Raw genomic sequence first — 144,179 nt, 5'->3', positions numbered from 1 at the left:
GTATTGTTTGGCCCACTGGAGATGTTTCTGCTTGTGTACAGTGGATAGAGGAGGTCGACAGGATGGCTTACGCACATCTGCAAACCTCTGAAGGACCCTGCATCTTGTTGTTCGGGGGACATTGGAGGCACCACAGCTTCAAAAACTTGTCTGCTGCTATGACAAGGCTTTTTTGCCGCTGCTCTTTTAACCTGACGTAATTGCCTGTAGGAAAGAGTCCTCAATTTTCCCTTATCAGCACGCACACGTGTGTACTGTGAATCAGCTACATACTTCTTGATTGTGCGATGATCAGGATGAAGTGTCTTGGCAATGTTGATTGTAGTTATGCCTTGACCTAAACACTCCACAATTTGTTGCGTCTCAGCAGCCGACACATCCTTTTTCTTTCCCATTTTGGCAGAAAATGTAGGCTGCTTAATAATGTGGGACAGCCTTCTTAAGTAGTCTTGCCTTTCATTGGACACACCTGCCAAACTAATTAGCATAGGTGTTTGCAATTGCTTACAGTGATATAAAGAGCCCTGACACACATCACCATCAATGAGTTTAACTGACAAACAAAAAAATTCTTCCCTTATCACTCCTAAACACTTTTTGCATAATAATTTGGAACACAGTGTACATGTGCTTTTCCACAAAACACCAGTGGTTCACGTAGTGAATCTTACAGTTCTAACTTGCCAACCGTGGTCTGTATGGAGTTGTTCAATAAAGGGCCCAAAATTAAGATAACATAGATGGGAGAGGTCTCTATGAATACGAATTCCTAAGTGTTTGATACCCTGTGAGGGCCAGGCAAAGGGAAAGTTGGACTGGATGGAATCCTGTATGGATTTGGGGAGGGAGACATCGAGGGCCTCAGTCTTCGCTGCATTGATTTTAAAATTTGACCATGTAACAAAGTGATCTATTTCAGCCATAACAGCAGGGATGGATATATGTGATTGAGTGATATATACTAGGACATCATCAGCAAATGCAGAGCACTTGTACTCGGTGCCTCCCACCTCAATCCACCTAATATTGGGGTTATGTCGAATTGATGAGAGCAGGAGCTCTGTCACTAGGATGTAAAAGAGAGGGGACAGAGGACATGCCTGCCTTGTCCCATTGGTGATTATGAAAGGTGATGAAAATGTTCCATTTACCTTCAGCCTAGGTGACGTATTGCGATACAGGGCCGTGATTTTGCCTATAAAAGGGTCCCCTAGACCCCTACCCCAAACTTTTTAAGAGAATAATAAATGGCGTACCAGGAGACTCTATGGAATGCTTTCTCAGCATCCAACGAGAGTATCTAATTACAAATTTTTAACTGCATCTAGCCCAGGAAATACTTTGTGCCTAGTAGCAGTGCCTGCTAGTCAGCGGATTATCCCAGCTGTTAAGCAAGCTACACCACCTGTAGAGTGGACACTTAATTTTTTCAAAGAAAATGGTTCGGGCCCCCGGGACACTCAGTGAAGAGCATCGGGGAGGCACCCCAAGGCACAGGGGCTGGGACTGGCAGTAGGACGCCTTGCGGTGGAACGCCAAGCTCGATCCTTATAAAAGCTTTATAACTGCAGCAGCTTTAGTGGACGCTACAGGAGCTGGAATTACCGCGGCTGCTGGCATGAGACTTGCCCTTCAATAGATCCTTGTAAAAGGATTTAAAGTGTACTCATTCAAATTAGAGAGACAATTTAAATTAAAAAGGTTAGACCTGCCTCCACCGCAGGGGGGATCGCTCGACCCACCAGCGGACTGGCACCAGTATTGGGAGAGGGGGGCTGGCCGTCAGGGTCCACCGCAGCTCTGCCACAAACCATGCGACACGGAGGTCGCACGGGCAGGAACGGACTGGCCGTGTCGGCTTCGCACTATTTTGGCTTTAGAAGGGCATGACATGCCTATATCTGTGTCTCCCCCTCCTTTTACTCCTCCACCTCTTTTCTTTTCGCATGACTATATGTACTTGTCACTTTTCCATGTGTTAGTTGTGTCTAGTGAGCAGTTTGTCAGCTTTTGGACACCTTTGAAGTGTTTTCTATGTGTTTTCTATGTGTTTCTAAGTGTTTTTGTTTGCCTGCCATTGGTTTTAACGGTGTTCGACGAATAGTTCGACGAATAATTTGGGGAACATATGGGTGTTCGACAAACCGAACCGAACTTGAACACTACGGGGGTGGCTCAACACTAAATATAACAAAGGAGTGGCTTCAGAACAACTCTGTTACCATTCTTGACTGGCCCAGCCAGAGCCCTGACCTAAACCCAATTGAGCATCTCTGGAGAGACCGGAAAATGTCTGTCCACCAACGTTCACCATCCAACCTGACGGAACTGGAGAGGATCTGCAGTGAAAATCCAGGTGTGAAAAACTTTTGCATCATTCCCAAGAAGACTCATTGCTGTACTATCTCAAAAGGGTGCTTCTACTCAATACTGAGCAAAAGGTCTGAATACTTAAGACCATGCGATATTTCAGTTTTTCTTTTTTAATAAATTTGCAAACATTTCTACATTTCTGTTTTTTTTCAGTGAAGATGGGGTGCAGAGTGTACTTTAATGAGAAAAAAAATAACTTTTTAGATTTTACCAAATGGCTGCAATGAAACAAAGAGTGAAAAATTTAATGGGGTCTGAATACTTTCCGTACGCACTGTATTTGTGGAAGAAATTCATATGGTTATTCTTCCATAATAACCATTTGAAGTTTTATGCTAATTCGGTGCAAGTTCGGACATTGCACTAGAACTATTCCTGCCTATCTGTGGATTCCCTGGTTCCTTGGGCTTGCTCCAGTCTTTGAATTAGAGGTCTCTGCTTTCTCAGTGACCTGGCTTATATGGCTGAAATCTAGCATCGGCAGCATCATTGCCATGGGCGTCACATGTGCAGATTGAGTTCCCAGCTCAATTAAATCATTTAGAAATGACTGGACATGCACTGCCCACGGGATATGTCTGATAGTATTTGTGTCCACCATGCGACAAATTAAGTTTGAGACAAAAATGATGGTTATTCTTGTGCAATATTCATGTATTAATGATGGCACTGGTGACTTATTCATGTTGTGATGATGGTTCTGGAGCTGTATTAATGTACTAATGGTGGTTCTGGTGCTGTGTTCTTGTACTGATATAGGTTCTTGTGATTTATTCATGTGCTAATGGTGGTTTTGGTGACTACAGTGGTGTGAAAAAGTGTTTGCCCCCTTCTTGATTTCTTATTCTGTTGTATATGTGCCACATTTAAATGTTTTAGATGACAAAACAAATTTAAATATTAGACAAAGATAACACAAGTAAATACACAATGCAGTTTTTAAATGAAGGTCTTTATTTTAAAGGGAAAAATAAATTGAAACCTTCAGGGCCCTTTGTGAAAAGTCATTGTCTCCCCCCCACCACCAAAACATAAATTAACTGAGGTTTATCACATCTTTGGGAATCTGAGTTTAATTTCCATAGCCACTGTAAGGCAGCGGTGTTCACACCGTGCAGTAACTGAGGCAGTGACCCAAGCAAGTCCAACATAAGCAGCTTTTATTCAGCAAAACTTACAGGTGAACAGAAAGTCCTCCGGTTTGCAGCCGGGTAAACACAAGTCCATAACAATGGCCGCGCTGGGCCTGCTCAGAGCCTGACAGGTGCAGAGCCTTCGCAGGCGTGGTTTCAGCTGCTCACAGGCCCGCCGAGCTTTCCTGCAATGCTCCTAGCAGGTCCCAACACTGAAAAACACAAATCCTTAATGCAGGGTTTTTAAAGGACCTGTGGCAAGAGCCACTGGAAAACCCGGGTTGGAGGGAGGAGGCCGCCCCACTGCCTACCTGTAGCCTCCTCCAAGAAATGAAGGCCCTGCCAGGTTTTACTAATCTGCCTTAGCCAGATAAACTGACCAGGTCAATACTCACCTTCATTCCTGCATTGCAGCCGCAGGTGTGTCTGTGACTGCAATGCACTCCAATGGATTTAATAGGACTCTGTACACATTCTGGGGATATATAACGTCCCTCGTATACGATCCCAGTCACTGCCTCACATATCCCCCCTTCTGTTAAAACTTGAGGGGTTGAAAATTTGTCACCATACAGGGTGCCCGGGACAGGGCATCCGCGTTTGCCTGCGACTTATACAGAGAGACTGAAATTTTACAGTGACAGAAACCGCCTGTTGACTCGCGCATTCCTCGATGACTCCTAACTGGAGCATTTGTTTTACCTCAGCCATGCCGGCTTGCCTCCGTGTTTCAGGTACCCGGTATGGTCTCATTCGTACCCTTACCCCAGGTTCAGTGACACTGTCATCTTGGAGAACTGCAGTCCTACCCAGTAGCTCTGAGAGTACGTCTGTATTCTGCTGCACCAGCGAGCGAACCTCCTGTCTCTGCTGTTTAGGGAGAGAATCACTTATCCTGACCCCTCCCCCAGACGCACCCCTGGCTGAGGGTACACGTACTACCACCTGATCACTCTTGTTACAAGACCTGACCGTGGCTCTTTTATTATATGTGCGCCTCCGTGTTGCCTGGGCATCTAACAGATGTTCTTTCATGATGGGCATGACCACCGTGATCCGGTCCTGCATACTAGCCACGTGTTCAATTATACTCCTATGTGGAGTCGGCTCTTGTTCCCACGTCTCTTTGGCTACGTCCAACAGACCCCTAGGGTGTCTGCCGTACAATAACTCAAAGGGAGAGAACCCTGTGGAAGCCTGGGGTACCTCATGGACGGCGAACATCAAATAGGGTAGTAACTAGTGTTGAGCCACCCCCGTAGTGTTCGGGTTCGGTTCGGTTCGTCGAACACCGGGATGTTCGAGGAACTGTTCGTCGAACTGTTCGTCGAACACCTTAGAACACCGTCGTACACCGTTAAAACCAATGGCAGGCAAACAAAAACACATAGGAACACATAGAAAACACCTTCAAAGGTGTCCAAAAGCTGACAAACTGCTCAGAAGACGCTTTCTTTAAAAAAGCCGGCCGGCAATTCAGCAGCGGCATACACCGGTACCCGACAATTTAGACATGAAGGAATAGAGCATCACACATAGATTAGATAGATAGAAACATGTCAGTCACATATATATGAAGTACAGTGACAGTGTTGCTTACTGTACTTGTCATTTAGTGTAAAGGATTTATTAAAAAATATAATAGTGTTTTCGTGCACCATCTCTTTAAAAAAGCCGGCCGGCAATTCAGCAGCGGTACCCGACAATTTAGAATAGAAGGAATAGAGAATCACACATAGATTAGATAGATAGAAACATGTCAGCCACATATATACGAAGTACAGTGACAGTGTTGCTTACTGTTCTTGTCATTTAGTGTAAAGGATTTATTAAAAAATATAATAGTGTTTTCGTGCACCGTCTCTTTAAAAAAGCCGGCCGGCAATTCAGCAGCGGTACCCGACAATTTATAACAGACAGAATAGAGCTTCACACATAGATTAGATAGATAGAAACATGTCAGTCACATATATATGAAGTACTGTGACAGTGTTGCTTACTGTACTTGTCATTTACTGCAAAGGATTTATTAAAAAAAATAATAGTGTTTTCATGCACCGTCTCTTTAAAAAAGCCGGCCGGCAATTCAGCATCTGTACCCGACAATTTATAACAGACAGAATAGAGCTTCACACATAGATTAGATAGATAGAAACATGTCAGTCACATATATAATAAGTACAGTGACAGTATTGGTTACTGTACTTGTCATTTAGTATTAAAATAAAGGATTTATTATTAAAAAAAATTGGCGTGGGGTTCCCCGTAATTTTAGTCTCTAGCGGAGGTTAAGCAGACAGCTGGGGCAGATGTTTGAAGCCTGGGAAGGGGGTAATACCCACGGAGCTTCCCAGGCTACTAATATCAGCCCCCAGCTGAATACCTAGCCTTTACTAGCTATTAAAATGGAGGACCCCCCCAAAAAATGACGTGGGGTCCCCCCTAATTTAATAGCTAGCAAAGGCTAGGCAGACAGCTGGGGGCTGATATTAATAGCCCAGGAAGGGAGCCATGAATATTGGCCCCCTCCCAGGCTAGAAACACCAGCCGTCAGCCGCCCCAGAAATGGCGCACCCACATAAATTGTCGGGTACCGGTGTATGCCGCTGCTGAATTGCCGGCTTTTCATGTTTCACTGTGAGCACTGTTCCCATCGATTTGGGCAATCACTGTAATGCCACAACCACCATGGCTGTGGCATTACAGTGAGTGGCAGACAATCCCTGCATGATTGGTGCTCTAAATAGCGCCAGACATGCAGGACACGCTTTTGGTGCACGAACAGTTATCGAACATAACCTCGAACAGCCGAATTTTTTGCAAATCGTTCGGGTTCGTCGAACAACTCGAACACCACCCAAAACAGCTCGAATTTGAGATTGGCGAACAGTTCTAGTCGAACACCGCTCATCTCTAGTAGTAACATGTCTCTATCCCTTCCGTCCTTAGAAACCACCTTTTTTAACATGGATTCGAGGGTTTTATTGAACCGTTCTACAAGCCTGTCGGTTTGAGGGTGGTACGCCGAGGTGTGCAATTGTTTTGTTTTTAGTAGTTTGCACAGTTCCCTTGTCACCTTGGACATAAAAGGGGTCCCTTGATCCATCAGGATCTGCTTAGGTAGTCCAAGGGGACAGAACATGGCAAAGAGCTCCCGTGCAATCAGTTTCGCCAAGGTGTGGAGTAGCGGTATAGTCTCCGCTATGTGGCTCCGGGTGGCACAGTCGACGACCACAAGTATATGTTGGTGGCCATGAGCGGATATTACAATGGGCCCTACCAAGTCTATTGCAATCCATTCAAAAGGTACCTCTATCACTGGCGGAGGTACCAATGGGCTACGGAAGCTTGCGGTGGGTGTGGTCAGCTGACATTCGGGGCAGGATTCGCAGTACTTTTGAACCTCCGCGTAAACCCTGGTCAAAAGAACCGCTGCAAGATACGCTCTTGCGCCTTTTTAACCCCTAAGTGTTCACCTAGCAGGTGTGTGTGTGCCACCTCCAGAACCACCCGACGGTACGACGGAGGTACCACTAACTGTTCCACGACCTCGTCCCTGATTTTGTCTCCCCTATAGAGCAACTCACCATTGACCACCATGTGTGGAATCACAGTATCTGTACCGGGCTGTTGAGCTACACCATTTACCTCTGACACTCTTTTCCGCTCCCGAGTCAGGGTGGGATCCTGTAGCTGAGCTGTCCCAAACGTGCCCTGGGACACTTCGAGCTCAGGGATCAATGGGGTCTCCTCGACCTCTCCTGCCAGCATCTCTAGGGGAAACCTATCGGGGTTACACTCTGTCCCTAGGTTGGACATCCCTACGGCAGGTACCCCCGACTCGGGTTCTTCGGGTACATCGCCCATAATAAATTTTACCGGGTAAGAGTGTTTTTTGTTTTTCTACAGAGTCCAGAACAGGGGCAAGTCTCTTCCCAACACAGTCCCATAGGGAAGAGTTTTTACCACCCCCACCACATGTTTCGTGTCCCCACATGGTGTGGACAACACTACCTCCGCGGTTGGGTATTCTCGGAGGTCCGCATGGATACACACAACCATGGATACCCACAACCATGGATACACACAACGGTCCGTCCTCTGGGGTTGTCTCCTGCCACCAGCGACTCATGTACCAAAGTCACTAGGCTCCCTGAGTCTAAGAGGGCCTCCATTGGGTACCCATTAACCAGTACCTGGCACAGTTGGGGTTCACTGTCCGGGGAGTTGGCACTCGTAGAGCAGACGGTCTGGGTGTACAGTGAGACCCGACGGTTATACCCACAGTCCATGGGCTCTGTAGTCAGGGGGCAGTTAGCAACCATGTGTCCCGGCCCCTGAAACTGCCAGCACCTAATGGCTGACGTACTGTTAGATCTTGTGACATTTTGAGAGGGAACCGATCTCCTGCCACTCTCACTCTGGGGTTCCCCTTCAGCACGGGTATGGTGCTGACTGTCCTCAGCAGAGGGACACACCCTCTTTCCCTGATCCTGGTCTGGCAGGGTCTGGTGTGACAGCTGCGAGGGGGCAGTGTCCCGTAAAAAGTCCTGAGTTACCGAGTACCGCTCGATCAGGCTGACCACCCAACGTTGGATAGCGGCCGGCAGAGTCCTCACCAGCCGGTCGACCACCACCCTCTCCACCATCTGGGCTGGAGTCAAAGTCTCCGGCTGGAGCCACCTCCTTACCAGCTGCAGAAGGTCATAAGCCTGAGACAGGGCGGGTCGAGTCTCCACAAAGGCCCATGAAAATATGCGCTGAGCCCTCACGTATGTATTGACCCCCAGTCGGACAAGGATCTCACCTTTGAGCCTCTGGAAGTCCTGGGCATCCTCCCAACTGAGGTAGAAGTAGGCCTTCTGGGCATTGCCGACCAAAAACGGAGCCACCACTTCTGCCTACTAGCTGGCTGATTTGTTTTCCAGCACTGCCGTGCGTTCATAGATGGTAAGGAAGGCTTCTATGTCGTCCTCCTGTCCCATCTTCCTCATCGCTGAGCGAACCTTGTCCAGGGCCTCTCGACGTTCTGGAGCTGGTGCCGTAGGCATCTCCTGCAGGGCTGTGAGCTGCTGTACGATCAGCTCATTGGTGTGCTGCTGCTGCTTGAGCTGCTCCTGCTGCTTGAACTGCTCCTGCTGCTGACGCTGCATGAAGACCAATTGCCTTAACAGCCCCTCCATTTTGTCCACGGGGTTGGGCTGAAAGGTGGCCGGCCGGATTGTGGTCATGCAGCTGTCGGTGGGGTATGCTTCAGTCACAATGCCCACATTCTCCACCAATCTGTAAGGCAGCGGTGTTCACACCGTGCAGTAACAGAGGCAGTGACCCAAGCAAGTCCAACATAAGCAGCTTTTATTCAGTAAAACTTACAGGTAAACAGAAAGTCCTCCGGTTCACAGCCTGGTTAAAACAAGTCCATAACAATGGTTGCTGGGGGCAACGGCCGCGCTGGGCCGCTCAGAGCCTGACGGGTGCAGAGCCTTCCCAGGCGTGGGTTCAGCTGCTCACAGGCCTGCCGAGCTTTCCTGCTATGCTCCTAGCAGGTCCCAACACTGAACAACACAAATCCTTAATGCAGGGTTTTTAAAGGACTTGTGGTAAGAGCCACTGGAAAACCAGGGCTGGAGGGAGGAGGCCGCCCCACTGCCTTCCTGTAGCCTCCTCCAAGAAATGAAGACCCTGCCAGGTTTGATTTACTAATCTGCCTTACCCAGATAGCCTGACCAGGTCAATTCCTGCATTTCAGCCGCAGGTTTGTCTGTGACTGCAATGCACTCCAGTGGATTTAATAGGTCTCTGTACACATTCTGGGGATATATAACGTCCCTCGTATACGATCCCAGTCACTGCCTCACACCACACACTGGCCTGATTACTGCCACACCTGTTCTCAATCAAGAAATCACTTAAATAGGACCTGCCTGACAAAGCAAAGTAGACCAAAATATCCTCAAAAGCTAGGCATCATGCTGCAATCCAAAGAAATTCAGGAACAAATGAGAAACAAAGTAATTGAGATATATCAGTCTGGAAAAGGTTGCAAAGCCATTTCTAAAGCTTTGGGACTCCAGCAAACCAGTGAGAGTCATTATCCACACAAAGCAAAAACATGGAACAGTGGTGAACCTTCCCAGAAGTGGCCAGCAAACCAAAATTACCCCAAGAGCGCAGCGATGACTTATCCAAGAGGTCACAAAAGACCCCACAACAACATCCAAAGAACTGCAGTCCTCACTTGCGTCAGTTAAGGTCAGTGTTCATAGTTCCACCATAAGAAAGAGACTGGGCAAAAATGGCATGCATGGCAGAGTTCCAAGACTAAAACCACTGCTGAGCAAAAAGAACATAAAGGCTCATCTCAGTTTTGCCAGAAAACATCTTGATGATCGCCAAGACTTTTGGGAGAATACTCTGCGGACTGACGAGACAAAATTGAACTTTTTGTAAGGTGTAGGTCCCATTACATCAGGTGTAATAGTAACATAGCATTTCAGAAAAGGAACATTATACCAACAGTAAAATATGGTGGTGGTAGTGTGATGGTTTGGGGCTGTTTTGCTTCTTCAAGACCTGGAAGACAAGCTGTGATAAATAGAACCATGAATTCTGCTGTCTACCAAAAAGTCCTGAAGTAGAATGTGTAGCATCGGCGTCTCTGCCTCCTGCCAGGCAGAGACGCCTTCCCTCTCACCTCCCCCCTCCCCGCGTGGAGTCCTCCAGCGCTCCTCTTCCTGCAGTGGCCGGCGCGTGCTCCTTCCCAGGCACTGTGATTAGGGCGCGCTCTCCCTCTCTCTTAAATGGGCCGCGCGCGCCGTCCTAAGGAGTCCCCGGCCAATTGCCGGAGGACCTTCCATATATAAGGCACCTCCTCCAAAATGGAGGTGCCCGAGCAAAAGTTGTTGCACAAGTATACTTATCTCTGCTTCAGCCCTCAGGTCCCGTTGCCAGCCTGACTACCAGTCCTGTCTGCCAGCTTGTCTACTCTCCAGCCCGACAGTCTGTCTCCGGTCATCCGCCAGTCTGTCTATGGGCAAGTTCACCTGCTTACCAGGAAGCACCTGCCTGTCACCTGCCTGCTACCTGCCGTGCTTGCTAACCCGCTCACCTGGGAGCGCTCGTCTGTTACCGTCTGTTACCTGCTAGCCTACCTGGAGGCTCTGCCGTCACTTGCCGTGACCACCTGCCTGCTAGCCTAGAGACTTCACCCTGCTTGGCCGTCACTTGCCGTGACCACCTGATAGCCTACCTGGAGGCTCCTGCCGTCACTTGCCGTGACCACCCGCCTGGTAAACCTAAAGACTACTACCTGCTCTGCTGTCACGTACCGTGACCACCTGTCAGCTATACCAGAGACTTCTGCCTGCTTGCTGTGTCCAACCGTCATACCGGTCAGTCCCAGCCATCTGACCCGTGGGAGCCACCTGCTCTCTTACAAGGTCGTCCCCAGAGTAGCACCTGGTCACTCTGCCCGGATCCTCCCTGGTCACGGAGTCGTTAGCCGCCGTCCGACCAGGGTCGATTCGGGTTGATACTTAGTTACGCCCCTCTGGGTCCCTCCTTGCACCGCAGCACAGAGGTACCACCACCCGGACCCGTAACAGAATGTCTGGCCATCTGTTCAAGATCTCAAGCTGAAGCACACTTGGGTTATGCAGCAGGACAATGATCTAAAACACATCAGCAAGTCCACCTCTGAATGGCTTAAGAAAAGCAAAATTAAGACTTTAAAGTGGCCTAATGAAAGTCCTGACCTTAATCTGATTGAGATGCTGTGGCATGACCTTAAAAAGGCAGTTCATGCTCAGGAACCCTCCAATGTGGCTGAATTACAGCAATTTTGTAAAGATGAGTGGGCCAAAATTCCTCCAGAGCGTTGTAAAAGACTCATGGCCAGTTATAGCAAACGCTTGATTGCAGTTGTTGCTGTTAAGGGCGGCCCAACAAGTAATTAGGTTTAGGGGGAAATCGCTTTTTCACACAGGGCTCTGTAAGTTTGGATTTCTTTTTCCCTTAATAATAAAGACCTTCATTTAAAAACTGCATTTTGGGTTTACTTGTGTTATCTTTGTCTTATATTAACATTTCTTTTGTGATCTGAAGCATTTAAATGCGACAAACATGCAAAAGAATAAGAAATCAGGAAGTGGGCAAACACTTTTTCACACCACTATATTCATTTAGTGATGATGGTTCTGGTGATGTATTGATATACAGCAGGGTTCCCCAACTCCAGTCCTCAAGGCCCACCAACAGGTCATGTTTTCAGGATTTCCTTAGTATTGCACAGGTGATAATTCCATCATCAGCACAGGCAATAGTTACATCACCTGTGCAATACTAAGGAAATCCTGAAAACATAACCTGTTGGTGGGCCTTGAGGACTGGAGTTGGGGAACCCTGATATACAGGATAGTGGCAGCTTGTGAACAGAAACTGCCTGTAGAATGGTTTGATCACTGCTATTAGCCACTTCTCTGCTTTCAAAGCCTCAGGTGGTTAAGATAAGTGAGAACAGAGGGAACATATGCACAGCAAGTGATTTTGACATTGTTGTGCGCTATGTTCATTCTTTTTGGCATTTTTTTTAATGCTTGAAAAATATGTTATGTTCACATAACCTTAGGGTGACGTGCAGCTGCAATGTTTGCATGGTCCATCACTTCATTGCTAAGAAAAGTAAGCTAAAAGATGCTTTTATTTTGCATTAAAAACACAGTTAATAGGGATTTATCTCCAAGACCAGAAATGTCACATACTTACTTGTAACAAAGGTAGCATTTTACTGTAGGTCAGTGCCATATTTAAACTCACCAAGCTGTTCAGTACGACCCATAATTAGAGATGAGCGGTGTTCGACTCGAACTGTTCGCCAATCTTAAATTCGAGCTGTTTTGGGCGGTGTTCGTGCCGTTCGGCGAACACGAACAATTTGGAAAAAATTCGGCTGTTCGAGGTTATGTTCGATAACTGTTCGTGCACCAAAATCATAACTGGATTTTTTCTCAGTAATGCTGAAAATTAATGTTAATACGCAGTTTGAGTGTACAGCGGGGCAGGGGGAGGGGCAGGGGATGGATCTCTGCATAAATAATGAAGATCTCCAATTTTTTTTCTCTTTCCCGCATTTACAGTGGGGAGGTGCAATCTGTCAGCCTATCAGCAGCGCACACATGGAGCGAACTGCTTTTTTTCACACAAGCAAGGGCATGTGTCATTGGCAGTATATGTCACATGTCCTTGCCCTATAAGACCCAGCCATTTTCCACGTAGCCACCATTTTCTCACTGCTGCAGCTGCGTGTTAGACGGCACTGCTGTTGCTGTGTGCGCTATACTTTGAGTGTTAATTGCAAGCCAATTTTTGCACAAATTTACAGATAGCTTGGGAGTAGGGAATAGTTGTGATTGCAGTCCTTTTGAGGACTAGGTTACATCATTTCCTACGACTTTATCAGGCAGGTCTGTGCTCTTAAATAGATAGGTTGGGAGTAAAGACTAATTGTAATTGCAGTCCTTTTGAGGGCTAGGTTACATCAATTCCTATCACTTTTATTAGGCAGGTCTGTGCTCTTAAATAGATAGGTTGGGAGTAAAGACTAATTGTAATTGCAGTCCTTTTGAGGGCTAGGTTACATCAGTTCCTATCACTTTTATGAGGCAGGTCTGTGCTCTTAAATAGATAGTTTGGGAGTAGGGACTAATTGTAATTGCAGTCCTTTTGAGTGCTAGGTTACATAAGTTCCTATCACTTTTTACCAGGCAGGTCTGTGCCAGTGCTGTGCAAGTTTTTTTTCACAGCATTTGGCTAAATCTAGCTAAGCAAATCCTTTTTGGCCTCTTGCAGTGTGTGTTAGTCAGTGGAGTAGCATATCTGTGTTGCAAGCTACACCACCTGTGTATAGAATACAATTTTTTTTACTGCACTTAGCCAAGTAAAACCTTTTGGGCATAGCATCATTCTATTAGTCCATCTATACTAACCTCCACCAGGTTTCAAATTCAAAATAATTTTTATCTGCATCTAGCTCTGAAAAAATATTTGGGGTTGTAGCAGTGTGTGGGACTTGTTCTATTACTCCATCTATGCTAACCTCCACCAGGTTGCAAATTCAAAATAATTTTTATCTGCATCTAGCTCTGAAAAAATATTTGGGCTTGGGCTTGTAGCAGTGTGTGGGACTTGTTCTATTAGTCCATCTATACTAACCTCCACCAGGTTGCAAATTCAAAATAATTTCTTTCTGCATCTAGCTCTGAAAAAATATTTGGGCTTGGGCTTGTAGCAGTGTGTGAGACTTGTTCTATTAGTCCATCTATTCTAACCTCCACCAGGTTGCAAATTCAAAATAATTTTTATCTGCATCTAGCTCTGAAAAAATATTTGGGATTGGGCTTGTAGCAGTGTGTGGGACTTGTTCTATTAGTCCATCTATACTAACCTCCACCAGGTTGCAAATTCAAAATAATTTTTATCTGCATCTAGCTCTGAAAAAATATTTGGGCTTGGGCTTGTAGCATTGTGTGGGACTTGTTCTATTAGCCCATCTATACTAACCACCACCAGGTTGAAAATTCAAAATAATTTTTATCTGCATCTAGCTCTGAAAAAATATTTGGGCTTGGGCTTGTAGCAGTGTGTGGGACTTGATCTATTAGTTCATCTATACTAACCTCCACCAGGTTCCAAATTCAAAATAATTTTTATCTGCATCTAGCTCTGAAAAAATATTTGGGCTTGGGCTTGTAGCAGTGTGTGGGACTTGTTCTATTAGTCCATCTATACTAACCTCCACCAGGTTGCAAATTCAAAATAATTTTTATCTGCATCTAGCTCTGAAAAAATATTTGGGCTTGGGCTTGTAGCAGTGTGTGGGACTTGTTCTATTAGTCCATCTATACTAACCTCCACCAGGTTGCAAATTCAAAATAATTCTTATCTGCATCTAGCTCTGAAAAAATATTTGGGCTTGGGCTTGTAGAAGTGTGTGGGACTTGTTCTATTAGTCCATCTATACTAACCTCCACCAGGTTGCAAACTCAAAATAATTTTTATCTGCATCTAGCTCTGAAAAAATATTTGGGCTTGGGCTTGTAGCAGTGTGTGGGACTTGTTCTATTAGTCCATCTATACTAACCTCAACCAGGTTGCAAACTCAAAATAATTTTTATCTGCATCTAGCTCTGAAAAAATATTTGGGCTTGGGCTTGTAGCAGTGTTTGGGACTTGTTCTATTAGTCCATCTATACTAACCTCCACCAGGTTGCAAATTCAAAATAATTTTTATCTGCATCTAGCTCTGAAAAAATATTTGGGCTTGGGCTTATAGCAGTGTGTGGGACTTGATCTATTAGTCCATCTATACTAACCTCCACCAGGTTGCAAATTCAAAATAATTTTTTTCAGCATCTAGCTCTGAAAAAATATTTGGGCTTGGGCTTGTAGCAGTGTGTGGGACTTGTTCTATTAGTCCATCTATACTAACTTCCACCAGGTTGCAAACTCAAAATAATTTTTATCTGCATCTAGCTCTGAAACAATATTTGGGCTTGGGCTTGTAGCAGTGTGTGGGTCTTGTTCTATTAGTCCATCTATACTAACCTCAACCAGGTTGCAAATTCAAAATAATTTTTATCTGCATCTAGCTCTGAAAAAATATTTGGGCTTGGGCTTGTAGCAGTGTGTGGGACTTGTTCTATTAGTCTATCTATACTAACCTCCACCAGGTTGCAAATTCAAAATAATTTTTATCTGCATCTAACTCTGAACAAATATTTGGGCTTGGGCTTGTAGCAGTGTGTGGGTCTTGTTCTATTAGTCCATCTATACTAACCTCCACCAGGTTGCAAATTCAAAATAATTTTTATCTGCATCTAGCTCTGAAAAAATATTTGGGCTTGGGCTTGTAGCAGTGTGTGGGACTTGTTCTATTAGTCCATCTATACTAACCTCCACCAACTGTGTATGTAATAAAATTGTTTTACTGCGTCTAACCCAGCCAATGCTTTTGGGCTAATACCACAGTTTGGCCACTCAGCTCTGCTCGGTTCCCATCTATTGTTTTTTGTGCAAACAACTCCAGAGTTGTCAATTAGTTAACCACCAAAATGAGTGGAAAAAGGCCTGCTGCTGGTGGAAAGGGGAATAGGCGTGTTGGGAAGGGAAAAAAAAGGTTGTGTCCGTGGGGTAGGTGTTAAAGCAACAGTAACATCTGCAGAAGAAAGACCATCTTCCAGCCAAACTAAGATGTGTACTTCTTTTAGCTGACAATGTGATAAGATCCGTTTCTTACGGCCACGCCAATCGCTACAAATTCCAGATGAGGCACAAAAACAGCAGGTGCTTCAATGGATATCAAGTGCTCCTTTAAGTGGGCTCTCCTCCACCTGAACTTCAACATCACAATCGCACTTGCTTCCTCACAGCTCCCAAGTCTCCAGCTGCCCGTCTGAGTATGGGGTAGAACAGATGGTTGAGTCTGCAGAGCTGTTTACTCATACTATAGCCTGGGAATCAGAGGTCGGCTCCAGAGCTTCTGTGAATCCAGACGAGGAAATGATCTGCACTGATGCCCAGAATCCTTATGAGTCGGATCCAGGACCAGACGCAGAAGGTTCTGACCATAATATAGACCCTCGTTCCCAAACTGGAACTCCTGTTGGTGGAGACAATGAGGAAGACGATGATGAGACTCAAATACCTGATTGGAGCGACAACTTTAGTTTTTTGTCAAGGCAGGAAGAGGTTGGCTCTGAGGATGACAGGTGTGATAACACACAGGGTGATGATGACGAGGTTGGAGATCCCACTTACTGTCAACCCACAGTCAGCCAGTCGATGAGGTCAGCAGAGGAGGTGGAGAAGGATGCTAGTGACAAAGAGGTCAGGTTAAGCCTTCCTGGACAGAGACGTAGTACTGGAAGCACGTCAACAACTGCATCCTCAAACACAACTCTGCCTCTGACCACAAGTCGTGGTGGCTCTTCAGGTCGCATGGGTGCTAAGCCTTGCATAGCCTGGGCATTTTTTCAGATCGATAAGGATGACCCAACTCGTGTTATCTGTAACATTTGTCAGCAAAAGCTAAGTAGAGGCCAAAAAATACATAGTTTGAGTACTTAATGCATGAACCGGCACATGGATATGAAGCATAAGTTGCAGTGGGAAGCTCACTGTGCTACAATGCGGCCTAGCCAGGCAGGCCAACCACCGTCTGCCTCATCTTGTGCATCCGCGGCCTCTTCATCCTCTGTGACTGGGGGGACAGCAGTCACACCTGTTTTGGGACGCAGACCTGCCACCTCTTTAACCGCAACAGCCAGCGTGATTGGCAGGTCATCATTTTCTTTGGAGGTGGAAACACCAGCTGATGTTCAGCGCTGTCCAACATCGATAGCACCACCTTTGGATCAAGGCAACCTAACATGTCCGCCTGCATTTTCCTCACAGACCGGCAGTTTGCCTGGAACACCCTTCTCAACCCCGTCTAAGCACAACAGCCAGTCCTCGGTCCCTCAGATGTGGACAAGTAAAAGACCATTTCTGCCTAGCCATGAGAAAGTTAAGAGGTTGAATTTCACCATATGCAAGCTCTTGGCTACAGAAATGCTGCCTTTCCGCCTGGTGGACACAGAGGATTTTCGAGACCTTATGTCCGTCGCAGTGCCCCACTACCAGATGCCCAGTGGGCACTACTTCTCAAAGAAAGGTGTGCCTGCGCTCCACCAGCATATCGCACACAACATCACCGCTTCTTTGAGAAACTCTGTGTGTGACAGGGTGCATTTCACCACAGACACTTGGACGAGTAGGCATGGACAGGGGCATTACATGTTGCTGACTGGGCACTGGGTAACTATGGTGGCAGCAGGACAAGGGGCTGCTGTCCAAGTCTTGCCGTCCCCACGAGTTGTGCGTCAATCCTCTTTATGTCAAAGTTCCTCCACTGCTTCTGCCTCCTCAACCTCCTCTCGGTCCTCCACCTGCACCCAAAGCTTGTCTGGTCATGCCACAAGCTTTCTAACTGCGCAGAAGGGATGCTGCACACCTCCTTACTATGCTGACAGCAGGGCTCAACGTCATAAGGTGGTTTTTACATTGAAATGTCTGGGAAATGTGAGTCACACAGCTGAGGAGTTGTGGTCAGCTCTGGAGAACCAGTTTCATGAATGGTTGTCTCCACTGGACCTGAAACCAGGGAAGGCTGTGTGTGACAATGCTGTAAACCTGGGTGCGGCCCTTCGCCGGGGCAATGTCACACACGTGCCTTGTATGGCTCACATGTTGAACCTGGTTGTCCAGCAATTTTTAGGCCACTATCCCGGACTAGATGGCCTTCTGCATGGTCACGGTCGCTGTGTGCTCATTTCCGCCGTTCGCTTCCCGTAACTCAGCGACTTACATCTCTACAGAAGTCGTTGGGCCTGCTACTTCACCGGCTAAAATGCGATGTGCCTACCCGGTGGAATTCAACTCTGCACATGTTGCAGCGACTGTGGCAGCACCGACAAGCCCTTGTGCAATACGTTCTGACGTATAGCCTGGGCCAACGAGATCCAGAGGTGGGGCAAATCACGCTGGAGTAGTGGTCTCAGATCAGGGACCTATGCACCCTTCTGCACAGTTTTGAAATGGCGACGAAGATGTTTAGTGCTGACGATGCCATTATCAGCATGACTATTCCGGTGATTTACATGCTTAAGCACATGTTAAACAGAATTCAGAGTCAGGTGGTGGCACAAAAGGAGGTGGAGGAAGTAGAGGAGGAGGAGTTGTATGCGGAAGGGCTAACATCTGCAAGGACAAAACGGTCGGCATCACCAAGGCAGCAGGCATGTGAGGGTGGGGGAGATGGTTTTACCAGGGCGCATGGTAGCAGCCTAACTAGTGAGGAAGGTGCAGGAGGACGAACTGATGGAAGACTCATCAGATGAGGGAGACCTTGATCACATTTCTGTTGTGCGAGTTTGGGGGGAGAGGGCAGAGGAAGGAAGCATGATTGTTACCTCGCCACCAACACAACAGGGACTTGGTGCTCCTGGATGCGCAAGACACATGAGTGCCTTCTAGCTGCACTACCTGCAACATGACCCTCGAATTGTGAGAATAAGAAATAATCCTGACTACTGGGTTGCCACACTGTTAGATCCCAGGTACAAAAGTAAATTTGCAGAAATTATTCCTGCCATAGAAAGAGATGCACGCATGCAGGAGTATCAGCAGAGACTGTTGCAGAATCTTACATGTGCTTTTCCCCAAAACACTAGTGGTGCACGTAGTGAATCTCACAGTTCCAACTTGCCAAACGTGGGACCGTTAGGGGTGTTCAGCCCTTAAAACGTAACAGAAACACAGTATCTGCTGGTAACTAGTGTTGAGCCACCCCCATAGTGTTCGGGTTCGGTTCGGTTCGTCGAACACCGGGATGTTCGAGGAACTGTTCGTCGAACTGTTCGTCGAACACCTTAGAACACCGTCGAACACCGTTAAAACCAATGGCAGGCAAACAAAAACACATAGGAACACATAGAAAACACCTTCAAAGGTGTCCAAAAGCTCACAAACTGCTCAGAAGACGCTTTCTTTAAAAAAGCCGGCCGGCAATTCAGCAGCGGCATACACCGGTACCCGACAATTTAGACATGAAGGAATAGAGCATCACACATAGATTAGATAGATAGAAACATGTCAGTCACATATATATGAAGTACAGTGACAGTGTTGCTGACTGTACTTGTCATTTAGTGTAAAGGATTTATTAAAAAATATAATAATGTTTTCATGTAACGTCTCTTTAAAAAAGCCGGCCGGCAATTCAGCAGCGGTACCCGACAATTTATAACAGACAGAATAGAGCTTCACACATAGATTAGATAGATAGAAACATGTCAGTCACATATATATGAAGTACTGTGACAGTGTTGCTTACTGTACTTGTCATTTACTGCAAAGGATTTATTAAAAAAAATAATAGTGTTTTCATGCACCATCTCTTTAAAAAAGCCGGCTGGCAATTCAGCATCTGTACCCGACAATTTAGAATAGAAGGAATAGAGAATCACACATAGATTAGATAGATAGAAACATGTCAGCCACATATATACGAAGTACAGTAACAGTGTTGCTTACTGTACTTGTCATTTAGTGTAAAGGATTTATTAAAGAATATAATAGTGTTTTCGTGCACCGTCTCTTTAAAAAAGCCGGCCGGCAATTCAGCAGCAGTACCCGACAATTTATAACAGACAGAATAGAGCTTCACACATAGATTAGATAGATAGAAACATGTCAGTCACATATATAATAAGTACAGTGACAGTGTTGGTTACTGTACTTGTCATTTAGTATTAAAATAAAGGATTTATTATTAAAAAAAATTGGCGTGGGGTTCCCCGTAATTTTAGTCTCTAGCGGAGGTTAAGCAGACAGCTGGGGCAGATGTTTGAAGCCTGGGAAGGGGGTAATACCCACGGAGCTTCCCAGGCTACTAATATCAGCCCCCAGCTGAATACCTAGCCTTTACTAGCTATTAAAATGGGGGACCCCCCAAAAAAATGACGTGGGGTCCCCCCTAATTTAATAGCTAGCAAAGGCTAGGCAGACAGCTGGGGGCTGATATTAATAGCCCAGGAAGGGAGCCATGAATATTGGCCCCCTCCCAGGCTAGAAACACCAGCCGTCAGCCGCCCCAGAAATGGCGCATCCATAGGATGCGCCAATTCTGGCACTTAGCCTCGCTCTTCCACGCTGCCCTGGTGCGGTGGCAGGGGGTAATAGGGTTGGGGTTGATGTCAGCTTATAATGCCAGCTGACATCAAGCCCAGGTTAGTAATGGAGAGGCGTCTATAAGACACCCCCATTACTAACCCCATAGTCAAAGTTAAAAAAAAAACACAAACACCCAGAATAAAGTCCTTTAATTGAAATAAAGACACAATTCTTTATTGTTCTAAATTAAACCATACTTACCATCACGCCCATTCCAGCTGAAGCCAACGATCTCCTGCAATAAAAGAAAAATAATAAAGCAACCTCATCCTTACCTTTCCATGGTTCCCAGGACAGCTTCAGCTCTGCTACATCGAGATGACAGGCTGGACCGCAGCAGAACGCTGCCATCCAGCTTGCCATGCCGCACACACTGAGAAGCGCAGGCATGCTTGCGCTCCTCAGTGTCTCACTGTGACGGCATCCAGATGAGCCGACAATGAACTCGGCTCACCTCATGTACGTCACTGACAGCGTGGGAAAATTCTCCTGCACTCAGCGCTTCAGCGTGAGAATTTTCCCACGCTGTCAGTGACGTGCATAAGGTGAGCCGAGTTCATTGGACATGACCTCGGCTCATCTGGATGCCGTCACAGCCAGACACTGAGTAGCGCAAGCATGCCTGCGCTTCTCAGTGTCTGCGGGATGACAGGCTGGATGACAGCGTTCTGCTGCGGTCCAGCCTGTCATCTCGATGTAGCAGAGCTGAAGCTGTCGTGGGAGCCATGGAAAGGTAAGGATGATGTTGCTTTATTATTTTACTTTTATTGCAGGAGATCATTGGCTTCAGCTGGAATGGGCGTGGCGGTAAGTATGGTTTAATTTAGAAGAATAAAGAATTGTGTGTTTATTTCAATTAAAGGACTTTTTTCTGGGTGTTTGTGTTTTTTTTAAATACTTTACTAGAAATTCATGGTGGTCATGTCTAATATTGGCGTGACCCCATGAATTTCGGGCTTAGGGCCAGCTGATAATGCCAAGCTGGCATTAACTCCTTTATTACCCAGTGAGCCACCGCACCAGGGCCCTGGATGAGTTGGGTACAGCGCCAGAAGATGGCGCTTCTATGAACGCGCCATTTTCCGGGGCGGCTGCGGACTGCAATTTGCAGCGGGTGGGGCCCAGAAAGCTTGGGCCTCCCTGCGCTGCAGATTCCAGCCCCCAGCTGCCTAGTTGTACCTGGCTGGACACAAAAATAGGGCGAAGCTCCACGTATTTTTTTTTTAAATTCATGAAATTCATGGAATAATTAAGAAAAAAAGGGCTTCCCTATATTGTTGTGTCCGGCTAGGTACAAATAGGCAGCTGGTGGTTGGGAGCAGCCCGTTCCTGCCTGCTGTACCTGACTGGACACAAATATAGGGCGAAGCCCCACATCAATTTTTTTTTCATTATTTCATGAATTTCCTGAAATAATTTAAAAAAAATTGACGTGGGGCTTCGCCCTATATTTGTGTCCAGTCAGGTACAGCAGGCAGGAACGGGCTGCCCCCAACCACCAGCTGCCTATTTGTACCTGGCCGGACACAACAATATAGGGAAGCCCTTTTTTTCTTAATTATTCCATGAATTTCATGAAATAATTTAAAAAAAAAATGCGTGGAGCTTCGCCCTATTTTTGTGCCCAGCCAGGTACAACTAGGCAGCTGGGAGCTGGAATCCGCAGCGCAGGGAGGCCCAAGCTTTCTGGGCCCCACCCGCTGCAAATTGCAGTCCGCAGCCGCCCCAGAAAATGGCGCGTTCATAGAAGCGCCATCTTCTGGCGCTGTACCCAACTCATCCAGGGCCCTGGTGCGGTGGCTCACTGGGTAATAAAGGGGTTAGGGCCAGCTTGGCATTATCAGCTGACCCTAAGCCCGAAATTCATGGGGTCACGCCAATATTAGACATGACCACCATGAATTTCTAGTAAAGTATTTAAAAAAACACAACACCCAGAATAAAGTCCTTTAATTGAAATAAACACACAATTCTTTATTGTTCTAAATTAAACCATACTTACCGTCACGCCCATTCCAGCTGAAGCCAATGTCTTCTGCAATAAAAGTAAAATAATTAAGCAACCTCATCCTTACCTTTCCATGGTTCCCACGACAGCTTCAGCTCTGCTACATCGAGATGACAGGCTGGACCGCAGCAGAAAGCTGCCATCCAGCCTGTCATCCCGCAGACACTGAGAAGCGCAGGCATGCTTGCGCTCCTCAGTGTCTCGCTGTGACGGCATAAAGATGAGACAAGCTCATGTCCAATGAACTTGGCGCACCTCATGCACGTCACTGACAGCGTGGGAGAATTCTCCTGCACTCAGCACTTCAGCGTGAAAATTCTCCCACGCTGTCAGTGACGTACATGAGGTCAGCTGAGTTCATTGGACATGAATGAGCTCACCTCATGCACGTCACTGACAGCGTGGGAAAATTCTCACGCTGAAGCGCTGAGTGCAGGAGAATTTTCGCACGCTGTCAGTGACGTGCATGAGGTGAGCTCATTCATGTCCAATGATCTCAGCTCACCTCATGCACGTCACTGACAGCGTGGGAAAATTCTCCTGCACTCAGCGCTACAGCGTGAGAATTCTCCCACGCTGTCAGTGACGTGCATGAGGTGAGCTGAGATCATTGGACATGAATGAGCTCACCTCATGCACGTCACTGACAGCGTGGGAGAATTCTCACGCTGAAGTGCTGAGTGCAGGAGAATTCTCCCACGCTGTCAGTGACGTGCATGAGGTGCGCCGAGTTCATTGGACATGAACTCGTCTCATCTTTATGCCGTCACAGCCAGACACTGCAGAGCGCAAGCATGCCTGCGCTTCTCAGTGTCTGCGGGATGACAGGCTGGATGGCAGCGTTCTGCTGCGGTCCAGCCTGTTATCTCGATGTAGCAGAGCTGAAGCTGTCGTGGGAACCATGGAAAGGTAAGGATGAGGTTGCTTTATTATTTTTCTTTTATTGCAGGAGATCGTTGGCTTCAGCTGGAATGGGCGTGATGGTAAGTATGGTTTAATTTAGAATAAAAAGGAATGTGTCTTTATTTCAATTAAAGGACTTTATTCTGGGTGTTTGTGTTTTCTTTTAACTTTGACTATGGGGTTAGTAATGGGGGTGTCTTATAGACGCCTCTCCATTACTAACCTGGGCTTGATGTCAGCTGGCATTATAAGCTGACATCAACCCCAACCCTATTACCCCCTGCCACCGCACCAGGGCAGCGTGGAAGAGCGAGGCTAAGTGCCAGAATTGGCGCATCCTATGGATGCGCCATTTCTGGGGCGGCTGACGGCTGGTGTTTCTAGCCTGGGAGGGGGCCAATATTCATGGCTCCCTTCCTGGGCTATTAATATCAGCCCCCAGCTGTCTGCCTAGCCTTTGCTAGCTATTAAATTAGGGGGGACCCCACGTCATTTTTTTTGGGGGGGTCCTCCATTTTAATAGCTAGTAAAGGCTAGGTATTCAGCTGGGGGCTGATATTAGTAGCCTGGGAAGCTCCGTGGGTATTACCCCCTTCCCAGGCTTCAAACATCTGCCCCAGCTGTCTGCTTAACCTCCGCTAGAGACTAAAATTACGGGGAACCCCACGCCAATTTTTTTTAATAATAAATCCTTTATTTTAATACTAAATGACAAGTACAGTAACCAACACTGTCACTGTACTTATTATATATGTGACTGACATGTTTCTATCTATCTAATCTATGTGTGAAGCTCTATTCTGTCTGTTATAAATTGTCGGGTACAGAGGCTGAATTGCCGGCCGGCTTTTTTAAAGAGACGGTGCATGAAAACACTATTATTTTTTTTAATAAATCCTTTGCAGTAAATGACAAGTACAGTAAGCAACACTGTCACAGTACTTCATATATATGTGACTGACATGTTTCTATCTATCTAATCTATGTGTGAAGCTCTATTCTGTCTGTTATAAATTGTCGGGTACCGCTGCTGAATTGCCGGCCGGCTTTTTTAAAGAGACGGTGCACGAAAACACTATTATATTTTTTAATAAATCCTTTACACTAAATGACAAGTACAGTAAGCAACACTGTCACTGTACTTCGTATATATGTGGCTGACATGTTTCTATCTTTCTAATCTATGTGTGATTCTCTATTCCTTCTATTCTAAATTGTCGGGTACAGATGCTGAGTTGCCAGCCGGCTTTTTTAAAGAGACGGTGCATGAAAACACTATTATTTTTTTTGATAAATCCTTTACACTAAATGACAAGTACAGTAAGCAACACTGTCACTGTGCTTCTTATATGTGTGACTGACATGTTTCTATCTATCTAATCTATGTGTGAAGCTCTATTCTTTTGGTTCTAAATTGTCGGGTACCGGTGTATGCCGCTGATGAATTGCCGGCTTTTCATGTTTCACTGTTGGCACTGTTCCCATCGATTTGGGCAATCACTGTAATGCCACAACCACCATGGCTGTGGCATTACAGTGAGTGGCAGACAATCCCTGCATGATTGGTGCTGTAAATAGCGCCAGACATGCAGGACACGCTTTTGGTGCACGAACAGTTATCGAACATAACCTCGAACAGCCGAATTTTTTGCAAATCGTTCGGGTTTGTCGAACAACTCGAACACCGCCCAAAACAGCTCGAATTTGAGATTGGCGAACAGTTCTAGTCGAACACCGCTCATCTCTACTGGTAACATCAATTTTGCGGATTCATTTCACCACTTTTTTAGCCCATCCTTTGCAAGGCCACAGGAGACAAGAAGTCTGACACATAGTCAACGTCTAGAGACGATGGTACAGGAGTATCTCCAAGTAAACATTGAAGCCATGACTGTGTCCCTGGACTCTTGCTCTTTTTGGGCTTCCAATCTGGATAAATGGCCGGAGCTCGCCACTGACGCCTTGGAGACCGTGTCATGCCCCGCAGCCAGCGTTCTGTCTGAACGTGTGTTCAGCGCTGCTGGTGGTGTGCTGACAGATAAATGCACGCGGCTCTCCACTGATAATGTAGACAGACTCACGTTCATAAAGATGAACAAATCATGGATCCGAAAGGACTTTTCTACCCCTGTGTCATCCTGGGGAGAGTAAAAGCTTGATGATTTGTTAAAATCACCTCACCAACCGTTTTAAGCTTTCAAATTACTAATCATGTGTATCTGTATCTTGGCTGGAAAATAATTTGGGCCTTGTAGCAGTGTGCAGTACTGATTCTATTAGGCCAAATATACTAAACTCCACCAGATTTAAAATTACTAATCATGTTTATCTGTATCTTGGCTGGAAAATAATTTGGGCCTTGTAGCAGTGTGCAGTACGGATTCTATTAGGACATCTATACTAAACTCCACCAGATTTAAAATTACTAATCATGTTTATCTGTATCTTGGCTGGAAAATAATTTGGGCCTTGTAGCAGTTTGCAGTACTGATTCTATTAGGCCATCTATACTAAACTCCACCAGATTTAAAATTACTAATCATGTTTATCTGTATCTTGGCTGGAAAATAATTTGGACCTTGTAGCAGTTTGCAGTACTGATTCTATTAGGCCATCTATACTAAGCTACACCAGCTTTCAAATTAATAATAAGTTTTAGCTGCATATAGCCCGGAAAATAATTTTGGGGCTCCTAGATGCGCAAGACACATGAGTGCCTTCTTGCTGCACTACCCGAACATGACCCTCAGATTGTCAGAATTTGAAATAATCCTGACTACTGGGTTGCCACACTCTTAGATCCCCCACACTCTTCGATCAACCTTTTCATTTTAATAAAGAACAAAAAAATGGTCATTTTTGAAATTATAAGCATTGGCAGGTTATTAGAAACTGAAATCAAACAGTTTTCAACTCAAAACTTTATTCTAGGTGATATTACATTTGCATATAGGACCCCTTGTTCGAAAGGAGCTTCCAAACTCTCTCGTCCATTGAATTTGTCAGGTTTTGGATGGTTTCTGCTTCAATTGTTTTGCATGAGGACAGAATACCCTCCCAGAGCTGTTGCTTAGGTGTGAACTGCCTCCCGCCATCATAGACACTCCTTTTGATGATGCTCCAGAGGTTCTCAATGGGGTTGAGGTCAGGGGAGCATGGGGGTCACACCATAAGTTTGTCCCCTTTTATGCCCATATCAGCCAGAGATGCAGATGTGTTATGTGCAGCATGAGACGGTGCATTATCATGCATGAAAATGATCTTGCTGCGGAATACACGTTTCTTCTTCTTGAACCATGGCAGGAAGTGCTGTTTGAGAAACTCCACATACATTATGGAGTTCATTTTTACCCCTTCAGGGATCCTAAAGGGGCCGACAATCTCTCTCCCCATGATTCCAGCCCAAAACATTACTCCACCTCCTCCTTGTTGGTGCGGTAGCCGTGTTTGCATGGGGAGTCCATCAACCAGCCATCCTCCACTCCATTCATCTGAACCATCAAGCGTTGCACGGCACTCATCGGTGAACAAAACAGTTTTGAAGCCAGTCTTCATGTATTGTTTGGCCCACTGGAGCCATTTCTGCTTGTGTACAGTGGATAGAGGAGGTCTACAGGATGGCTTACGCACAGCTGCAAACCTCTGAAGGACCCTGCATCTTGTTGTTCGGGGGATGTTGGAGGCACCAGCAGCTTCAAAAACTTGTCTGCTGCTATGACAAGACTTTTTTGCCGCTGCTCTTTTAACCTGACGTAATTGTCTGTAGGAAAGAGTCCTCAATTCTCCCTTATCAGCACGCACACGTGTGTACTGTGAATCAGCTACATACTTCTTGATTGTGCGATGATCAGGATGAAGTGTCTTGGCAATGTTGATTGTAGTCATGCCTTGACCTAAACACTCCACAATTTGTTGCTTCTCAGCAGCCGACACATCCTTTTTCTTTCCCATTTTGGCAGAAAATGTAGGCTGCTTAATAATGTGGGACAGCCTTCTTAAGTAGTCTTGCCTTTCATTGGACACACCTGCCAAACTAATTAGCACAGGTGTCTGCAATTGCTTACAGTGATATAAAGAGCCCTGACACACATCACCATCATTGAGTTTAACTGACAAACAAAAAAATTCTTACCTTATCACACCTAAATACTTTTTGCATAATAAGTTGTTCAATAAAGGGCCCAAAATTAAGATAACATAGACGGGAGAGGTCTCTATGAATACGAATTCCTAAGTATTTGATACCCTGTGAGGGCCAGGCAAAGGGAAAGTTGGACTGGATGGAATCCTGTATGGATTTGGGGAGGGAGACATCGAGGGCCTCAGACTTCGCTGCATTGATTTTAAAATTTGACCATGTAACAAAGTGATCTATTTCAGCCATAACAGCAGGGATGGATATACAGTACAGACCAAAAGTTTGGACACACCTTCTCATTTAAAGATTTTTCTCTATTTTCATGACTTTGAAAATTGTACATTCACACTGAAGGCATCAAAACTATGAATTAACACATGTGGAATTATATACTTATCAAAAAAGTGTGAAACAACTGAAAATATGTCTTATATTCTAGGTTCTTCAAAGTAGCCACCTTTTGCTTTGATGACTGCTTTGCACACTCTTGGCATTCTCTTGATGAGCTTCAAGAGGTAGTCACCGGAAATGGTTTTCACTTCACAGGCGTGCCCTGTCAGGTTTAATAAGTGGGATTTCTTGCCTTATAAATGGGGTTGGAACCATCAGTTGTGTTGTGCAGAAGCCAGGTGGATACATAGCTGATAGTCCTACTGAATAGACTGTTAGCTGCTTTTTTCTTGCCATAATACTAATTCTAAGTAAGGAAAAACGAGTGGCCATCATTACTTTAAGAAATGAAGGTCAGTCAGTGCGAAAAATTGGGAAAACTTTTAAAGTGTCCCCAAGTGCAGTTGCAAAAACCATCAAGCGCTACAAAGAAACTGGCTCACATGAGGACCGCCCAGGAAAGGAAGACCAAGAGTCACTTCTGCTTCTGAGGATAAGTTTATCCGAGTCACCAGCCTCAGAAATCGCAGGTTAACAGCAGCTCAGATTAGAGACCAGGTCAATGCCACATTGAGTTCTAGCAGCAGACAAATCTCTACAACAACTGTTAAGAGGAGACTTTGTGCAGCAGGCCTTCATGGTAAAATAGCTGCTAGGAAACCACTGCTAAGGACAGGCAACAAGCAGAAGAGACTTGTTTGGGCTAAAGAACACAAGGAATGGACATTAGACCAGTGGAAATTTGTGCTTTGGTCTGATGAGTCCAAATTTGAGATCTTTGGTTCCAACCACCGTGTCTTTGTGCGACGCAGAGAAGGTGAACGGATGGACTCTACATGCCTGGTTCCCACCGTGAAGCATGGAGGAGGAGGTGTGATGGTGTCGGGGTGCTTTACTTTTGACACTGTTGGGGATTTATTCAAAATTCAAGGAATACTGAACCAGCATGGCTACCACAGCATCTTGCAGCGGCATGCTATTCCATCCGGTTTGCGTTTAGTTGGACCATCATTTTTATTTTAACAGGACAATGACCCCAAACACACCTCCAGGCTGTGTAAAGGCTATTTGACCAAGTAGGAGACTGATGGGGTGCTACGCCAGATGACCTGGCCTCCACAGTCACCAGACCTGAACCCAATCGAGATGGTTTGGGGTGAGCTGGACCGCAGAGTGAATGCAAAAGTGCCAACAAGTGCTAAGCATCTCTGCGAACTCCTACAAGATTGTTGGAAGACCATTTCCGGTAACTACCTCTTGAAGCTCATGAAGAGAATGCCAAGAGTGTGCAAAGCAGTCATCAAAGCAAAAGGTGGCTACTTTGAAGAACCTAGATTATAAGACATATTTTCAGTTGTTTCACACTTTTTTGTTAAGTATATAATTCCACATGCGTTAATTCATAGTTTTGATGCCTTCAGTGTGAATGTACAATTTTCATTGTCATGAAAATACAGAAAAATCTTTAAATGAGAAGGTGTGTCCAAACTTTTGGTCTGTACTGTATGTGATTGAGTGATATATACTAGGACATCATCAGCAAATGCAGAGCACTTGTACTCGGTGCCTCCCACCTCAATCCACCTAATATTGAGGTTATGTCGAATTGATGAGAGCAGGAGATCTGTCACTAGGATGTAAAAGAGAGGGGACAGAGGACATCCCTGCCTTGTCCCATTGGTGATTATGAAAAGTGATGAAAATGTTCCATTTACCTTCAGCCTAGGTGACGTATTGCGATACAGGGCCGTGATTTTGCCTATAAAAGGGTCCCCTAGACCCCTACCCCAAGCTTTTTAAGAGAATAATATATGGCGTGCCAGGAGACTCTATGGAATGCTTTCTCAGCATCCAACGAGAGTATCTAATTACAAATTTTTAACTGCATCTAGCCCAGGAAATACTTTGTGCCTAGTAGCGGTGTCTGCTAGTCAGCGGATTATCCCAGCTGTTAAGCAAGCTACACCACCTGTAGTTTGGACACTTAATTTTTCCAAAGGAAATGCTTCGGGACCCCCGGGACACTCAGTGAAGAGCATCGGGGAGGCACCCCAAGGCACAGGGGCTGGGACTGGCGGTACGACGCCTTGCGGTGGACCGCCAAGCTCGATCCTTATAAAAGCTTTATAACTGCAGCAGCTTTAGTGGACGCTACTGGAGCTGGAATTACGGCGGCTGCTGGCATGAGACTTGCCCTCCAATAGATCCTTTTAAAAGGATTTAAAGTGTACTCATTCAAATTAGAGAGACAATTTAAATTAAAAAGATTAGACCTGCCTCCACCGCAGGGGGGCTCGCTCGACCCACCAGCGGACAGGCACGAGTATTGGCAGAGGGGGGCTGGCCGTCAGGGTCCACCGTGGCTCTGGCACAAACCCGGCGACACGGAGGTCACACGGGCAGGAACGGACTGGCTGTGTCGGCTTCGCACTTTTTTGGTTTTAGAAGGGCATGACATGCCTATATCTGTGTCTCCCCCTCCTTTTACTCCTCCACCTCTTTTATTTTCGCATGACTATATGTACTTATCACTTTTCCATGTGTTAGTTGTGTCTTCCGAGCAGTTTGTCAGCTTTTGGACACCTTTGAAGTGTTTTCTATGTGTTTTCTATGTGTTTCTATGTGTTTTTGTTTGCCTGCCATTGGTTTTAACGGTGTTTGAAGGTGTTCGACGAACAGTTCGGCGAACATACGGGTGTTCAACGAACCGAACTCGAACACTACGGGGGTGGCTCAACACTACCCATAATACTATACATCCTTGCTGCTGCAACACCCACCCAACCTACTGTCTCCTTCCCCATTACACCATAAACGGAAAGCCCATGAGGACAGGGTCCTCTTCCCTTTTCTACCAGTCTTTCATTGTTATTTTGTTAATGATAATTAGTATTTGGATTTTGTATGTAAAACCTTTTTTACATGTAAAGCACCTTAAAATTAATGGTGCTCTAAAAATAAATAATAATGATAATAACAATAAGAGGGAGTTATGCTTACTGTGTTGAGAGGAACTATAAGATCTAACTAGCCAAAGTTTCAATCTCTTTTGTTCTTTTAGTTTTACTAACTATGTCAATGTAACAATAAATATATTTTTTATGCATAATGGAAGAAGCATTAATATTCCCTTTCATGTTGTAGACAATAAATAATGCCCCAATAATAGTATGTAAAATAAAAATTAAGAAGTAATCAATTGGCAACTCCAAAATTTCACAATAAAACACCATAAATACTTTCATTTCCAAACCACTTGTTAAAAGACAGTACAGTAAAAATAAAATAAAAAATGCAGCTTCCAATCACAACTCATGTTACTGATCACGATGAAAGAACTGGTATATACAGTGCATCATGCAAATACAAAGAACACACATTTCATTAATATGTTGTTGTACAATGAGGGGTTACATGGAATTCAGCACCAAATTTCAAAAAGTCTGTTTGATAAAAAGAATAATGCAATATCAAATTCAATAGGTGAGATTGAAAAGTAGAAGCCAAACCTCATACCAAGAATTACTAACAAAAGCATGAGGTCGGTTCCAAAACCTTACAATACCCTACATGGATTTAGAGTCCCACTCCCCACACATATTATACCCATATACAATAAGTGTGTTGAAACTGCTCCCAAGCTCTAGGTTGGTAATCTTTGGTTCGCTGGTTTGATATTTGGCTTATAATTTTGAGTCTAACCTTTTGACTTGGATACTGCATTATTTTATTTATCAAATTGACTTGTACTTTTACAAGTCTGGTATTGAATCTTTTGAAACTACTCATTGTAAATGGATATATTGATGAGATGTGCATACCTTGTATTTGAGAAATGTCTACACCCATATTGGGCAGCACAGTGGCTCAGTGGTTAACATTGTTTCTTTGCAGTGCAGAGGTTCTGGGTTCAAATTCCACTAAGGACAAGGTTTGTGTGGGTTTCCTCCGGGTACTCTGCTTTCCTCCCTCACTCCAAAGACATACTAATAGGGAATTTAGATTGTGAGCCCCAATGGGGACAGTGATGATAATGTCTGTAAAGCGATGTGGAATATGATGGTGCTAATAAATAAGCATAAAAAATAATAACTAATGTCATTTTGATCAGTGCCATGAATTATGCACACAAGTTACATGTTTGAATGCTTGAATGCAGTCTTGATACATGTACAGTAGTTTAGAAATTAAAGGGGTAGCCTCAAGTTCCTATAATCAAGCGCACACTACTCCATTGCCTCCAAGCTTCCTACTTTCTAAAAAATTTACAGCTCTGACCTGCAGCATGGCCCAAATTGAGCGCTCTCCGAGCAGTACCCTATAAAATTAAAAATCCCATTGTTCTTGAGAAAGGAAAGGATTGTTAGTAAGGGGTACATTGTAAAGTTGCTTAACTTTTTTTTTAGGGGTCGGGCGAAATTGTGATACGGTTACTTAAATGCTTTTCCTTTTATGGAGATTTGTGATGGTGCAAAACACAGGTTCAATTATTAATTTCTGTTATATCCACCATTTTAAAGTGTTGATAATATTAACAGGTAACTTTTTTCTCCCTACAAAACAGAAAATGGCACAAGGAGTTGTTTCTCTTCATAATTTATCCAAAAATATTTCATCCAGTATATATACAAGTAATAGAAATAACTTTGTAGTATATTCACCACTGTGAACAAATCATCCAGACTGCGGCATGGGCATGAGCAAGCTTCCGCCTTGCAGACAGATCCTGGGTGTGGGTGAACCCAATGCAAACATTCACTTCCATAAATTGAGAAGGAGAGCAGAGACACTGACCGATGATGAGGGAAACACACCTGCGGCGGATATACTGAATATATTGGTGAATATACTGCAAAGTTATTTCTATTACTTGTATATATATACTGAATTAAATATTTTTGGATAAATTATGAAGAAAAACAACTTGTTATGCTATTTTCTGTTTTGTATGGACTATAGCCAGTTGGTGGGAGCAACTGCTATGCGCTATTTTAGGTGTTTGACTTTAGTATTAAATAAGCCACTTTTTCAATTTTTTAACTTCTTTCTCCCCCAATATAACTGTAGGAACATTCTTTGGTCGCCATATCTGGGCTATTAGTTTTTGCTCGATGAACAGTATGTTCAATGCTGCCATCACCTTTGGAGAAACTCACCCCAATATTTTGTGTCCAGACAATACTTTTAAAATCCCTCTTCACCTGGAAACTAAGCATTTCTATAAAATTAATCTGATATGTTGAACTACTGGAGTTATGTCAAGACTACGTTTGAAGCCATATGTCCTTTTGAACTTCCTCGCAACCTAATGTTCCATTGTAATGTTAAAAGGCTCAGATGCCGCACACAGCACGCAGAGAGTATTGCAGAGGTTTAATTCAAGATTTGGTTTCTCCATGCAGGGAGTGTAAATTTAAGTAACACAACAATAAAACAGTAAAATCAGACAATAATCGATTGTGGTTTAACTATAACACGGAAAGGATGAACAATACGGCGCAGTCCCAAAAGTTCAGGCTGAATAAGAGAAGGAAGATTACTGGAGGCTTACACTTATCTGTCCTTTAAAAGCCGTAGCAAGCTCCTCCGGCGTACAACAAACTGCGTTAGGATCACTAATCCCGGGTGCGTCCTCACCCGTAGGTCACCGTCAGATGTCTGGAAAACTGTGGTAATGCAGGTAACTGAACGATCACTTTCTGTAGGCCCGGTACAGACCCCACGCCCCTTGTTTTGCGGCAAGCTGTGTCACCCGTTCGTCCGTCACCACAGACAGGTCAGCACGTCACTATTTCACCGAGGACAGGGCAGCACGTCTCTCTCTCGTTGTCGGCAGGTCAGACTGTTTCTCCCCAACTGCCAGTCTGCTCTCCACTACCAACTGTCTCATTCGCGCAAGCCCAGACACCTGACTTCCTCTCTTCTGTCCCTCTACTTTGTCCCCCTGCACTGTCCAGGAAGTCCCCCGTGCACTCGTAATCTTGTCCCCTGGCAACACTGGGCAGGACCATGGCAGTTCCGGCGCCGGAGCTCCATACCGGTCCCTAGGCAAGTCTTACTTCTTACACTCCTGCTCCGTTTGAGCTTGCCATTCCATGGGCAAGAGTTTTTTCACCAAGCGCTCACACTCTCTGACCTCTTGGATGATACATTGCCAGATGAACTGATCTTGATTGTAGCAGATAGGCGGCACACCAGCCGTGGATCGTTTGGACCGGCGTATCGCAGTTGGAGCGCAGGGTACTTGAGAGTCGCCAGGGTTCCAAACTTCGCCCGGCCCAGCCTGACGGAGCGGTGGGACCTCCTCTCTTGTGTGGGAAGCTGTGGGCGATGTGAGACTGGGGATCGCAGCCACTATCGTCTCTTCCTCCTCATCATCGTAGAGGGGCGCACTGGGTGTGGGATCTCACATCCTTGTGCTGAGTTCTTCCTTCTTTTCCTCATCGCTAGACAAACAGGGCCGTAACATGCTTGGATGAACGATTCTAGTTGGAGTCACTTCTTCCCCCTCAGGCTGAACCTCATACACCGGTCTTTCAGGACTAACTCTCCGTTTCACTCGATATGGGGTCCACTCCCACCGTCTACTCAGCTTGCCCCGGGGTCTCTTGTCCCGTACCAACACTCATTCTCCTGACTTAAGGGCTGTCCCCCGAAGAGGTGGCATTTCATGGTGCCTATGTTCCTTAAAATTCTGCTGCACCAACCTCCGAAGAGTCTGCAACCGGTGCCGATGCTCCCGGACCCAGGTAGATGGGCCCGTCCGGGGCCAGTCCTCCACGGGATCTAGTTAGAGCTCGGTGATCTCCCTACCCTTTTTTCCGAACAGCAGGGTGTAGGGGGTGAAACCTGTGGCACTATGTACCCGGTTATTATAGACCCACACCAGCTCGGCCACAAACTCCGGCCAGCGTACCTTCCGATCTTCTTCCAAGGTTCGAAGCATCTGGATCAAAGTTCTGTTGAAGCGTTCACAGGACCCATTCCCATGCGGATGGTAAGGGGTGGTCCTAGACTTCTCGATCTTGTATAGCCGGTGCAGCTCCTCCATCACCGGACCTTGGAAACAAGCTCCTTGATCGGAGTGAATTCTCTTCGGACAGCCGTAGACCCTGATGAAGTCCCAACAGATAGCCTGGGCAGCAGATTCAGCTGTCTGATCCCTGGTCGGACATACCACCGCAAATTTTGTGAAGTGGTCGGTTATGACCAGGCCATGTCCATACCCGAGATGCGCCGGCCCGATGGTCAGGTAGTCGATCATCAACACCTCTAAGGGCGCAGCGGTCACAATGGTCTGGAAGGGGGCCCGCTGCTCTGGGGTTTTCACCAACTCACAACTCCGGCACTTCTGGCAGACATTCTCCACTGCAACTCTTAGCTGGGGGTGGTACACCAGTCTCTGCAGCCACTGGAAGGTCTTTTCGGGTCCAAAGTGTGCTCCCCGCTCGTGTCCTTCCTTGGCCAGTGTCCGGATCGCACTCTCTGGAACCACTACTTGCCAAGTGGGGCCAAACTCCTGTACCAACTGGACCCGTCTGTACAACAAACCGTCCTGCAGGCTCAGTTTCTCCCACTGCCGCAGCATCTTCTGCCCCTCTGGCGTCAAGGTCCCCCTTTCTTCGCGGTTAGGGACTTGTTTCAAAGCCACCCACTGTCGCAACTGCGCAATCTCTTCATCCATTTGCTGTATCCGTACCCACTCGTCCCTAGGCTGCCCCAACACGTGTCCTTCTTTCACTTCCCCGATCTGTCCCTGCGTAGCGGACAATGGGCTGCCAACCCTCCAGAAACTGGGCACCTCTTCGGCCTCCAGTTCTTTGTCTTGGTCATGGTCGGGGTGCTCATGGGTCACCCTGGAGAGGCCATCAGCATGCGTGTTTTCAGCCCTAGGCCGGTAGGTGATCTTATACCGGTAGCGAGCCATGTGAGCCACCCATCGTTGTTCCAGGGCTCCCAACTTCGCATTCTCCAGATGAGCCAACGGGTTGTTGTCTGTCTTCACCAACACTTTAGACCCCGACAAGTACTCCGCAAACTTTTCTGTCTTTGCCCACACTAGGGCCAACAATTCCAGTTTAAAGGAGCTGTAATTGTATGGGTTCTTCTCCGAGTCTCGGAGGGAGAGACTCGCATATGCTATCACCCGCTCTCTCCCCTCCTGCTCCTGTGACAGCACGGCCCCTAGACCAAGGAGACTTCCATCGGTGTGAAGAACGAAGGGCTGAGAAAAGTCCGCGTAGGCCAGTATGGGAGCTTCCGTCAGGGCCATCTTCAAGGTCCTGAAGGTCTCCTCCTGTTCTCTTCCCCATTTTACTGTTCTATTTTTCGAGCCCGCAGGTATCCTTTGAAGGAGCTCCAGTAGCGGATTAGCGATGCGCGTGAAACTTTTCATGGATCTGCGGTAATACCCTGCAAGTCCTAGGAAGGCCCACACGTCCTTTACAGTCTTCGGTGTGGGCCACTCTAGCACGGCGGCCACTTTCTCCTGAGTGGGCCTGACTCCTTCACCGGACACTGTGTGCCCGAGGTACTCAACGTGCTTGCGGAATATATGACATTTTTGTGGATTCACCTTCAGGCCGTGATTTCGAATGCGACTCAAGACTTTCTACAGTCGTCGTAGATGTTCCTGGAAGGTAGACGCATAGATGATAATGTCATCGAGGTAGATCAGTGTGGCCTCATAGTTCAGATCGTCTAAACATCTCTCCATCAAGCATTGAAAGGTCCCGGGAGCATTGGTTAGGCCAGAAGGCATCCAATTAAACTCGAAGAGTCCCATGGGCCACACGAATGCTGTCTTGGCGCGGTCGTGTTCAGCCACTGGCACTTGCCAGTATCCACTGGCCAGATCCAGGGAGGAGAAGTATTTCGCTTTGCTTAGGGCGGATAGAGACTCCTCGATCCTGGGTAAAGGGTACGAGTCTCTTACGGTGCAAGCATTTAGCCGCCTGTAGTCCACACAGAATCATAGGGTTCCATCCATCTTCCTGACCAGGATGATTGGAGCCGCCCACGGGCTCTGGTTTTCCCGAATCACCCCGTTCTGTATCATATGGGCCAGCATTTCCATCACCTCCTGGAACATTTGCGGGGGTATCTGTCTATACCGTTCCCGTACCAGAGCAGCATTTCCCGTAGGGATCTCATGGGTGATAGCCTCGGTACTTCCAAAGTCGTCCTCATGTCGGGCAAAGACGTCCTGGTACCGTCCCAGCATCTCTTCGACCTGGTACACCTGTTCCGTCGTGAAATCAGCACGCATTTGTTCTAGGATCCTTCGACTGTCCTTAGTCTGAAGTCGAGGAGACCCCGATCGTACGGTGATCGCCAGGGTCCAGGGATCCCCCCTTACGGCTGACAATTGTATTGCATCTGGTGGTTCCAGATGATCTGGGATCCCCAGGATCTGGGCTATTTCGGTCCTGGCGGGAAGAATGAGCTCACTCGGATTCAGGTTCACGCATCGTACCACCACGTTTCCCTTATGGACGGTGGCCAAGGTCCGCGCTACCAATAGACCCGGAGGCACCTTGTCCATGGTGGCTGACTAGACCTGAATCTCTACCCCTTCTAGTGGGGTACAGGCTTGGATGGGCAAAGTGAGGACTGTCTGTCCTGGTGGTAAGGTGAGGGTGTTAGTGGCGGGTATTATCACCTTTCCCAGAACTTTTCCCTCACTTGAGGTCTCTTGTTCCTGGGCAACCCTGATCAGCTGCTGGAGGGCTTTCCTTTGAGGGGCTCTAGAGTTCCACCACCCTAGCGTGAGCTCTCGTGGTTCCCTAATCAGGATCTGCCCAAATTCCTTCAGCACGTTCATACCGAGGGTCACTGGTGGTCCTGGGCCGGCATCTCCGCCTGTCAGGACGACTCCTTTTCTTCCCACATCTTGTCTGCACACCCGGATGTGTAACCACACTACTCCTGTGACCGGAATGGGCAGTTGGTTAGCGGCTGTGAGCTTTATCAAGGGACCCCCTTCATTTTGGCCATCTCAGGGTACTGCTGACGGAAATAAGTTTCTCCCATGGTTGTCACTTGAGATCCCGTGTCGATCAAACAGTGAACCGCCCGTCCACCAAGCTCGGCCCACACTGTCAGGTTCATGGATATTAAGTCTTCGGGACTCACTGCCTTCCTCCGCTCCAGGTTGCGTCCCTCACACCCGGAGCCCATCAGTTTAACGGCTGCTGGGACTGAGGCCTTCCTCGACTGGCACAGCTCCTGGCGTAATGCCCTATGCCCCCACAATTCCAACATATTGGTCCCCTGTCTGCATGGGGTCGTCGGACCACCCGATTGCACTCTGTTCCAACCCGGGGTCTGGGCTCATCATTTTCTTCGCCCGGGGGTCTTGGGTCAACTGTTCCGGCTCTCACTGATTGAGCCACTCATATATTGTACCACTCTTCTCGCATTTCTTGGATCTCCCGCCGCATCTCTCGGGCCCATTCTGGTTCGGCCATGGGCGACGGGGGCACTGCATTGCCCCGGACTATCCCTGCCAGGGTCACTACCCCCATCTCCTGTTCCCTCACGCGGGCCTCTGCCCTTGCCTCCAGAAATGTAATACGCGGGTTGGTACGCAAGCGCTCTAGCAAGTCCTGTCTCAGCTGCACATCTCTGAGGCCGGCTACGAACTGGTCCCTAAGTACTAGGTCTGGGGGCCCCACTCCCATGTCTTCTAGGTTCGTTTTCCTAGTGATGTAAGTGTACACACTCTGTAGGGCATTGACATATTGGGTCACAGTCTCCCCCTCCCTTTGTACCTGTTGAAACAGTCGCATCCTTATCTCTGCCACATTAGTAGGGTCCCCATGCATTTCTTCTAGGATCCGTACCACCTTTTCCACCGTATTTCGATCAGTGGGGGAACGAAACATTACTGACTGTCGAGCTTCTCCTTCTAAAGCCAGCAAAGCTATCTCTGCTTGCATATCGGCGGTCATTGGGTGCATCTGTAACATGCTCTTAACCCGTTCTACCCAATCCCACAGCATCATGTTGTCTCCGGTAAACTTTGGGAGATTATTCAACATGGCGCCCAGAGGTAGGCTAGCTGTAGGGGCTCTCGCGCTGGCCTGGACCGCCATGCCTGCAACTGCGTCAGGGGATGACATCCTGACGACTATGCCAAATGTTAAAAGGCTCGGATGCCGCACGCAGCACACAGAGAGTATGGCAGAGGTTAAATTCAAGATTTGGTTTCTCCATGCAGGGAGTGTAAATTTAAGTAACACAACAATAAAACAGTAAAATCGGACAATAAACGATTGTGGTTTAACTATAACACGGAAAGAATGAACAATACGGCGCAGTCCCAAAAGTTCAGGCTGAATAAGAGAAGGAAGATTACTGGAGGCTTACACTTATCTGTCCTTTAGCGATAACTACGCCCGTCTTCAGACACTCACTCCGGAGGGTGTCTGTCTTCTGGCGGCAGTGGGCGGTCTCGGGTCTCACCCACTGGGCCCCCTGTCCTTTTGACCACACGACAGCGGTCAAGACTCCTTTAAGAGCCGTAGCAAGCTCCTCCGGCGTACAACAAACTGCATTAGGATCACTAATCCCGTGTGCGTCTTCACCCGTAGGTCACCGTCAGATGTCTGGAAAACTGTGGTGATGCAGGTAACTGAACGATCACTTTCTGTAGGCCCAGTACACACCGCACGCCCCTTGTTTTGCAGCAAGCTGTGTCACCCGTTTGTCCGTCACCTCAGACAGGTCAGCAAGTCTCTATTTCACCGAGGACAGGGCAGCACGTCTCTCTCTCGTTGTCGGCAGGTCAGACTGTTTCTCCCCAACTGCCGGTCTGCTCTCCACAACCAACTGTCTCTTTTGCGCGAGCCCAGACACCTGACTTCCTCTCTTCCGTCCCTCTACTCTGTCCCCCAGCACTGTCCAGGAAGTCCCCCGTGCACTCTTAATCCCGTCCCCTGGCAACACTGGGCAGGACCCTGGCAGTTCCGGCGCTGGAGCTCCGCACCAGTCCCTAGGCAAGTCTTGCTTCTTACAGTAATGATACAGAAAAGTTTATATCAGGGACGTGAGAACAGCAAAGACACAAGCCCCCCCTAAAAAGTTCCATAACTATGTGTTAATTATCGTTTCAGCTTTATATCTTTTTACTGCAGGATTGTAATGGATAATAGCAATTCATGTTCAGAACAGATAAGGGAGTGCCCCTCCTCTTATCTAAAATATAGATTTCTGAGTTTTAAAAGACCTACCTGTATTTGTCCTTTTCAAATTAAATTGTTAAAAGTGGCTTAAAAATGTATTATTCGGCTAAATTTGACAGTTTTCTTGTACATAGGGAAGAAGAAGGATCACTTTATTAAGGGCAATGCAATCTGCCATATCCAGAAGCAGATAGTTTGATGGTTTTAGTCTTTTTTCCTATGTTGAAGAATATAATAGAGGATATGTATTCAAACATTGATAGTTCACTTGAGATTTGAATACCTAAATATTGGAGACATTTTCCTGCACATGTTACACTCAGACCTGACCTCTCTAACTATAAGTATTCATGTGGCAGCTTTACAGTGATTCTCAGCAATTGATCTTTAATCCTGAGATTGTTCCAAACTAATCAATTAAAATAAAGATTGTCTTTAGGGATTTTTCAAAGTTGATGAGATCAAGTATCACCATTCTATAATGAGATATTATCCATATACCACCCAAGTCCCTCTCCTCCCTGACCATGACAGCAAGAGGCTCAATTACTAATGCAAAGAGTGTAGGAGACAAACGGCAACCTTGTTTAGTGCCTCTAGGCATCCTAAAGGAAGTGGTTGAACCATCATATATAATATTCATGTAGTTGGTTGATGAAATCGCATCCTAAAGAGTGGCATGCCAGCGCACAGGACAACGCAAATATTTTATACCCCTTAATCCATGGATCATTAGCATTCATTGAGTCCCTTCCAAAAGTCCAGTATTGAACCCTTAATCACCAATATTTACACTGATCCAATCAATAAAAGTTGTAAAGGACCCCTTGCGTCTATCTCAATACATCTGTGACACCCCAGGGGTCTGGTTGCCACAGTAATAGAGATATTATGTCTGAGAGCAAGTGGGAGGTTTCTTTGGTCAGGATCCCTAAGCATGCAACACGGTCCGCCCAGACCTGGGAGGGGAGGAATCTGCCCTTTTAAACTGGGTCTGGGGCGGGATTAGAGCAGTCAGAGCCTGGAGTTCAGTTCCAGACACAGGGAAAGCAAGAACAAGAGCTCTGTAGGAGCAGTAGCAGAAGTCCAGGGGCTGGAGCTGAGCAGAGTTCGCCCTGGACGAAGATACTAAAGCCGGACACAGGAATCCGAGGCTGTGGTGACTGATATACACCCAGCAGCAGAAACCAGCCGGCAGGGGATTCCAGGTCCTCTGGCCATAGAAGCCCAGAGGCTCAGTCACAAAGAAGGGACCAGCGCCGCCATCCAGGAGCGGAGGCTAACAGAAGGCCCCAAGTCACCAGCCATACGGGTGAGCACCACACGGTATACTCAGGGACGTGGGCTACTTGTAACCGCTGACAGCAAGGTAGCCAGGAAGAGTGCAGATAAACGGGGAGGCCTACAACTCCACCTGGCCAGGGGAACTCCTGCTTGCTCGCAGACTGACCAGGCCCCTTATACTAGCCAGTACTCCCGGGAGGGTCTGCCTTGTACCATCAGTAAAGACCCTGAACTGCACCTCACGTCTCTGTGGTTCCTTGCCGCTCCTGCACCATTAGCACTGGGACCCTCACATCATCACTCCCATCATCTTCCACATTAGCTGCCCTGAGGCAATACTTCTCCCGTGGGGAGTCATCCCATACTCAGCTGCGCAAACAACATCAGCCTCAGCGGTCTGCAGCGCAGCGGCGGTCCCCACTGACCGCAATCCACGGGTGGCGTAGTCGGACACTTATTACCATACAAATAGACTGCCACTGGTTTGACCACCCTGGGCACGGACCGGGTCACCGCCACGGAGAACTACAACCCCCAGCGATCCGGCTCCGGGTATCCCCCTGCACAGCACAGGCCCAGGGGGAGCGTCAACTTTGGCGTAGTCGGCAGGATTTCGTGCCCGCAACCACCTGGTACTGCGTGCCTGAAAAAGAGACTTTTACACTTACCTGTGGTGAAGTTTCCCGCCGTCCGGAGTCGTTTCCCGCCATCCGGAGCCGATTCCCGCCATCAGACGCCATCTTGGACCGTTTCCCGCCGTCTTCTGCCTTCTTCCCGCCATCCGCAGCTGCTTCCCGCCTTCGGACGCCATCTTCGGGACGCCGCACGGGAAGAAGAGGGGCGTGGACGCCGAAAGCGCGCGAGATCCGAAGCTCCGCCCCACACTCCGCCCCACGCTCTGACGCTGCGCAAGGTCCTGGAAGGGAGGAAGAGCGACGCTGACGTCATCGGAGCGCGACGCCAGGTCCTCAACCCCGACGATCGACTGCGGAGCCGCGGCCTACGAAAGAAGAGCATCGCAAGGTAGGCCACGGTCCACTAGGGGGGAGGAGGATGCCGGATACCGAGGGGAGCTCCACTGCCACAGCCACCGCCAGCGCAACCGCTGCAGCAGTCATGCCATTCACCATGCCCTATATCCCGGGGGCAACCTGGCTACCCCAGTACTCAGGGGAGTCACATACTCTAAACGACTTTAGAGAAAGACTGGATAGCCTCTTCCAGGTGTACCCCCTCACAGAAGAGCAAAAAGTGAGCATCCTGGTGGCCCAATTAATCGGGGCAGCCCAAAGGGAGGTAAAGTCCTGGCCACCTGGAAGGAAGAGGACTGTCAGAGAAATACTAGCCCGGCTGAAAGACACATTTGATACCCGCACCTCAGCCGAAATAAAGCTCAGATTTTACGGGTGTAAACAGCGGGCACATGAGAGTATAAGAGACTATGCTCTAAACCTACAAGAGGCCCTGAGAGCCATTAAGCAGGCAGACCCTGACAGCGTGGGAAAGGAAGATAAGCTGTTGACTGAACAATTTATTGAGGGTCTACTGTGCAATGCCCACCGAACCCAGTTGCGGGCAATGGCCTTACAGGACCCTGACCTGGACTTTGCACAGTTCAAGGACAGAGCCATCCGGGTGCTCCGAGAACCGGCACCAGGTGGCGCTGTGACCCACAGGCGCCCTGCTATCACTTACCACCAGGAGACGGCGCCATTGTCTGCAGGGCCTGTGGGAGCTGATGCGCAGGCTTTAAACAGTGACCCGGCTACAGACCTGCACCATCAGGTCCAAGAGCTGACTAAGAGTGTTGCCGCGCTAACCAGAACTGTGCAGTCTTTACAGGTCTCTTCTCCAGGAAAGATCCAGCTGGCATCCGGACCGGAGGACGTCCCGTGGCGCCGACTGAGGAGGACCCCACCGGCCAGAGGAAGACCCAGCGACAGATACAACGAGGACGGACGACCCATCTGCCGCCGCTGCAATCAACCCGGACATGTGGCAAGGTACTGTCATTTAAACGGGCACAACCTGGGGTAGAGAGCCAACCCCCAGGCATAAGACCATCAGGCCCATCAAACTGGCGTGATAAATACGTAGGGGGACGTCCAATCTTGCCTGTGGTACTGGATGGCATTCCTATGAGTGCCCTACTAGACACCGGGTCACAGGTCACCACCATCCCGTACGTGCTCTTCAAGCAGTACTGGAATGACTCGGACATAACCCGCTACCCAGATGACGACCTGAGTATCATCGCCAGCAATGGTCAGCCCGTGCCGCAGGTGGGATTCAAAGAGGTGACCATTAAGATCGGTAAAGTCGAACTGGCGGCACAAGGACTGATAATAGTGGACATAGACCGTCATGAGAGTCACCCTAGAATAACCTTGAGAACTAATGTGATTGAAAATTGTCTTGCAGAGGTGATTCTCAGAGGCCAAGAACGCCAGTTCCGGCCAGCAGCGTGTGCTCCAAAAAGAGATCCGGGCACTGATGAAGCGGCAACAGGTGGAACTATCTGGTGGTGAGATAGGTAGCGTGAGAATGTGTGACCCGTTCCCTATTGCCATGCCCCCAAAAAGTGAGATGATGATTTGGTGCCGGGCAGCTATTGGTCTAAGAGGTAGAGACTACCAAGCAATGGTAGAACCCGTCTACTCAGACAGTAGGCCCACCATTTTGACAGCACGGGGGGTGGTCGATGTATGCCATGGGAGGGTGCCCGTTCGCATCATAAATATCGGGGAGAGAGAAGTACACCTGCCCCGGTATGCCACGCTAGCCAAATTGTTCACCATAAACCAGAATTCTGTACAGGCCGTGGAACCCTTGCCTCCATCTCAACCAGAGGAAGGTAACGGCTCTAAGAAACCAATGGAGGACTGGTGTCAGCAACTGCATTTGGGTACTGACTCCACTCCCTCACACCAGAAACAGGGAGTCTATCGGGTGGTTCAAGAGTACGAGAGAGTGTTTAGTAAACACCCGCTAGACTTCGGGCGAGTAAAGGGGGTAGAACACCACATCCCCACGGGAGACCATCCTCCCATAAAGGAGAGATACCGACCCGTACCCCCAGTGTTATGTTCTGCTACCAAAGCTAAGGAAAGAGAGGAGATCTGTCCCTACTATAAGACTCAGCTGAATCCCTACGATGTAACAGGGAACCTGATCCTGCGATCAGACCTGCTAAAGTCCTAATCTAGTCTGTACGAAGACCTATAGATGTGGGGAGGGAATCCCTACAAGTACTAAGGACTGGGAGGAATATGGGACACCTCCTAACAGAAATAGTAGCAGACAGACGAACAAACAAAATAGATAGAACATAGAGGTCCGTAGACCAAGCAAACTAACAGAGTTAGATACAGAGCACAGGCTAGCTAGAAAGTAGATATACAATGAAGTCCAGCAAAGCCAGAAGGGCGGAGCAGGATTAAATAGGCCAACAAGGTCATGTGACCAGCAAAGGAAAAAAAACCTAACAGCAAGGTTCTAACAGTACCCCCCCTTCTAAGAGGATCCTCCGGATCCCCTAGGACCAGGCTTATCAGGAAATCTCCTGTGAAACGCTCTGATAAGTCTGGACGCGGAAGCATCATCTGACCTCACCCAAGAGTTATCCTCAGGTCCGAAACCTTTCCAGGCCACAAGATACTGCAAACTACCTCTATACCGTCTAGAGTCAAGGATGCGAGAAATTTCATATTCCCCGTCCTCCACCACCGGAGGAACAGAGGCAGAGGCGTCACCATCCGACACAACAGCTTTTTTTAACAGAGAGACATGAAAGACCGGATTAATTCTCCAGGAGGTAGGAACCTCCAACCTAACAGCAGATTGGTTGACAACCTGAAGCACCTTAAAGGGCCCTACAAACTTGGGACCCAATTTCTTAGAAGGAATCCTCAACCGCAGATTCCTAGAGGACAACCAAACCATGTCACCAACAGCGAACAAAACCTCCTGTCGTTTCCTATCAAAGTAGTCTTTAGATTTTCTGTTGGCCTCCTGAAGATTACCACGCACATCCGTCCAAACTCTTTCCAAATCACCGGAAAAATTCTCCTCCTCAGGCACGGCAGATCCCAACTTGGAGAACGACCCAAACGACGGATGTCTCCCAGAACAACAAAAAAAAGGCGAACAACCAGCAGAAGAAGATGTATGATTGTTCAGAGCAAATTCGGCAAGTGGCAGAAACTCAGACCACCCCTCTTGATTGTCTGCCACAAAACAACGCAAGAACTGCTCAACATCCTGGTTTTTCCTTTCTGTCTGGCCATTAGATTCAGGATGATATCCGGACGAAAACCACAAATGAATTCCCAACCTGTCACAAAAGGCACGCCAAAAACGAGCCACGAACTGAGGACCCCTATCAGAAACAATGTCAGTAGGAACGCCATGAAGTCTGACAATTTCCTTGACAAAGGCCTTAGCGAGAGTTTTAGCGCAGGGCAGTTTGACGAAGGGAACCAAGTGACACATCTTGCTAAAACGGTCCACGATCACCCAGATGACAGTAAAACCCTCAGAGGGGGGAAGGTCAGTTATAAAGTCCATAGCCAAATGTGTCCAAGGAGCACTGGGGACCTCCAAAGGACAAAGCAACCCCGCAGCAGGAGTATGTGAGGACTTAGATCTAGCACATATAGTACATTGGCGCACCCACTTAATGACTTCCTTCTGCCATCCAGGCCACCAAAAACTGCGACCCACCAGTCTCTTGGTCTCAGAGATTCCGGGATGACCTGCCAACCGAGATTCGTGACACTCAACAAACAAATCTCTCCTAAAGGTCTCAGGCACAAACAACCTCCCATGAGGAGTGTTAGATGGGGCATTCTCCTGAGCTTTAAGAATCTCATCTTCCAAAACGGAGTCTAAAGCAGCTATCACAACACCTTCTTGTAAAATGTTTTCCTCTTTCTCAGCACCGACTATGGGAGAAAAACTGCGAGACAAGGCATCCGCCTTAACATTCTTAGTACCAGGGATGTAAGTAACGGAGAAATTAAACCGCGAGAAAAACAGTGCCCACCTAGCCTGACGGGCATTCAGGCGCTTGGCAGCATCAAGATATATCAGATTTTTATGATCCGTAAGAACCTGAACGGGAAATTCCGCACCTTCCAAGAAGTGGCGCCAGTGTTCAAATGCGAGTTTAATAGCCAATAATTCCCGATTACCAATATCGTAATTCAGTTCAGTCTCCGAAAATTTTTTTGAAAAAAAGGCACAGGGATGTAATCCATCCCCGTTATCCTGAGACAATACTGCGCCAACCCCAACAGAGGAAGCATCAACCTCAACCAAAAACGGCCTAGTAACATCAGGCTGCATAAGGATGGGAGCAGAGGTGAACCTCTCCTTGAGATACACAAAAGCTTCAATGGCCTCAGAAGACCACTGAACCGCATCAGCACCTTTCCTGGTGAGATCAGTCAGAGGTTTGACAATACTAGAAAAAATTTTTATGAATTTTCTGTAGTAATTGGCGAAACCCAAAAACCTCTGTGTCGATTTCAAACCAATAGGCCTAGGCCATTCCTGCACAGCCTGAACCTTAACCGGATCCATCTCAAAACCTTTGCTGGAGATAATGTAGCCCAAAAAACTAATTCTCTGTACAGCGAACTCACATTTCTCCAGCTTAGCAAAAAGCGAATTGTCCATTAATAACTGTAATACCTCACGCACGCTCCGCCAATGAGACTCCAGATCTGGCGAATAAATCAAAATGTCATCCAAATACACAACCACATTTTTACCGATCAAAGGTCTAAGGATGTCATTAATCAGATTCTGAAAAAATGCAGGAGCATTAGTAAGACCAAAAGGCATAACCAGATTCTCAAAATGACCCACAGGAGTGTTAAAAGCAGTCTTCCATTCATCACCCTCCTTCATGCGCAACAGATTGTATGCCCCCTTAAGGTCAATTTTAGAGAACCACTTGGCCCCCAATAACTGGTTAAACAGATCAGGAATCAATGGCAGTGGGTAAGGATTGCGTACCGTAATTTTGTTGATCTCACGAAAATCCAGACAAGGACGTAAACCGCCGTCCTTTTTTTTTACAAAAAAAAATCCAACCGCCACAGGAGACTTAGAGGGCCTAATGTGACCGGCGGCCAAACTTGTCTGTATGTATTCCTCCAAAGCCTTCCTCTCAGGAATAGTAAGGTTAAATAAACGACTTTTAGGAAGAGTCGCTCCAGGGACAAATTCAATAGAACAATCATAGTCTCTATGGGGAGGCAAAACCTGCGATTCCTTCTCAGAAAAAACTCTCCAAAAATCCTGAATAGGAACAGGCAATTCTCCCCTATCCAAAGCTGCAATACGCCCGTTACAACACTTGTCATAACATTTATGGCTCCAGGATTTAATTTCACTGGTAGACCAATCCAGTACAGGATTGTGAAATTTTAACCAGGGCAAACCCAATATTACTGGAGAAGGCAAGTTATTCAACACTACCAAATCCAATTTCTCATGGTGAACACCATTAATAGTGAGAGGAAATTCACTGACCTTGAGAGTAATATTCTTCAAAGGGGAGCCATCCACAGAAACCACAGCAATGGGGGATGATAAAGGTTCAGGTTTTAAATTGAGTTTTTCCACGAATCCCCCATCAATTACATTCAGTGTAGACCCGCAATCAACAAACACCCGAAATTCCATTAATTTTTCCTGAGCAATCGTGGAAGCAGCTAAAAATATACCCTTGGAATTTAAACAGGCAATACGGGCGTGACTGACCATTTTTTTTTCTTTCTTCATACGAAGCTCACAGCCTTTAATCAAATGACCAGATTTTCCGCAATAGAAACACAAGCCTTGCGAAAAACGACGGTCTTTTTCTTGAGAGCGAGGTGCCACCGATCCAATCTCCATCGGTTCACCACTGTTAGTACACACATTATCATAACCAGAAACTGACATAGCAGAGGATTTGCTCTCATTAACCCTAGCACGCAGTCTTCTATCCACCCGTATAGCTAATTGCATAGCCTGTTGCAAATCCTCAGGTGTAGGATAAGCAATTAGCAGGTCTTTAACCCTTTCACTGAGCCCAGCAAGAAATAGACTTTTCAGAGCAGAATCGTTCCACCCTGTTTGAGTGGACCAACGACGAAAATGAGTACAATATTTTTCGACATTACCTGATCCTTGTTTTAAACGTCTCAACTCAGTCTCAGCTGATGCCACACGGTCAGGATCATCATATAATAGTCCTAAAGCAGAAAAAAAACTATCCACTGATCTGAAGCATGTATCACTAGGTTGCAAAGAAAAGGCCCACTCCTGAGGCTCTTTGCGCAAAAGTGACATTATGAACCCTACGCGCTGGGATTCATCCCCAGAGGACTTGGGTCTCAAACGAAAATACAATAAGCAAGCATTTTTAAATGAAAAAAATTCTCGATGTTCACCAAAAAATAAATCCGGCAAACATACCTTAGGCTCCAAGAAATATGCTCCAGGACAGTTACTCACGTGCTGACGGAGCTCGGCCACTTCCAGAGAGAGTCCCTGCAGGTGTTTAGCCAAATCCTGAACCGACACCATGATGGAACAAAAAAAAAAAAAAAAAAAAAAAATCTTTCCTTAGAGAATTTGCAGGCTGGACTTACTGTTATGTTCTGCTACCAAAGCTAAGGAAAGAGAGGAGATCTGTCCCTACTATAAGACTCAGCTGAATCCCTACGATGTAACAGGGAACCTGATCCTGCGATCAGACCTGCTAAAGTCCTAATCTAGTCTGTACGAAGACCTATAGATGTGGGGAGGGAATCCCTACAAGTACTAAGGACTGGGAGGAATATGGGACACCTCCTAACAGAAATAGTAGCAGACAGACGAACAAACAAAATAGATAGAACATAGAGGTCCGTAGACCAAGCAAACTAACAGAGTTAGATACAGAGCACAGGCTAGCTAGAAAGTAGATATACAATGAAGTCCAGCAAAGCCAGAAGGGCGGAGCAGGATTAAATAGGCCAACAAGGTCATGTGACCAGCAAAGGAAAAAAAACCTAACAGCAAGGTTCTAACACCCGGCACACTACCAACACGCCAAGGGGATGCTTAGAGACATGAAGGAGGCTGGGGTAATCAGGGACAGCTGTAGCCCCTGGGCAGCTCCACTAGTCTTAGTGAAAAAGAAAGACAACACCATGAGAATGTGTGTAGACTACAGGAAGGTCAACCGTATCACACACAAAGATGCGTACCCGTTACCAAGGATAGAAGAGTCCTTAGCTGCATTAAAATCTGCTAACTTCTTCTCTACTTTGGATCTCACTAGCGGGTACTGGCAGGTTCCTGTAGCAGAGGCGGACCAGGAGAAGACCGCATTCACCACCCCGATGGGTCTCAGCGAATTTAACTGTATGCCGTTCGGGCTCTGCAATGCACCAGGAACCTTCCAACGGTTGATGGAATGCTGTCTTGGACACCGGAACTTCGAGACGGTCCTGTTATACCTGGACGATGTCATCGTCTATTCCAAGACCTACGAGGACCACCTGAAACACCTGGTAGAAGTGTTCGAAGCTCTGGCAAACTACGGCCTAAAGGTGAAACCCTCCAAGTGTCACCTCCTGAAACCAAAGGTTCAATACCTGGGACACGTGGTGAGTGCTGACGGAGTGGCTCCTGACCCTGATAAGATCACCGTGATTAAGGACTGGCCAAGACCCTCCAGCATAAAGGAAGTGCGGCAGTTCCTTGGGTTGGTAGGCTACTACCGAAGATTCATTCCCGGTTTCACCAAAATGGCAGCCCCTATGCAGGACCTCCTGATAGGTCAATCTCGGAAAGCCAAAAACCAGAAGCCGCCCTTTAGGTGGGAAAAGCTGGAAGAGGAGTCCTTCTGCCTGCTGAAGATGGCCCTCACGGGGGATGAAATCCTGGCATATCCAGACTACAGCCAGCCCTTTATCCTCCACACGGACGCAAGCAACATCGGGCTAGGAGCCGTACTGTCCCAGATCCAGCAAGGGAAAGAACGGGTAATCGCTTGCGCCAGCCGAAAGCTACGGCCCACGGAGAGGAACCCTGAGAATTATAGCTCATTCAAGCTGGAGTTCCTGGCAGTAGTGTGGGCAGTGACCGAACGTTTCAAGCATTACCTTGCCTCCTCCAAATTCACCGTGTACACGGATAACAACCCGTTGACACACCTGGACACTGCAAGGCACGGTGCCCTGGAACAGAGATGGATGGCCCGCCTGTCCAACTTTGAATTCACCATCAAATACCGGGCAGGACGCTCAAATGCCAACGCGGATGCCCTGTCTAGAATGCCGAACTTACCGGACGTAGGGGAAGATCCAGAAGATCTGGAAGAAGTTGAGCTCCATGCGTTCCACCGTCATGGGATTACCCTGTATTCCCACCGTGTGAAGGACAGGCGCTCCGTGACGTTCAATCCCTTGCCCCACTACAACTGGGCGGAGACGCAAGACAGTGATCCCGCAGTCCATTTGGTGAAGGAAATGCTGACCCAGGCCGATGCCCGTCTTGACCCAGATGCTCCGGAGGAGACCAAGCAACTGTGGAAGGAGAAAAGTAAGCTGTTCCTCTACAGGGAGAAGCTGTGCCGGAGAATGGTTAACTCGCGAACACATGAGTTGACCTGGCAGGTAGTGGTCCCAAGACGAGACGCGGCTATGGTTCTGGAGGCATACCACAACGGAGCAGGACACTTCGGATGGAAGAAGCTGGAGTTCTTGTTGCGTGAACGGTTCTACTGGGTAGGCATGAGAGGAGCCATCGAGAGGTGGTGCAGAGACTGTGGCCCGTGCCACCTGAGAAGAAAAGACCGTGCCAGCCAGAAGACTCCCCTGCAGCCCATCATCACCAGACAGCCACTGGAACTGGTAGCCCTGGACCATGTGAAACTGGCTCCAAGCAGATCTGGGTATGTCTACGCCCTCACAATCGTAGATCATTACTCCCGGTTCCTGGTGGTGGTCCCGGTCAAGGACTTAACGGCTCAAACAGCAGCTAGAGCCTTCCAGCAGCACTTCTGCCGTCCACACGGGTACCCGGACCAAGTGTTGACAGACCAAGGACCAGCCTTCGAAGCGGAGGTCTTCCAGGAGTTCTGCAACCTGTATGGCTGCAAGAAGATAAGAACAACGCCCTATCACCCTCAAACCAATGGACTCTGCGAGAAGATGAACCAGGTGGTGATAGATCTGCTAAAAACATTGCCCCTGGAAGAACGCAGTCTGTGGCCTGAGAAACTGCCCGATCTGGTGGACCTGTATAACCACATCCCTGTAGGTTCCACCAACTGTACCCCGGCTTACCTAATGAGAGCAAGACCTGGTAAGCTGCCTATTGACCTGGATATGGGAGTCCTGACGCCTGAGGACACCTCGCCAGAGGCAGACTGGGATACAGAACGGCAGCAGCAGTATCGGAAAGTACAGGAGAGCGTCGAGCGAAGTCTGTCTCAAGCTAGAGAAAGGCAAGAGAAGGCTTATAACCAGTATGCTCCCGCTGTTCCCCTGGTACCTGGAGAGCAGGTCTTGAAGAGGAAGAGGCGGCTCCACAAGTTGGACGACCAGTGGGAGAAGGACCCGTACACCGTACTGCCATCAAGCCATGAGAACCCAAAAATCTGCGTAATCAGTAAGGATGGAGGAGAAACCACAGCCATTGTCTCCAGAGACCACCTGAAGAAGTGTCCCGAGCAGCTGCAAAGCCCTGAAGAAGATCAAGAAAACCCTCAACCCGCAGAGGAAAGGGAAGAAATGATCAGTACCGTACTCGGAGACTTCCCCCGGTCTTGGACACAAGTAAACAGCGCTGTCGTGGTACCCGTCCTCACCTTTCTCCAGCCAGCCCCGCAAGTGCCTACAGAGGAACCGGTAGAGCTGGAAGAGCAGCCGGCCCAAGAGGCAGAAGAGTCCACACCAGCAGTACAGGAGGATCAACCCTCTGCTATGAGTGAGCCTGCTGTGCCCCTAGTGAGCCAAAGAGTGCGCAGAAAGCTGCCCAGCTTGCCCATAACACCTCCTACACCCTGTAGTGCAGAACCAGTTAGTGAGCTCCGTAGGTCCACTAGAGTCACTAGAGGTCAGATGCCCGCTCGCTGGAGAATCTAAACCAATGCACTGTAGAGTTGACTGTTTATTGAAAAATGTTTATGGTTTATGTTTGTTGCCTGTTACTAATTATGTTTCTCAGTTACCCTGCAGATTTATTTGGACTAACAGGTTATGGACACTGGATAACCGGAACAGTTTTGTAGATAGTTGCACCTTGGTGCCTCTTGTGAAGACGGCCGCGGAAGAGAAAACCTGTCTGGCGTGGCCTCCTTGCGGCCCAAAGTAGTTAGTCTACCCTTGCAGCCACGCCCAAGGACAACGCAAGGGGTTTGCTTTGGACAGGTCCCCTATTCTGTGCCAAGACTTCACCTTGGGTGATATGGACACCCGGTCACGGAAACGCCGTGACCTCTACAGACTAAAGCTTCTTGTAAATATGTTGTCTTGTTATTGTTATACCTTGTATTTATGTTTCTTTAAAAATGTGTTTAGTCCCGGAGTACTAAAATTTACTAGGGGGGAATGTGACACCCCAGGGGTCTGGTTGCCACAGTAATAGAGATATTATGTCTGAGAGCAAGTGGGAGGTTTCTTTGGTCAGGATCCCTAAGCATGCAACACGGTCCGCCCAGACCTGGGAGGGGAGGAATCTGCCCTTTTAAACTGGGTCTGGGGCAGGATTAGAGCAGTTAGAGCCTGGAGTTCAGTTCCAGACACAGGGAAAGCAAGAACAAGAGCTCTGTAGGAGCAGTAGCAGAAGTCCAGGGGCTGGAGCTGAGCAGAGTTCGCCCTGGACGAAGATACTAAAGCCGGACACAGGAATCCGAGGCTGTGGTGACTGATATACACCCAGCAGCAGAAACCAGCCAGCAGGGGATTCCAGGTCCTCTGGCCATAGAAGCCCGGAGGCTCAGTCACAAAGAAGGGACCAGCGCCGCCATCCAGGAGCGGAGGCTAACAGAAGGCCCCAAGTCACCAGCCATACGGGTGAGCACCACACAGTATACTCAGGGACGTGGGCTACTTGTAACCGCTGACAGCAAGGTAGCCAGGAAGAGTGCAGATAAACGGGGAGGCCTACAACTCCACCTGGCCAGGGGAACTCCTGCTTGCTCGCAGACTGACCAGGCCCCTTATACTAGCCAGTACTCCCGGGAGGGTCTGCCTTGTACCATCAGTAGAGACCCTGAACTGCACCTCACGTCTCTGTGGTTCCTTGCCGCTCCTGCACCATTAGCACTGGGACCCTCACATCATCACTCCCATCATCTTCCACATTAGCTGCCCTGAGGCAATACTTCTCCCGTGGGGAGTCATCCCATACTCAGCTGCGCAAACAACATCAGCCTCAGCGGTCTGCAGCGCAGCGGCGGTCCCCACTGACCGCAATCCACGGGTGGCGTAGTCGGACACTTATTACCATACAAATAGACTGCCACTGGTTTGACCACCCTGGGCACGGACCGGGTCACCGCCACGGAGAACTACAACCCCCAGCGATCCGGCTCCGGGTATCCCCCTGCACAGCACAGGCCCAGGGGGCGCGTCACATCGATAGGAAAGAGTTTAGCTGTCTGTCAACTCATTCTTTCTAAGAACAGATTGAGGGTGTCAGAACAGGCACCACATTTTAAAAAAGACATTGAAAAACTGGAGCAAGTTCAGAGAAGAGCTACCATGATGGTGAGCGGACAGCAAACTATATCCTACGAGGAATGGTTAAAGGATCTGAGAATGTTTAACTTCAAAAAAAGACTAAGAGGAGCTGTCTACAAATATCTGAAGGGATGTCACAGTGTAGAGGGATCATCCTTATTCTCATTAGAAAATGGAAACATAAGAAGCAATGGAATGAAACTGAAAGGGAGAAGATACAGATTAGATATTAGAAAAAACTTTTTGACAGTGAGAGTGATCAATGAATGGAGCAAGCTGCCACAAGAGATGGTGAGTTTTACTTCAATGGAAGTCTTCAGATGCTGGACAGACATCTGTCTGAGATGGTTTAGTGAATCCTTCATTGAGCAGGGGGGTTGGACATGATGACCCTGGAGGTCCCTTCTAACTATAACATTCTATCATTCTATGATTCTACACTTAACCCCTGGACTATTACTAACACTAATCTTAACCAGAGTCCTAATGCAAATCACAATCCTAAACATTGTCCTAAACATAGTTAAGATTAAAATAAATATGCGAGATCTTAAAGTTTATTATAACGTTAATGTTTTTCTTTTTTCCTCTGGAGTCACTTTTGCAAATTTTGGAATCTCCTCAAGCAGGTTTCTGTAACTTATTTGAAAAAATTACAAATGAGAAGATAGTCAGGGATCTGTGGGAGAGCACAATGCAGCCTTTGTCGTCTTTAATGCTGTATATGCTGAGTGCAGTAGTTAAAAAGAGATTATCATCTGCTGCTGCACTCTACATAGGCCGCTATTGAGATGACAAAGCTATCAGTATAATCACTTTGCTATTTTGACCACTGATATACTTTTTTTCTCCTGCTTGCTGGTCAGTGCATCCATTCACTTATAGAAAAAGAATCAGCGCTTGCTTGCCGTCTGCTCATTGAAGATTGCCTAGATGAGGGTCTTAGCACCCTTATAAGAATTTTGACTCGGCCCTTTACCCCGTCCCCTCCGCCTACACCATGCCACTGATCCTTACCCATTAAAAAATCAGACTTGGAGACTAAAAAGTCATGTAACCTCCCATGGTACGTCCCACTTAACAACCCCAGAATGATGTCTAGAGACCATATAAAATGGAAATCCATCCCAGATCAAAAGTCTGCAAATTGGGGTAAAAACAATTTGGCTTCAAAAAAGTATATATAGCTGACATAAAAAAAGATTGATCCTTATTTTTAAAACCTCCTACATATTACAACAGCGTAAATAAATAAGTCCACCACATTTTTACAAATCAGGGACTTATGTGATCTGTACCCTACCAATACTATTGTACAAACTTGAAGAAACATGCTGCCAGGTCATTTTTACTGCATATTGAATGCCACAAAAACATCGGCTAAATTGCTTTTTTTAATTATTTAATCTCATTTAGAAATGTTTTCAGTTTTTCAGAACATTATAAGTAATGACGAGCGAGCATGCTCGCTACTGCTTGGTACTCGCCCAATCATCTCACTGTTCGAGATGCTCGGCGCTTGGCAACTATTTCCGGGGTTGCTCGGTGGAAGCTCGGGTCCCCTCCCTGCATGTTTGGCGCTCTTTAGAGAGCCAATGAACGTGCAGGGATTGTCTGCCACACACTGTAATGCTGCAGCCATGTTGGTTGTGGCATTACAGTGATTGGCTGTCCGCACAGCGTCATCAGGTCTATATCAGCCCTGGCGCCACCATGCTCGTCACAGTCTACTCCAGAATCAGACAGTGTAGGGAGAGGTGCTGCTGAGCTAGGGAGAGATTTGCTTGTTTCTTAGTTAGTGTAGGTATACCAAAATATATTATACATATATCCATCTCAACTAACAGTCCTTCTGAGGACCAATCCAGCTGCATAGATATCAGTGCTAGCCAGGCAGTCAGTGTATGTGGCAGACTGCAGTGAATATAGCAAGAGGGTCCATTCCAGTTCCGTCTGCTGCTGGTGCTTTTACAGATATTTCTAGAAATAGCCACAGGTATCAGGGGCCAGGAATATTTCTTTAATCCTGATGATTTGCTTAAAAAGCAATCCAGAGAACACCGTTTTTCTGCTCCATTTGCTTGTTGGCACTGCAGAATACAGCCAGATCCTTTCCATACGTGATGGTGATGATGGTGCATGCAGAGGACGAGACCGAGGCCGTGGGTAAGCTGAAATTTTGCTACAACAAACACCCACATCTTCTCGCTCGACCTTCCTGTTCCAATTAATAAGAGACTGCAGAACACCATTATTGAACACAGAGCAGTGTGAAAAGGTTATTGGTTGGATAGCAGATAATGCTTCCAGTCACTTAGCCACCCTGTCTTCCACACGGTCAAGTCTCAGTGAGTCTGGACTGCATATTCTTCACCCTGATCCTCCTTTCTCCCACCATGCCGAGTACCCAGAGACAACTGATCCCACACTTGGACACTCTGAAGAGCTGTTCACTTTTCCATTTGTAGATTCGTACCACTCGCCTGGTCCACTTGATGCGGGCAAGAGGAAATCGCATGTAGTGATGCCCAAATATTTGAGCAGCCACGGTCACACAAAGGCGATGGTGGGAAACTGTTACAAGAGGTGGATGATGATGAGACACAATTGCCAGAAAGTCAGGAGGAGGATCAGGATGCGGAAGTGGAAGATGAGGTGGTGGACGATGAAGTCACTGACCCAACCTGGCAAGGTGATATGCAGAGCGAGGACAGCAGCACACAGGGGGAGGGAGGCGTAGCACCACAACAGGCAGGCAAGAACAAGCAGTGTGGTGGCCACAGACAGAAGGCAGTCAACCGTTCCCGGCAACATCAATACAACGGAAGTTGCCAGTACAACTGTTGGGTCTTCCCGAGTCTGATTGTTTTTTAAAGACTCTGCCGATAACCCAAAAAAGACCATTTGCACCACCTGCTAGGCCAGCATCAGCAGGTGTAGCAAAACTAGCAGCCTGACCACCACCAGCATGATCAGGCACATGGCAGCAAAGCACCCGATTAAGTGGGCCGTACCCCAGGGTCCAGCAACAGTGTCTGCGGGTGACACCACTGCTTGTTTCGCTGTTGTGCGTGCACGCCAATCCCCTGTCCATGGCGCATACCAAGATGCCTCCTGCCCTGCACCTGTCATTGAACACTCTCAGCTATCACCATCAGCAAGCACATCCTCGTCCTTGTCCCAGCGCAGCTTTCAATTGTCCCTACCCCAGTCCTTGGAACGCAAGCACAAATACGCAGCTAATGCCCCACAGGCCACACTACTAAATTCATACATTTCGTGAATGCTTGCACTCGAAATGTTGCCTTTTAGGCTCGTGTAGAGGGAAGCTTTCCGCAAACTGATGGCGGCAGCCGTCCCTTGGTACTCAGTCCCCAGTCGCCACTATTTCTCCTGGTGTGCCATCACATAGTGGAAGCCGGGACCCAGTCAGACCTTGGGACGGTACATGTCCTCCCGGCGCCAAGAATTGTGGGCCCTAGGTCAATCAGGGTTGCCCTCACGGTCTACAGCTCCTGCACCTCATCCTTCTCAGCCTCCTCCTCCTCTTCAGCCTCCATCTCCGAAATGACCACATCAGTCACAAGCTGGAAGCACTGCAGCACTGCCTCAGCCAAGCAGCAACAGGCTGTGCTGAAGGTAGTATGCTTAGGTGACAAACTGCATAATGCTGAATAGTTGTGGACAGCTCTGAAAGAGCAGGCAGATCTGTGGCTGACACCGCTGAACTTACAGCCAGGCATGGTCGTGTGGGACAATGACCGAAACCTGGTGGCGGCTCTGAGGCGAGGCGAGCTCACACACGTACCATGCCTGGCCCATGTGTTTAACCTCGTGGTTCAGCGGTTTCTCAAAACCTACCCTGAGCTGCTGGATCTGCTTGTCAAAGTACGCCTCCTGTTTGCCCATTTTAGTAAGTCACCTACAGCTTCTGCCGCCCTTGCTGTATTTCAGCAGCGTTTGCAGCTTCCGGCTCACTGACTAGTGTATGATGTCCTCATGTGTTGGAACTCTACATTGCAGATGTTGGGAAGGATTTGTGAGCAGAAGAGGGTAGTTGTTCACTACCAGCATCAGCAAGGCCGTTGGTATTCAGTTCAGACTCCACACATAAGACCTCAGGAGTGGACATGGATGTCAGACATATGTACCATCCTCCAAAACTTTGAGGACTCCACCAAGATGGTGAGCAGCGATGATGCCATAATTAGTGCCACCATCCCGCTTCTCTGTCATCTGAAACGCGCTCTGCTCACAATCAAAGAGGGTGCGTTAAAGGCGGAGCATGATGAGATGCAGCAAGGAACCATACAGGGTGATTACACACAGCCCAGCCTCATCTCATCCCAATGTGGATTGGGTGAAAATGAGGAAGGGGTGGAGGAGGATTAGGAGGAAGAACTGGTGCTTGTTTCATGCGCTATAGATGGTACTACCTGCACAACTGTCATACCGTCTGTTCAGTGTGGATGGCCTGAGGACAGAGAGGAGGAGGAGGAGAGCATGGTCAGTTGTCCGTTTGGTGAGGACACGTAAGTCTTGCCTGATAGCAGTCAGGCACGCATGGCTGAGTTTATATTACGCTGCCTTTCCCGTGACCCTTGCGTTCTCAAAATTTTGGGTGACAATCATTACTGGTTGGTGACACTTCTAGACCCACGCTACAAGGATAACTTTCTGTCTTTTATTCCCGAGGCGGACATGTCTAATAAAATGGGGCAGTACCAAAATGCCCTTGTTGCGGAATTATTAAAAAAATTCCCATCTGAAAACGCTGGCGGCAGAGGTCACAGTTCATTGGACAACCAAGGAGTACAGGAGAGAGAGACACAGCTCCAATCCAGCAGAGGCAGGGGAACACTGTCAAAGTTCTGGTACAGTTTTCTCAGCCCCTCTCATCGCACAGGCCCTGAGGCGCGGGGTACTCTCACAAGGAGTGCAAAGTTTGGGAAGATGCTGAGGGAGTATCTTGCTGACCGTACCAACGTCCTCCGTGATTCCTCTGTGCCTTATAATTATTGGGTATCCAAGCTGGACATGTGGCATGAACTGACTGTCTACGCCTTGGAGGTCCTGGCCTGTCCTGCCGCTAGTGTTTTGTCAGAGCGGGTTTTTAGTGTCGCTGGTGGAATTATAACTGATAAACACATTGGTCTGTCAACTGAAAATGCGGACAGGCTGACTCTTATACAAATGAACAAGGGCTGGATTGGGCCAGACTTCTCAACATCACCGAATGATAGCAGAGTAACATAAACTCAAATCCAGTTTTTGGGAGGTCTATTCCCATGCACCTCTTCACACCCTCACATGGGTATACACTTCCTGACTTTGTCAATTTGCTCTTGTCCTCCTCCTTCTCCTTATCCTCCATAACCATATCATTCACCACCATATCTACCATATCACCTCCTCTACGTGTTTTGCAAGGGGCATTGTAGTTCCTCCAAATTTTTGGCAGCTGTTGCTTCACTGCATAGGCAAACACTCTAGGAGACCCACTTCCTACTAATGGGAACATTTTTTCATGAGGCCCTCTATGTCTCTTCCAAGGGGCACTGGAGTTCCTCCAAATTTTTGGCATCTTTTGCATTCACTGCATAGGCAAACACTATGGGAGACCCACTTCCTAATAATGAGAACATTGTTTTTAGGAGGCTCTCTGACCTCTACATGTCTTGCAAGGGGATTGCATTATTTTTATTGAGACCCTCATCTATGTCCCTTCAAAGGGGTATTGGGTTACGTGCGTCCAAATTTTTGGCAGCCCTTGCTGTCACTACATACGCAATAACAGTATAGGAGACCCACTCATTAATAATGGGAACAACAAAGCATAGACGGCTGATGGCTCTCGAACAATAGCAAGGGCCAACTGCTGGCCCTTTAAGAATAGTAAGGACCGCCTGTTGCCCCTATAAAAACAGGCTTTGTGACTTTCAGAGTCCCTTCATCATAAATGAAACAGGATGCGTCTGATGATGTGTCACACACCACATGGCCAGATAAGGTTGTAAAATGTTAAAATGACATTTCCCGGTGAATGCATTTGTCTTAAAAAAATAACGTAAAAAAAACACAGTAGGATCTTTCTTTAGTATAAAAACCAGAGTCGCCAATGTAACCTCAATGTAATCACACTGTTCAGCTCCTGCACCTCCTCCTCCACCAGTTCGGCCTCCATCTCCGAAATGTCCACATCAGTCACAAGCTGAAAGCACTGCAGCACTGCCTTGGCCTAGCGGCAACAGGCTGTGCTGAAGATAACATGCTTAATGCTGCGCTTAGGTGACAATCCGCCTACTGCTGCAGAGTTGTTGAAAGCTGTAACACAGCAGCCTGATCTGTGGCTCTCACCGCTGAACATACAGCCAGGCATGGTCGTGTGTGACAATGGGCGGAACCTGGTGACGGAGAAATGACAGCCGGGGTAGATACAGTTTCCCTCTATGCCAGTCCTTTCACCGAGCTAAAGAATATGGCTGTGGTGAAATACAACTCCCACTGAAAAGCAGTTTCAGACTGAAAAATATTGGGCCCACCAGAGGATTTTATTCTAAGGGCCCACCTTTCTCCCTCGCTCAAGAGCCCTATTGCAGCTGCAAAGTTTGCGCTACCATCATGAACTCTCATGATGGAGAAGCCAGGGCCCACCCGATGATTCTCTGGTGGGACCGTCCAACCCTGCCAAGAACCAGTCTTGGCTAAGAAAAGTGTGTGGGAACGTTCCCGGACACTCTATGGCTGATTTTTTACTGTGGATTGGATGTGCTTATTAGTGATGAGCGAGCACTAAAATGCTCGGGTGCTCGAAGCTCGGGTCGAGCACATTGGAATACTCGGGTGCTCGACCCGAGCAAAGAGCCCAATGTAAGTCTATGGGAAACTCGAGCATTTTTCTGGCGGTCCCCCCCCGGCGGTCTGCAGAAGGTCAAAAATTGCCCAAATCGATGGGAACGGTGCTCAATTAAACATCAGGCAGGCAAAATATATAGACAGACAGGCAGCCAGGGTATATAAGAGGGTGAATGAAAAACATAGCAGGGCAATTGGAACACACTAGTGCCCTCCGATTTTCATGCACCCGTCTCTTTAAAAAAGCCGGCCGGCAATTCATCAGCGGCATACACCGGTACCCGACAATTTAGAACAGAAAGAATAGAGCATCACACATAGATTAGATAGATAGAAACATGTCAGTCACATATATAATAAGTACAGTGATAGTGTTGATTACTTTACTTGTCATTTAGTGTTAAAATAAAGGAGTTATTTAAAAAAAATTGCCGTGGGGTTCCCCGTAATTTTAGTCTCTAGCGGAGGTTAAGCAGACAGCTGGGCCAGATGTTTGAAGCCTGGGAAGGGGGTAATACCCACGGAGCTTCCCAGGCTACTAATATCAGCCCCCAGCTGAATATCTAGCCTTTACTAGCTATTAAAATGGGGGACCCAAAAAAAAATGATGTGCTGTCCCCCCTATTTTAATAGCTAGCAAAGGCTAGGCAGAAAGCTGGGGCTGATATTAATAGCCCAGGATGGGTGCCATGAATATTGGCCCCCTCCCAGGCTACAAACACCAGCCGTCAGCAGCCCCAGAAATGGCGCATCCTATGGCACTTAGCCTCGCTCTTCCCACTGCCCTGTAGCGGTGGCAGTGGGGTAATAGGGCTGGGGTTGATGTCAGCTTATAATGCCAGCTGACATCATGCCCAGGTTAGTAATGGAGAGGCGCCTATAAGACACCCCCATTACTAACCCCATAGTGAAAGTTAAAAAAAAAACACAAACACCCAGAATGAAGTCCTTTAATTTAAATAAACACACAATTCTTTAATGTTCTAAATTAAACCACCTTTGTAGGACGAAAGGTGTATTGTTAGTATCAATCAAAGGGATAACTCTTGTTTAACCTTGCTTTTAGATCTCTGCTATAAAAGCAAAATGGGGAAATTTTATCCAGCCGCTGAAAGCGAATCATTATTGGTGCATTGCCAGGAAATCTGTTCCCTACTTGGCCAGCCATTGACCAGGATACCCCTCTTTGCTCCCCACAGAGTCACGACTTCCATGCTTCTCCCATTGCGCTGAAGCTACATCAAGGGGCCGAGTTAGCAGCAATGATGACAGTATGTATGACATGATGGACCAAATGTTTTACCTGCCGCAGTGCACACAAGACACACATCAGCAAAGAGAGATGCATCACCTGAACATCCAGGTTTAGTCATGTCTAGACTATGTCCTTCTTCCAGTAAATACCCTAAGCACTGACCGCATGGATTTCTGGGTCAGTAGATTGTTTTGGTGGCACGGAATGGCCAAGTTTTCTGTTGGTGTACTGTTTTGTCTATCCTCCAGTGTTCTGTCATAAAGGGTATTCAGTGTAGCAGGTTGCTTTGTCACGCCCAAAAGGACCAGAAAGTTCTTTGCAAGTGTGGAAAATATTACAATATTGAAAATGAATCAGACATGGATCAGTGCTGATTTTCATTCACCTATGGCTGTTGCCAATGATTAGATTAACCATAGCATCTGCTTTCTGTCTATTGTGTTCTAAACTGTTCTGCTGCCATCATTGATACTCCTGCCCAGCAGGTTATCTACTGCCTGTCCATAAAGTTATATTTGTCACGCAAATGGGTTCTGGACCCACTGCGCCACAAGCCTGGCATACCCTGGAGGGGCGAAACAAAGCAGCTACCTGGTCTTCACTAGAGCCTCTGATGGTGAGGTTAGGCATGAGGCTCAGGTAGCCACCGGACACCACTGCAGGGCAATCCACGGTACTATAGCAGCTGACCACAGGGGTCAGCGATGCAGGTACACACTTGGATTGTCAAGCAGGACAGGAACAGAACCACTGGTGGTATGGATACTGGTGCTGGTTCAGACGGAAATGGTACAGGTTTGGACTAATACAGGCAGACTCTGGTATAGGGTAGTAGAACGGGTTCAGAAACAAGGACCTGACAACAAATGAGTGGGTATAAGACTAACTAGGTACTGAAGTTGCTCAAGCACCTCCCTACAGGGAAAGGTTCCTTAAATACCTAATGCCTCCTATTTATAGGCTGATGACATTTCTGGAGTGCACACACTGCTCCTTTAAGAAGCAAGGAGGGTGCACGCGCCCTAAGTGCACTGCCGGGAGACCTGTTCAAGTGAGCGGGCACTGTAAGCTGGAAGCCGCGGTGAGAGACAAAGCAAGGGATGCCGTTGAGCGTCCGTGGCGGTGAACATGTCGGTGTTCCTGCTGGGAGGAAGGAGAGGAATTATGCAGGGATGCCGGCTTTACAATATCTATATTGTGCTACTGCTGCTGATGCAATCACATTTGCTGACAATAGTCACACATCTCCTGCCTGTCCAATGTCTTCTATAGCCATACTGTATTGCTATTGCCAAGAATCCATGTCAGTTTTTAAATTTTTTATTTCTAATTTTTTTATTGCCATAAATTACTAATTAGATATGTAACATTTTTATATAAGTAAATGGTCGATCTATTGGAAATAAACAATACAATACATAAATCATATAAGTAAATAAATCCTATATAATGCAAGTCACAGATTAACAATATACAACTTTATCCTGCCAGTACAAATATACTATAAAACCCTACTGTCTATTAGGAGTGCTATTATTTTATGCTATTCAAAACCAAGTAATGTGCACAATGTCTAGCAGATTTTCAATTAATACTCAGCGGTTGCTCAATAAAAAGGATGGGATTGCATCTATTTAGGCTGCAATCATGGTTTTGTGCTCACACTTATTCAGCCTGCAGTCATGGTTTCATAGTGTGTATTAAGTACTTGGTACCTGGCTGTGTGTTGTCGAGTCCAGTTAGTTCATTGAACGTTCCCGGTGTGTTTCTGACAAATAGGTGGTCCGTAATGTGAGGTGTAGCAGGGCTTCTCAAAAAGGCAACTTGGGATCTGAATCTACCAGTCCGTGGTGGCTCCCCAGCCAGTGGCGCACATCCGATGGAAGCACTGATCATTGGAGCTCAAAGTATATCGATCACTAGTGGAGTAGAGCATAGTGTGACGTCACGTTACTGCTACAAATCCTGCAGCGATTTAGGCTTCAATCCAACATGTTTCTAAAATTGAGGAAGGAAACCGTAGTTTCCGAAACATGTTGGATCAAAGCCTAAATCGCTCCAGGATTCAAAGCAGCAACGTGAATGTGGCAATTGTATTATCTATTTCTAATAGCGCGAACATTTACTTTGGTAATATAATTATTCTAATTGGCTTTGTCACATAGTTTGCTGCTTAGGGAGTAGGGAATTTTAGTGCCATTGTGGATAATATTATATTATTTTTATATATCGGACTCTCTTTTTCAATGTGGGCATGGCTAGTACAGCAATTTGGACTGGTAGTGGCTTTTATTTTATTTTTTTCTTTCCTGCTTTCTTTTATCCTTTTATTCATTCATTTCACACATGTGCTCCGCATGAAAGACTTTTGAGGGGCATTTCAACTTTTAAACACATTTGTTGTACCCAATTTTTCCTGTAACTAGGACTCGTATATTAGCCCAAATTATAGGCCAAATTTAGCCTCCTGGCTGCACAGCAGAGGTAACCATGGATCTGTTATGAACCTGCAGTGAATATGATCTGTCTTCTTAAACTTCTCTAAACTGCTTCTTAATTCTTTAGGGAAAAATATCTTGGAACAGACACTAAAACAATAGGAATACATAGAGAATGTGAGTGTTATTTATTAACAGACTCCGCTACTTTTAAATTTCCTAAAAGTACAAAGTCCTCATTCATTTAATATAGAAAAATCCTCTACGCTTTGTGAAAATGACTTCAAGATAAATGATATACATACATTTATGGATATTTCTAAAAAAAATAGAGTGCACACAACCGAATTGCTGAAAATTGTGAATGAAGCTTATACTGTGTGTGTCATCCAAAACTTTCTCAACTGTGTTTCACAGTATTGAGCACTCTAAATTGACTAAGAACATCTGAAAGTATGGAACCTGAGGATTTTCCATCATCTATTTCCTATTCCAATCCCAGTCTATTGATCCATAACACCACTACTGACAGAAGTGTAAACATATCTCATTGATCTTTCTCTCCTAATTTTTCACTCTTTAATAGTGAAGTGTCAGGGCCATGTAGACATCTGGACTTTTCTTATAATGAAAGCAGCAGTGGCCGTAACAGTATTTCTTCTGAGGATTTTACTGACCCTTCTTTCTATCTCTCTGATTTAGTGGAAAAAGATAATGAAAATTACTCCTATATTAAACTCTGACACTGAAAATGAAGAAATAGAAGACTGGAATGAGTGATGATGACCCAATTCAATCTAAATTGATAGGATTCCTTAGCTGCCTTGAAAAACAATTAAATCTAGTTGTAGTATTGGCTAGTAGCATAAGAGTAAAGAATCATGTGAAAGTTGACTCACGTTCAAAATAGAAAATTTGGGTCATGTATTAACATTAATGTGAAATGTGAAAATGGACATGTACAGTACAGAACAAAGTTTTGGACACACCTTCTCATTTAAAGATTTTTCTGTATTTTCATGACTTTGAAAATTGTACATTCACACTGAAGGCATCAAAACTATGAATTAACACATGTGGAATTATATACTTAACAAAAAAGTGTGAAACAACTGAAAATATGTCTTATATTCTAGGTTCCTCAAAGTAGCCACCTTTTGCTTTGATGACTGCTTTGCACACTCTTGGCATTCTCTTGATGAGCTTCAAGAGGTAGTCACCGGAAAAGGTTTTCACTTCACAGGTGTGCCCTGTCAGGTTTAATAAGTGGGAATTCTTGCCTTATAAATGGGGTTGGGACCATCAGTTGTGTTGTGCAGAAGTCTGGTGGATACACAGCTGATAGTCCTACTAGAATTTGTATTATGACAAGAAAAAAGCAGCTAAGTAAAGAAAAACGAGTGGCCATCATTACTTTAAGAAATGAAGGTCAGTCAGTCAGAAAAATTGGGCAAACTTTGAAAGTGTCCCCAAGTGCAGTTGCAAAAACCATCAAGCGCTACAAAGAAACTGGCTCACATGAGGACCGCCCCAGGAAAGGAAGACCAAGAGTCACTTCTGCTTCTGAGGATAAGTTTATCCGAGTCACCAGCCTCCGAAATCGCAGGTTAACAGCAGCTCAGATTAGAGACCAGGTCAATGCCACACAGAGTTCTAGCAGCAGACACATCTCTACAACAACTGTTAAGAGGACAATTTGTGCAGCAGACCTTCATGGTAAAATAGCTGCTAGGAAACCTCTGCTAAGGACAGGCAACAAGCAGAAGAGACTTGTTTGGGCTAAAGAACACAAGGAATGGACATTAGACCAGTGGAAATCTGTGCTTTGGTCTGATGAGTCCAAATTTGAGATCATTGGTTCCAACCACCGTGTCTTTGTGCGACACAGAAAAGGTGAGCGGAAGGACTCTACATGCCTGGTTCCCACCGTGAAGCATGGAGGAGGAGGTGTGATGGTGTGGGGGTGCTTTGCTTGTGACACTGTTGGGGATTTATTCAAAACTGAAGGCATACTGAACCAGCATGGCTACCACAGCATCTTGCAGCGGCATGCTATTCCATCCGGTTTGCATTTAGTTGGACCATCATTTATTTTTCAACAGGACAATGACCCCAAACACACCTCCAGGCTGTGTAAGGGCTATTTGACCAAGAAGGAGAGGGATGGGGTACTACGCCAGATGACGTGGCCTCCACAGTTACCAGACCTGAACCCAATTGAGATGGTTTGGGGTGAGCTGGACCGCAGAGTGAAGGCAAAAGGGCCAACAAGTGCTAAGCCTCTCTGGGAACTCCTTCAAGATTGTTGGAAGACCATTTCCGGTGACTACCTCTTGAAGCTCATCAAGAGAATGCCAAGAGTGTGCAAAGCAGTCATCAAAGTAAAAGGTGGCTACTTTGAAGAACCTAGAAAATAAGACATATTTTCAGTTTTTTTTCACACTTTTTTGTTAAGTATATAATTCCACATGTGTTAATTCATAGTTTTGATGCCTTCAGTGTGAATGTACAATTTTCATAGTCATGAAAATACAGAAAAATCTTTAAATGAGACGGTGTGTCCAAACCTTTGGTCTGTACTGTACATGTCCATTTTCACCTTTCACATTAATGTTAATACTAGTGTTGATCGAGCACTAAAATGCTCGGGTGCTCGAAGCTCGGGCCGAGCTCGCCGTGATACTCGGGTGCTCGACCCAAGCAACGAGCCCAATGTTAGTCTATGGGAGACTCGAGCATTTTTGCGGTGGCACCCCCGGCAGTCTTTTAAAAGCCTAACAAGTGCCCAAAACGATAGTGACAGTGCTCAAATGACATGGGGACAGCATGGGGATCGCCCCAGGAAGCATTTCTGACCCCCAGGTCACTGCTGTCAACAACGTGGTCAGAGGTATTAAGCCACTTTAAAGGGCTCACAATAAAACGTTCAAAAACGAAACTGAAACTTTTTTCCTGTGAAATATGTTAACGAATTTATTTTCCAGGGTAAAGACTTGTGTATAAGGTAAAATAAATAACCAAAAACAAAAATACTCCTCCACACCTTGGGCTATGTTCACAAGTAGCATTTTTTATGCATTTTTGCACTTTTGTATTGCTTTGAACTGTGACAAATGCATTCACCGGGAAATGTCATTTTAACATTTTACAACCTTATCTGGCCATGTGCTGTGTGACACATGCATAAAGTGCAGAAAAGACATGGGAACAGCAGGGGGAAGACCCCTGGAAGCATCTCTGACACCCAGGTCACTGTCTAAAAGTGTGCCCATCATAAGTGATCCTTGCGCATCAGAAGATGCAGACTTGCAACTATCCCCGTGCAAGTTGTAGTCCCAGGGCAGTGTTAAATTGTACCTCCCCCATTCCTTGCAATACAAGCGCAAGTATGCAGCCTGCCACCCACCCACCCCCAGGCTGCAATACTATACTGCTTGCTTGCTTGCACTTGAAATTGGGCCTTTTAGGCATGTGGAGGCAGAATCTGGCCACCACGTCATGGCTGCGTTGGCGGCCTGGAATCCATACTCAGTCCCTAGCCGCCCGGCGGCCGGGTGTCCATGCTCGGTCCCCAGCCGCCCCGCGGCCGGGTGTCCACACACGGTTCCCAGCCGCCCCTATTTCTCCTTGGAACATCCCCCCACACACTTTTTTTAGCCCGGCCTGCTTTAGGGCAGCATTGGACGAGCCCACCAGAGAACCAGACTCCTCCGGTGGGCCCTGGCTTCTCCATCAGGGGAGTTGAGAGTGCCAAGGTGAGGAGCATGATGATCATGACAGAAGTTAACATCTGCTTTGTTTTCTTTTAATGCAAGTGTAAGTGTGCAGCCTGCCACCCACCCACCCCCAGACTGCAATTCATACTGCTAGCTTGCACTTGAAATGGGGTCTTTTAGTTTGGAGAAGGCCGAAGCTGGCCACTACCTCATGGCTGCTTAGGCAGCGAGGTATCCATACTCAGTCCCCAGCCGCCCCTATTTGTCCTGGTGTGCCTTATACATAAAATTAAGCGCGTATACCAAAACATTACCTGTGCCCTCCCCAGTGCATTTAGTGGGAAGGAGAGCCTATTCCGCTGTAGTGTGCGCATGCCAAACCCCTGTTCATGGTACATGCGAAGATGCCTCCCACACTGCACCTGTCATTGCAGACTTGCAACTATCCCCGTTCAAGTCCTTGTCCCAGGGCAGTGTTGAATTGTACCTCTCCCATTCCTTGCAATGCAAGCGCAAGTATGCAGCCTGCCACCCACCCACCCCAGGCTGCAAAACCATACTGCTTGCTTGCTTGCACTTTAAATTGGGCCTTTTAGGCATGTGGAGGCGGAATCTGGCCACCACGCCATGGCTGCGTCGGCGGCCTGGTATCCATACTCAGTCCCCAGCCGCCCGGTGGCCGGATGTCCCCGCTTGCTCCCCAGCCTCCAGAGGGCGGCGGGGTGTCCATACTCAGTCCCCAGCCACTATTATTTGTCGCGGTAACCTTTCCCACACTTTTCTTAGCCTGGCCTGCTTTAGGGCAGCATTTGCCGAGCCCACCAGACAACCAGACTCCTCCGGTGGGCCCTGGCTTCTCCATCAGGGGAGTTGAGAGTGCCAAGGTGAGGAGCATGATGAGGATGATAGAAGTTAGCATCTGCTTTGTTTTGTTGGAATGCAAGCGCATGTATGTAGTAGCGGCTAGGCCTGAGGTGGTCAGCGTTTTGGCGCATATCCTACCTCCTCCGAGGATTGCTGGATGTTTTCCTGCTACTATCCAAGTTCTATGACTCCCGTTAAAACAAAGCTTCAGGTGATAAATGATGGATGAGGTGGTGGCAAAGGAGAAAGAGCAGGAGGAACAGGGACCATTCACATCAATATCAGGCCAGTCAACCAGATATGTCTTGTAGGATATGTTTCTGTAACAAAAGTAGCGGTTCGGCTACACAGTTATAGGGCATACAGTGAGTGCAATGCCTACCAAAAATTTCGAGGCACTCCAATGCCCCTTGGAAATGACATGGAGGTCAGAGGGCCTTAACTAAACCTTTTTTTCCATTTATAGCAACTGGGTCTCCTGTGCACTGTTGGCCTAAGCAGTGAATGGAAGGCTTTCCAAAAATTATGAGGAACTGCTATGCCCCTTACAAGAGCCATGCAGTACAGCATATTACAAACATAAGTCCCATTATTGCTGAGTGGGTCTCCCATAGGATTTGCTTATGCCTTCCAAGCAAAAGCTTCCAAAAATTAGGACGGAGCAACTTGCAATGCCCCTTACAAGAACCATGCAGTACAGCATATTACAAACATAAGTCCCATTATTGCGGAGTGGGTCTCCCATAGGATTTGCTTATGCCTTCCATGCAAAAGCTTCCAAAAATTAGGACTGAGCAACTTGCAATGCCCCTTACAAGAACCATGCAGTACAGCACATTACAAACATAATTCCCGTTATTGCGGAGTGGGTCTGCCATAGGATTTGCTTATGCCTTCCAAGCAAAAGCTGACAAAAATAAGGACGGAAGAACTTGCATTGCTGGCACCCTGGTGGTATAGTGGTGGTGGAGGCTGAGGATAAGGAGAAGAACATAAAACAGCCGAAATGAGGAAGCGTATACCCATGTGTGGGTGTGAAGCGGTGCATATGAATACACCTCCCGAAATAACACGGTGGATTTGACTTTATGTTACTCTGCTGTCCTTTGGTGGTGATGAGAAGTCTGGCCCAATCCAGCCCTTGTTCATTTTGATAAGGGTCAGCTTGTCAGCATTGTCAGTTGACAGGCGAGTGCACTTATCAGTTATAATTCCCCCAGCGGCACTAAAAACACGCTCCGATAACACGCTAGCGGCAGGGCAGGCCAGGACCTCCAAGGCGTACAGAGCGAGTTCATTCCAAGTGTCCAGCTTGGATACCCAATAATTAAAAGGCACAGAGGAATCACGGAGGACGATGGTACGGTTGGCAAGGTACTCCCTCACCATCTTTTGAAACTTTCCACTCCTTGTGAGAGTACCCCGCGCCTCAGGGCCTGTAAGCTGGGCGGGTGTCAGAAATCTGTCACAGAACGTTGACAGTGTTCCCCTGCCTCTGCTGGATTGGAGTTGCATCTGTCTCACCTGTACGCCTTGGTTGGGCAACGAACTGTGACCTCTGCCGCTAGCTTGTTCAGATGGGAATTTTTTTAAGAGTTCTGCAGCAAGGGCCTTCTGGTACTGCCCCATTTTTGTAGACCTCTCCACCTCAGGAATAAGAGAGTGAAAGTTCTCCTTGTAGCGGGGGTGTAAAAGTGTCACCAACCAGTAATCACTGTCACCCAACATTTTGACAACGCGAGGGTCACGGTTAAGGCAGCGTAACATAAAGTCAGCCATGCGTGCCAGACTGGTAACGGGCAAGATTTCCGTGTCCTCACCAAGATGACGACTGACCGTGCTCTCCTCCTCCTCCTCCTCCTCCCCCCCTGTCCTCAGGCCACCCACGCTGAACCGACGGTATGACACCTGTACAGGTACTACCGTCTACAGCGCATGATAGCAGCTCCTGTTCTTCCTTCTCCTCCTCCTCCTCCTCCTCTCCCTCATTGTCCCCCAATGCACGTTGGGATGAGATGAGGCTGGGCTGTGTGTAATCGCCCACTACGGCTTCTTGATCCATCTCATCATACTCTGGCTGCAATGCCTCCTCTTTAATTCTCTGCAGAGAGCGTTGCAAAAGACAGACAAGTAGGATGCTGACACTAATGATGGCGTCATCGCCACTCACCATCTTGGTGGCCTCCTCAAAGTTTGTCAGGATGGTACATATGTCAGACATCCAGGTCCACTCCTGAGGTCTTATGTGTGGAGTCTGACCTGAATATCGACGGCCTTGTTGCATCTGGTACTCCACAACTGCTCTCTTCTGCTCACAAATCCTTTGCAACATGTGGAGGGTAGAGTTCCAACGTGTGGGGACATCACACACCAGTCGGTGTGCCGGAAGCTGCAAAAGCTGCTGCAACACAGCAAGGGCAGCGGAAGCTGTAGCCGACTTGCGAAAATGAGCTGACAGGCGGCGTACTTTCACGAGCAGATCTGGTAACTCGGGGTACGATTTAAGAAACCGCTGAACCACAAGGTTAAGCACATGAGCCAGGCATGGTACGTGTGTGATCTCACCTCGCCTCAGAGCTGCCACCAGGTTACGGCCATTGTCACACACGACCATGCCGGGATGTAGGTTCAGCGGTCTCAGCCACTGATCTGCCTGCTCTTTCACAGCTGTCCATAACTCACAAGCAGTGTGAGGTTTATCACCTAAGCTTATGAGTTTCAGCACAGCCTGTTGCCGCTTGGCGGAGGTAGTACTGCAGTGCTTCCAGCTTGTAACTGATATGGTGATATCTGAGATGGAGGCTGAACATGAGGAGAGGAGGAGGAGGATGATGCGCATGAGCTATACACTGTGGGGTCAACTATGACTGACATAGGGACGGCAATCCTCAGTGTGGGGAGGACGTGTTCCGTCCCAAGGTCCGACTGGGTCCCGGCTTCCACTATGTTTACCCAGTGTGCCGTCAGAGAGATGTACCGTCCCTGGCCACAAGCACTTGTCCACGTGTCCATTGTCAGGTGGACTCTCCCAGTAACTGCGTTGTTGAGGGCACGGCAGATGCTTTGGGACACGTGCTTGTGTAGTGCGGGGATGGCACACCGGGCAAAATAGTGTCGGCTGGGGACCGAGTACTGAGGGACGGCCACCGCCATAAGATTGTGGAAGGATTCCGTCTCCACCAGCCTAAAAGGCAGCATTTCCAATGCAAGCAGTCGTGAAATGTGCGAATTTAGGACTGTGGCCTGTGGGGCGTTAGCTGCGAATTTCCGCTTTCGTTCAAAGGTCTGGGATATGGACAATTGAACGCTGCGGTGGGACGTGGACGTGGACGTTGATACTGTTTCTTGAGAAACTGCCATAACAAGTGAAGACTGAGAGGAGGGGGCATCTTTACATGCAGTATGGACAGGGGATTGCCTTGCACACACAACAGGGGGTTTTATTGCACGCACAACAGTGGAAGAAGCAGTGGTGACACCCGCTGACACTGGTCGTGGACCCTGGGTTTCACCTCACAAAGTCGGGTGCTTTGCAGCATTGTGCCTGCTCATGCTGGTGGTGGGCAGGCTGGTAGTTTTGTCACCCCTGCTGATGCTGGCATGGCAGATGGAACATATGGCCTTTTTGGGGTTATCAGCAGAGTCCTTAAAAAATTCCAGACTCTGGAAGACCTATCGCTTGTACTGGCAACGTCCCTCGTGTTGGTGTTACAGGGAACAGTTGCCCGCCTTCTGTCTGCGGCCACCACACTGCTTCTTCCTGCCTGTAGGGGTACTCTGCCTCCCTCCCCCTGTGTTTTGCTGGCCTCACTCTGCATGTCCTCCTGCCACGTTGGGTCAGTTACTAGATCATCCACCACCTCCTCCTATTCCACTTGCGCACCACGATGCTCCTCCTCACTTGCTGGCAATTGTGTCTCGTCATCGTCCACCTCTTGTGACAAATTGCCAGCGTCGACTTCCTGTGGCCGTGGCTGTTCAAATATTTGGGCATCGCTACATGGGATCTCCTCTTCCACCACTTCAAGCGTATCAGGCGAGGGGCACAAATCTGGAAATGGACCAGTGAACAGCTCTTCAGAGTGTCCAAGTGTGGGATCAATTGCTGTCTGACGACACTCGGCATGGTGGGAGGAAGGAGCATCAGGGTGAGGAGGAGTATGCGGTCGAGACTCACGGCTACTAAGAGTTGACCGTGTGGAAGACAGACCGGAGGTGGTGGTGCCCAGGTAACTGGAAGTATTATCTGCTATCCAATTAATAACCTGTTCACACTGATCAGTTCTCAATACTGGTGTTGTTCTGTGCTTCCCTAGTAATTTGGTCAAGAAGTGGGAGCGAGAAGATGTGGCTGTTGGTTGTGGCACATTTTCACCTTGGCCACGGCCCCATCCTCTGCACGAACCATCACCAGAACGTCCACTTCCAAGTCCCTTGCCACGCGCCTTGCCCATTGTAAAGGAAGTAAAATAGCTTACACTTGCGCTATCAATGGAAAAAGGGTAATAAAAAGTAGATTAGAACCGTGGAAGAGGAAAACCACAGTTCTATTTCTCTGGCCTACACCCGACTCTTTTAAACAATCTGAACAATCAGGGAGAAACTATTACTGTTTTTCTTTACGTAAAAAATACCAAAACCTGAATAATAGAGATTTTTTACCGTGGGATGGCAAAACCACAGTTATTGTTTACTGGGGTATACCAGACTTTTTTAAATAGATATAATTGCGGCTGAACAGTGAGCGACACACTCAAACTGTGTTTTTTTAGATACCAAAGGCCCAAAACTGGATAGTACAGAGATTTGACCCGTTGAACTGCAAGACCACACTGGGATTTGTCGGTCCAACAGCACACTATTTTCAACAGATATATTTTTGTGTCACAACAGTCAGGAGACACTACTGTTTTTCTTTACAGAAAATATACCAAAACCTGAATAATAGAGATTTTTTACCGTGGGATGGCAAAACCACAGTTATTGTTTACTGGGGTATACCAGACTTTTTTAAATAGATATAATTGCGGCTGAACAGTGAGCGACACACTCAAACTGTGTTTTTTTAGATACCAAAGGCCCAAAACTGGATAGTACAGATATTTGACCCATTGAACTGCAAAACCACACTGGGATTTGTCGGGCCTACACCAGACTATTTTCAACAGATATATTTTTGTGTCACAACAGTCAGGAGACACTACTGTTTTTCTTTACGGAAAATATACCAAAGCCTGAATAATGGAGATTTTTTACCATGGGATGGCGAAACCACAGTTATTGTTTACTGGGGTATACCAGACTTTTTTAAATAGATATAATTGCGGCTGAACAGTGAGCGACACACTCAAACTGTGTTTTTTTAGATACCAAAGGCCCAAAACTGGATAGTACAGAGATTTGACCCATTGAACTGCAAAACCACACTGGGATTTGTCGGGCCTACACCAGACTATTTTCAACAGATACAGTACAGACCAAAAGTTTGGACACACCTTCTCATTTGAAGATTTTTCTGTATTTTCTTGACTATGAAAATTGTACATTCACACTGAAGGCATCAAAACTATGAATTAACACATGTGGAATTATATACATAACAAAAAAGTGTGAAACAACTGAAAATATGTCTTATATTCTAGGTTCTTCAAAGTAGCCACCTTTTGCTTTGATGACTGCTTTGCACACTCTTGGCATTCCCTTAATGAGCTTCAAGAGGTAGTCACCGGAAATGGTCTTCCAGCAATCTTGAAGGAGTTCCCAGAGATGCTTAGCACTTGTTGGCCCTTTTGCATTCACTCTGCGGTCCAGCTCACCCCAAACCATCTCGATTGGGTTCAGGTCTGGTGACTGTGGAGGCCAGGTCATCTGGCGTAGCACCCCATCACTCTCCTACTTGGTCAAATAGCCCTTACACAGCCTGGAGGTGTGTTTGGGGTCATTGTCATGTTGAAAAATAAATGATGGTCCAACTAAGCGCAAACCGGATAGAATAGCATGCCGCTGCCACATGCTGTGGTAGTCATGCTGGTTCAGTATGCCTTCAATTTTGAATAATTCCCCAACAGTGTCACCAGCAAAGCACCCCCACACCATCACACTTCCTCCTCCATGCTTCACGGTGGGAACCAGGCATGTAGAGTCCATAAGTTTACATTTTCTGCGTCGCACAAAGACACTGTGGTTGGAACCAAAGATCTCAAATTTGGACTCATCAGACCAAAGCACAGATTTCCACTGGTCTAATGTCTATTCCTTGTGTCCTTTAGCCCAAACAAGTCTCTTCTGCTTGTTGTCTGCCCTTAGCAGTGGTTTCCTAGCAGCTATTTTACCATGAAGGCCTGCTGCACAAAGTCTCCTCTTAACAGTTGTTGAAGAGATGTGTCTGCTGCTAGAACTCTGTGTGGTATTGACCTTGTCTCTAATCTGAGTTGCTGTTAACCTGTGATTTCTGAGGCTGGTGACTCGGATAAACTTATCCTCAGAAGCAGAGGTGACTCTTGGTCTTCCTTTCCTGGAGAGGTCCTCATGTGAGCCAGTTTCTTTGTAGCGCTTGATGGTTTTTGCCACTGCACTTGGGGACACTTTCAAAGTTTTCCCAATTTTTTTGACTGACTGACCTTCATTTCTTAAAGTAATGATGGCCACTAGTTTTTCTTTACTTAGCTGCTTTTTTCTTGCCATAATACAAATTCTAACAGTCTATTCAGTAGGACTATCAGCTGTCTATCCACCAGACTTCTGCACAACACAACTGATGGTCCCAACCCAATTTATGAGGCAAGAAATCCCACTTATTAAACCTGACAGGGCACACCTGTGAAGTGAAAACCATTTCCGGTGACTACCTCTTGAAGCTCATCAAGAGAATGCCAAGAGTGTGCAAAGCAGTCATCAAAGCAAAAGATGGTTACTTTGAAGAACCTAGAATATAAGACATATTTTCAGTTGTTTCACACTTTTTTGTTAAATATATAATTTCACATGTGTTAATTCATAGTTTTGATGCCTTCAGTGTGAATGTACAATTTTCATAGTCAAGAAAATACAGAAAAATCTTTAAATTAGAAGGTTTGTCCAAACTTTTGGTCTGTACTGTATCTGTTGAAAATAGTCTGGTGTAGGCCCGACAAATCCCAGTGTGGTTTTGCAGTTCAATGGGTCAAATCTCTGTACTATCCAGTTTTGGGCCTTTGGTATCTAAAAAAACACAGTTTGAGTGTGTCGCTCACTGTTCAGCCGCAATTATATCTATTTTAAAAAGTCTGGTATACCCCAGTAAACAATAACTGTGGTTTTGCCATCCCATGGTAAAAAATCTCTAATATTCCGGTTTTGGTATATTTTCCGTAAAGAAAAACAGTAGTGTCTCCTGACTGTTGTGACACAAAAATATATCTGTTGAAAATAGTCTGGTGTAGGCCCGACAAATCCCAGTGTGGTTTTGCAGTTCAATGGGTCAAATCTCTGTACTATCCAGTTTTGGGCCTTTGGTATCTAAAAAAAACACAGTTTGAGTGTGTCGCTCACTGTTCAGTCGCAAATATCTCTATTTAAAAAAGTCTGGTATACCCCAGTAAACAATAACTGTGGTTTTGCCATCCCACGGTAAAAAATCTCTATTATTCAGGTTTTGGTATATTTTCCGTAAAGAAAAACAGTAGTGTCTCCTGACTGTTGTGACACAAAAATATACAGTACAGACCAAAAGTTTGGAACACCTTCTCATTTCAAGATTTTTCTGTATTTTCTTGACTATGAAAATTGTACATTCACACTGAAGGCATCAAAACTATGAATTAACACATTTGTAATTATATACTTAACAAAAAAGTATGAAACAACTGAAAATATGTCTTATATTCTAGGTTCTTCAAAGTAGCCACCTTTTGCTTTGATGACTGCTTTGCACACTCTTGGCATTCTCTTGATGAGCTTCAAGAGGTAGTCACCGGAAATGGTTTTCACTTCACAGGTGTGCCCTGTCAGGTTTAATAAGTGGGATTTCTTGCCTCATAAATGGGGTTGGGACCATCAGTTGTGTTGTGCAGAAGTCTAGTGGATACACAGCTGATAGTCCTACTGAATAGACTGTTAGAATTTGTATTATGGCAAGAAAAAAGCAGCTAAGTAAAGAAAAACTAGTGGCCATCATTACTTTAAGAAATGAAGGTCAGTCAGTCAAAAAAATTGGGAAAACTTTGAAAGTGTCCCCAAGTGCAGTGGCAAAAACCATCAAGCGCTACAAAGAAACTGGCTCACATGAGGACCTCTCCAGGAAAGGAAGACCAAGAGTCACCTCTGCTTCTGAGGATAAGTTTATCCGAGTCACCAGCCTCAGAAATCACAGGTTAACAGCAACTCAGATTAGAGACAAGGTCAATACCACACAGAGTTCTAGCAGCAGACACATCTCTTCAACAACTGTTAAGAGGAGACTTTGTGCAGCAGGCCTTCATGGTAAAATAGCTGCTAGGAAACCACTGCTAAGGGCAGACAACAAGCAGAAGAGACTTGTTTGGGCTAAAGGACACAAGGAATAGACATTAGACCAGTGGAAATCTGTGCTTTGGTCTGATGAGTCCAAATTTGAGATCTTTGGTTCCAACCACAGTGTCTTTGTGCGATGCAGAAAAGGTGAACTTATGGACTCTACATGCCTGGTTCCCACCGTGAAGCATGGAGGAGGAGGTGTGATGGTGTGGGGGTGCTTTGCTGGTGACACTGTTGGGGAATTATTCAAAATTGAAGGCATACTGAACCAGCATGGCTACCACAGCATGTGACAGCGGCATGTTATTCCATCCGGTTTGCGCTTAGTTGGACCATCATTTATTTTTCAACATGACAATGACCCCAAACACACCTCCAGGCTGTGTAAGGGCTATTTGACCAAGTAGGAGAGTGATGGGGTGCTACGCCAGATGACCTGGCCTCCACAGTCACCAGACCTGAACCCAATCGAGATGGTTTGGGGTGAGCTGGACCGCAGAGTGAATGCAAAAGGGCCAACAAGTGCTAAGAATCTCTGGGAACTCCTTCAAGATTGCTGGAAGACCATTTCTGGTGACTACCTCTTGAAGCTCATTAAGGGAATGCCAAGAGTGTGCAAAGCAGTCATCAAAGCAAAAGGTGGCTACTTTGAAGAACCTAGAATATAAGACATATTTTCAGTTGTTTCACACTTTTTTGTTATGTATATAATTCCACATGTGTTAATTCATAGTTTTGATGCCTTCAGTGTGAATGTACAATTTTCATAGTCAAGAAAATACAGAAAAATCTTGAAATGAGAAGGTGTGTCCAAACTTTTGGTCTGTACTGTATATTTTTGTGTCACAACAGTCAGGAGACACTACTGTTTTTCTTTACGGAAAATATACCAAAACCTGAATAATAGAGATTTTTTTACCGTGGGATGGCAAAACCACAGTTATTGTTTACTGGGTATACCAGACTTTTTTAAATAGATATAATTGCGGCTGAACAGTGAGCGACACACTGAAACTGTGCTTTTTTAGATACCAAATGGCCCAAAAGTGGATAATACAGAGGTTTGAACCGTGGAAGTGCAAAACAACACTTCTGTTTCTCTAGCCTACACCTGACTATTTTCAACAGATATATTTGTGTCTGAAAAATCAGAGACACGCTTTTTTTGGGGGGGGGGGGACACCAAAAGGTTAATAAGATGGGTATTTGTACAGTGTGAAGGAGGAAAAAAAAAGAGGATTTAGATGAAAAAAAAAAGGATTTTTCCTGTCCCCTGAGACCTGGAGCTAAGTCCAGCAATTTCAGCAACAGGAGCAGCATACAGGACTGTAATGCAGCGTTTGCTGATATAACCACTGCGTCTCCTATACAGCCTGACTGCCTGCCTGATATCTGGGATGGATATTAGTCCTGAGAAGGACTGTTTGTTTGATCTGGCAGCCTTTACAGACCCTACACTAACTATTTCGCAGTTTATATCTCTCCCTAAATCAGCAGCGCTGTCCCTACACGGTCTGATCCGGAGCAACTGTGTCCAAGATGGCGGCGCCCGGTTTTAAATACTCGAGGTGACGCTGTGCGGCCAGCCAATCACTGTAATGCCCACAACCAACATGGCTGCAGCATTACAGTGACTGGCTGGCAATCCCTGCATGTTCATTGGCTCTGTAAAGAGCGCCAAACATGCAGGGTGGAGACCCGAGCTCCCGCCCGAGTAACCCAGAAATGCTCGGTGCTCTCCGAACATCCCGAGTAGCGTGATGCTCGGGCGAGTCCCGAGCAGTGTCGAGCATGTTCGCTCAACACCAGTTAATACATGACCCAAATTTTCTATTTCGAACGTGAGTCAACTTTCACATGATTCTTTACTCTTATGGTACTAGCCAGTACTATAACTAGATTTAATTGTTGGTCTGTACTGTATGTATATATATATATATATATATATATATATATATATATATATATACACTCAATTCTCATGTGAAAGGTTAGAATAGTTGTAAAACTGAGATATGTTAGCATTCAAAAATATATCTGTGAGTATTACCCACATATGAAACACCAGTTTAAAAATTCAAAAATTGCAGCACTCTCTCATCTTGGATAGTTTGATTTAAAAACCATATTTCTAGGCAAAGATTGTGTTCATAAATGTGAAGAAGATGAAAGTCATCATTCCATCATGTTCCAAATATTCATGAATGGGAAACTAATGAAATTTACTCTCAGTATCATTACCTTTCAAACCTTGAAACCCTGAAGACTCAAAGTGGCTTGACCCTAATTCAAAGGGTTAAGAAAAGCTCTAAGACACTGTGAAAAATCAATTAGAACTCTGTGACATTAGATAGCTGTCTTTTTTTATCATACAGGTGAATCGGAAGTTTACACTCAAAAGCCCAAAAATACAGGCCAAAACAAATTCATTTTTATTTTGATGCAGACCATGCTGGCTGTACTAGACCATAACAAAAATATTGTGGAGTTTAAGATATGCCCCAAATACAGATTCAGAAGGTGAGGAAGAAGATTTATGAAGATTTAATTTTGAATTTTCAACGGCACACAAGCGTTTGTGGTAAAACATTGCATGAGCCAAAAAGAAAGCTTAATTTTATTATTTGCTTGGGAAAAAAGTGAAGAGGCTGGTTCAAAATATTAACCTCACTCCCATTGAGCATTGCACCAATTGAGAGGCCTGCATGAGCTGAAATCATCGAAAAATGTATTTCTAGTTAAAAAAATAATTCTGGACTGGTATACTAATTTTGTTGGTTAAAATATAAATTTATTTTTATATGCTGTTCAATAAACTGAAGTTTGCATGTGCACAGAAAAAGCTGAAAGTCAGCGTTATAAAATTGTCAATAGGGCTATTGTGGTCATAGATCAAAAAAGTTTACTTTTAGGCCAAGTCTCAACAAATTAACATATTAGTTAAGTTCACAGGGAGCAATTCCACTGAAGACTTCTCTCACTGTAAATGGCACAGTGAAATCCACAGCAAAAAATACCATTGTGGATATCATTGAGTAAAAGTGAAATGTACAAAAACATCCACAAGCTAAATTTCTGTATTTTATGCAGATAATATTTTGCATTGCGTGATATTTATTAACATTTCAAATATAATACTGTACTGAGAATAGAATTAAAATCCTCAAATTCTGAACAAGAATTCTCAAATCTGTGAATTACGTTTCTCTGTTCACAGAACAGAACTTAAAAACTTTATGAAAAATAAACATGCAACTTTAAAGAAGCTATCTTCCCATCAAACGTTTTATCCTCTTAATATATTGCAGTCATCATATTATATGGAACTGTGTACTTACAATTGCTCAATTTGCCTTTCTACCCAGTTACTTCTTCTGTTTTCAATTAGGTCTATGACATCATGTAATTAAAGGTCTATGTCAGGGAGGAGGAGTGGAGCAGCAGGGTTAGGAGTAGAAAATGGGAATGAGTCATGAAGAGGCAATATACTTCCTGTTTCTATGTAGAGTAGAGAAAAGAGAATAATTGACTGGGTAGAAAGGCAAAATGAGCAATTGTAAGTGCACAGTGTTAAATAATATGATGTTTGTGATATATTAAGAGGATAAATACTTTGATGGAAGTGCTTCTTTAATTGTCTGGGATTCGCTTCAACATGGCACAGCATTATTATAAGAAATATTTTATATAGACAATTGGACATTCTGTACCAGTGGGAAAGAAGTTAGGCCTCTTGGAGAAAAATGTGTGAATGATGACATCATAGCAAGAGTAAACATGGAAGATTCAAATTAGGTCTCTTGGAGAAAGGTGTGAATGATGACATCAAGGGAGTCAGGGGTTGAAAACTGAACTAAAATGTCAGTGATTTGGTTAGAATGTCCAGTATGAAACTGATGGCAAAACAGCCTGGTGATTCCACTGAGTTAGTGGTCCAGCCCAAATACTCAGTACAATTCAACTCTGCAGTACGCTGCCCTTGGTGTAGAACTATTAATTTGCTTTCTGCAAAAACTACTTGGTTAGGTTCATCATATAGGAGCCCTAAGGCCTCAAACATTGAGTCAATTGTGAAGCGTTCTAGAGAAATCGGGGGTAGGAAAAAAGCATAAGACTGGGGATTACCGTTCAGCACCGTTGGCTCTCAGAACTGAATGAATATGTTCAGGGCCTGAAGTACAGGCTACAGCTTTCCTTAAATGGGTTGTCAGGTTGAAATTGATAGGTCTGAAGTCCTTCTGTGTGACTGCAGACTCATGAATCCCCCCAGTGCATGCACTGTGCGCTACAGGGATTCACTGGTTTCTGAGCCAGGACCGGCAATTGCGTATGCGTTTTGCAAACTCCCGGCCAGAACCTGACTAGTGGGCATGGCCTCGCTCCATACACTTGTATTGAGCAAAGCTGCGCCCACTGGATAGCCACTCCCACTGGACAGCCACATAACATGATGGGGTGCGGCTTCATTCAATACAAGTGTATGGCGCGAGGCCACGCCCACTAGATGGGCTCTGGCTGGGAGTCTGCACAAACTGGGGAATTCCCGCAGTGCACAGTGCATGCACTGAGGGGATTCATAAGTCTGCAGTCACACAGAGTGACGACAGATTTATCAATTTAGACCGGCCAATACTTTAAAAAAAAAAAAAACTTTTCATGGTCACCTGAAAATCAGTTATGCATAAAAGGTCAAGAGAGGTCTTACAGTGACTTGGGCTTAAGCGGATTCATGATGCTGAAACCACTCTGCAAGAACCTGGATTAACTGGGCTAGGTCCTCCATCTGATCCACCACCTCTAGGAGAAAATCCATTAAATGTTAGCTGTTACACTGTTGCGGAACACTGTCAGAGGTTGTCTACTAGCTCCAAAATGGACTACCATGAACAAGCTTTGTAGCTGGCTTCCTCGACTATCAAGCACCAGGGAAGACTTGGCCTGCACCTTTTAACAATTGAACATAAATGTGGACTTACACAGGGTCACTGGAGTAAGTCTTTGGAGTAGTTGCTGGCAAGTGGTGAAAGAGGGCATGCAAGGTACAAAATCGAAAGACAGAAGAATGGTCAGGAAAATGGACCAAGGTCAGAATGAGATAAATACAAACTGATCAGGAGTTAAGCAATAGCAGATAACCACTGGTAATATATGATATAACTGGCACAGGAAACTGACTTTCTGGAGCCTAAAAAGAGAGCAGCTATGCCCTGCCATACTAAACGGCCTGTAATTAACCTCCAAGCTTTCAAGCGAACCACCATTTCCAGGAGTAAAACAGTTCTAGCGTATATTTACTCTGCATCGCTGAACAACCAAAACAGAGAGGACAGGGAGCAGCTTGGATGTCACACTGTGTAAATCAATATGGTACCAATGAAAACATGAAGCTTTAAAGACAGTAAAAAAAACAATTAATCGTTCTTAAGATGTGGTGAAACAAAAAAATGTTTTTAAGTGCAGTGTTGCCCAAAAAAATTACTCTGCTGCATGTGAGATAAAGGGCAGTGAATCGTTTGGCTCTAATACTAAGAAACCAGAAAATAATAGAAGAAAAGGAGGCAATAGTCCTGGGATATGTGGCATGCTGTATGATTCGACAGACATCGCTCCGAGTAGAGAAGAAAACCGCAATAAAGAGAAGCTTAATACTAAGTTCGCACGATTAGTAGTTGGTGAGTTTATGATATTCCAGATTTTCTGCAGCATTTCAGCATCTATTAGCTTTTTGGTATGTTATGCTTTAAATAAAGCTGTTTTTTATCCTTACTGGTGTCAAGGTAAAATATATATATTATAGAAAATCAATTAGTTTCTTTTAATAGATTACCTAATCAGTGTGAATTAATATAGAGATGATGGAATAATCTATGTGTATGTATGTATGCAAATGTGTATATGCACATGGATTATGTTAATAGTTGATGAATATATAACTAACAGCTTCTATTCTTATTGTAGACACGAACAACTAAATGATTTCCTAAGAATGACGTATGCATGTGCATGGCTGATAACAGAGAGATTCATGTTGAGTTGGCAAAGATGGCACTGAGAAACGAACTCACCCCTCCCATCAGAATTCCTAAGGCATTACTGAGGCCAAAAGATACATGGATGAGCAAATTACAGCGTGCCAAGTTATCAGAAAAGAGGAATAAATTTTACTAATCCCATCTAGGAGTGGAATACTATATAACCCCATGTCTACGTAATAAAGTATGCCATTTTGCATGGTTCAGCCATATATTAAGACGTCACTATGATGCGGGTGTGCAGGGTGTTCTCTGCTTCATTAACCCTAGAACGCATACGTGGGGCCTCGCAGGCCCGCCCTGTTAATTGTTTTCTATTTTCTGCAAGATTACTTTAGTTAGAATTTTGAAACTCTAGGTATTCCACAGGTATATAGTTGTTTGTCATTTCCAGTTGTTCATTTATTTTTATGTTACAGGCATTTCGGTATCACAACTCTTTTTTGTGAATACCCCATATTACATGTGATCCTAAGTCTTTTTGTCTTCACTGTTGCTGGGGAAGACTTTGACTCAGTCTTTATGACTCTGCTGTTGCTATGAAGAGTGTGAATTCTGACTTATATTGGCCTTACTCTTCTGGCAGGGAGTACAAAATCATACGATGTTCCTATCAGAGAACTCTTTATGAACCCTTTTTCAGATCCACATTACAAAGCTACAATGTCAGTCAATAGATTTGAGGATATTCAGAGAAGCCTTCGTTTTGATAACAAGAGAACTCGTCCTGTCAGGTTGGAAACAGATAAATTAGCCCCAATTAGCTACATCTGGAATCTTTTTATCAAGAACTATACTAAGCATTACCATTCTGGTGACAATGTGACAGTGGATGAGCAACTTCTTGTGACGCGCCCCCTGGGCCAGTGTTGTTTGGGGGATTACCCGGAGCCGGATCAGATAGGGGGGGGGGGTTGTAGTCTCCGAGTGGCGGTGACCCGGTCCGTGCCCAGGGTGTCAAGCTCAGTGTGTGGCAGTCCTTATAGATGTTACTAGATGTTCTTTTATGTCGACTACGCCACCCGTTGATTTGCGGTCAAAAGGCCGCCGCTGCAGCAGGGTCCGCTGAGGCTGTTGGTATGTGTGCAGCCGTGGTAGTATAACCCCCAACGGGAGGGGTATAGCCTCAGGGGGTCAGGTGTAGAGGATGGTGGTTGTGGAGGTGCAGTGAGGATGGTAATGAGACTCAGAGTCGGGCTGTGCAGTTCAGGGTCTTTACTTACTGCTGTTATGCTGGTCACTCCGGCCTTGAGTGACCACCCGAGCCGTGCTGCGTCCACCAGGTCCTGGACTCGGCCAACTCCCAAGTAATTCTGGAGCGTGATCCTGAGCTCCCTTTCTGACGTTCCTTCTCTCTGGCCTTCCCCACCAGGGATCCACCTAAGTCCGGCTCCCTCGGGCCTCTTGTTGGTAAACCCTTGTCTCTGGGTTCCCTGACCCTATTCCTGGTCTGCCTTCCGGGTGGATTTAGTGGGTGGTCGTGGCAGATCCTGCCCACGACCTCCGGTCTCTGGCTAAGGATTAGGGCCCTCCACCAGCTTGGGATCCGGTACCCTTGTGCCAACTCTTCACCCGCTGATCTAATCTTGGGTTCTTGGAGTTCTCTCTTCTCCCCCTCTGGGTCCTTCTTTCTCCTCTCTCTCTCTCTTGGCCTTGGAGCTGGCTGAGCTGCTCTGCTTCTCTGACTCAACTCTGACAGACTGACCAAACCTCTACAAAAGACCCTGTTCTAAGATGGTTCCCACCTTATATACTCCCTCTATGTGTGAGCTCAGGTGACCAGCACCCAATGAGCCCCTAGCACTACCCAGACTGCTCCCCCTATCTGCCCCTACACTACTGGGATGTTCCACCCCCCTCCCACTCCAGCCAGGGACAGACACTATCGTACCTGCACATTTCTCTAGTGGGAGTACCATTGATCTGTCCCCCGGAAATGGGATGTATGTAGTGCATGCAGCCTACTGAGCTCAGTTCCACACTCCATCCTTACCCGGGAGTGGAATACCACACCTCTGGCTTGAGGTGTAATACCCCTGTAGCAGCCGAATCCTCAGGGTGCTACATTCCCCCCTGGTAAATCACAGCACGTCCTCGGGCTGTTAAAGATAAAAACATCCAAAACATACAATTATTTTTCATAAACATCAACATATAAACATATAAAACATCATATATATATCAGCAATAAAACGTTTTCATAAATAACATTCTTGTAAACATTCCTGTCTCTGGTTCCTCCGGTCACGGTGCAACTTGTGACCGGGTAAAGTGCGACAGTCTCTTGAAGAAAAATGGTTTTCCCATAAAACCAGTAGGGGGCGCTTTAGGAAGCGCAACTATATACAAAGGGGATATGGCCGCTCTCAGTCCTCGGCCAGGTATTAGGAACTAGGGACACACGGGCATCAGTTCACACTTTGTCCCAACGGGGAACATATTTTAAATAAGTAACAGTTCTTGGTACCCCGACGGGCAACTTTATACAGTCTCTCTCTACCGTACTTCAACGACGGCGTCCTCCTGCTCTTTCTTATTGGTTGGTTTCAGTTTCAGACCCGTCCGGGTCCTCTTGCTCCTCCTCACACCGCAGCTCCTCCTCCGTCAGGCGATGCACATGGAGGGCGTAGGGCCCTTTGGCACACTTGTGCCGGGTGAAGGTGACCTCATCCCCTACATACAGGTCACGAACTCTGTGTCCCTCCGGCAGATGGCTTTCTACGTCTCTGCGGGTCACAAAGACGTCGCCGGGGGTATGATGGTCTCTAATGAAGCCCCACCCATGCTGCATGTTGAATTTTATCACAGTCCCGGTGGAAGGGGGACCATGAGCTGCACGGGGATTCCTCCTGGTCCGGCTCTTCTGCTCCGCGCTCCTTATCTGTGCTTGCTGTTCCCGGACCCGCCTCTCTCTCCGCTCCCTCTCGAAGACTTCGAGCTGCTGCCGGCAGCACTCTGCACGCTCCGCTGCGGCCGCCCGAGTCTCCTGAGTGAACCCCATGAGGTCTTCTCCGGTGGGGTCCCACTCAAACTGTGCCTCCTCCAGCGGGGGTGAGGTCCTCTTTACAGGCTTCGGAGCCGGAATCAGGGGCTCGCACATGGGCCTTGCTCTCTGGAGTTCCAGCTGAATGTACTCCTGGGGCCATACAAAGGGCTGCCCATCCGGGCACGTATGCTGGGCAAATAGATTTTCACCCAGGTGCGGCACTCTAGATGTTGAGGGCGCGTTGATGGTAGCGGCGCCCGGGTTGACCAGGCCTTGCGACCAGGCTTGGGGCACCCTAACGGCAAAGGGCACTGTAAGAACGGCGGCGCCCTGGGTTACTCGGCCCTGCGACCAGGCCGGTGGCTCCGCGGAGGTAGGGGGCGCTGTTGGAATTGCGGCGCCCGGGGGTACTAGGCCTTGCGACCAGGCTGATGGTATTTCCTGCTTCGCCGCGCTCAGGGATGAGGCGCGTGACGTCACAGGGGTCGCGGCCGCGGTTTCCGGTTGAGGCCTAGTCGGCGGCGGTGACGATGCAGCGACGGGCACGGCAGGGGGAACTTCGGGCTCTGCGACGGGGAGCTGGGGCAGGCACGCGGTTTCCCGGCTCGGGGTAGAGACGTCCCCTTTACCTGCCTCCGTCCGTTCAGCTCCCTTCTCGGCGCCGTCTCCGGCCTTCAGTCCTCCTGCACCATCCTCAGAGGCGGTCTGTCTCCTCGTCTCGGGTGGCGTGCTCCGCTGTCGGGTTTCGGTCTGCTGGGCCATCTCTCGGCTCCACTCCGCCAACGTCTCTCGCTGTACCCGGGCCATCCTCCGTGCGAGGCTCTCCAGCGCAGTCTGTGCACACTCCCGGTCTCGGGGGAGCTGTGCCAGGACCTCCACTAAGCCTAGTGGGGTCGTTGCTTGCAGCAGGCTCCTGACCACTGGGTCGGTGCTGCCTGACTCTCCCTCCATCTCCGGGTACGCTTTCTCTGGACTCCTCTCCAGACTTCTTGTCTCCGGGTGCGCTCTCTCCAGACTGCTCCAGGCGACACCCATCTTTGCTCTCTTGTTCTGTCTCCACCCACATAGAGGGTGGTCCCGGGGCAACTTTGTGATTGTCAGTTCCAGGGGCAGTTCTCTCACGCTGATGGACACTTCCAGCATCACAGTCTCTGTTGGTGGGCGCGGTTTCCGCTTTTGGCGCCATTCTTCGACCTGGCCCACGATGGGAGGTGGCCTCTTGCCACCCTCTGGCACGCCCATAATGGCGTCCGCTCTTCCAAGGCGGGAAATCTTTTGAAATGGCGGGAATCGTCTCCCAGTGGCGGGAAACTCCATGGATGGCGGGAAAAAGCTGCAAATGGCGGACAACCGGCGGGAAACGACCTGTGATGGGGTCCGTTGGCGGGGACCCTCCGGAACCGGCGGGAGACTTCTTTTTGAGGTAACGGTGAACTTTTCTTCAGGCACGCAGTACCCGGTTGTTGCGGGCACGTAATCCTGCCGACTACGCCAAAGTTGACGCGCCCCCTGGGCCAGTGTTGTTTGGGGGATTACCCGGAGCCGGATCAGATAGGGGGGGGGTTGTAGTCTCCGAGTGGCGGTGACCCGGTCCGTGCCCAGGGTGTCAAGCTCAGTGTGTGGCAGTCCTTATAGATGTTACTAGATGTTCTTTTATGTCGACTACGCCACCCGTTGATTTGCGGTCAAAAGGCCGCCGCTGCAGCAGGGTCCGCTGAGGCTGTTGGTATGTGTGCAGCCGTGGTAGTATAACCCCCAACGGGAGGGGTATAGCCTCAGGGGGTCAGGTGTAGAGGATGGTGGTTGTGGAGGTGCAGTGAGGATGGTAATGAGACTCAGAGTCGGGCTGTGCAGTTCAGGGTCTTTACTTACTGCTGTTATGCTGGTCACTCCGGCCTTGAGTGACCACCCGAGCCGTGCTGCGTCCACCAGGTCCTGGACTCGGCCAACTCCCAAGTAATTCTGGAGCGTGATCCTGAGCTCCCTTTCTGACGTTCCTTCTCTCTGGCCTTCCCCACCAGGGATCCACCTAAGTCCGGCTCCCTCGGGCCTCTTGTTGGTAAACCCTTGTCTCTGGGTTCCCTGACCCTATTCCTGGTCTGCCTTCCGGGTGGATTTAGTGGGTGGTCGTGGCAGATCCTGCCCACGACCTCCGGTCTCTGGCTAAGGATTAGGGCCCTCCACCAGCTTGGGATCCGGTACCCTTGTGCCAACTCTTCACCCGCTGATCTAATCTTGGGTTCTTGGAGTTCTCTCTTCTCCCCCTCTGGGTCCTTCTTTCTCCTCTCTCTCTCTCTTGGCCTTGGAGCTGGCTGAGCTGCTCTGCTTCTCTGACTCAACTCTGACAGACTGACCAAACCTCTACAAAAGACCCTGTTCTAAGATGGTTCCCACCTTATATACTCCCTCTATGTGTGAGCTCAGGTGACCAGCACCCAATGAGCCCCTAGCACTACCCAGACTGCTCCCCCTATCTGCCCCTACACTACTGGGATGTTCCACCCCCCTCCCACTCCAGCCAGGGACAGACACTATCGTACCTGCACATTTCTCTAGTGGGAGTACCATTGATCTGTCCCCCGGAAATGGGATGTATGTAGTGCATGCAGCCTACTGAGCTCAGTTCCACACTCCATCCTTACCCGGGAGTGGAATACCACACCTCTGGCTTGAGGTGTAATACCCCTGTAGCAGCCGAATCCTCAGGGTGCTACATTCCCCCCTGGTAAATCACAGCACGTCCTCGGGCTGTTAAAGATAAAAACATCCAAAACATACAATTATTTTTCATAAACATCAACATATAAACATATAAAACATCATATATATATCAGCAATAAAACGCTTTCATAAATAACATTCTTGTAAACATTCCTGTCTCTGGTTCCTCCGGTCACGGTGCAACTTGTGACCGGGTAAAGTGCGACAGTCTCTTGAAGAAAAATGGTTTTCCCATAAAACCAGTAGGGGGCGCTTTAGGAAGCGCAACTATATACAAAGGGGATATGGCCGCTCTCAGTCCTCGGCCAGGTATTAGGAACTAGGGACACACGGGCATCAGTTCACACTTTGTCCCAACGGGGAACATATTTTAAATAAGTAACAGTTCTTGGTACCCCGACGGGCAACTTTATACAGTCTCTCTCTACCGTACTTCAACGACGGCGTCCTCCTGCTCTTTCTTATTGGTTGGTTTCAGTTTCAGACCCGTCCGGGTCCTCTTGCTCCTCCTCACACCGCAGCTCCTCCTCCGTCAGGCGATGCACATGGAGGGCGTAGGGCCCTTTGGCACACTTGTGCCGGGTGAAGGTGACCTCATCCCCTACATACAGGTCACGAACTCTGTGTCCCTCCGGCAGATGGCTTTCTACGTCTCTGCGGGTCACAAAGACGTCGCCGGGGATATGATGGTCTCTAATGAAGCCCCACCCATGCTGCATGTTGAATTTTATCACAGTCCCGGTGGAAGGGGGACCATGAGCTGCACGGGGATTCCTCCTGGTCCGGCTCTTCTGCTCCGCGCTCCTTATCTGTGCTTGCTGTTCCCGGACCCGCCTCTCTCTCCGCTCCCTCTCGAAGACTTCGAGCTGCTGCCGGCAGCACTCTGCACGCTCCGCTGCGGCCGCCCGAGTCTCCTGAGTGAACCCCATGAGGTCTTCTCCGGTGGGGTCCCACTCAAACTGTGCCTCCTCCAGCGGGGGTGAGGTCCTCTTTACAGGCTTCGGAGCCGGAATCAGGGGCTCGCACATGGGCCTTGCTCTCTGGAGTTCCAGCTGAATGTACTCCTGGGGCCATACAAAAGGCTGCCCATCCGGGCACGTATGCTGGGCAAATAGATTTTCACCCAGGTGCGGCACTCTAGATTTTGAGGGCGCGTTGATGGTAGCGGCGCCCGGGTTGACCAGGCCTTGCGACCAGGCTTGGGGCACCCTAAAGGCAAAGGGCACCGTAAGAACGGCGGCGCCCTGGGTTACTCGGCCCTGCGACCAGGCCGGTGGCTCCGCGGAGGTAGGGGGCGCTGTTGGAATTGCGGCGCCCGGGGGTACTAGGCCTTGCGACCAGGCTGATGGTATTTCCTGCTTCGCCGCGCTCAGGGATGAGGCGCGTGACGTCACAGGGGTCGCGGCCGCGGTTTCCGGTTGAGGCCTAGTCGGCGGCGGTGACGATGCAGCGACGGGCACGGCAGGGGGAACTTCGGGCTCTGCGACGGGGAGCTGGGGCAGGCACGCGGTTTCCCGGCTCGGGGTAGAGACGTCCCCTTTACCTGCCTCCGTCCGTTCAGCTCCCTTCTCGGCGCCGTCTCCGGCCTTCAGTCCTCCTGCACCATCCTCAGAGGCGGTCTGTCTCCTCGTCTCGGGTGGCGTGCTCCGCTGTCGGGTTTCGGTCTGCTGGGCCATCTCTCGGCTCCACTCCGCCAACGTCTCTCGCTGTACCCGGGCCATCCTCCGTGCGAGGCTCTCCAGCGCAGTCTGTGCACACTCCCGGTCTCGGGGGAGCTGTGCCAGGACCTCCACTAAGCCTAGTGGGGTCGTTGCTTGCAGCAGGCTCCTGACCACTGGGTCGGTGCTGCCTGACTCTCCCTCCATCTCCGGGTACGCTTTCTCTGGACTCCTCTCCAGACTTCTTGTCTCCGGGTGCGCTCTCTCCAGACTGCTCCAGGCGACACCCATCTTTGCTCTCTTGTTCTATCTCCACCCACATAGAGGGTGGTCCCGGGGCAACTTTGTGATTGTCAGTTCCAGGGGCAGTTCTCTCACGCTGATGGACACTTCCAGCATCACAGTCTCTGTTGGTGGGCGCGGTTTCCGCTTTTGGCGCCATTCTTCGACCTGGCCCACGATGGGAGGTGGCCTCTTGCCACCCTCTGGCACGCCCATAATGGCGTCCGCTCTTCCAAGGCGGGAAATCTTTGGAAATGGCGGGAATCGTCTCCCAGTGGCGGGAAACTCCATGGATGGCGGGAAAAAGCTGCAAATGGCGGACAACCGGCGGGAAACGACCTGTGATGGGGTCCGTTGGCGGGGACCCTCCGGAACCGGCGGGAGACTTCTTTTTGAGGTAACGGTGAACTTTTCTTCAGGCACGCAGTACCCGGTTGTTGCGGGCACGTAATCCTGCCGACTACGCCAAAGTTGACGCGCCCCCTGGGCCAGTGTTGTTTGGGGGATTACCCGGAGCCGGATCAGATAGGGGGGGGGTTGTAGTCTCCGAGTGGCGGTGACCCGGTCCGTGCCCAGGGTGTCAAGCTCAGTGTGTGGCAGTCCTTATAGATGTTACTAGATGTTCTTTTATGTCGACTACGCCACCCGTTGATTTGCGGTCAAAAGGCCGCCGCTGCAGCAGGGTCCGCTGAGGCTGTTGGTATGTGTGCAGCCGTGGTAGTATAACCCCCAACGGGAGGGGTATAGCCTCAGGGGGTCAGGTGTAGAGGATGGTGGTTGTGGAGGTGCAGTGAGGATGGTAATGAGACTCAGAGTCGGGCTGTGCAGTTCAGGGTCTTTACTTACTGCTGTTATGCTGGTCACTCCGGCCTTGAGTGACCACCCGAGCCGTGCTGCGTCCACCAGGTCCTGGACTCGGCCAACTCCCAAGTAATTCTGGAGCGTGATCCTGAGCTCCCTTTCTGACGTTCCTTCTCTCTGGCCTTCCCCACCAGGGATCCACCTAAGTCCGGCTCCCTCGGGCCTCTTGTTGGTAAACCCTTGTCTCTGGGTTCCCTGACCCTATTCCTGGTCTGCCTTCCGGGTGGATTTAGTGGGTGGTCGTGGCAGATCCTGCCCACGACCTCCGGTCTCTGGCTAAGGATTAGGGCCCTCCACCAGCTTGGGATCCGGTACCCTTGTGCCAACTCTTCACCCGCTGATCTAATCTTGGGTTCTTGGAGTTCTCTCTTCTCCCCCTCTGGGTCCTTCTTTCTCCTCTCTCTCTCTCTTGGCCTTGGAGCTGGCTGAGCTGCTCTGCTTCTCTGACTCAACTCTGACAGACTGACCAAACCTCTACAAAAGACCCTGTTCTAAGATGGTTCCCACCTTATATACTCCCTCTATGTGTGAGCTCAGGTGACCAGCACCCAATGAGCCCCTAGCACTACCCAGACTGCTCCCCCTATCTGCCCCTACACTACTGGGATGTTCCACCCCCCTCCCACTCCAGCCAGGGACAGACACTATCGTACCTGCACATTTCTCTAGTGGGAGTACCATTGATCTGTCCCCCGGAAATGGGATGTATGTAGTGCATGCAGCCTACTGAGCTCAGTTCCACACTCCATCCTTACCCGGGAGTGGAATACCACACCTCTGGCTTGAGGTGTAATACCCCTGTAGCAGCCGAATCCTCAGGGTGCTACACTTGCATTTAGGGGATGTTGTAATTTCATTCTGTATATGCCCAGCAAACCTGCTAAATATGGTATTAAAATTTTCTGGATGTCTGATTCTACAAGCTATTATGGAATGAATGGTCTGATTTACTGTGGCAAAGATGTTGACGCTCCAGTCCAGAAAGGCCTATGTTCTCAAGCGACAATGGTGTCTTGTAAAGCTAAGAAAGAAAAATCTGTGATATTACTGAGTACAATGCACCGTGATGGAAGTATAGACACCAATAACAGGAAACAGAAACCCGAAATCATCTTGCATTATAATAAAACCAAAGGAGGAGTGGACAAGATGGACGAAATGATTGGAGAGTATACGTGCAAGAGGCAGACAAAATGTTGGCCTGTAGTTCTTTTTTATAATATGCTAGATGTGTCAGCCCTCAATACCTATATTGTTTATAGTGAGACTCATTCAGAATTCCATGCCAACAGAAAGGACAAGAGACGTCTATACTTGATAGAACTTTGCTATGAACTTTTAATGCCTAACATGATGGAGAGAAGCAGAACAAAATGCTTACAAAGGCAAACAACAGAAGCTATGATCCGATGTGGTATACGTTTTCAGGAACATCCAGAGCCAAGAGATAAAAAAAGAAAGCAATGTTATATTTGTCCAGCAAAGAAGGACAGGAAATCAGAGCGTGTCTGTACTACTTGTGGACAAAATGTCTGCAAGGAGCTTTCTTCCGAACAGATAACGTGTGAAAGTTGTTGCTGTCATTAGTAAAGTAGAAAAGGAACCTTTGAAAAGAGATATTCCTGCAGCATGTTTACTGTAACTTTTATATAAAAAACTTTTAGACAAATAAACATTATTATAAAGAGTTATATCGAATGCGTATATTGGGCGTTTTAAGCCCGTTCAGTTACTTTTTTGTTTTTTTTTTGCACATAATAATGTTTTGAATTATTCACATCTTAGGCTGCGTTCCCACTGGCGCTGGGGTCTGCCAGGAGGTGATCCGTAATGGATCTGATCTCTTGGTAACTCCAGTTAAGGCTGCTGGAATGCCATGATTCCGCCAGCCTTTGCTGGGGTCACCAGGAGGTCAGATCCATTACAGATCTCCTCCTGGCAGACACCAGCGCTAGTGGGAATGCATCCTTACTTTGCAATTTTCAAATAAACTTTGAAAATTATTTTTGTTTGAGTTATTCCATGTTATTTGCACACGGGCCTTAAAGGCCCCAGGTATGTGAAAGTGTAGATTTTTATGGTCATGCGTTTTAGGGTTAAGTCGTAATCAATTCAGTGCTTGGTAGGAAGTGTAGGGACCTGTTATAATTCTACTTGTGTATCAGCTGCCTGGTCTGATGATAAGTCTAAGGGGATGGAACGCTGGAGCCAAAATCATGGGGAAACTAAAGACATTGTTCGTGTTGCAGGGGTCGCTCAATTAGGAGCGACAGGACCCCAAAGATATAGTTGTTAGAAGAGAAGGAAGGAAATACGTAGAGAAAACCAAAAAAGTAATGTCATTGTGTGGGTTGTCCCTGGGGGGTAGATTACAGTCTGAGATGTTGAATGCAGCAATTTGTGAAAACAGGGGAAAACTGGAAGATAATGGGTTGTTGCAAAGTGCATACATGTGGAAAAAGGTTGCGCTGAGTTTATCAAAGGAGGAGAAAAAGTATGTGCAGAAACTTAAACAGTTAACTAAAATATGCGAGCTACCAGATAAGGGTCGGTTACAGCCCCTAGAATGGCAAGAAATTATGAAGAAGAAAAAGGGCAAGCTAGAAGATAAAGGATTGTTACAAACAGCTTTGGCTTGGTATAGAACAGCGGAGAATTTGTCAAAAGAAGGGTGGGTGGAAGAAGAAAATACAGACAATAAGGGAAATGCGCCATGTTATGTGTATTACAAAGATACTGCTCTCCAGCCACCGCCCGATAATGGCAGATTTGTACAGGTCCGTACAAATTGCAGTCAGCAGAATCCTGATAATAGAGATATTTGTCTTGCATGCGGAACACCACATCCCAGACCTCTCACTGTTCCTCCCCACCATGCCTCCGCCACCGCCATATAATGGCAGAGCAATGAATTGTTGGGTGTGTTCTAATTGTGGCCAGCAGAATCCATTGTCAGCAGATTATTGTGTTGCTTGTCACGTGCCCCATCCAGGCGGCCTATCCCTCGCTACTACCCAAGCCACTCCTAGTGCCCCATCCTCATCCGTTATACCTATGTCCACCGAAAGTTCCAACCCTTCCTGCAGTGGCCATGTTACTACACCCATTGCATCACCTCCGGCCTCTGACCAGATGTCAGTGGGTGTGTTCCTTCCCAGTGGCACACACCCTTCCTGTAGTGTGCTTCCTTCCGGTGGCGGCCATCTTGGCGCATCCGGAATACAGGCCACAATACACACTACACCCAGAACGTGTATGATGAAGATCATCATGATCAGTGAGTGTTACAACTTAGAGCTACAATCAACAATATTCTGAACTATGCTGGAACAAGGAACCTTACTTCTATTGCTCTTCCTGCTATAAGTTCTGGAATGTATGAATTTCCTATGCAAGCCTGTGCACAAGCAATAGTCCAAGCTATACGAGAGTATAGAGGACTAACTACGTTGGAGGAGATAAGACTAATCAGCAATGACTATCATAAATCTCAAATTCTCACCCGAGCTGTGGAAAGTGCCACAGCTAGATCAGACCCACTCAGCCGCCAGATGACCTCAGAAAATAACCCAAATGAACAATTTCCTAGACAAACAAGCCCACCTCCTGTTGCTATGTTGCCGGTATCTCCCTCAACATCTTCTCACTCAGAATCTCCAGTGCCAGATCACCATAATAGATATGTGGCATTCACACCCTCACAAGTTAATAAAGTGATTAGTCAACTACCTGACCCAGACAGACACCCTATGGTGTTCTACAGAAGAATCAGACAAATTCAACAAACTTATTCAGCCACTGGGAAATATCTTCATGAAATCACTAGCATTAAAGCGGGAGATGCTTTCTGGCCAATAATTCAAGTAGCTCTGAATGACAGCCAAGTGACACACAAGGAGACTTACCAATCAGGAGGAGCCTTTTGTCAACAACTGGGCCAAGTAGCGGCTCACAGACTTATCTACCAGTGTATCGGACTGTACTCAAGAATCAGGGGAGAATGTCGAAAAAATTTTACACCAGAATCTATACTCTGTTCAAGGATCAAGGGTTCGAAGAAGGTCAGAGGATCCAACAGAATCTGCTAGTCACTTCATTTGTTAGGGGACTCAGAGAGGAAATCTCAGCGAAGCTTACAGATGCCAGGCCAGAATACGTGGACATGTCCTCGCAGAAGGTACTCCTTATTGCTAAAGCTATAGAGAAACAATTGAATGCTATACCAAGGCCTGCTCCAAGGCCTGCTTCAGAGCCTACTCCAGCACCTACACTGACTCCTGTTCCTGCTCCTGCTCCAGCTGCTCTATCAGTCTATCAACCGAAAGATAATCAATAAGAACAGTTGCCATATCCCCCAGGATACCCACAACAACTATACCGCTCACCCCCACAATGGATGGGTCCTCCACAAATGTACAGAGGACCGAGTTTAAGACTAAGGGAACCAATCTGTCACCGTTGTAACCAATCAGGTCATTTCAGAAGACGATGTCCAGAGAATAAAGGGGATCCTTTCTATGGCTCACTCTCCTAGAACCCGCGATTTGAAAGAAGAGATTCTCCACACTACCAAGGGAATCCACGGTACTCCCGCCAAGAGTATAGACAGCCATCATGGCAGCCACCACAGAGAAAGTATGAAACAATTTCAAGAGAACCTGTGCAGAATTACAGAGACCAGCCACAGCAACAGATGTACCAAAATAACAGGCACCCACCACGCCGGTTTGCGGGGGAAGACCAGAATTACCCCGAATAGGACAGTGGCAAACCCGTGCTCACCTTGACTTCAGTTGAAAACTAAATCTGGACTGACTTCTACTGTCAAAATAGATGTAGGGGACAGAACTTTAGCTTTTTTAGTAGACACGGGTGCAGCCAGATCAGTAAAATGGTCAAGAGATTTACCCTATGAATCACTTATATCTGATGACTTCCTTTCATGTGTGGGAGTGGATGGAAAGCCACACTCATCACTACTAACATTTCCATTGCCTATTGGGAAAGAACAGAAGCTGCTGGCCAGATTGCTCGTTTCAGACACCTGCCCGCTTAATTTGTTGGGAGCAGATCTACTTCAGAAGTTAAATGCTCAGATATCATATCATGAGAATGGAATGCATCTAGATGTCTCTACTGCATTATCATTAGAGGAACAAACAAAGGTACATGCCCTCCAAATTGTGTGTCATTCAATTTGCAACAACCGCCATACTACAGCATTATCTTGATTGCATACCAAATTGAAGCCGTTGTCGGATGCATGGCAGCTAACGCATCGACTTCAATTAGTTCCAGATCCTCTCAGGTCCTGAGCACTGAAGAGCACCCATCTGTCTCTTCACCACCTGCCAAATTGCCCAGGCAGTCAGAGAGCCCTGGACAGGAGCCATCTCTACTTCTGTTCTCTGAATCTCTTGGCTTGGAAAGAGGGGGCCAGCCAAGCCGAATTCTAGAATTTGAATAAGAGGTAGTATGCAGTGATGTGCAACCGCTTTGTCTCTCTGAATCTGAAGAGGCAGGTGGGCCAGTGCCTATGGTCAGCACACCTCAGTACGCATCTGATGATGAGACTCAGGTGCCACTTTCTGGTGCGTACTGTGCTTTCGAGACTACCCAGGAGAAGCAGTTGTTTGAAGAGGGTAGTGTAGATGATGAGGTCCTTGACCCATCATGGCGTGAGGTACAGGAAGGTGGTGGGAGCAGCTCTGAGGAAGAGATTTCCCGAATGGCCCAAAAAGGAGAGAGAGGGAGGGGGCAGACTTGGTTGCCTGTAGCCTCCACTTTGGCACCCATTAGGAGCATGCATCTTCCAAAACCCAAAACGGGCGCTCCCAAGACTTGCAGTGCCTGGTCCTTTTTTGACACAGTTGCAGATGACATTTCCTTTGTCAAATGCAAGCTGTGTAATCAGAAAGTGAAAAGAGAGAAAAGTGTCAGCAAACTCAATACCACAAATATGTGGAAACATGTGCGGACCAAGCACGTGGTGGAGTTACAAAGACACACTGAAGACCTAGGCCAACCTACAGCGCCACCTACCACCTCTTCAGCTCATGTTGTAGCCTCTTCCTCCAGCTCACACACAGCTGGTTCGGCTTCCTCACAGGATCGCCATGGAAGAACCTCTGCCACTGTTGTACAGAGACACAGTGTCATTCCACCCACAGCACCACGTTCCCTGTCATCCTCACACTCCCAGGCCAGTCTACAGCCATCGTTAGCACAGGCATGGGAGAAAAGGCGCCCATACTCGGCAAACCACCCCCGAGCACAGGCTCTGAATGCTGGCATTGCAAAACTACTGTCCCTTGAAATGCTATCATTCAGGCTGGTGGAGACTGACACCTTCCGTAACTTGATGGCATTGGCAGTCCCACAATACAACGTGCCCAGCCGCTTTTATTTCAGCAGGCAAGCCGTCCCTGCCCTGCAACAGCATGTGGAGGAAAAAATTAAACATGCGCTACAAAACGCTGTCAGTAGCAAGGTCCACCTGACCATCGATGCGTGGACCAGTAAGCATGGACAGGGACGATACCTTTCCCTCACTGCCCATTGGGTAAATGTTGTGGAGCCGGGTACAGATCTTGAGAGTGGTGCTGTACGTGTTCTGCCAACTCCAAGGATTGCAGGAATCCAGTCTGTACACATTGACTCCTCCTCATACTCCAGTTCCTCTGAATCAGCGCTGCAGGAGCCGTCACGGTCTACCTCCACATCGACTCGTGAACGGTTTCCTGTTACAACCGATATGAGCACAGCCATGGCCATACGTCAACAGGCCGTATTGAAATTAATTTCTTTGGGGAATTGAAGCCACACAGCGCAGGAGCTCTGGAATGCCATCAAGCAGCAGAGCGACGTGTGGTTTGTGCCAGCGAATCTCCAGCCAGGCATGGTAGTGTGTGACAATGGCCGAAATCTGGTGGCAGCTCTGGGCCTAGGCAACCTCACTCACATCCCATGTATGGCACATGTGCTCAACTTGGTCGTGCAGAGTTTTTTGAGGGACTATCCGGATCTTGATGCACTGCTGCACAAGGTCCGCATAGAGTGCGCTCACTTTCGGCGTTCCAGCATCGCAAGATCGTGCATTGCAGCTCTGCAGCGCCGATTACGCCTTCCGGAACATCGCATCATATGTGACCTACCCACCAGGTAGAATTCAACGTTACATATGTTTGAGAGGTTGTGTGAGCAGCAGGCAGCAGTAATGGAGTACCAGCTGCAGCAGGCGCAAACAAGTCGCACTGCGCGCCGTTCACACTTCACCACCACTGAGTGGGCCTCTATGAAGGACATCTGCCACGTTTTGCGTGCCTTCGATTATTCCACTCGGATGGCGAGTGCAGATGATGCACTAGTCAGCATGACTATCCCATTATCTGACTGCTTGAAAAAACAATGCAAGCACTAGGGAAGGAGGTTTTGGAAGAGGTGGAGGATGAGGAGTCACAAATGCCATCTGCTTCTGTACAGTCTGCGCAACGTGATTCCTCACAAAGGCCTAGGCAGGGGACACTTTGTGAGGAGGATGAGGAGGAGTCAATGGAAGAGGAAGACATCTGTGCAGAGGAGGGAGGTACACAGTGCTCTAGTAGTCAGTATCTAGAGCGAAGGTGGGGTGATGCAGAGCAGGCACAAATCACGCCTCAAGCAGGGGACAGCGTTTCTTGGCCAGTTGGTTGATTTCATGCTGCAGTGCCCGAGAAACGACCGCTGCATCGCCCACATTCTCAACACGGCTGATTATTGGGTGTCCACCCTCCTAGATCCTCGCTACCGGGACAACTTACAAAGCCTCATAACACCGTTGAACCGGGAGCGTAAAATGCGGGAGTACCAAGACACACTGGTGCATTCCATCATGTTCTCCATTCCACCCGGGAGCAGTACCGGGACAACTTACAAAGCCTCATAACACCGTTGAACCGGGAGCGTAAAATGCGGGAGTACCAAGACACACTGGTGCATTCCATCATGTTCTCCATTCCACCCGGGAGCAGTGCTGCTAGTGCTTTACAAAGCAGCTCAGTGCATCGAGGCAGTGGAGGAAGCTCTGCACAAAGAGGGAGCAGAAGCAGCGCTTCAGCACAAGGCAAGACCAGTATGGCCCAAATGTGGCAAAGTTTTGTGTCCCCACCACAAATGTCTATACCATCACAAACGGCTCCAGTCAGCAGGAGGCAACGTTTCTGTCAGATGGTGACACACTACATGTCTTGCCCTCTCAGTGTACTCCCAGACGGCTCTTCCCCCTTCAAGTTTTGGGTCTCTAAGCTGGATACATGGCCAGAGCTTAGCCAGTATGCATTGGAGGTGCTGGCTTGCCCTGCTGCTAGTGTATTATCGGAACGCGTCTTTAGTGCCGTAGGTGGTGTACTAACAGACCGTCGCATCCGACTATCCTCCGATAATGTTGACCGGCTTACTTTTCTGAAAATGAACAAGGCCGGGATCTCGCATGAATTTGCCTGTCCTCTTCCAGATTAAATAATTGGTTGTCAACAGTATCCAGGTCTCCTGTTGTGTTCATGTTTCTCCCACCTGAACTGTAATCCCTGGGCTCCAACACCGCCAGTTGCTGCTCAGAAGTGCCGTCTGCACAATCAACACTTGCTCCAGAGTTATTGGGGTTCAGTAACGTCAGCTGATCCCCTGCTGTGTGTCTGGCAATTTCTCCTGCTCTGTCCATATTCACACTACTACTGATTTTAAACTTGCCCCAATTAGGCCTCTGGCTCCTCTCTGTTTTCTGCATTTACCCTGGGCTCCAACACTGCCAGTTGCTGCTCAGAAGTGCCCTCTGCACAGTCAACACTTGCTCCAGTGTTATTGGGATTGAGTAACGTCAGCTGATCCCCTGCTGTGTGTCCGGCAATTTCTCCTGCTCTGTCCACATTCACACTACTACTGATTTTAAACTTGCTCCAATTAGGCCTCTGGCTCCTCTCTGTTTTCAGTATTTACCCTGGGCTCCAACACCGCCAGTTGCTGCTCAGAAGTGCCATCTGCACAGTCAACACTTGATCCAGTGTTATTGGGGTTCAGTAATATCAGCTGATCCCCTGCTGTGTGTCCGGCAATTTCTCCTGCTCTGTCCACATTCACACTACTACTGATTTTAAACTTGCTCCAATAAGGCCTCTGGCTCCTCTCTGTTTTCCGTATTTACCCTGGGCTCCAACACCGCCAGTTGCTGCTCAGAAGTGCCATCTGCACAGTCAACACTTGCTCCAGTGTTATTGGGGTTGAGTAACGTCAGCTGATCCCCTGCTGTGTGTCCGGCAATTTCTCCTGCTCTGTCCACATTCACACTACTACTGATTTCAAACTTGCTCCAATTAGGCCTCTAGGCTCCACTCTGTTTTTAGTATTTACCCTGGGTTCCAGCACCGCCAACTGTTTCCCAGCAGTGTCTTTGGCACGGGTACTCCCTCCTGCCCAACCTGGTTCCAGCACGCCAGCTGTTTCAGGTAGTGTCAACGTCACTTTGCCACCAATACGTTGTCCTGTCGTGTTGTTGTCGGGTTAGCCGACTCTGTGGTGCCTGCAGTTTAGGTGACTCCTATGTGGGCTGCGGGATCTGGCAATGAAGGCTGGTTCCATAGTGACAAAAGGACAAGCACCCCCTGTAGGACTGTGGGTTTGGGTAACTCCAGCCGTCTCGCAGCCTTGCAACTTTTTTTTTCATGTGTACCTTCTGCTGCCTATCTAAGTTCCAGTACCATTAGCTGGTTCTTTGGAAGTCAATCTTGAATATGTCCCCTTGGGTTCCAGTAACATCAGCTGGTTCCAGGCAGTGCCTTTGGCTTAGGTGCCTCCTTCTCGGTATCCGAGTTCCACCAACGTCTGCTGGTCCTTGGTAGTGCTTTCTGGCACAGGTACCTCCTGCTTAGTAACCGGGTTCCAGCACCATCAGCTGGTCCTCAGAAGTTCAATTGGCTCTTGTATCTTCTGCTACCCATCCAGGTTCCAGTACCGTCAGCTGGTTCTCGGCAGTTCCTCAGCCTTCTTGTACCTTCTGCTACATTTCCAAGTTCAAGCTTTTTGAAATGGTTTTTGGTAATCACTCTGGATCTCGCTGACGACGATCCTGAAGACGACGACCCTGAAGACCACCCCGAAGAAGACGAGGACCCCGAAGACGACGACCCTGAAGACGACAACCCTGAAGACCACCCCGAAGAAGACGAGGACCCCGAAGACGACCCTGAAGACGACGACCCTGAAGACCACCCCGAAGAAGATGAGGACCCCCGAAGATGACAACCCTGAAGACGATGACCCTGAAGACCACCCCGAAGAAGACGAGGACCCCTAAGATGACGACCCTGAAGACGACGACCCTGAAGACCACCCCGAAGATGACAACCCCGAAGACGACGACCCTGAAGACGATGACCCTGAAGACCACCCCGAAGAAGACAAGGATCCCGAAGACGACGACCCTGAAGACAACCCTGAATACCATCCCGAAGAAGAAGACGAACCCTAAGGCGACGACCCTAAAGATGACGACCATGAAGACCACCCCGAAGAAGACGAGGACCCCGAAGACGATGACCCTGAAGACCACCCCGAAGAAGACGACGACCCCGAAGATGACGACCCTGAAGACGATGACCCTGAAGACCACCCCAAAGAAGACCAAGAAGATGACCCTGAAGAAGATGACCAAGAGGACAAAGAACAAGAAGACAACCACCAAGATACAGAAGAACAAGAGAGAAGACCAAGAAGCAGAAGAACAAGAAGCTGCAGAACAAAAAGCAGAAGAACATTAAGCATAAGACTAAAAATCAGAGCAAAAGATATTATCTAAATTATAAGCAGACGAAGACTAAGCAGTGCATGGGGGTGAGTCCGTTAATCCTCGTGGTGCCCCTGGAAAATACCTGCTGCTGCAGGCCAAACTGAACGCGGACAAATCCTGTTGTAAATCTTTTGTGACAGGGAGAACGGAAGGTGTAATCTTCAAACTTTTATAGATAACAACTACAGTAATGCCTGTCACAAATAAGAATATGATGAAGAAGAAGAATATGAAGAAGATGAAGAAGTAGAATATGAAGAAGAATAATAGTTGAATAAGAAGAATATGAAGAATGTAAAAAAAAAAGAATAATAGGAAGAAGTTGAAGAAGAAGAAGAAGATGAATAAGGTGAAGAAGAAGTTGATGAAAAAGATGCTGCTGCTGAGGATGATGAAGGAGAAAGTGTGGGAGAAGTAAAAAAGAAGGTGAAGAGCATGGAAGTAGTGAAACATAAATATCTGACAAAATATAAAAAAATTTAACATAGTCAATATCTTTGTAACTCCGAACGTCTTAAAAAAAAATATTAATTCCTGCTATTCCATTTGATTGGGCTAAACCTCTATGCCTTTAATGTCTCCTCCACCTCCCCCAATACATTCTACATTATTCTTAGTTGTTTTCCTTCATGTAGAATTAGCCTACAAGGAAAGAAAGGGTTTATTTTCATTCCGATATTTTTGTCCCATTGACTTGCATTGGTTTCCGGTATCGGAATTGGCGATGTCCAATATTTTATGGGTATCGGTCCGATCCAATCCGATATTTCCCGATATCGGAAGGTATCGCTCAACACTAGTCCCCACCAACGGTTGTTTCTGCTGGACCACTGCCATCTTATATGTCAGCTCAAGAGGCCGAACTGTATGCTCTGACCGAAGCCTGCAAGTGCGCAGAGAGTCGAGTGGCCAATATCTACATGGACTCGAGGTACGGATTCAGGATTGCCCATGACTTTGGCCTGATATGGGCCCTGAGGGGCTACAAGATAGCCAGTGCAGCTCTAATCTGGAATGCAGCGGCAGTGAGAAGTCTGCTTGAAGCTCTGAAGTTACCTAGGCAAGTGTCTGTGATCAAAATTAAGGCTCATGGGAAACTGAATTCGGAGGAAGCCAAGGGGAAAATTAACACATGCTACAGTGTACTCTTCTATTCCAGACTCAGATCTTGAACCAGGTACTCACAGCATCCAGCCTGGAGATTTTGTCTGGATAAAGAGTCAAGTGCGAGGCACACTGGATGCCAGATTTGAAGGGCCCTAACAAGTGCTGCTTACATCACCTATGGCTGTGAAGGTCGAAGGCCGAATATCATGGGTCCACGCATCCCATTACAAGAAGGCGGTCTCAGACCCACAACCGTGATGTTCTTTTTTCTAATGACAGCAGCTGGGGGGAAGCCTTTGTTACGGTAACACGTGCATTCCAAGCAATTATTACTAAAGAGAATGATATTCCAGTTTTCTGGTAGATAGAGGGCCAAGAGAGAAGTTAACCCCAAAGGCAGTTTTGAACCACATATATATATTGATGCTATCGGAGTGCTTAGGGGGGTGCCAGATTAATTCAAGGCCCGAGACCAAGTGAAAGCGGGATTTGAGTCTATAATACCCATAATAACCGTTAACAAGAACGTAGATTGGATAAATTACATATATTATAACCAACAAAGATTTGTCAATTACACCAAAGATGCCTTACAATGGATAGCTGACCAACTATCACCCACATCTACCATGGTCTTCCAAAACAGAATAGCTCTGGATATGTTACTTGCAGAAAAAGGAGGGGTATGCAAAATGATAGGTTGTTGTACTTATATCCCAGACAATACCGGCCCCACAGGGATAGTTTCTAAGGCTCTCAAAAAATTGACAGATTTAAGTGAAGAACTGGAAAGGAATTCAGGTGTGACTGATCCCTGGGATAAATATTTTTCTTAGATGGGAGATTGGAAGAGTTGGTTAATCCAAGGGGGAATTATTTTACTAAGTCTGGTAATTCTAATTAGTATATTGCTGATCTGTGTGATTCCCTGTGTCAAGAGGTTAATTGCCAAAACAGAAGATGCAGCAGTACCTGTCGGCATCTTGTCCGAAGAATCTAATGAAGAGGCCTATGAACAAACAGTTCCCCTTAGAACAAAGGTGTTGTACCAGAGAGGTTACCGGAAGTAAATGACTTTGTAAAGTTAATATCCATATTTCTGTGTTAGGGGTGGCCCTTGATTACCCAGTCATTAGATCTTTTAAGGTCTCCATCCCTTTCCTGTAGGTCTTCATATGAGTTAGATTTAGGAACATCGGTGGGTCCGTCTAAAAGGGAAGGGGCGCCCATCACATCGTAGGGTTCCAGAATAGCCTTAACATAGGGTCAATTCTTTTTCCCCCTCTGATTTTTAGCATATGGATATTAAAAGCAAATAATTGATTTTAGGGGGGTCTGTCAAGGTAAAATATATATATTATAGAAAATCAATTAGTTTATTTTAATAGATGACCTAATCAGTGTGAATTATTATAGAGATGATGGAATAATCTATGTGTATGTATGTATGCAAATGTGTATATGCACATGGATTATATTAATAGTTAATAAATATATAACTAACAGCTTCTATTCTTATTGTAGACATGAACAACTAAATGATTTCCTAAGAATGACGAATGCATGTGCATGGCTGATAACAGAGAGAATCATGTCGAGTTGGCAAAGATGGCGCTGAGAAACGAACTCACCCCTCCCATCAGAATTCCTAAGGCATTACTGAGGCTGAAAGATACATGGATGAGCAAATTGCAGTGTCCCAAGTTATCAGAAAAGTTATCAGAAAAGAGTAATACATTTTACTAATCCCACCAAGGAGTGGAATACTATATAAACCCATGTCTACGTAATAAAGTATGCCATTTTGCATGGTTCAGTCTCTGAGTGAAGTTTTTCAACCAGATTAGCAAATTTGGTTAATTAGCTTCTTTGCATGCACTCGGACATCTTTAATTTGGAGGAGAGCAGTTATCTGGTGTATCTTAAATTGGTGGAACCTCCACACTGGCATTTTGCTGTGACAAATCTTTATTGATACAGTTGTAAGGAGACAAGGAAACAAAACACTGTGGAACCAGAACAGCAAAGAAGCGTAGCGCAGGGGACAAGATTAATCAGGACTCCGGGTCGAGTGTTGTCAGGGAAACCAGCTCAGGAGATAAACACCGCGTGCACAAGTTCTGAGGTGATTCTGGCACCAAAGAAGGAGACAGGAAGAGACACAGCAGTGTCCGGAGCTATTGTCAGGAAGAAAAGTGCATCTGCCCAGCCCAGACGTCAACGGTCAAACCCCGAAGACCCGAGTGATGCCAGTCAAGGCTCACAGCCCAGACATTGAAGGTCAAGCCCCGAAGATCCGAGTGACGCTAGTCAAGGCTCACAGTCCAGACATTGAAGGTCAAGCCCCAAAGATCTGAGCGACACCAGCTAAGGTTCCCCAGCTGGGTGACGTCAGTCAACAGGAATGGAACAGGTTGTGGCAGCACGATTCTCAGTGTGCAGCAGTGATAGGACGTCGCAGAAGCTCTGTAGGTGCCAGATCGGAGATTCGCCATTGGGCAGCGACCAGTAAGGGCGCAAGAGATGGGCCGTTACATCCAACAGCGATATATGGTACCGGGCACAAATACAGGGAAAGACAGTAGTCAGACAGGGACCAGCAGATGCCAGAGCGGCATCGCGAGAGTAAATAGAGAGTGAGGGGGAAACGGGCATCGAGTTGTGATAGGAATAGAGCATTGCCAAAGTTTTAAAAGACTGCCCCTAGCCCGGAATAGTTAATGACAATCTAGTTCCCCTTCCCTCCAGTAGATCATTTTAAATTGCCGGCCCCTGAATTCAAGTGTATCTTTATAATTTATTCTGTTGTGCAAATTCCTGCTTATTTTACTGTTAAACATTGTGAATATTGTTACTGTATTATAAGTGTTTAACAATTAATATTAGGTTATTAAATAAAAGAAATAGACTGTTGCTCCACCTGTGCCTCCGCTGTTGCATTCTGTTACCTGCTTACACAGTTATGTGTGGATTACATGCATTTTTAGTGTGTTTCCACTGTAAAAAAGCACTAAAAACACAGGTACGGTATATTTTTACACAAGGATTTTCCACGTCTAAAGCAAAGCTATGGGGAACATCTACACATAAAATTAAAGAACAGTAGTAGACATGATGTGTATTAAAAATGCACTAAAGGTCAGTTTATGCAGCAACAATAAAAAGCATTTCTATAAATCTCATCGACTTTTGCTGGACGCTGTGTTTTTTGCACAGTAAAAATATGCAGTCAAAAGCTCACCAAAAACTCATCATAGGAACCTAATCTGAAGGGTTGATAGAAAAGTAGAAAAACATGGCTGTCTTCTTTCAAAAACAGTACAAAACGATTCTATGGACAGCTGTGCTATTTCTGTAAAGAACCAACTTATTCTTTTAAATGTGGTAGTTACATTGTATATCATGGTTACTCTGCCAGATCATAGTGTCAAAATGGAAAAGTCAATTGAAATAATGGAATTGGAAAGATAAGTCATCTAATTGTATCTATAAATTGTAATTTATTTAATCCTCTGACTATTTTGCCGGGGTTTCCTCTTTGGTACAGAATTAGCAAACAATATCAAAGGAAAATTAATATCCTGTCTAAATGCCATGTCTAATCAATCCTGATACAGGATCCACTTACTGCTAACAAAAAAGAATGAAACAAGTAACTGGTTAAAGAAAGAGATATAGCATATTATGAAAAGTAAACAATTCATTGTTAATCTTTATGTCTCAATGTATTTAGAGGTCAATGACTGATTTGCTGGGACTACACATACATTGCCTACAAAGCATTAAATCACAAAATAAGTCTTCTACTTAAAGGCAGAGCACAGCAAAATTAAATGTAAACACATAATGAGAGTAAATGTCTAGAAGTGTGAAGAACACAAAAGGATGAATATATAGTCAGACAGAGCACCGTTAATACCCAAGCAATTTCCATCAATCTTGCATAAAAATAGAGCTGTGATGTCTCACACAAGCTGGCTAAAGGACAAGAAGCCCTTACATATTGTCTCACCTTTGAAGCCTCATTGTCAAAATGCATCGTTCTTGTTCCCAGGTCCTCTACTGTGACTTGATATCAGCCTGCAAAATAGAGAACAAAGTAATAGGGAAGGAATGATATGCTGTCAGTCAATGCAGCTGAATGCGTTTTTATGAAAAGTCTTTCACAGGCAGAAGTTTAAGCTGACAACATATAAATCAATTAGATTCATACAATGAAACTGATGATAAATGAGTTGAAAATACTGCTATATATCTATCACCTGTGGGCACACCATACTGTGTATAGGGGAGCTGTAGGGGCCTTATTCTGTATATAGGGGAGCTGATTACCTATTATACTGTGTAGCGGGTAGCTGTGGGCCTATCATACTGTGTAAAGGTGAGCTATGAGACCACCGTACTGTGTATAGGGAAGATGTGGGGGAATTATATTGTGTATAGTGGAGCTGTGGGCCTACCATACTGTGTATAGGGAAGCTGTGGGGGCAATATATTGTGTAAAGGGAGCTGTGGATCAACCATACTGTGGGGGCCATCATAAAGTGTGAGGACTATGCTGGAAGCCATTATACAGTGGTGGGGTCATTTTAAGTGTGGGTTCTACTGTAAAGATCTTCATATAGTGTGAAGGGAAGCTGCAAACACGCAATAATGTATGAAATGAACCTGTGGGCCCAGCATACTGTGTATTGGGAAGTTGTGGGGGCATTACACTGTGTACAGGGGAGCTGATGGTCTATTTTACTGTGTATAGTGGAGCTGTGGGCCGGCCATACTGTGTATATGGAAGCTGTAGGGGCATTATATTGTGTATAGGGAGCTGTAGGCCCATTATATTGTACATAGTAGGGCTGTGGGGACTTCATACTCTGCATAAGGAAGCCGTGGACCCATCATACTGTGTATAGGGGAGCTAAGGTGCACAGGGGACATTATTACTTTCTATGGGTAAAATGTGGATACTGTTTTCAAGAATACACAGGGCATTCATTTTTTCTATGGGACAATTTTACCATCTAGAGGGCATAAATATGGAATTATTATTATGTAAAGGGCACAGTGGTGGGCATTACTATGCGGGGCAGTAAGAGGAGCACTGTTATTGTGCCAAACAGCAGGTGCAGTAATAGGGACACATACGGCAGCAGCGGATCAGCCGCTTTTGTGCAGGTTTGAAATAGATGGGGACAGTGCTGGAAATGTGAGAAGTCAAATGTGTCTTTGTTCTAATCTCTGCAGAAGAGTAGTGGCTGGAAGAAGCTGTCATGTCGGTCTGGACCAGATGGAAAAGACAGAAAAAGTGAAGAACTCCATCAGAAAGAACATCATCTCTAAGTTACTATGTATAGTCATGGCCGAAAGTGTTGGTACCTTTGAAATTGTTCCAGAAAATGAAGTATTTCTCTAAGAAGATTATTGCAATTACACATGTTTTGTTATACACATGTTTAATTCCTTTGTGTGTTTTGGAACAACACAAAAAAACAAAGAAAAAAGGGAAAATGTACATCCTTTCATGCAAAACCCCAAAAATGTGGCAGACAAAATTGTTGGCACTTTTCAAAAATTGTGGGTAAACAACTTTGTTTCAAGCATGTGATGCTCGTTCAAACTCACCTGTGGCAAGTAACAGGTGTGAGAAATATGAAAATCACACTTAAAACCTGATGAAAATGAAGTTGACACAATCTTTACATTATGTGCCTGTGTGTGCGCTAAGCATGGAGAACAGAAAGAGAAGAGAACTGTCTGAGGACTTGAGAACCAAAATTGTTGAAAAATATCAACAACCTCAAGGTTACAAGTCCATCTCCAGAAATCTTGATGTTTCTTTGTCCACAGTGCGCAACATAATCAAGAAGTTTACAACCCATGGCACTGTAGCTAATCTCCCTGAAAGTGGACAGCAGAGAAAAATTTATGAAAATTTGCAATGCAAGATAGTCTGGATGGTGGATAAGTAGCCCCAATCAAGTTCCAAAGAAATTCAAGCTGTCTTGCAGGCTCAGGCTGCAACAGTGTCAGTACCAACTATCCATTGACATTTGAATGAAATAAAACTCTATGGCAGGAGACACACAAGGACCCCACTACTGACATAGAGACATAAAAAAGTTAGACTGCAGTTGCCAAAATGTACGTGAGTAAGCCAAAATCTTTCCAGGAAAGCATCTTGTAGAAAGAGGAGACCAAGACAGAGCTTTTTGGTAAAGCACATCATTCTACTATTTACCAAAAATGGCATGAGGCCTACAAAGAAAAGAATACAGAACCTACAGTCAATTATGGTGGAAGTTCAAAGATGTTTTGGGATTGTTTTGCTGCCGCTGACACTGGGTGCCCTGACTGTGTGCAAGGCATCATGAAATCTGAAGATTACCAAAGGATTTTGGGTCGCAATGTAGTACCCAGTGTCAGAAAACTGGGTTTCCAGTAGGGCAATGACCCTAAACATACTTCAAGAAGCATCCAGAAATGGATTGAAACAAAGCACTGGAGACTTCTGAAGTGGCCAGCAATCAGTTCAGATCTAATTGCAGATATTTATTTCAAAGGGTCTGCAACCAAATTTTAAATTGAGGGTGCCAACAAGTTTGTCCGAACCATTTTGGGGTTTGTTTGAAATTAAGTCCAATTTGCCATTTTTTCTCTGTTTTTCTGTGTTCTTTCAATACTCACAAAGGAAATAAACATGTGTATAACAAAACATGTATGAATGCAATAATTTTCTGGGACGAATACTACATTTTCTTGAACAATTTCAAGGGTGCCAACACTTTTCGCAATGATTGTATAACTACAATGTAATTACTGGTATGTTCTGCAGGACTGGTATCTACCACTATATGGTCACTATATGGTGGTAATATCAGTATTGGCCTTTGTATAGAGATTTGTTTTCAGCAACAGCACAGTCATCTGCTGCAGTTTCCTTATACCCACAATTAGGGCATGCCATCATGGTTGTACACGTCGTTACCTGGTTAGGGGCCCACTCAGATGATTAGCCTCCCTGAGCTGAACCACTAGCTACGCCTCTGGCAGAAAGGTTTTACATTTATTTGATAGACTGTCTTACAGGTTAGAGATGAGCGGTGTTCGAATAGAACTGTTCGCCAATCTCAAATTCGAGCTGTTTTGGGCGGTGTTCGAGCCGTTCGATGAACCCGAACGATTTTAAAAAAATCCGGCTGTTCGAGGTTATGTTCGATAACTGTTCGTGCACCAAAATCGTAACTGGATTTTTTCACAGTAATGCTGATAATCAATGTTAATACACAGTTTGAGTGTACAGCGGGGCAGGGGGAGGGGCAGGGGATGGATCTCTGCATAAATAATGAAGATCTCCATTTTTTTTTCTTTCCCGCATTTACAGTGGGGAGGTGCAATCTGTCAGCCTATCAGCAGCGCACATACGGCGCAAAGTGCTTTTTTTCACACAAGCAAGGGCATGTGTCATTGGCTCTGTATGTCACATGTCCTTGCCCTATAAGACCCAGCCATTTTCCCGGTCGCCACCATTTTCTCACTGCTGCAGCTGAGTGTTAGACGGCACTGCTGCTGCCGTTAGCACTATATTGTGTAACTGAATTGCAAGCGAATTTTCTCTTAAATAGACAGAAAGGTTTAGGGAGTAGGGACTAGTTTGTAATTGCAGCCCTTTTGAGGGCTAGGTTACAGCAGTTCCTAGCACTTTTAGCAGGCAGGTCTGTTTTAGTGCTGTGCAAGTATTTTTCACAGCATTTGGCTAAATCTAGCTAAGCAAATCATTTTGGGCCTCTTGCAGTGTGTGTTAGTCAGTGGGGTAGAGTATCTGTGTTGCTACACCACCTGTGTATGTAATACAAATTTTTTACCGCACCTAGCCAAGTAAAACATTTTGGGCATAGTAGCAGTGTGTGGTAATCATTGTATTAGGCCATCTATACCAAACTCTACTAGCTTTGAAATTAATAATAATTTTTAGCTGCATCTAGCCCGGAAAATAATTTTGGGCTTAGTAGCAGTGTGTGGTACTCATTGTATTAGGCCATCTATACCAAGCTCCACCAGCTTTGAAATTAATAATAATTTTTAGCTGCATCTAGCCCGGAAAATAATTTTGGGCTTAGTAGCAGTGTGTGATACTCATTGTATTAGGCCATCTATACCAAGCTCCACCAGCTTTGAAATTAATAATAATTTTTAGCTGCATCTAGCCCTGATAATAATTTTGGGTATAGTAGCAGTGTGTGGTACTCATTGTATTAGGCCATCTATAAAAAGCTCCACCAGCTTTAAAATTAATAATAATTTTTAGCTGCATCTAGCCCAGAAAATAATTTTGGGCTTAGTAGCAGTGTATGGTACTCATGGTATTAGGCCATCTATACCAAGCTCCACCAGCTTTGAAATGAATAATAATTTTTAGCTGCATCTAGCCAGGAAAATAATTTTGGGCTTAGTAGCAGTGTGTGGTACTCATTGTATTAGGCCATCTATACCAAGCTCCACCAGCTTTGAAATGAATAATAATATTTAGCTGCATCTAGCCCGGAAAATGATTTTGGGCATAGTAGCAGTGTGTGGTACTCATTGTATTAGGCCATCTATACCAAGCTCCACCAGCTTTGAAATTAATAATAATTTTTAGCTGCATCTAGCCCTGATAATAATTTTGGGCATAGTAGCAGTATGTTGTACTCAGTGTATTAGGCCATCTATACCATGCTCCACCAGCTTTCAAATTAATAATAATTTTTAGCTGCATCTAGCCCTGAGAATAATTTAGGGCATAGTAGCAGTGTGTGGTAATCATTGTATTAGGCCATCTATACCAAGCTCCAACAGCTTTGAAATTAATAATAATTCTTAGCTGCAACTAGCCCGGAAAATAATTTTGGGCATAGTAGCAGTGTGTGGTAGTCATTGTATTAGGCTATCTATACCAAGCTCCACCAGCTTTGAAATTAATAATAATTTTTAGCTGCATCTAGCCCAGAAAATAATTTTGGGCTTAGTAGCAGTGTGTGGTACTCATTGTATAAGGCCATCTATACCAAGCTCCACCAGCTTTGAAATTAATAATAATTTTTAGCTGCATCTAGCCCGGAAAATAATTTTGGGCATGGTAGCAGTGTGTGGTACTCATTGTATTAGGCCATCTATACCAAGCTCCACCAGCTTTGAAATTAATAATAATTTTTAGCTGCATCTAGCCCAGAAAATAATTTTGGGCTTAGTAGCAGTGTGTGGTACTCATTGTATTAGGCCATCTATACCAAGCTCCACCAGCTTTAAAATAAATAATAATTTTTAGCTGCATCTAGCCTGGAAAATAATTTTGGGCATAGTAGCAGTGTGTTGTACTCATTGTATTAGGCCATTTATACCAATCTCCACCAGCTTTGAAATTAATAATAATTTTTAGCAGCATCTAGCCCGGAAAATAATTTTGGGCTTAGTAGCAGTGTGTGTGTAACATACCTGGCGGCGTTCTTGCATGGTGTTCCATCTCTCATCATGCAAGATCGCAAACTTCATCTCCCGCCCAGCTTCCTGGTCTGGCTTCTTTCCTTGTGCTCTGCTCTGCTCCACTTTGGCTGCATAGGGCGACGCCCGCTGAACTTCCTGTTTCTTGTACCTGCTGCGGACACGCCCCTCTTGCACCTTCAGCCTATTGCTGTCCATCTTTGGGTATTTATACCACCTTCTTCCTCAAGATGGCGCCTGAGCATTGTTTCTTGTCAGTTGGCTTTTTGTCTCTGACATGCCAGGTCCTATCCTGTTTTCCTGCCTGTTTTCCAGTTCTGTCTGAACTGTGGTCTGTTCTTGTGAACACGCTTCTTGCCTGTTCTTTCGCCTTCTAGGGGCCGTATTCCTAGATCTGCCTGTCTGTGCCTTGCGGTATCTGTTCCCGTCTGAACAGAGTCCTGTTTGTGTCTCTGCCGTGCGGTATCTGTTCCCGTCTGAACAGAGTCCTGTTTGTGTCCCTGCCTTGCGGTATCTGTTCCCGTCTGAACAGAGTCCTGTTTGTGTTCCTGCCTTGCGGTATCTGTTCCCGTCTGAACAGAGTCCTGTTTGTGTTTCTGCCTTGCGGTATCTGTTCCCGTCTGAACAGAGTCCTGTTTGTGTTCCTGCCTTGCTGTCTCTGTTCCCGTTCCTCTGTTCCCTGTTGCCTGTGCCTCGTTTCTACTTTAACCTTGTCTCCCTTTTCCCTCTATGTCTGTTTTCTGCGTCTTTCTGCAGAGTCTGAACCCGCTCCTAAATTCCTTCTCGTCGTCTCTGTACCTCTGTTGTGAATTTAGTGTACGCTCGCTACTTCTATGTAAGTACTGTGCATGCTTCTGGTTCTGCCTTTCCTTCTCCGTCTGTTCTTTGTGAACAGAGTCCTATCCCCTTGCCTTGTTTACCGCTCTGCGGTGTCCGCTCTGCTCCTGCTTAGCTTGCCGCTCTTGCGGTTTCTGCTCTGCTCCTGCCTTGTTTACCGCTCTGCGGTGTCCGCTCTGCTCCTGCTTAGCTTGCCGCTCTTGCGGTTTCTGCTCTGCTCCTGCCTTGTTTACCGCTCTGCAGTGTCCGCTCTGCTCCTGCTTAGCTTGCCGCTCTTGCGGTTTCTGCTCTGCTCCTGCCTTGTTTACTGCTCTGCGGTGTCCGCTCTGCTCCTGCTTAGCTTGCCGCTCTTGCGGTTTCTGCTCTGCTCCTGCCTTGTTTACTGCTCTGCGGTGTCCGCTCTGCTCCTGCTTAGCTTGCCGCTCTTGCGGTTTCTGCTCTGCACCTGCCTTGTTTACCGCTCTGCGGTGTCCGCTCTGCTCCTGCTTAGCTTGCCGCTCTTGCGGTTTCTGCTCTGCTCCTGCCTTGTTTACCGCTCTGCGGTGTCCGCTCTGCTCCTGCCTTGCTTGCCGCTCCTGCGGTTTCTGCTCTGCTCTTATCTTGCTTACTGCTTCTGCGGTTTCCGCCCTGTCCTGCCCTGCTTCTGCACGCTGCTCCGGCAGTCCTGTCCTGCCCTGCTTGTGCTCGCTGCTCCTGCAGCCCCGTCCTGCTCTGTTCTTGCCCACCGCTTCAGGCGTTCCCTCTCTGCTGTGGTTGTCTACCGCATCTGCGGTTCTGTGACCCAGTCTGTACTGGGTCTTAACCTCTCTGCGCAAGCCCGTCTGTTCGGCCAGTACCTCCCTGCCTGCATACTCGACTGTATCCACCCATCTGCATACCTGCCGTGTTTGCTTACATCCACCAGTCTGTGCCAGCCTAACCTGCCTGTTCCAGTAATCCCAGTGTGGGTCAACCCCCGTGTTCGGAGTTTGACCTGGAGTAGCACCTGGTCCCTCTGCCCGGTTTCGCCCTGGTGCACTGGCGTCGTATGCCGTCGTGCCACCTTGGTCGGATCGGCCAGATACTTAGTCACGCCCCTCCAGGCACTCTCCGGTCCATGGTCCAGTGGAACCACAACACCCGCACACGCCAGACAGTCCGGACGTGTGCACAACAGCGTGGTACTCATTGTATTAGGCCATCTATACCAAGCTCCACCAGCTTTGAAATTAATAATAATTTTTAGCTGCATCTAGCCTGGAAAATAATTTTGGGCTTAGTAGCAGTGTGTGGTACTCATTGTATTAGGCAATCTATACCAAGCTCCACCAGCTTTGAAATTAATAATAATTTTTAGCTGCATCTAGCCCGGAAAATAATTTTGGGCATAGTAGCAGTGTGTGGTACTCATTGTATTAGGCCATCTATACCAAGCTCCACCAGCTTTGAAATTAATAATAATTTTTAGCTGCATCTAGCCCGGAAAATAATTTTGGGCATAGTAGCAGTGTGTGGTACTCATTGTATTAGGCCATCTATACCAAGCTCCACCAGCTTTGAAATTAATAATAATTTTTAGCTGCATCTAGCACGGAAAATAATTTTGGGCATAGTAGCAGTGTGTGGTACTCATTGTATTAGGCCATCTATACCAAGCTCCACCAGCTTTGAAATTAATAATAATTTTTAGCTACATCTAGCCCAGAAAATAATTTTGGGCTTAGTAGCAGTGTGTGGTACTCATTGTATTAGGCCATCTATACCAAGCTCCACCAGCTTTGAAATTAATAATAATATTTAGCTGCATCTAGCCCAGAAAATAATTTTGGGCTTAGTAGCAGTGTGTGGTACTCATTCTCTTAGGCCATCTATACCAAGCTCCACCAGCTTTGAAATGAATAATAATTTTTAGCTGCATCTAGCCCGGAAAATAATTTTGGTCATAGTAGCAGTGTGTGGTACTCATTGTATGAGGCCATCTATACCAAGCTCCACCAGCTTTGAAATTAATAATAATTTTTAGGTGCATCTAGCCCGGAAAATAATTTTGGGCATAGTAGCAGTGTGTGGTACTCATTGTATTAGGCCATCTATACCAAGCTCCACCAGCTTTGAAATTAATAAAAAATTTTAGCTGCATCTAGCCCAGAAAATAATTTTGGGCTTAGTAGCAGTGTGTGGTACTCATTGTATTAGGCCATCTATACCAAGCTCCACCAGCTTTAAAATGAATAATAATTTTTAGCTGCATCAAGCCTGGAAAATAATTTTGGGCTTAGTAGCAGTGTGTGGTACTCATTGTATTAGGCAATCTATACCAAGCTCCACCAGCTTTGAAATTAATAATAATTTTTAGCTGCATCTAGCCCGGAAAATAATTTTGGGCATAGTAGCAGTGTGTGGTACTCATTGTATTAGGCCATCTATACCAAGCTCCAGCAGCTATGAAATTAATAATAATTTTCAGCTACATCTTGCCTGTAAAATAATTTTGGGCATATTAGCAGTGTGTGGTACTAATTATATTATGCCATCTATACTAAGCTCCACCAGCTTTCAAATTAATAATAATTTTTAGCTGCATCTAGCCCGGAAAATAATTTTGGGCATAGTAGCAGTGTGTGGTACTCATTGTATTAGGCCATCTATACCAAGCTCCACCAGCTTTGAAATTAATAATAATTTTTAGCTGCATCTAGCCCTGATAATAATTTTGGGCATAGTATCAGTGTGTGGTACTCATTGTATTAGGCCATCTATACCAAGCTCCACCAACTTTGAAATTAATAATAATTTTTAGCTGCATCTAGCCCGGAAAATAATTTTGGGCATAGTAGCAGTGTGTGGTACTCATTGTATTAGGCCATCTATACCAAGCTCCACCAGCTTCGAAATTAATAACAATTTTTAGCTGCATCTAGCCCGGAAAATAATTTTGGGCATAGTAGCAGTGTGTGGTACTCATTGTATAAGGCCATCTATACCAAGCTCCAGCAGCTTTGAAATTAATAATAATTTTTAGCTGCATCTAGCCCGGAAAATAATTTTGGGCATAGTAGCAGTGTGTGGTACTCATTGTATAAGGCCATCTATACCAAGCTCCACCAGCTTTGAAATTAATAATAATTTTTAGCTGCATCTAGCCCAGAAAATAATTTTGGGCTTAGTAGCAGTGTGTGGTACTCATTGTATTAGGACATCTATACCAAGCTCCACCAGCTTTGAAATGAATAATAATTTTTAGCTGCATCTAGCCCGGAAAATAATTTTGGGCATATTAGCAGTGTGTGGTACTCATTGTATTAGGCCATCTATACCAAGCTCCACCAGCTTTCAAATTAATAATAATTTTTAGCAGCATCTAGCCCGGAAAATAATTTTGGGCTTAGTAGCAGTGTGTGGTACTCATTGTATTAAGCCATCTATACCAAGCTCCACCAGCTTTCAAATTACTAATAATTTTTAGCTGCATCTTGCCTGTAAAATAATTTTGGGCATATTAGCAGTGTGTGGTACTCATTCTATTAGGCCATCTATACTAAGCTCCACCAGCTTTCAAATTCCTAATAATTTTTAGCTTCATCTTGCCTGGAAAATAATTTTGGGCCTGTAGCAGTGTGTGGTACTCATTCTATTAGGCCATCTATACCAAGCTCCACCAGCTTTGAAATTAATAATAATTTTTAGCTGCATCTTGCCTGTAAAATAATTTTGGGCATATTAGCAGTGTGTGGTACTAATTCTATTAGGCCATGTATACTAAGCTCCACCAGCTTTCAAATTAATAATAATTTTTAGCTGCATCTAGCCCGGAAAATAATTTTGGTCATAGTAGCAGTGTGTGGTACTCATTGTATTAGGCCATCTATACCAAGCTCCACCAGCTTTGAAATTAATAATAATTTTTAGCTGCATCTTGCCTGTAAAATAATTTTGGGCATATTAGCAATGTGTGGTACTCATTCTATTAGGCCATCTATACTAAGCTCCACCAGCTTACAAATTAATAATAATTTTTAGCTGCATCTAGCCCGGAAAATAATTTTGGGCTTAGTAGCAGTGTGTGGTACTCATTGTATTAGGCCATCTATACCAAGCTCCACCAGCTTTGAAATTAATAATAATTTTTAGCTGCATCTAGCCCTGATAATAATTTTGGGCATAGTATCAGTGTGTGGTACTCATTGTATTAGGCCATCTATACCAAGCTCCACCAACTTTGAAATTAATAATAATTTTTAGCTGCATCTAGCCCGGAAAATAATTTTGGGCATAGTAGCAGTGTGTGGTACTCATTGTATTAGGCCATCTATACCAAGCTCCACCAGCTTCGAAATTAATAACAATTTTTAGCTGCATCTAGCCCGGAAAATAGTTTTGGGCATAGTAGCAGTGTGTGGTACTCATTGTATTAGGCCATCAATACCAGGCTCCACCAGCTTTGAAATTAATAATAATTTTAAGCTACATCTAGCCCGGAAAATAATTTTGGGCATAGTAGCAGTGTGTGGTACTAATTATATTATGCCATCTATACTAAGCTCCACCAGCTTTCAAATTAATAATAATTTTTAGCTGCATCTAGCCCGGAAAATAATTTTGGGCATAGTAGCAGTGTGTGGTACTCATTGTATTAGGCCATCTATACCAAGCTCCACCAGCTTCGAAATTAATAACAATTTTTAGCTGCATCTAGCCCGTAAAATAATTTTGGGCATAGTAGCAGTGTGTGGTACTCATTGTATTAGGCCATCAATACCAGGCTCCACCAGCTTTGAAATTAATAATAATTTTAAGCTACATCTAGCCCAGAAAATAATTTTGGGCATAGTAGCAGTGTGTGGTACTCATTGTATTAGGCCATCTATACCAAGCTCCACCAGCTTTGAAATTAATAATAATTTTTAGCTGCATCTAGCCCAGAAAATAATTTTTGGCTTAGTAACAGTGTGTGGTACTCATTGTATTAGGCTATCTATACCAAGCTCCACCAGCTTTGAAATGAATAATAATTTTTAGCTGCATCTAGCCCGGAAAATAATTTTGGGCATAGTAGCAGTGTGTGGTACTCATTGTATAAGGCCATCTATACCAAGCTCCAGCAGCTTTGAAATTAATAATAATTTTTAGCTGCATCTAGCCCGGAAAATAATTTTGGGCATAGTAGCAGTGTGTGGTACTCATTGTATTAGGCCATCTATACCAAGCTCCACCAGCTTTGAAATTAATAATAATTTTTAGCTGCATCTAGCCCAGAAAATAATTTTGGGCTTAGTAGCAGTGTGTGGTACTCATTGTATTAGGACATCTATACCAAGCTCCACCAGCTTTGAAATGAATAATAATTTTTAGCTGCATCTAGCCCGGAAAATAATTTTGGGCATATTAGCAGTGTGTGGTACTCATTGTATTAGGCCATCTATACCAAGCTCCACCAGCTTTGAAATTAATAATAATTTTTAGCAGCATCTAGCCCGGAAAATAATTTTGGCCTTAGTAGCAGTGTGTGGTACTCATTGTATTAGGCCATCTATACCAAGCTCCACCAGCTTTCAAATTACTAATAATTTTTAGCTGCATCTTGCCTGTAAAATAATTTTGGGCATATTAGCAGTGTGTGGTACTCATTCTATTAGGCCATCTATACTAAGCTCCACCAGCTTTCAAATTCCTAATAATTTTTAGCTGCATCTTGCCTGGAAAATAATTTTGGGCCTGTAGCAGTGTGTGGTACTCATTCTATTAGGCCATCTATACCAAGCTCCACCAGCTTTTTAATTAATAATAATTTTTAGCTGCATCTTGCCTGTAAAATAATTTTGGGCATATTAGCAGTGTGTGGTACTCATTCTATTAGGCCATCTATACTAAGCTCCACCAGCTTTCAAATTAATAATAATTTTTAGCTGCATCTAGCCCGGAAAATAATTTTGGTCATAGTAGCAGTGTGTGGTACTCATTGTATTAGGCCATCTATACCAAGCTCCACCAGCTTTGAAATTAATAATAATTTTTAGCTGCATCTTGCCTGTAAAATAATTTTGGGCATATTAGCAATGTGTGGTACTCATTCTATTAGGCCATCTATACTAAGCTCCACCAGCTTACAAATTAATAAAAATTTTTAGCTGCATCTAGCCCGGAAAATAATTTTGAGCATAGTAGCAGTGTGTGGTATTCATTGTATTAGGCCATCTATACCAAGCTCCACCAGCTTTGAAATTAATAATAATTTTTAGCTGCATCTTGCCTGTAAAATAATTTTGGGCATATTAGCAGTGGGTGGTACTCATTCTATTAGGCCATCTATACTAAGCTCCACCAGCTTTCAAATTAATAATAATTTTTGTTCTCTCTGTACACACGCTGCTGGTGGTGTGCTGACAGATATGGGCACGCGGCAGTCCAATGACAATGTAGACAGACTCACGTTCATAAAGATGAACAAATCATGGATCCGCAAGGACTTTTCTACCACTGTGTCATCCTGGGGAGAGTAAAAGCTTGAGGATTTGTTAAAATCACCTCACCAACCGTTTTAAGCAACTCTGGGGCAATTCATGCCACTTACGTGGTGTGTGTGCCCCAAATTTTTTGAAGAAATGGAGACTCTTTTTGGAGTCCCCTTGCTGTGTTTTACGTGACATTGGCATCGTCAATTACAGGTGGGTTGGGTCTCCCCCCCCCCTTTTAACCGTAAGAAACTACAAACACTATGGCTTGGGGTAACACAGATGGTTGAGTCTGGAGAGCTGTTTACTCAGAGGTCTGCTCCGAAGCTTCAGTGTCTGCTAGTCAGCGTAGTAACCCAGCTGCGAAGCAAGCTGCACCGCCTGTGTATCTAATAATGATTTTTAACTGCATCTAGCCTAGGCAGACTGTGATGACCCCCAACCAAATCCAGACGCTCAGCCTCCTACCGCCTCCTTTTCATTGACAATACAATCATGTAACTCTTACAACTGGATGGGTGAGGATCAGCTTGTTGCAGCTTGCCCTGTGTCTCCAGTCTCAACAACGGCAAGGTGGCCAACAAGTGTAACTCTCCAAAATGTCCTTTCTATTTCCAGGCAACGGAGGATCCTGCGTACTCGTATGCAGGACTCTGACCCCCATCCATCACTCTTAACGCTTGTTCCACTCTGTCCTGGAGTCCTGACAGGAATATGTCCAGTCCAATATCCATTAAGTGAACACAGTCGGGCCGTATGAGGCCTGCTTTACCTCCTTCCAGTTGTCCGCCTCTGTCTCTTATAAATTTTGGCATCCAAATATTTATTAGCCGCCTTGTCCGGTCGATGGCCTTGATGTCTCGGGCACCTTGCCATACCGCGCTCGGCACAATCTCTAACTATTTTTGTGAAAAATTCTCTGAAGCGCTCAGTGTCTAGTTTCATTATTTCCATTAGTTATGCGCTCTTGTGATAACCTAGGTCGTTTCCCCCAGCCTGTATAACTAAGATGACCGGACCTCTTGCCTCTCTCCCTACCTTGATTACCTCCAATAGTACCTGTGGCTATTGCAGGCCTCTAATACCTCTCCAGTTGAAATATGTGTTATGAAACTCTAATTTCCTCCCACCTGGGCGGACTTTCGCCCTTTTTTCTGCCCAATATATATACGAGTGGCCTATCACCCACACTGTTGGCTTAGCGTCACCTGTAAAAGAAACGAACCACGTTAGGATAACAAGTCCGGTCTTATGCATCTCGCCAAACACGTGGATCGCCATCTCCCTATCCTCTGAACTTCCGTTTGTGACAGTCTTGCTCTTGCTGCTTCCGTGGCCGCACCTATGCGCAATGAGTGTGTCCCATAATCTTTGGGGTGGTTCCCTGCCGATGTTATGCATTTATTAAATATAGCTTGGAACTGGTATCTTGATAATGGCGTTCCATCAATGTGTGATAGGAAGAAATTACTATGTGATCTGATGGTTATATATGTTTTTACTATTGTTACCTGGCTCAGCGTACCATTTGTGGGTTGTAGAAGTACCCAAGAGCCCCTGCCCTCTGGAACCGTTTTCGATTTGCGTATGCGTAGACGTATTGCATTATTGGCTATGACTACGTCCTGGTGTAATAAGCCTCCACTGGTGTTAATTTTGGATTGAGGGACTAATTCGCTTATGCATAGCGCCCCGAAGAAGGCGATCGCAAATACAGTAGACAGTAGTGTTGCTTCGAATTGTGAGTATCATGTTAATGGTGTTAGGGATATGATGTGAGAAATCAGTTTGGGTGACACGGGATGGGCCGTCTACACTCCTGACTTGGCTGACCCCTTTTCCACTCTGGTCCCAGAGTTCCAATTTTCATTTAGAAATCAAGGTCCCACAGTCTGGAGGATAAGTGGAGAGGCACACAATCCAAGCTGCTTGAGGTCTAGTGTGAAGTTTCCACATTCAGTAATGGTTTGGGGAGCCATATCATCTGTTGGTGTAGGTCCACTGTGTTTTATCAAGACCAAAGTCAGCGAAGCCGTCTACAGGAAATTTTAGAGTGTTATGCACACGCCCGGACTGACTGGCGTGTGCGGGTGTTGTGGTTCCACTGGACCATGGACCGGAGAGTGCCTGGAGGGGCGTGACTAAGTATCTGGCCGATCCGACCAAGGTGGCACGACGGCATACGACGCCAGTGCACCAGGGAGAAACCGGGCAGAGGGACCAGGTGCTACTCCAGGTCAAACTCCGGACACGGGGTTTGACCCACACTGGGATTACTGGAACAGGCAGGTTAGGCTGGCACAGACTGGTGGATGTAAGCAAACACGGCAGGTATGCAGATGGGTGGATACAGGCGAGTATGCAGGCAGGGAGGTACTGGCCGAAAGGACGGGCTGGAGCACAGAGAGGTTAAGACCCAGTACAGACTGGGTCACAGAACCGCAGATGCGGTAGACAACCACAGCAGAAAGGGAATGCCCGAAGCGGTGGGCAAGAACAGAGCAGGACAGGACTGCCGGAGCAGCGGGCAGAAGCAGGGCAGGGCGGAAACCACAGAAGCAGTAAGCAAGATAAGAGCAGAGCAGAAACCGCAAGAGCGGCAAGCAAGGCAAGAGCAGAGTGAAAACCGCAAGAGCGGCAAGCTAAGCAGGAGCAGAGCGGACACCGCAGAGCGGTAAACAAGGCAGGAGCAGAGCAGAAACCGCAAGAGCGGCAAGCTAAGCAGGAGCAGAGCGGACACCGCAGAGCGGTAAACAAGGCAGGAGCAGAGCAGAAACCGCAAGAGCGGCAAGCTAAGCAGGAGCAGAGCGGACACCGCAGAGCAGTAAACAAGGCAGGAGCAGAGCAGAAACCGCAAGAGCGGCAAGCTAAGCAGGAGCAGAGCGGACACCGCAGAGCGGTAAAGAAGGCAGGAGCAGAGCAGAAACCGCAAGAGCGGCAAGCTAAGCAGGAGCAGAGCGGACACCGCAGAGCGGTAAACAAGGCAGGAGCAGAGCAGAAACCGCAAGAGCGGCAAGCTAAGCAGGAGCAGAGCGGACACCGCAGAGCGGTAAACAAGGCAGGAGCAGAGCAGAAACCGCAAGAGCGGTAAGCTAAGCAGGAGCAGAGCGGACACCGCAGAGCGGTAAACAAGGCAGGGGGATAGGACTCTGTTCACAAAGAACAGACGGAGAAGGAAAGGCAGAACCAGAAGCACGCACAGTACTTACATAGAAGTAGCGAGCGTACACTAAAATCACAACAGAGGTACAGAGACGACGAGAAGGAATTTAGGAGCGGGTTCAGACTCTGCAGAAAGACGCAGAAAACAGACATAGAGGGAAAAGGGAGACAAGGTTAAAGTAGAAACGAGGCACAGACAACAGGGAACAGAGGAACGGGAACAGAGACAGCAAGGCAGGAACACAAACAGGACTCTGTTCAGACGGGAACAGATACCGCAAGGCAGGAACACAAACAGGACTCTGTTCAGACGGGAACAGATACCGCAAGGCAGGGACACAAACAGGACTCTGTTCAGACGGGAACAGATACCGCAAGGCAGGGACACAAACAGGACTCTGTTCAGACGGGAACAGATACCGCAAGGCAGAGACACAAACAGGACTCTGTTCAGACGGGAACAGATACCGCAAGGCACAGACAGGCAGATCTAGGAATACGGCCCCTAGAAGGCGAAAGAACAGGCAAGAAGCGTGTTCACAAGAACAGACCACAGTTCAGACACAGAACTGGAAAACAGGCAGGAAAACAGGATAGGACCTGGCATGTCAGAGACAAAACGCCAACTGACAAGAAACAATGCTCAGGCGCCATCTTGAGGAAGAAGGTGGTATAAATACCCAAAGATGGACAGCAATAGGCTGAAGGTGCAACAGGGGCGTGTCCGCAGCAGGTACAAGAAACAGGAAGTTCAGCGGGCGTCGCCCTATGCAGCCAAAACAGACAAACAGACAGCAAGGAGGGAAGCCAGAGAGACATTCTGGACTGGAGATCAAGTGCGCGCTCTTGCACAGTGGGAGATGGACCACCATGCAAGGACGCCGCCAGGTATGTTACAGTACCCCCCCCCCCTTACGCCCCCTCTTCTTCAGGCCTGCCAGAATCTTCCGCAGGGAATTCGAGGACCAGTCGTTCACTTCAAGGAGATCACTTCCACTGTCCACAGGAAAAATTGATCTCATCTGGTTAGCTAAGATGCTACCTCCTATCCAGCCATCCTTAGCAACAGACGAAACGGGTGGAGTACCAGGAACAGCACACAAGGAAGTCTCTCTCCACATATTTTCAGGTGGCACCCCAGAGGGTACAGGAGACAACTGGAAGTCCTTCATCGGGTTGGAGGGGGACAGAGACTTGGGGGTAATCTCTGCTTCGAGGTACATCTTGTCAAGCTCACAGGAAGAAATAGACGGGTTATCAGGTACATAATGAGGAAAAGTCACTGTCTCTTTGTTATCTGGTGGTACCCCGGAGAATTCAGGAAACAACTGGAGGTCCTCCGCTGGGTCAGAAGAGTGCAGAGGCTCAGAGAATACATCTGCTTCAGAGTACACTAGGTCGGACTCACTGGAGGAAGCAGGCGAGGTATCGGGTACCGAGTATAGGAAAGTCTCTGTCCATTCACCACCAGGTGGCACCCCGAAGGGTTCTGGAGACAACTGGAGGTCCTCCGCCTGGTCAGAGGGGTGTAGAGACTCAAGGGTAACCTCTGCTTCAGAGTACACAAGGTCGGACTCACTGGACGAAGCAAGCGAGGTATCAGATCCAGGATATAGGAAAGTCTCTGTCCATTCACCACCAGGTGGCACCCCGAAGGGTTCTGGAGACAACTGGAGGTCCTCCGCCTGGTCGGAGGGGTGTAGAGACTCGGGAGTAACCTCTGCTTCGGAGTAAACTAGGTTGGACTCACTGGACGAAGCGAGCGAGGTATCAGGTACAGAGTATAGGAGAGTCTCTGTCATTTCGCTACCAGGTAGCACCCCGAAGGGTTCTGGAGACAACTGGAGGTCCTCCGCCTGGTCGGAGGGGTGTAGAGACTCGGGAGTAACCTCTGCTTCGGAGTACACTAGGTTGGACTCACTGGACGAAGCGAGCGAGGTATCAGGTACAGAGTATAGGAGAGTCTCTGTCCTTTCGCTACCAGGTAGCACCCCGAAGGGTTCTGGAGACAACTGGAGGTCCTCCGCCTGGTCGGAGGGGTGAAGAGACTCAGGATTAACTACCACTTTGGGGTACCCATTGTCAGGCTCACAGGACGAAGCGGACAAAGTATCGAGTACCGAGTGCAGAGAAGTCTCTCTCCATTTGTCATTGAGTGGTATCCCGGAGGATTCAGGAGGCAACAGGGGGTCCTCCGCCAGGTAGTAGAGGTGCACAGACTCAGAGGTAACCACAGCTTTGGAGCATCCTTGGACATGCACACCGGTTAAAGTGGGTGAAGCATCTGATGCCGGGTGCAGGAAGTTCTCCTGTGTGGAGTCTGGATGGGCAGAAGTCTCTTCGGGCAGGAGAACCGGAGCACTACCCACGCACATTACCCGTTGGGGCTTCTCCGGGATACAGGGAGATGAAGCTTCAGTAGGGACTTCAAGGTTGGGGTCAGGAGGTCTCAGGGAGGACAGACCCTGGCGTGACGGCTTGCCTCTACGTCTAGCACGTCTGGACTGCCTCTTGAGGTTGGGAGAAGTATTCCGGAAAGCGTAGTCACCCTGTGAGGATTCTGGGTGGGCAGTAGTCTCATTGGGCTGGAGGACTATTGCGCTACCCACACACATTACCCATCGGGGCTGCTCCGGGATATTGGGAGATGAAGCTTCAGCAGGAGCCTCCGGGTTAGGATCATCGAAGACCATTAGAAAGTGTAGCACCCTGAGGATTCGGCTGCTACAGGGGTATTGCACCTCAACCCAGAGGTGTGATATTCCACTCCCGGGTAAGGAAGGAGTGTGGAACTGAGCTCGGTAGGCTGCATGCACTACACACATCCCATTTCCGAGGAGCAGACCGACGGTACTCCCACTTAGAAATGTGCAGGTACGACCGAGTCTGTTCCTGGCTGGAGTGGGAGGGGGGTGGTACATCCCAAGTAGTGTAGGGGCAGATAGGGGGAGCAGCCTGGGTAAAGATAGGAGCTCATTGGGTGCTGGTCACCTGAGCTCACACATAGAGGGTGTATATAAGGTGGGCACCAACTAAGAACAGGGTCAGTCTGTCAGTCTTTGCAGAGAAGTAAGAAGCAGAGGAGCAGAGCAGCCCTAGAGTGAGAGAGGAGAAAGCCAGAAAGACCCAGAGGGGGAAACAGAAAAGGAACTCTGAGAACCCAAAGTCCATCAGCGGGTGAAGAGTTGGCATCAGGGTACCGGAACCCAAGCTGGTGGGGGCAAAAACACACCCCAGCCAGAGACCGGAGGCTGTGGGCAGCGTCTGCCACGGCCACCCACCATATCCACCACGAAGGCATACCACGTGGAGGGTCAGGGAACCCAAGGCCAAGGGTCTCCCAACAGAAGGCCAGAGGGAGCTGGACCTGGGTGGATCACTAGTGGGGACGGCCAGAGAAAGGACAGAAGGAGAGCTCAGGGTCACGCTCCGGACTTGCTTGGGGGTTGGCTGGATCCAGGACCTGGTGGATGCAGCACGGCTCGGGAGGTCACTTGAAGCTGGAGTGACCGGAACATCAGCAGTGAGTAAATACCCTTAACTGCATAACCCGACTCTGTCTTCCTTTAACATCTATGCTGCACCACCACAACCCCCATCCTCTGCACCTGACCCCCTGAGGCTATACCCCACCCGTTGGGGGTTATACCATCAATAGCTGCACCAACACCATCAGCCTCAGCGGACCCTGCTGCAGCGGCGGCCATAGTGACCGCAATACAACGGGTGGCGTAGTCGACATTAAGAACTTATTAACATCTGTAGGACTGCCACATACAACTGAGTTTGACACCCTGGGCACGGACCGGGTCACAGCCACTCGGAAGACTACAACCCCCATCTGATCCGGCTCCGGATATTCCCTCTAAAGAATATGGCCCAGGGGGCGCGTCAACTTTGGCGTAGTCGGCAGGATTACGTGCCCGCAACACCTGGGTACTGCGTGCCTGAAGAAAAGTGCAAGTTTACCTCAAAAAGAAGTCTCCTGCCGGTTCCGGAGGGTCCCCGCCATCGGACCCCACCAGTCGATTCCCGCCGGTTGTCCGCCATTAACAGCGTTTTCCCGCCATCTGCAGAGTTTCCCGCCACTGGGAAGCGGTTCCCGCCATTTCCAAAGGTTTCCCGCCTTGTCAGAGAGGACGCCATTATGGGCGTGCCAGAGGATGGCAAGAGGCCACCTCCCATCGTGGGCCAGGACCGAAAATGGCGCCAAAAGTGGAAACCGCCCCCACCAACAGAGACTGTGATGCTAGAGGTGTCTGTCAGCGTGAAAGAACAGCCCCTGGAGCTGACAGTCACCAAGTGGCCCCGGAACCGCCCTCGAGGTGGGAGGAGACGAAAGGAGAGAACGAAGATGGGTGCCGCCTGGAGCAGTCTGGAGCGAGCGCACCCGGAGGCAAGAAGCCTGGAGAAGAGTAGCAGAGAAGCTCACCCGGAGATGGCGAGAGAGCAGAGCAGCACCGGCCCGCTGGCCAGGAGCCTGCTGGAAGAAGAGCAGAGCAGCACCGACCCGTTGGTCAGGAGCCTGCTGGAAACCACGACCCCACTAGGCCTAGTGGAGGTCCTTGCACAGCTCCCCCGAGACCGGGAGTGTGCACAGACTGCCCTGGAGGGCCTCGCACGGAGGATGGCCCGGGTACAGCGAGAGACGTTGGCGGAGTGGAGCCGAGAGATGGCCCAGCAAACCAAGACCCGGAGCACGCCAGCCAAGATGAGGAGACAGACCGCCTCTGAGGATGGCGCGGGAGGACCCAAGGCCGGAGACGGCGCCGAGAAGGGAGCCGAACGCATGGAGGCAGGTAAAGGGGACGTCTATACCCCAACCCGGGACACCGCTTACCTGCCCCAGCTCCCCGTCGCAGAGCCCGAAAGTCCCCCTGCTGTGCCCGAAAACGCCATGTCACCGACGCAGACTAGGCCCCAGCCGGAGGCCGCCGCCGCGACCCCTGTGACGCCATGCGCACCGACCCCGAGTGTGGCAAAGCAGGAGGTAACACCGGCCTGGTCGCAGGGCCTAGAATTGCCGGGCGTCGCATCACCAACAGCACCCCCTACCTCCGCGGAGCCTCCGGCCTGGCCGCAAGGCCAGGTAGCCCAGGGCGCCGCCGTCCTAACGGTGCCCTTCACCTTCCAGGTGCCCCAGGCCTGGCCGCAAGGCCTGGGCAACCCGGGCGCCACCACCACCGCGCCCGCACCCGTAAAACCAAGGGTGCCGCGTCTGGGAGGGGACTTGTTTGCCCAGCACGCGTGGCCGGACGGGCAGCCTTTCATCTGGCCCCAGAAATATTATGAACTGGAGCACCAGAGGAGAGTTGGGGCCATGTGTGCACCCCTGATTCCGGCTCCGAAGCCCGTGATAAGGATCTCGCCCCCGCTTGAAGAGACCCAATTTGAGTGGGACCCCACCGGAGAAGACCTAATGGGGTTCACTCAAGAAACCAGGGCGGCTGCAGCGGAGCGTGCTGAGTGTTGCCGACAGCGGCTCGGGGAGTTTGCGAGGGAGCGGAGAGAGAGGCGGGTCCGGGAGCGACAGGCCCAAGTAGGGAGCGCCGAGCAGAAGAGCCGAACCAGGAGGGACCCCCGTGCAGCGCACAGTCCACGCACCACCGGGACTGTAATTAAGTTCAACATGCAGCATGGGTGGGGCTTCATCAGAGACCACAACACCCCCGGCGACGTCTTTGTCACGCGCAGAGATGTGGAGTCCCATCTGCCGGAGGGGCACAGAGGTCGTGACCTTTATATCGGGGACGAGGTCACCTTTACCCGGCACAAGTGTGCCAAAGGACCTTACGCCCTCCATGTGCATCGCCTGACAGAGGAGGAGCTGCGATGTGAGGAGGAAGAGCAAGAGGATCCGGACGGGTCTGAAGCTAAGATCCCCAAAGAAAGAGCAGGAGGAAGACGTCGTTAAGTACAGCGGAGCAGGTGCTGTAAATAGTTACCCGATCGGGGTACAAAGAAACTGTTATTGCTAATATAGTCCCCGTTGGGACCAGCTGAGTGAACTGTTCACCCGTTTACCCTTAATCCCACAGGCTGAGGACTGTGAGCAGCCATTCCCTTTCCCTCCTTAACTGGCCGAGGACTGAGAGCGGCCATATCCTTGTATATAGTTGCGCGTCCTAAAGCGCCCCCTACCGGTTTTATAGGAAAACCATTTTTCTAGAAAGACTGTCGCACTTTACCCGGTCACACGTTGCACAGTGACCGGAGGAGGAGCCAGAGGCGACGAGAAAGTTTTATATATATATATAATGTTTTATATGTTTTATATGTTTATGAAAAAAAAAAAATTTGTATGTTTGGATGTTTTTGTCTTACAGCCCGAGGACGTGCTGTGATTTACCAGGGGGGAATGTAGCACCCTGAGGATTCGGCTGCTACAGGGGTATTGCACCTCAACCCAGAGGTGTGATATTCCACTCCCGGGTAAGGAAGGAGTGTGGAACTGAGCTCGGTAGGCTGCATGCACTACACACATCCCATTTCCGAGGAGCAGACCGACGGTACTCCCACTTAGAAATGTGCAGGTACGACCGAGTCTGTTCCTGGCTGGAGTGGGAGGGGGGTGGTACATCCCAAGTAGTGTAGGGGCAGATAGGGGGAGCAGCCTGGGTAAAGATAGGAGCTCATTGGGTGCTGGTCACCTGAGCTCACACATAGAGGGTGTATATAAGGTGGGCACCAACTAAGAACAGGGTCAGTCTGTCAGTCTTTGCAGAGAAGTAAGAAGCAGAGGAGCAGAGCAGCCCTAGAGTGAGAGAGGAGAAAGCCAGAAAGACCCAGAGGGGGAAACAGAAAAGGAACTCTGAGAACCCAAAGTCCATCAGCGGGTGAAGAGTTGGCATCAGGGTACCGGAACCCAAGCTGGTGGGGGCAAAAACACACCCCAGCCAGAGACCGGAGGCCGTGGGCAGCGTCTGCCACGGCCACCCACCATATCCACCACGAAGGCATACCACGTGGAGGGTCAGGGAACCCAAGGCCAAGGGTCTCCCAACAGAAGGCCCGAGGGAGCTGGACCTGGGTGGATCACTAGTGGGGACGGCCAGAGAAAGGACAGAAGGAGAGCTCAGGGTCACGCTCCGGACTTGCTTGGGGGTTGGCTGGATCCAGGACCTGGTGGATGCAGCACGGCTCGGGAGGTCACTTGAAGCTGGAGTGACCGGAACATCAGCAGTGAGTAAATACCCTTAACTGCATAACCCGACTCTGTCTTCCTTTAACATCTATGCTGCACCACCACAACCCCCATCCTCTGCACCTGACCCCCTGAGGCTATACCCCACCCGTTGGGGGTTATACCATCAATAGCTGCACCAACACCATCAGCCTCAGCGGACCCTGCTGCAGCGGCGGCCATAGTGACCGCAATACAACGGGTGGCGTAGTCGACATTAAGAACTTATTAACATCTGTAGGACTGCCACATACAACTGAGTTTGACACCCTGGGCACGGACCGGGTCACAGCCACTCGGAAGACTACAACCCCCATCTGATCCGGCTCCGGATATTCCCTCTAAAGAATATGGCCCAGGGGGCGCGTCAAAAGGCCACCAGGAAGGCCATTAGGTCCAGGAGGATCGGATCCTGTGTTTCATATAGGGGGTTGATCCATTCCAAGGCATCACCCGCCAGGTAAGACATAATGAATGCCACCTTAACCCGATCGGTGGGAAAACATAGAGGGTAGAACTTGAAGTGTAGCATGCATTGCTCCACAAATGCACGACTTTGTCTTGGATCCCCATAGTAACGTGGCGGATCCGCAGGAACGAGAGCAGATAGATCCATCTGGACGGGTGCGTAATTCGCCTGGAACTCAGCTGAGAAAAAAAAAAATTATTTATTTATTTTTAATGCATGTATTCGCTGGAAAACTTCTCAGAGAGCAAAGGCCGTGGGGCTCAACGGGAAAGATGGCCTGAGCATGCTGTTATGCACATGCCCGGACTGACTGGCGTGTGCGGGTGTTGTGGTTCCACTGGACCATGGACCGGAGAGTGCCTGGAGGGGCGTTACTAAGTATCTGGCCGATCCGACCAAGGTGGCACGACGGCATACGACGCCAGTGCACCAGGGAGAAACCGGGCAGAGGGACCAGGTGCTACTCCAGGTCAAACTCCGGACACGGGGGTTGACCCACACTGGGATTACTGGAACAGGCAGGTTAGGCTGGCACAGACTGGTGGATGTAAGCAAACACGGCAGGTATGCAGATGGGTGGATACAGGCGAGTATGCAGGCAGGGAGGTACTGGCCGAAAGGACGGGCTGGAGCACAGAGAGGTTAAGACCCAGTACAGACTGGGTCACAGAACCGCAGATGCGGTAGACAACCACAGCAGAGAGGGAACGCCCGAAGCGGTGGGCAAGAACAGAGCAGGACAGGACTTCCGGAGCAGCGGGCAGAAGCAGGGCAGGGCGGAAACCGCAGAAGCAGTAAGCAAGATAAGAGCAGAGCAGAAACCGCAAGAGCGGCAAGCAAGGCAAGAGCAGAGTGAAAACCGCAAGAGCGGCAAGCTAAGCAGGAGCAGAGCGGACACCGCAGAGCGGTAAACAAGGCAGGAGCAGAGCAGAAACCGCAAGAGCGACAAGCTAAGCAGGAGCAGAGCGGACACCGCAGAGCGGTAAACAAGGCAGGAGCAGAGCAGAAACCGCAAGAGCGGCAAGCTAAGCAGGAGCAGAGCGGACACCGCAGAGCGGTAAACAAGGCAGGAGCAGAGCAGAAACCGCAAGAGCGGCAAGCTAAGCAGGAGCAGAGCGGACACCGCAGAGCGGTAAACAAGGCAGGAGCAGAGCAGAAACCGCAAGAGCGGCAAGCTAAGCAGGAGCAGAGCGGACACCGCAGAGTGGTAAACAAGGCAGGAGCAGAGCAGAAACCGCAAGAGCGGCAAGCTAAGCAGGAGCAGAGTGGACACCGCAGAGCGGTAAACAATGCAGGAGCAGAGCAGAAACCGCAAGAGCGGCAAGCTAAGCAGGAGCAGAGCGGACACCGCAGAGCGGTAAACAAGGCAAGGGGATAGGACTCTGTTCACAAAGAACAGACGGAGAAGGAAAGGCAGAACCAGAAGCACGCACAGTACTTACATAGAAGTAGCGAGCGTACACTAAATTCACAACAGAAGTACAGAGACGACGAGAAGGAATTTAGGAGCGGGTTCAGACTCTGCAGAAAGACGCAGAAAACAGACATAGAGGGAAAAGGGAGACAAGGTTAAAGTAGAAACGAGGCACAGACAACAGGGAACAGAGGAACGGGAACAGAGACAGCAAGGCAGGAACACAAACAGGACTCTGTTCAGACGGGAACAGATACCGCAAGGCAGGGACACAAACAGGACTCTGTTCAGACGGGAACAGATACCGCAAGGCAGAGACACAAACAGGACTCTGTTCAGACGGGAACAGATACCGCAAGGCACAGACAGGCAGATCTAGGAATACGGCCCCTAGAAGGCGAAAGAACAGGCAAGAAGCGTGTTCACAAGAACAGACCACAGTTCAGACACAGAACTGGAAAACAGGCAGGAAAACAGGATAGGACCTGACATGTCAGAGACAAAACGCCAACTGACAAGAAACAATGCTCAGGCGCCATCTTGAGGAAGAAGGTGGTATAAATACCCAAAGATGGACAGCAATAGGCTGAAGGTGCAACAGGGGCGTGTCCGCAGCAGGTACAAGAAACAGGAAGTTCAGCGGGCGTCGCCCTATGCAGCCAAAACAGACAAACAGACAGCAAGGAGGGAAGCCAGAGAGACATTCTGGACTGGAGATCAAGTGCACGCTCTTGCACAGTGGGAGATGGACCACCATGCAAGGACGCCGCCAGGTATGTTACATAGAGCACTTCATGCTTCCCTCTGCCGACAAGCTTTTTGGAGATGGAAATGTCATTCTCCAGCAGGACTTGGCACCTGTCCACACTGCCAATTGTACCAATACCTGGTTTACAAACAACAGTATCACTGTGCTTGATTGGCCAGCAAACTCGCCTGACCTTAACCTCATAGAGAATCTATGGGGTATTGTCAAGAGGAAGATGAGAGACACCAGACCCAACAATGCAGACGAGCTGAAGGCTGCTATCAAAGCAACCTGGGCTTCCATAACACCAGTGCCACAGGCTGATCGCCTCCATGCCACGACGCTTTGATGCAGTAATTGATGCAAAAGGAGCCCCGACCAAGTATTGAGTGCATTTACTGAACATACATTTCAGTAGGCCAACATTTCGGATTTTAAAAACATTTTTCAAGCTGTTGTTATAAAGTATTCTAATTTACTGAAATAATGACATAATCCATCAAGCCATAATCATCAACATTAACAGAAATAAACACTTGAAATAGATCAATCTGTTTGTAATGACTCTATATAATATATGAGTGTCACTTTTTGTATTGAAGAACTGAAATAAATTAACTTTTTGATGATATTCTAATTTAGTGAGATGCACCTGTATCTCGTGCATGCGTGCATTCATACATGTACCTCTCCCACTCAGTGACAAATGTGGGGTCATTTGGAATGGCAAACTGGAATCAAACCTAAATTTCAACCCTCTGGTAGTTTTAAAAAAATGAAAATTCTAAATAGTGTAGCATTTTACTCAGCCAGCAGATATACAGATATAAGTATTGAATTTTATATATAAAACTGGAATTAACTCCTTTTTAGTTAAAGTGACTACCGTAGCACTGAAAATTGACTCTACATTTGCCTTGCATACTTGATGCCTTCTGTTTGCCTTTTCGGCTAAGACTGGCGATATGGTCATTCTGCATCCAAAAGGTGACATAGGGATCAGTGGTAAATCTAAACTACCCCTTGACAGCACAGGTAAGGCACGGAAGGATTGGTTTAGACTTAGCGCAGTACAACCCATGCCACTGTGGAGTGTGGGGTCATTAGGAGGCAAATGGAGGTCATCAGGTAGGGTGACTGTACAAGACAAATAGTTAAACAAAAGTTTTACTAAAAAAATGTATTAGAAGCACAATTTAGATTCATAGGTATAACAAACATATAAAACATATAAAATCCCTCTATTTTGATACTGTCATAAATTAGTAACATAACTCTCATGAGCCGCATCTCCTTCAGGAACATATTGCTTTTTGCATATAATTATAATAGCCCAGTGGTTGAAGCGGCTTTAATTAAACTGATGATAAATGTTGGCAATACTCATGAGGCCACCAGCCGATAGGCCATGTAGGCAAAAGAATTTTTTTCAGCTTAGTCTTTCACCAGGGGATGCATTGCGTTTAAGCATTCAATAGATATGGACCATTTAAAATATCTTATTTTTACAGTTTGACATCTATTAACTCTATGCAAAATCCCATGAAAGCAAATCAATTTCATGTCGAACGAAATGTCAACCTTGAATCTGAGAGCTTTGACTTTCATTTTCCACATAAGGCATCTCATGAATAACACGAATATGAATTAAGTCAGAGGATTTTCAAGAGATTTGTTCAGTGCCCAGTCTGATAGATGCACTTTTTAGATTAGAATAGCTGAAGAGAAGCCTGTTTCTGAGCTGCTAAGGATTAGTGACACCATAAGCTCCCTTTTATCAAACCTGTTTGAAAGCAATAGATGTTGCCTGGTCCTCCATAGTCTTGCACTGCTACAATTCCATAGTTAAAAAAAAAAAGATTCTTGTCTGATCCATTATTCCATCTGCACCTGTTTTTTTGTAGAGTTTTTGATATTTTACACTTTTTTTTTTTGTTTTCCCCAAATTCATTTTTCCGTTTGTGCATTTTCAAAGACTATTTTATATATGATCGCTTGTCTTTTTTTTTTAATTCACCACTGTGGGCGTAGTTTGGGATTTTCCAGTTGTTTTCGCCTAATTCATCAATTGAAATTTTTTTAAAAAATCGCAAATGTACTTTATTTCTTCTTTGGAGTGATTTCATGTACGGCATAAATTTTTGAGCAATTTTTGCAACTTGTGCTAAAGACAACAAATGCAAATATGGTAGAAAAAAAGACAGTGTTTTTTACTTTGCTCAAAGTTCATGAACTGCATGTGCCGTTTTGATGACTTTGGTGCTAAATAAAATAAAAAGTCAGCAAATGGCATTAGACAAAAAAAAGTGACTTAACAAAAACCCTCAAATGACTAATTAGACTTTATTTGTACGTCTATACAGCATTTTAAAGAAGCACTCCCATCAAAGTTTATCATATTATGAACCTATATTTTGGATGTGGAGCAGCCAAAAATACCACTGAACAAGACCATATGAAATAAATAAACTTTATTAGTATAATTTATAAAATAAGCTGTCTGAATACACATACAATGTATCAACAGCTGCAGAGATGATACAGCAGAGGATATAACAAGTAACAATAGGTGAAGTGACCCACACAATAATAGTATGCCTGGCAGGGTCTTACCAAACAAAATAATGCATGGTCTCAAAGTAAAAGGAGAGACCATAAAATGCAATCATACACACATAAGGCTTCCAATATGCCATAATCAGTCACAGAATATAGTAATCGTCTATACAGATACTGCTATCACCAAAGCCTAGATATGCTGCCATATGGTGTCATATGCCATCATATCAACAAAATCATCCAGTTATGGGCATAATATACTGATAAACCTACCTAAAATTAGTGCTCTCTAGTGCAGGCCATTACGCCCCTGCGCCCTAGGCTATCACCCTCAGTTCAGTGAGGGCTCCGGCGCTGAGCCCGCACTGAACAGGGCACATGTCAGCTGTTTCTTACAGCTGACATGTGCCCGCAACAGCTGCGGGTGGAATCACGATCCACCTGCGGCTGTTAACCAGTTAAATGCCGCTGTCAATCCCTGACAGCGGCATTTAACAGCGCCGCGCCGGAAGCACAGCATTAGCCCCGCCCATCGGTGACCCCATCATGTGATCGCGGATCACCGATGGGTCGGCATGACAAGCCGGGATCTGCAGCAGACCCCTGTGGTTGTCATGTCTCGCTTGCTATGAGCACCACCTAGTGGTCAGCGCTCATAGCAAGTGAGCATTCCTACTGCATACAGGCGATCTGCTCATCACCTGTATGCAGTAGAAGCAATCAGAAAAGTACTGCTTCTAGTCTCCTATGGAGACTATTGAAGCATGCAGAAAGTGTAAAAAAAATGTTTTTAAAAATATAAAAAACTAAAAAAAATATAAAAGTTTAAATCACTCCCCTTTCGCCGAATAAAAAATAAAATAATTTAAAAAAAAACACATACACATATTTGGTATCGATGCGTTTAGAATCACCCGATCTATCAATATCAAAAAAAGAATTAATCCGATCGGTAAATGAAGAAATGAGAAAAAAATTCTAAATGCCAGAGTTGCGTTTTTTTTCAGATTTGCCCCAAAATGGTATCAGTAAAAATGTCAGCTCGTCGCACAAAAAGTAAGCCCTCACCCGGCCCCAGATCCTGAAAAATGGAGATGCTACAGGTCTCGGAAAATGGCACCATTTTTTTTTTTTTAGCAAACTTTGGATTTTTTTTTCACAATTTAAATAAAAAAGAACCTATACATGTTTGGTGTCTACGAACTCTAAATGACCTGGAGAATCATAATTACAGGTCAGTGCTTGCATTCAGTGAACGTGGTTAAAAAAAAAAAATGTGAAATTGCATTTTTTTGCAATTTCACCGCACTTGGAATTTTTTTCCCGTTTTCCAGTACACGATATGGTAAAACCAGTGATGGCGTTTAAAACTCGTCCCGCAAAAAATAAGCCCTCACACAGCCATATTGATGGAAAAATAAAAAGGCTATGGCTTTGGGAAGAAGGGGAGCAAAAAATTAAAACGCAAAAACGGAAAAACCCAAGGTTGTTAAGGGGTTAATGGGATAGAGTAGAGTAGGGCCCGGCCAGAAGAGTCTACCTTGTTGTGGTGGCGGCTTAAAAAATCTTTTGGCCAAAACAAAAGCTGCTGGCTATGTATGTAATATGGTGTTCAATGGGAACTGTTCATGTGTGATTGGTGAGCATGTGGTGCAGAAAGAAGAGTTTTTCCAAGAGTGGGCGGTGGGACTGTGGAAGGTTTGAGGGGTGGAGGCGGAGCTGTGGTGGAGGCGGAGCTGGGATGGAGGTGGAGCTTGAGTGGGGCCTGGGCAGAGTCTCAAGGGGGCCTGAAAATTTTGCCAGTATGGGGCCCCAAAATTACTGGTAGCAGCCCTGTGTGAAACCACAACATACAATGCGCTTGATATGGCTGCTGCAGATGGCTGTCCACAATACAAGGGAAAAAAGGGGTTAATTTCTGCTCTGCCACGATTACCAATGGATATTTCAGAGAAACAAAGGATCCAGGATAAAGTAATGCATTTCAAAATATAACAAACTTCTTCCTCAAGACAAACAATAGGCTTGCCAAGAAGCAAGCCCTCATATAGCATTTTCAGCAGAAAAAGACAAAAGATATAGCTCTTGTAAAAACAAGAAGGTAAAAAAAAAACCGAGGGAATGAAAACAAAAAAATGTGGGTCTTTAAAGGGTTAAACATAGTGTTGAGCGAGCACTAAAATGCTCGGGTTCGGGTGCTCGAAGCTCGGGCCGAGCCCGCCGTGATACTCGGGTGCTCGACCCGAGCAACGAGCCCAATGTTAGTCTATGGGAGACCCCAGCATTTTTGCGGCTGCACCCCCGGCAGTCTGTGGAAAGCCTAAAAAGTGCCCAAACGTTAGTGACAGTGCTCAAAAGACATGGAGACAGCATGGGCATCGTCCCAGGAAGCATTTCTGACCCCCAGGTCACTGCTGTCAACAACGTGGTCAGAGGTATTAAGCCACTTTTACGGGGTCACAAGAAAACGTTCAAAAACGAAACTGAAACTGCTTTCCTGTGAAATATGTTAAGTAGTGTTGAGCCACCCCCGTAGTGTTCGAGTTCGGTTCAGTTCGTTGAACACCCGTGTGTTCGCCGAACTGTTCGTCGAACACCTTCGAACACCGCTAAAACCAATGGCAGGCAAACAAAAACACATAGAAACACATAGAAAACACCTTCAAAGGTGTCCAAAAGCTGACAAACTGCTCAGAAGACATAACTAACACATGGAAAAGTGACAAGTACATATAGTCATGCGAAAAGAAAAGAGGTGGAGGAGTAAAAGGAGGGGGAGACACAGATATAGGCATGTCATGCCCTTCTAAAATCCAAAAAGTGAGAAGCTGACATGGCCAGTCCGTTCCTGCCCGTGCCACCTCCGTGTCGCCGGGTTTGTGCCAGAGCCGCGGTGGACCCTGACGGCCAGCCCCCCTCTCCCAATACTGGTGCCTGTCCGCTGGTGGGTCGAGCGAGCCCCCTTGTGGTGGAGGCAGCTCTAAGCTTTTTAATTTAAATTGTCTCTCTAATTTGAATGAATACATTTTAAATCCTTTTACAAGGATCTATTGGAGGGCAAGTCTCATGCCAGCAGCCACGTAATTCCAGCTCCAGTAGCGTCCACTAAAGCTGCTGCAGTTAAAAAGCTTTTATATGGATCGAGCTCGGCTGTCCACCGCAAGGCATCCTACCGCCAGTCCCAGCCCCTATGCCTTGGGGTGCCTCCTGATGCTCTTCACTGAGTATCCCGTGGTCCCGAAGCATTTCCTTTGAAAAAATTAAGTGTCCAAACTACAGGTGGTGTAGCTTGCTTAACAGACGGGATAATCCGCTGACTAGCAGACACTGCTACTAGGCACAAAGTATTTCCTGGGCGAGATGCAGTTAAAAATTTGTAATTAGATGCTCTCGTTGGATGCTGAGAAAGCATTCCATAGAGTCTCCTGGCACGCCATATATTATTCTCTTAAAAAGCTTGGGGTAGGGGTCTAGGGGACCCTTTTATAGCCAAAATCACGGCCCTGTATCCCAATACGTCACCTAGGCTGAAGATAAATGGAACTGTAGCACACTGAGGGCTCAGTTGCTACAGAGGTATTGCAGCTCACCCAGAGGTGTGATATCTCACTCTCAGGTAAGGATGGAGTGTGGATCAGGACCCAACACCTGCATGCATTACACCACATTGCCGTGGGGCAGGGTGACCAATATGCCCCTGCGATGGGCATGACAGTCCCTGTCCCTGGCTTGAGTGGGGGGAGGGAACACTGAGGAAGGGGAACCCTGTAGAGCAGGAGCAGGGAGGATGCAGATCCTGGGTGCATTGAGAAGGGAGTATAAAAGGTGGGCACCATCTTAGTTCAGTGCAGAGAAGTCTGAGCAGAAGTGACAGGGAGCAGGGGCTCTGCATGAGCTCTGCTCCAGAGGCGGGCCTAGTAACAGAGGCCCAGGCCTGGAAGAGGGAGAAGGAAGGAAGAGGAGCGGAGAAGGCTCCAGGAATGAGGAACGAAGGGATCCCAGGGGTGCGGACGGGTGAGTCGCCACCGCACCCCCGAATCCACCTGCGTGGAGGGGTCAGGCCAAAGGGGGAGACCGGTCCCCGAAACTAGTGGAGGCGGGAAACGACCCTCAGCTCGAAACCGGAGGCTGTGACATTTTATGTGGCGCAGCCCCTTGCTACACCGGCTAGGAAGGCATCACATAGGGTCAGGGAAACTGGCGCCAAGTTTACCAAGAGGAGGCCCGAGGCAGCCGGACAGAAGGGTTGGTAAGAAAGGCCAGACAAAGGACACACAAAGGGGGTCCTGTGAAGCGCTCCAAAGTTATCTGGGAGTTGTCTGAGCCCCTCACCTGGTGAGCACAGTACAACGTGGGCAGCCGTTACCTGCAGAAGTGGTCTGGATAATAAGAACTGTGCGTAAAGGCCCTGGACTGCATCACTGACTCCGTGTCGTTACTGCTGCTGCCCTGCACCATCACCCCCATCCTCCGCATACACTGCCCTGAGGCTATACTCCTCCCTGCTACACTCTGCTGCACCCACAACACCAGCCTCAGCGGTCTGCCCTGCAGCGGCGGTTCACTGTGACCGCAATCCACGGGTGGCGTAGTCGGACGTTTAAACATCAAAACCACATAAATAGATCCGCCACTGGTTTGACCGCCCTGAGCCACGTAACTGCGTCGCCGCCACGGAGACTACAACCACCAGCATCCACCAAAAAGGGTCCGGCTCCAGGTGTCCCAAGGCCCAAGGGGCGCTTCAGAACATTTTCATCACCTTTCATAATCACCAATGGGACAAGCCAGGGATGTCCTCTGTCCCCTCTCTTATACATTCTAGTGACAGAGCACCTGCTCTCATCAATACACCATAACCCCAATATTAGGTGGATTGAGGTGGGAGGCACCGAGTACAAGTGCTCTCTATTTGCTGATGATGTCCTAGTATATATCACTCAATCACATATATCCATCCCTGCTGTTATGGCTGAAATAGATCACTTTGTTACATGGTCAAATTTTAAAATCAATGCAGCGATGTCTGAGGCCCTCGATGTCTCCCCCCCCAAATCCATACAGGATTCCACCCAGTCCAACTTAATTTTGGGCCCTTTATTGAACAACTCCATACAGACCACGGTTGGCAAGTTAGAACTGTAAGATTCACTACGTGAACCACTGGTGTTTTGTGGAAAAGCACTGTGTTCCAAATTATTATGCAAAAAGTGTTTAGGAGTGATAAGGGAAGATTTGTTTGTTTGTCAGTTAAACTCATTGATGGTGATGTGTGTCAGGGCTCTTTATATCACTGTAAGCAATTGCAGACACCTGTGCTAATTAGTTTGGCAGGTGTGTCAAAAGAAAGGCAAGACTACTTAAGAAGGCTGTCCCACATTATTAAGCAGCCTACATTTTCTGCCAAAATGGGAAAGAAAAAGGATGTGTCGGCTGCTGAGAAGCAACAAATTGTGGAGTGTTTAGGTCAAGGCATGACTACAATCAACATTGTGCGAAGATCAGGATGAAGTGTGTGGGCAATCAAGAAGTATGTAGCTGATTCACAGTACACACATGTGCGTGCTGATAAGGGCAAATTGAGGACTCTTTCCTACAGGCAATTAAGACAGGTTAAAAGAGCAGCGGCAAAAAAGCCTTGTCATAGCAGCAGACAAGTTTTTGAAGCTGCTGGTGCCTCCAACGTCCCCCGAACAACAAGATGCAGGGTCCTTTAGAGGTTTGCAGCTGTGCGTACGCCATCCTGTCGACCTCCTCTATCCACTGTACACAAGCAGAAACGGCTCCAGTGGGCCAAACAATAAATGAAGACTGATTTCAAAACTGTTTTGTTCATGGATGAGTGCCGTGCAACGCTCGATGGTCCAGATGGATGGAGTGGAGGATGACTGGTTGATGGACACCCCATGCAAACACGGCTACAGCGCCAACAAGGAGGAGGTGGAGTAATGTTTTGGGCTGGAATCATGGGGAGAGAGATTGTCGGCCCCTTTAGGATCCCTGAAGGGGTAAAGATGAACTCCATAATGTATGTGGAGTTTCTCAAACAGCACTTCCTGCCATGGTTCAAGAAGAAGAACCGTGTATTCCACAGCAAGATCATTTTCATGCATGATAATGCACCGTCTCATGCTGCACATAACTCATCTGCATCTCTGGCTGATATGGGCATAAAAGGGGACAAACTTATGGTGTGACCACCATGCTCCCCTGACCTCTACCCCATTCAGAACCTCTGGAGCATCATCAAAAGTATTGTCTATGATGGCGGGAGGCAGTTCACATCTAAGCAACAGCTCTGGAAGGGTATTCTGTCCTCATGCAAAACAATTGAAGCAGAAACCATCCAAAACCTGACAAATTCAATGGACGAGAGAGTTCAGAAGCTCCTTTCGAACAAGGGGTCCTATGTGCAAATGAAACATCACCTAGAATAAAGTTTTGAGTTGAAAACTGTTTGATTTCAGTTTCTAATAACCTGCTAATGCTTATAATTTCAAAAATGACCATTTTTTTGGTCTTTATTAAAATGAAAAGGTTGATCGAAGAGTGTGGGGGATCTAAGAGTGTGGCAACCCAGTAGTCAGGATTACTTCGAATTCTGACAATCTGAGGGTCATGTTGCAGGTAGTGCAGCAAGAAGGCACTTATGTGTCTTGCGCATCTCGGAGCCCCAAAATTATTTTCCGGGCTAGATGCAGCTAAAAATTATTATTAATTTTAAATCTGGTGGAGCTTAGTATAGATGGCCTAATAGAATCAGTGCTGCACACTGCTACAAAGCCCAAATTATTTTCCAGCCAAGATACAGATAAACATGATTAGTAATTTTAAATCTAGTGGAGCTTAGTATAGATGGCCTAACAGAATCAGTACTGCACACTGCTACAAAGCCCAAATTATGTTCCAGCCAAGATACAGATAAACATGATTAGTAATTTTAAATCTGGTGGAGCTTAGTATAGATGGCCTAATAGAATCAGTACTGCACACTGCTACAAAGCCCAAATTATTTTCCAGCCAAGATACAGATAAACATGATTAGTAATTTGAAAGCTTAAAATGGTTGGTGAGGTGATTTTAACCAATCATCAAGCTTTTACTCTCCCCAGGATGACACAGGGGTAGAAAAGTCATTTTGGATCCATGATTTGTTCATCTTTATGAACGTGAGTCTGTCTACATTATCAGTGGAGAGCCGCGTGCGCTTATCTGTCAGCACACCACCAGCAGCGCTGAACACACGTTCAGACAGAACGCTGGCTGCGGGGCATGACAAGATCTCCAAGGCGTAAGTGGCTAGCTCCGGCCATTTATCCAGATTGGAAGCCCAAAAAGAGCAAGGGTCCAGTGACACAGTCATGGCTTCAATGTTTACTTGGAGATACTCCAGTACCATCGTCTCTAGGCGTTGACTATGTGTCAGACTTCTTGTCTCCTGTGGCCTTGCAAAGGATGGGCTAAAAAAGTGGTGAAATGATTCCGCAAAATTGATGTTACCAGCAGATACTGTGTTTCTGTTACGGTTTGAGTGCTGAACACTCGACGGTCCCACGGTTGGCAAGTTGGAACTGTGAGATTCACTACGTGCACCACTGGTGTTTTGTAGAAAAGCACATGTAAGATTCTGCAACAGTCTCTGCTGATACTCCTGCATGCGTGCATCCCTTTCTATGGCAGGAATAATTTCTGCAAATTTACTTTTGTACCGGGGATCTAACAGTGTGGCAACCCAGTAGTCAGGATTATTTCTAATACTCACAATTCGAGGGTCATGTTGCAGGTAGTGCAGCAAGAAGGCACTCATGTATCTTGCGCATCCAGGAGCACCAAGTCCCTGTTGTGTTGGTGGCGAGGTAACAATCATGCTTCCTTCCTCTGTCCTCTCCCCCCAACCTCGCAC

Source organism: Phyllobates terribilis, unplaced genomic scaffold (assembly GCF_046119375.1).
Source record: "Phyllobates terribilis strain yellow unplaced genomic scaffold, ASM4611937v1 Scaffold_9__5_contigs__length_417890890, whole genome shotgun sequence".
Taxonomy (NCBI): domain Eukaryota; kingdom Metazoa; phylum Chordata; class Amphibia; order Anura; family Dendrobatidae; genus Phyllobates; species Phyllobates terribilis.
This window is presented reverse-complemented; position numbering follows the sequence as displayed.